Genomic DNA, 140,189 nt, shown 5'->3' with positions numbered 1-140,189 from the left:
CACCGATAGACAGGAGCGTGTGGGCACAGCCTGCCCCTCGCTTGACTCCGTGGGCAGTATGGATGAGGCTGACATTTCCCAGTGGTGACAGTTTCCCAGTGGTGTGGGACTTCTGCCAGCTGCCCACCAGCAGTATGTGTATTTACAGTTAGCAGGGAATGTACCCTGCCATGTGGATGGAAAACATGTTAATTGCGTTGCAACCAAGATGTCTAAGAAGATTATGATGGGTTTTTTTTGTGGGAAAGTCAGCTCCCTTTTTAGTGCTTCTCAGCATGCTAGAAGGATTGTGTGGGTGGGTGTTTTTTTCTTTTATTTTCACTATTTACCTTTCCTTTCTTGTATCTGAGCTATGACATCACAGCACTAGTGAAAAGTTAGGAGAATTTGATTCCGGATTTTAAGGTTGCTGCTTTATATCCATATTTGGGTTTTAATTAGATTGTCAGGAAAATAAAGGAGAAGTCTTTTCCTCTTTCTTTAGACTTCCAGCTGTTGTAGTTGGTTCATTTCTGGGTGGTGGTATGATGGCAAAGCAGCCCCAGTAGCTTTCTGTGTCTCTTAGTTCAGTTCATGCTGCTGTCCCTCTGGCTGAAGCCCTGCTACCTGCCCTGAAATCTCACTGGTGGCCCGTGGGATTAGAGCAATTGCTCTGCAGTGGTTCTGCAGAGCCTCTTCACCTTCATAGCAGTTTTAATTAAACTTATGACAAAGATGGATAGTGGCCCAGACTAACTTTTGAGGCTTGACAGTAATCTGCTTCCCCCCAGTTCCCCCAAACCAGAAGGAATCGCAGGAATTGCTGTCACAGCCCAGTGTTACGTATCGATGGTGATTTTTGTATATTTGTCAGAAAACCACGTTTTTGTGTGGGTTGATCCCCGTACATCTGCCTTTGTGAATCACGTAGTCCACAGTTGCATCCCCTCCAGATCTGGGATTTTTGTTTCAATGTGAGTAGACAGGAAAAGGTTAGGTAGTATTACTTGATGTGCCTTGAGATAAAAACGAGCTTTCTGCAATGAACATTGTTTTGACAACAAGAGTCTGTGCTTGTTTTAAGTATTAAATAAGTTGGGCATTTTCAAAAATGCCTGGGAGTTTTGGTGTCTAGTATTTGTTGAGAGGCAGTAGGATTTGGGGCTGTACCTGCCTTCAGTTCAGAAAATCATCCGGCGGCTCTGCAAGCGTGGGGCTGAGACTCTGCTGCTTTCATCGTGCAAAGCCAACTCAAGCAGAGGAGCAGGCTCTCCCCTGGATTCCGCAATTCAAATAAGCGGATGAAGGAACACTGAAAATGCTGGTCTGGAAAGCAGGGCAAGCAATGCCGAAAGTAGGCGTGCAGGCCAGTGCTCAGCCTGGCGGACAGTGCCTATTAAATCAGGGTGACTTATGGAACTGGTTCTGTTAAAAGCTTCCTCGTGCACTTTAGAAGGTGGAGCTGCCAGATTGGTCAAAATCCAATACCCAGGCAGTTTGCGTCGGCTGCTGGCTGCAGCAATAACCGTGGTGAAACTCTAACAGCAGTTTCATGCAGGCTTTGCAGGCTGCCACATCGTTGCTGCTTCTCAGAAAACAGACAGTGTCAAAATGTTATGCGGTATGAGGACATTTCCATGGTAACATTAGCATCCCATGACACCTGTTCTTGTACTGTGGTGTCAGTGCATGCTGTCATCATTGCACTTTCTTCCTCCATCTGGGGCCTTTAGGATTGCCGTGGTACTGATGATACAGATTTCTTCAGTGACTGCTCGTAGTTAAGGGGCTGAGGGTGGAAGATATGCTCTTGCTGGGCTTCTGGGTGTCTTAAATAAAGCAAGTATTCCTTCTTTTAGCATAGCAACTCTCACATAATTAATCTGAAAAGCACCTGGATTTGCTTTCTGCCGCACTAAAAAAGCAGCTTGCTCAGTTCGTGAAGACACTCCAGTCTTGTTTCGGGTCCGATCCTTTCAGCCCAGAGAAGCTTATTGCTGATGTCTGCCGCAGCCCGACAGTGGTCTGCTCCCTCCTCCCCTTCCTTTGCAGGAGCCATCGGCTGCTCCGGACACTGCTGACCATGGGGCTGGCTTTGGACAGCAGCCCGAGGTCTCTGGGTAGACCTTCATCCATGGCTAGCTCCTGGTTTCATTCATGTCTCGATCAAAGGTTTTGGCCTACCTGTAAATACTTCCATTCCTCCTGCTACCTCTGCAGTAACAGTGTCCCGCTAAGATTTTCAGTATTCCCCTGTGGACCTTTTTTCCCCCTTTTCTTTCCATATTTCTGTATTTCCAACAGGTGACACATTCCAAAATTAGCATCATGGAGTTTTTTTCACTGTGCAGCCAGCACATGTTTATTGGCTCTTTTCCCTTGACGTGGAGAAAGCTGTTATCAATATTTTATTTGTAAGTTAGAGCTTTGGCAAGTAATAATAAAGGTAAATATGTTTTCTGTAGACCTTCCACCAGTGCACGTTTTTCACTTCTGCTTGGTATTTTGTAAGAGCAGTAGAGAGATCTTGGTTTAGTTATTGTGCATGCGTAGGTTCTGAAAATTGCATGGGTAAAGAGACAGTCATTTAACTATTTGCCTACCCGGTATGCATAAGCTGTGGATGTGCAATCTAGGTATGTGGGTGCACAGCAAGCCTGTTTCTCATACGACAGTGCTGTAGCATAAAGGGATTGTGTATGATAAAACCCAGTGCTTGTGATTTTAACATGTGGTCTAAAGTATTTCACTTGAAGGGACTGAGAGGATAAATGTGAGACTTGAGAAAGTACAGATTGAGATTCGGGGAAGGAGCAGAACCTGACTTTTGATCATATCTGTTCCTCAGGACGCACTTCTGGATGGTTTCAAAACAATAATTCTCATCTCTCCCATTTTGCCCAGGGCTCTGCTTTGAGTCATGCCAGAGTCTCAAGTTACCTTTCTATAAACTTGTTTTTCATGTGTTTCCACTGAATTCCTGGCTTCTGTGTAGTAACAGGAGTAGGTCTGTTCCTGTGACCTGTCTGCTCTATGTCTGCAGAAATACTCTTACTGCTCCTGGACAGGAGTCGGCTACTACGTCCTAAACTCTTTTTTTTCCCAAGTCCCAACCCAAGGCAAATGCCTCTAAACCTGGCATCGTGTCAGCCCTATTTCAATATTTTTCTATTTCTGTCTCAGTACTGCCTGGCTTACCTACTAGAGAGCTCTATGAAATATTGCATGGTCAGTTGAGGCAAAATTTGTCTTGCTGCTCTAGGAATAATACCAGGCAAATTATCTACAGTCCATTTTAGTTGGTGAATTTGACTCTGTTTCTACAGTTTGTTCACTGCAGCCATCTGCTGCAGAGAGACAGCAAGTTTGTAGGACAGATTGACTGTGAAAATCACAAAGTCTTACTTTGGGCCATAATTTTGTTTAATTTCCTGAAGTCTAGAAAACTGTTTATTTCCTAGAACACCTTTTCCCTAGAGCCATAGGACTGGCTTTCAGTCAGTCAGACTGGATCACCGGTCCCGGGTAGCTAGCTGCATGACAAATGTTGGGGATGTGTGTGAATCCTGAAGTGGTGACAACATGATGACCTGAAAATGTTTCACTGATCAAGATATTCATTAATAATTTCCGAGGCCTGTGTCAGTTTTGTTAAGAACGTGCTTTTATGTAGGAGTTGGCCAACACAAAAGTGTTCTGCAAGTGTCAGTAATGCAGATTAAAGCAGCATTTGGCGTCTGATACTCAGTAAATGGTTTGGAAGCTGGATTTTGTCTGCTCTGATACTAAACTACTATGTCAGGAAAGATTCTCAGCCTTTTATTTCAGTTTGTAAGGGGGTAAAAAAAAAGCTTAACATCTTGGTATGAGTATATCTTACAAAGTTTAGACATTGTAAAAGATTTAGTGACCTACTCTCTTAAGGTCTTACAGTCATCAGATTTGAGAGGAAATTGCAGTCAAAAGTGAACACTTTAAAACATGCTGGTCTAAGTGGTCTAATAGTCAACCTGTTCTTCCCCTTGATATTCCTGTGCTTATCTCTTCAGACCTGCAGGTGTTCAGTCCACTAAGGCTACAGTGCAGAAAGGGGAAAGAGCTGCAAAACTAGGACAGACTTGGATTATATTTAACAATGTTCTATTTCGACTTGACAACCAGCTATGGAACACCTACAAGTTTGCAACTGTGATTCACTCGGAAGCTGACATAACTGATGTCACGTTGTATTAATAGCTACAGAATTGTAACTGCTTTTAGCAATGAGATTCATTAACAGCCTCTACAAACATACTGCCAATCGGTTGAAAACCTGAAAATATTAGGTGCGTATAAAAATGGATTATGCCATAAAGGAACCTCCCTGTGCTGCCAAATGTGTTTACAGCAGGTTCTTGCGGGTGTTATGCATAATGATTCCTCTTCATCACTTTCAGTACATCTTACTGGTAGCAAAAGGTGTTCGAGGACTGATCTACACTCTAAATTAATTAGGAGCTGCTGATCTAATGGGGTTACATGATGTGAGCGTACTTTGGAGTTATTGTGTCCGCAGTGTTTTTCTTGGCAAATGGAAGCTGTCCAACCAATTCCTGCATAGTGCTGATGGTGTTTTGGGAGGTGTTTGGTCCTTCACTTGTTTTAGTTGAACACTTTGGCTTCAACGGGAACTGTCATTGTGACAAACCATGCCTAGATGGTGCTCTCCAAGCTGTACTAAGTGCAGCTCCCCTTTGAGCTTTGCACACTTGCTTTGGTGTGGGCTGTTAGCCACCTCCGAGGAGATCAGTGTGGAGGAGGTGGAAGCATTCATTGCTTCCTACCATCTTTTTTGAAGATACTGAATTAGTAGCTAATGATGGTGGCATATAACTGGTCCTCATCAACTTCTGTTAACTGTCCTCTGGGGTGAATGAGTCAGTTACTCTTCCAGGCTCTTAGTAAAGTCATCTCTGCATTATATGGTTTTAAGGCTTGCATCACTGGCATGATAGGTTAAGACCTTGTTGTAGAAGTGAAATGAAAACTGAGATTGAAGAGAGGAAGTGTTCAGGATGGTGTTGGCTCAATGTCGAGTTGTGTAGTCAAACTTGTCAATGGGAGTAAATCTGTGGACGTGTACGTTTGGGCTGAGATTTCTAATGATCTGGGTACCTCTGAGAGCTAGTCCACTGCTCCTCACAGCAGTCAGTCATCCACTTTCCTTGGTCCCTTCTTTCCCTTATCTACATCACAGTGCCTCATCTCTGCCGTTTGGCCAAGAATAATTCAGTTGTGTTTAAGTTTTCAGGTGATGTCTGCTCTGTCTCATTCATCTATCACCCGCTTTTGGCATCTGTCATTTGGATGTGGCTTTGCTTTTGCTGACCTGCAACTCTTAGGCTGGCCTTGTGTGCTGACTTCTGGAGATGGAGAGTCTCCTGAGACCAGCAGGAATGGTTGCCTCAGGATGCAGCGAAATTGCAAATAGCAGTCCTCTGGAAGCAGTACTGTCCGGCAAAGGAGCAAAATTCATTATTTTGAGGCAATGGAAATCCTAGGTGTTTTCCCCCTTCTCATTGTTCTTTTTTAAAAAGTTAAAAACCTTGTTTTCAAGTACAGCAACAAATGGTCATTCACCCTTCCTGCCCTGGAGCTGTAAGTAGCTGTCCAGATAATTAAGTATGCTTTATCATCTTCCAATAACACTTCATATTTTAAATGTCGCAATGGCAAACGATTCATGGGGCATGTAACACAGCAAGTGATCAAACCACCTCTGGCTCAGTGTGTCTGTGTTGAAACAGCCTATGACAGTGAAGGTTTGTAATTAGCAAGACACACAGAATGGGATTGAAAAAAGATGTGAAAATAAGCAGAAGGATTTGAAAAGGATTAGGAGAATAAATGACAAACCAGTTAGTTAAATGGTGCATGATTAATGACTGTAGAAGTAAAAGGTTGACTAAACATTGTGACTCTGTAATGGCTGCCCCAAAGTAAGAGAAAGTACTTTGTTCAGAAGACTCCGGAAGTGGATTTGTATCAACACATATGCTGACTCTGGGTTTAGACATGTTTCTTAGTCTAGGTGAGCATCCCCTGAGACTCTTTCCTGGTGGACTTAGTGATGGGACATTGGTCTTCCATCTTTAATATTAATGATCAGCATCAAAATATCAGGTACCCTACTGAAATGCTGCGAGAGAATTTATTCATCTTCTGTGCCTTGGTACAGGTGGGAGTACCAAAACTGCCTGGAGTCACGTAGGCAATTGGTGGCTCTTTGGTGTTAAAGGAAATTATATCTGTACTGGAACAGTTTTTCTTAATGCCACAAAACCGATTTGTGTATGCAGAAAGAACCTGAAGAAGGTGCAACTTCCACAGTGCTTGGAGGGAGTAAGTAGGAGTCACTCTCAGTAACTCTCGGTAATGTGGAGTTGCTGGGTGTCACTCTTTGTCTTAAAATCGACTTTTTCACGTCTTTTATATAATGCCTGACCTGGGGCTGGATTTTATTTCTCTTTTTTTGTCACTGCATCTTAAATTCTAATCGTCGGGAGGTGCTGAACTCCTCTATGTGTTTAGTAAATATACCATTGACAACTAAGCGAACTCTGAATTTTCTTTTTTCTGAAGTATGTGTGTGTGTCTGCTGTTTTAGGAGCAGTATTCTCATTGTTCCTAGCCATGTTTTCCCTTCAAACTGGGCCTACAGCCATTCTTGGATCTGCTGTCATGTGTCTTAGAGGAAACAAAGTTGTATATTAGTGTGTTTTAAAGTTCAAGGTTTGTCTCGGAAAGATACAAGCCAACAGAAGTGAAAGTGCCATCCTGATATCGAGATGCTTTGACCAAAGATTTGTGGTTGACGTAATTTTTCCACGGGGAGCATTGAAGCAGAGCTGCAGGATGGGGAAACTTTGAAGGCAGCTGAGTGTGTGGTTTTGGCTATCGTGAAGAACGTTTGCTGTTAATGCTGCAGTATGGAGCTCCGGTGAAATTCCTCTGTAACCTTTGATTGGTGGTGTGTGCTCTTCCTAGAGGGTCGGGTGCTTTGGAGGGCATTGGCTGTCCCTTGCTGGAAAGGATGCAGCCACCACTGGAGGAAGCAGTTTGTGTTTTATTTTGTTGGGTTTTTTTTAAACGAAATGTCGTTGCTGTCAAAGTAGCATTTTTCCTGTTACTGCTTACTTATGATGACAGAGTTGGACATAAGTAATGGTATGTAATTGTTACAAATTTTTTGTTTCTTTAGCAGGAGCACGCTCATTTTCTGTTTCCCTGCACGGCGAGCAATTCCCCGCCAGTTTCTTCAGGGCTTTCACGTGTTGGGAGCGAAAAGAAAAAAAATTTTCAAATAGGTGAATCTGACTGTATAATCACAGAAACTGGAATAATATGTGAGTGGGAAGGGAACGGATTTAGGACTGTAAACTGGTTTTGACTCATTTTTGGAAGTCTGCATTTCAACTGGTGCTCCTCCCCACCTTCTAAGGGCTGTTGCAGGCATAGCTGAACTAGTTGCACCTCTCCTTTCCAGACACCTCCACCAGGGCTCTGCCAGCTCCTGCCACCGTCCGTGGACTATTTGGATGTGCAGGCTGCAATCTGGGCATAGCTGGGGCATCTGTCCTCACCGGTCACCTGGATCTTTGCTTCTTGTGGCAGATGAGAGGCTGAACTGTAACAGGCATTCTCTTTGGTGAGGGCAGTAATTCACATTGCTCTTCTGTCCATGGGTGGCCTCATTTTCATGAATCTTTGGGAATATGCTATCTCTGAAACCTGACCTCTCTGTCCAGTGTAGTTTAAAGGTTCAGAAGTTACGGAGGGTGGAAAAAGAGGAGAGACGAGTCTTGTTTCCGGGCGCAGCTCAGTTGAAAAGGGTATCTTTGCTCTGTGGGGGGGAAAACTACAGCTCCTGGGTTGTGTGCTTAGAGCGAGGGTCAGATTGGCAAAGGTATTTAGATGCGCAAAGAGCCCCCAGAGTTTTGAAGAGTGCTTCATGAGCCAGTTCCCACTGAACTGGTATCTGTCCACGTTGTCAAAAGGCTGAACATCTTTAGTAATTTGGCCTTTAACTGCAAGTCATGAGGGGCTGAAGGGGGGTGTTTTGTGTGCAGGCAGTCAGTGCACACCTTCCTGCAGGGCATGAGGGACCGTGGGCAGATTGAGCTCTCCTTGCTCACCGTGGTGGGAATCCTGCGAAGCCTTCTGGAGGCTGTGGACCTCAGAGAGCTCCAGACCTTTCACAGAGTCAGAGGTCTGAGATTTGAAGTGTAAATAATTTGAAGCTGTGGTAAATAATTAGCTCTCAAGAAAATGATTGCAGTGACTTTCATCTTGTCAGTGAAGTTGTTATTAGAGGTGTGTATTAGGAATCTGTCAATCTTCAAAGATAAAACCATCTATATAAAACATATCAGTATGAAACATATTCTGTCACTCTGGGACAAATGACAAATGTATGAGAAATGGATTTACATTTTACACTGTATTGTAATTAGGATCTTTGAATGTAGTTCTGTGTTTGGGCACATATGTGGAAGAAAGACTTTATTTAATGCAACTGCTGTTTTATTTATAATGCTTTCAATAGGAAAATCTTTCCATTATAGTATAACAGTCTGTGCAGGGTGCTTTTGATTTTAGCAGGTAGGATTTAGAAGAGTTCAGTTCTTTCCTGGATACATATGCCCATGGTGCATTGCAGTGGGATTTAATGGGAGTAGCCAGCTGTGAAAGGAGAAGAATAGATTCCAAGGACTAGATAGCGTATAAGACATTTCAGCTAACGTAGTGCAGGGCTAGTCATACAAGTTGAGTTTGGATGGAAAACAGATCTCTAAATGGGTTACTGTCACCTGCCCATCATCCGCTGGACATCAGGGGTTAATCAGCAAGTGATGTACAGAAAACCAGTGAGAGTCCTCCAGCAAGGCCTGTGAATTAGTACTAGTGTTATCTTCCCATGTCCTGGCTTACCGACAGAGGAGGTCACACGGCATTAGAGGTGGGCTTTCGCTCCCCTTTTTGAGAACATCCCAGGTAAACAGTGAACGTTCTAGGAAGTGGACAGCTTAAAGTAAAAGCAAGCTGACGCAGGTCTGCCATACCAGGAAGAGGAGCTCCAGCCTCTTGCTTAGGGAGCTGAAACGAAGAATTAAGGCTACACTTGGAAAACAGAGAAATGCCACAAATGCCCTACTGTGGCTGGGTGCCAGGGCAATGACACCACTGCCTTTGCGAGAGCAGGGTGGTACAGCTCCACAGCCACCTCGTGCTAGCCTGGCGTGGCCCACTGCTGCGTGCTTCAGGGATGGATCCACCTCTTGGGTCCGGTGGAGTCAAGATGGGGAAATGGTTGTATAAAAGTATCCACAGTCATTGCAAATGGGTAACTTCGTCGAGAAGGTTGCTGCCATTGCTTGCTGTGTTTTAATGAGGAGATGAGGTGGTGTTTCCTCCTTGAGGTTTCCACTGGACTGGCAGTCTACAGCGTGCCAGAAAAAGTGTTCCAAGGGAAATCAGGCTCCGTGTTCAGTAGCTCCCAGCTTACGGAGTTTAGTTTTGTCTCTGAGCACTAAATTGCTTTGAGTTCAATAATTCATATCCCTCCAACTGCTTTATTGTAATTTGATTTATTAACGAGTCTGCTTGGACAGCTGTCCTAATGCTTTATCACAGCAAAGTGAAACCAAGGGTTGTGCTAAGCACAGATTGCAAAAGTGAGCATGTTGTGTGAATGATACACTGCTTCCCTGTAACCGGTCCCGGAGGGACAGCATGGTTAGTAGGTGGTGCGTGCAAGAACTGGAGATCCTAAACTCTAACCTGGTTTTGTCCGTTGGTGTCTCTTCCCAACACTTACGATCTCTCTCTCTCTCTCTCTCTCTCTCTCTCTTGCTGTAGAAGAACTTCGGATCATGTTTTCTTTGTTTCAGAAGTGGATTGTGATGCTTAATTAGATAATATTTGTAGAGCAGCATGCAAAATCTGCCAAGGGTTACTGTGCTTGCTGGTATTATTAGAGCTGGAGGAAGACTGCCAGAAGGTATTGATTACTGGGTAAAAATAAAGCCTTCAAACTTCTTTGGTCTTTATTCATTATGGCTTTTTATCTCTGCATCCTGCAAACATTTCAGAGGGTGGATTTGTTTGCTGGAAGATCAAAACAAAATGTTGACAACTGCTGGTGCCAATTTGTAGCCTCCTGTGTGGGCGATATCAGAGGAACTTGTACAGTGCTCTGGAAAGTCCTGCTGGGCTTTAAATCCACTTGGATCCTAGAACTGTGTTGTTGTGTGAGCAAAGCATCCAAGTGGCCAGGTAAGGATAGCACATTGAGTATCAAAAATGAGGAGAGAATGTCTTTGGGGCATGTGAAACTGTATTGTGTGTAGAAGCTTGTATATACTTCCTAAAGTTGACGTTTTTATTTGTTTAGTGAAGTTTGTTGATTAGTTGAGTACAAGCTGAGTCTTGCAATGTGTAGCGGGTGCTGTTGGGAGAACTGTGGCTGACTGGTGAGAAGGGCTTTCTGCCTTCTGTGTTTTCTAGTTCATCTCACAGTGATGGTTTACAGCTTCTCTTATACCTCACTGTGGAAAACAAAATGTCACACTTCGAATTCATTAAGCAGCTGTGCAAAGGGGGGGGTAAGCAGTTGAAAGGGAAAGCTGTTTTATACAACAGTAAAATACACGAGGAAAAGGTCACATATCTGTAGCAAAAAATACACAAAAAAGACAAATACTGTGTAACGTTCAGAAGGGCCAAGTCATGCTTGGTAAAGTGAAATTTCAAAGGAGAAGGGATACAACAGGAGGACACTTTGAGCAGGAGTACAGCTTACAGAATACTAGAGGGATGTACTAGTCATTCATGGATCCAGATGACTAACATTCAGTAGTGACTTCAAGGTCAAGTGTGGCTTTATGGTTTACTCTGACATGTGCAGTCAGAGCAGAAGCGAAACATAACGTCTTTCTCCGAATTAGGCCAAGGACAAAGCACAGAACTCCAAACATCTCCACATGCTATGACCTGGAAACTGCTTCAGCAGGGAGACTAAAGCCAGGCTTCGGTGGACACTGCGAAGTGCTTTCTGTGCATGTGTCAGACTTGCAAATGGATTAGCTTTGGTTATCACAAGTCCCCTTTGTGTTCATTTTCTGCCATTATTCCAACCACTAAGCTTCTTTGAATGAATATTTGGGTAAATGGGAAGTTTTTTAAGCAAATGCTGATGACCGCTTGGGGGGAGTCATCAGGCAGTCCAAGAACTGACCTGTCATGGAGCAAAGGGCACATCTCATCAGAGCTGCCCATTAGTACTTGAAGGTCCTATGCTAGCCTGGCATGCCGACCTGCTTGCTCGGGAACAGAGCACCTTCTGGGTGCACTGACCAACATTACTCTTTGATAATCTTGAACAAGTACCAGCTTAATTTTCTTTTAAGACTTGGGACAATTCATGAGCAAATGAAGAGCAAGAACCATCAGCAGACGCCATGAACTCATTCCCCAGTGCCAGTTGCTCAGATTTCTTCTAGAAGTAACTAAGGTGTGAGCAAGTCTTCTAGCTGCCTGTTGCATAAAGTATGGGTGAAACAGGTTTAAAAAAAAAAAAAGGCAAAAGACAGAATTAATGTGTAACTGCATAGTATGTTACCAGTGAAAGGGAGGAACGGTGCCAGTGCTGAGAAGTGGCAAAGAGGTTTCTATTATTGGAATGTGTCATAACCCGTCAGTAACTTAGAGATGGAGGAAGCTGTGGGACATGAGACAGTAAAGAACTGACAGTACAGTTTTAATGTTCTTTCAGTGGAGCTGTTTCTATGCAGTTGCCTGTTTGAGGAGACCACTGAATATAGGTTTTAATGCTTGGGCTGCTAGGCAAGTTCTCATGTGGGCATTGCAGCAGCATCCCTGATGGTCCAGACGTGAGCATGTTGAGTGAGAGAGGAGGAGCAGATGTGCTAGTGGGAGACAGGTAGAGCTGGGCACAGATGGAGCAGGGAGACCATGCGGGACATCCATGAAACCTATTGCACAAGCTGTAGAGGAGGGAAACTTGGAAGCGGCTTAGGAAGTGAATGGGAGACAACTGCATTCTGAGGACTGTGATCTTGCTTCTCTGTATTGTGGCAAAATGGAAGGAGTAAAAGGTTTTTGTGTCTGCAAAGGTGTGTAATGCACAGCTAAACAGGAGATGGTGAAACCTGAAAGCAGAAGCATCGCTTCTTCCCAGAGAGCCCCACTTCTGCCAGCTGTAAGTTTGGCTGCTTCTATGAGTACCCATCTGGTAACTCTTATAAAGTAGTAGCTGCCCAGATTTATTGGGATGCTGCTTCAGTCAGGATGCTGGTCCAGCTTCCACTGACCCATGGCTTAGGGACTTCCTCTGCTCCTGACTGTTTTTTCCTCATTAATTTTGTCCAGTTGCTTTTTGAACCCTTGTCAATGTTCAGCAGCACCACAAAGTCCTGCAGCGAGGAGATGTCCACTCCTTGGCAGGGAGCAGTGTCCGCTGCCCCTCTCGCCTCGTTAGGATGTCTTCTAAATTGTTGGCGCAGTGACTTCTCTGCTGTGGCTTGCCACAGAGCTGCGGTGGGGCAGACCCTAATTTTAGCACGTTGTGCTGGTTTAATGACAGTAATAGAAAGTCAATTTATAGGCAAGAACAAATTGCCTTTTTATATGGGGATGAGGATAATTCCTCCCCAGTGTTACATTATTAAATTTGTAATCTTCATTTCTAATGCTTTTCAAAAGTGAATATTAACAGAATCTAAAATACAGATCTTAAATTTATGAGCTGCATTTTTTTTCCCTAAACTCCTCAAGTTCTACAATTTGTCTTTAAAGGTGAACTTCAGCAAGGTGGTTTTTTTTAACTTAATAAATTAAAATCCCTTACTCACTACCTATCTCTGGACAAGCTTAAAGACTCCAAAGATACTTGCGTTTTAAATAGCAATAATGGATATCTATTTCCATCTTTGCAGAGTGGTGAGTTCTGACTTCAGGCTTATTCCCTAGTGATAAAAGATACCAGAGAGAAGGAAAATGACGTATTTTCATGTGCCATTTGCTAGCAAGGAGGCTGTTGTGATGCTCTTTTTTTGTTGCCAAGGAAACGGAGCCCTGAGCTTGCTTTGTAATTTTAATTCGTGGCTGGGGACTGTACATGGGTTGGGACTGAGGCGCTCTCTCTCGGAAGTTCACTTTCAAAATTGTGTGTCCTACCTCCTTATGCTTGTTTCTATGTTGAAGTAAACGTGAAGGCTGGAGCCTGATGGCACAGCTCGACCCTCGCACCGATAACGTGGGGTAGGTGGCTGTACGCACGTGGGTCACTAGCGCAGTTACTGTAGCGGAGTGAGACGGAGCCTCCGACTGCAGTCGGTGATGGAAGGGGATTGTGCTACATCTGAAATGAACTTCTCTGACCTTGCCAGCACCATCTCAAGAAATCCCAAGTCCTCCTTATGTCAGCCCAGTCTTTTAAGTATGAGAACAGAAACGTAAAAGTTAACTGAAGGTCTGAGAAGGAAGTTATGCAGATGCAGGTGCTTCGTAAGCAAGGTTAATTCCCCGTGTCCTCTTTTGACCTTGTTTCGTTACTGTTGGTCAGTCGTTGCCTGCACATTTTGTAAAGAGGTTCCCATCAACCATTTTTTCGTTAGTTACGTTAGAACTATTTTTTTTCACTCATAAATAAAGATCCATACCGCTCTGTAATGTACGTTTGATGTTCCTGAACTGGCAGTGTTGTCTGCAAGACCAATATTGGCTATATCACAAGTATGTACTTTTAAAATTTCTTCTTTGGGTGTTCTCTTCTGCTCCCTTGCTGGAGAGAGAGAAATCATCAAGGTGCTCTAAAGCGTTTTATTCATCTCTGCTCCTTCTACAAAACGTATTTAGAAATATTTGGCACAAATCATGGGGTTTTGGTGAACTTGCTGCCATGTACATGTCATGGGGTAGTCATGCTATAAACAACAATCTGCTTCTCATGAAGCTGGGCTGGTTCATGTTGTTTTACACTGAGTGATTAACACAAATTCCATTCAATACAATATTGAACACCGTAAGTGTGTCCCTTCTTGACAAAGGACTGATTCTTCCTGCATCTAATGGTTGGTAATCAGGAAAACTAGATTTTGGTATTGTTCCTAAAACATATTAATCTGCTGCATTGATAGCTTTTTTCCTCTAATCCTCAGTAATCTTCAGACAGGCATGATATTTTGGTTTGTTTCCCACAACACTCCAGTATCTTTCAGCAGAGATGAAGTCATTATGTCTTTTTTTCCAGCTCTGGCCAAAGAGCTCCTTTTCCTCTGTTGCATGCTCAGTATTCTGCTTAGACAAATGGTGAACCGAATTTCCCAATGGACTTGGAAGTAATTTGGGGTGTGTTTATATCTGAGCACTACTTTTATGCATGCAGAAGGCATGTAGGAGGCAGTTATGTGTCTGCCATGTTCGTCTGTAGGAGAGTTTATCACTTGGGTGAGAGTCTGTGTGCATCTCTTCAGGGTTTGGGCTGTGAAAATTTTGCTTGAATTTTTTTTGTTGTTTTGTTTTTTGTTAGGAGGCTGCTACTTAAATTCCAGCGCTTCTGTTTTTGTTATTGCATGGTGTTTTCTGTGTTTAAGGGCTTGGCTTGTCACCAGTTGAAGATACCCATGATGTACGATTGGCAGGGCTGTTTGCTATGAGATGAAACTCAGTGTTTTGACCACTTTTGATTTCTTAGTCACCATGACTTTATATACTGCTGCAATGTGATATCTGGTCCTGTCCCGCTTCTGGACACCAAAGCTGGACCCTCTCTTCCAGCTGTCCAGAGATGCCTGCAGCCGATGCTGGCCGATTACCATGGTGGTGCAGGGCAGGGTGCTCTCCTTTCGCTCCGCCCAAGCAGAACTAGGCATTTGGGCTGTATAAAGTGGTCCCAGAACCCAACAAGGGAGCAGTGCTAGAGAACCGGTACGAGCACAGTGGATCTGTTTCCAAGAGCAGAGCTTTTGTTCATGGGTTGGAAGACCTGGTGAGCGAGTCGGGCTGCTGCTGTGCCGGAGCCTCTCTTTGCTCACCAGAAAGCCCTAGACTTTTGGGAAATGCAGCCACCCTCCATGCTCACCGCTTCGTCATTGCAGGCATGCTGCAAGCAGAGGTCTTCGTGCTGTTTTTTGTGCCACTTGGAAAGAAAATGGTTCCCTTTGGTGCACCTATGGTGGGATGCGGTAGTTGCCCTGCAGAATGGGCACTGCACTGCTGCGAACCTGGGAAAGGACATCTGCGCATGAGTCAAAGCAATGTGTAGAGTTAGAGGGGGAAAATGTGCTGGCTTGATGGCTTCCTTTAGCATTTGCTACATGTATTACCTGAAAGCACCTTTGGTGAAGCCTGACACGGATAGTTGTATTATCTGGTGAAATTGTCTGGCATTAGAAGCTGAATGCCTGAAATTTTCACTTCTCTGGAAATCAGACCATCACTGCCCCCTCTCTGCTTCCACAGTGGATCAAATAATTGCTTACAAATGGACGCAAGTTATTAAGCAGTGTGTATAATTAAAGTCAACTCCTTGTGAATTTGATCATTCATTTCCTTAAGGAAAATATGATGAAGTAATTACAACCCAAGCTAAACAAATCAAATGCTATTCTAAGTGATTCTGCACCATGATTCTAGTTTATGAATGAGTCCAGGGTTCTGTGGCTTCACGCCTGTTAAAGAAATGTGGCTGTGTTTTTAATTGTGTTTATAACAAATGAACAAAAGGTTGCATGACTCACTGTGCCAAGACTGTTGCTCGCTGTTTGTGTTGACACACACGTGGCCTTGACAAAGCCGCTCACTCCTAAAAGAGCGTCAATGGGGCAGAAGAAAAGGGAAAAAAATCTTGTTAATAAATCTGGCCTTGTCAGCTCTTTCACCCTGTATTTTACCTGTACCAAAACTAAACTTTACCTGATCTAGCTGTGAATTCCCAGCAGGCAATTATTTTTTCAATACATAAGGCAGAGTCCTGTCTTCACCCGCACCCTCTCTCCATCATTCCTATAAATGTAGCACATACTTTCCAGTTTCAGCCAAATTTGGTGGAAAGGTGGAAGATTTGAAGACCCTGTGATGGCTCTGGGTAGAGAGAAAGACCCAAATTAATGGTCCCAGAAGAAAAGGTCTGATGTATAATCTCAGCTTAAAAGTAGCATTCTGAGTGAAAACAAACCATGGAGCTGAGCATTATAAATCCCCTGGATGGAAAGGTGAGTCAGCTTCTCTGAGGAGCTTTGGTTGCTTCAGGAGACTCATGACCTTCGAGTCCTCTTCTACAATGGGAAAACACAACTTGCAAACAGGCTGCTTAAGTTACTTTGCCCACTGCTCTCTTCCTAAGAGTTACTGAGTGCAGAGCAGGACGCCGGGCACTCGCAGGAGGTATGGTTAGTGAGCAGGCAGGTTCGGCAGGCTCAGAAAGAGCAGAACAGCCTCGTGCAAAGCTTCCTGGCTTAGCGAGGTGTAGGCAGGGCAGCTCTTTCATCTCATGCCATCGTTCTCTTACGACGACGCTTTCTAGCTGCTTTATTTTTGTAAAGTCACCTAATTTTTGTGATCCTCTTCTAAATTAAGAGGTTTTCTGCAGCTCAGGCTCATTCATATTTCACATCCTGGACTTAAACAACATCCTCAGAGTTATTAATAGTGTGAGATGGACAGCAGAATTAGGACAGAATGCTCTGCTTCAACTCCCTTGTAATTAAGTGGAGATTCTGACCTGGCCTTCGTAATTTATGTTGGCCAGCTGGAGGACTTCCAGCCACAGGCACACAAATCTGCTCCACCTCTGGTCCTCCTTGTGAAATAACAAGAAGATGGCCCTGGCAGTCAGATTTTCCACCCACCTTTTGGCTTTCTGTGTTTTTCTGATGCCCAGATTTTTGTAGTTGGCAAAGTTCTAAGAGTTTTGAACTGAGAACGTTTTGTCTTAAAGCACTGCTGGCTGTTGGTACTATATCTGACATTTCCCCCAGCTTCCTAGAGAGTAAATACTACAACATAGTAGTTTAAATAAAATCAGTTAATTATTGTTACTTATTGCCTGTGGCTGTGTCAAATGTACCTGTTCTCTGAGCCCATCGGCTAAACTTTCCTTGACTTGGCATGTACTCGGATAGCAGACCCGGGCCCTCCCAGGTGGGCAGATGTCAAAGAGGGAGAGTTAAACTCTTAATGAGGTTTAAACCACAAAACCCAATCTGTGCAATCAGAATGCGTGCGTGTGTGTGTGTGTATATGTGTGGTTTGTTGCATTATAAATATCACAGTAAGAAGTTTTGGGGTTTTTCTAAGTCATCAGCCCTTGCCTGAGCACAAAAGAAGCAGAAGGTGGAGAAAGGCCTCAGATGTGTCTGTCGCAGACGTGCAGCTCTTCCAGTCCCGTGCCCGACAGACCTGCGCCTGCAGACGGGGCAGTGGTCGGGTTTCCTTGCTCAGCTGCTGAAGAAAAATTACAACGGTGAATTTTCCGTACGCATGCGGACGTTTCGTTTCATCAGGCTCTCCTGCTAAGCATTGCAGAATGGGGGAAGAGAAGGGGGTAGCATGTTCAATTTTCTTACAAAAATAAAAATGCAGAAGCAGCCATCAGATGAAACTGTTTGGATCCTGCTGCTGCAAATGAGAGAGACATGGAAAGAATTCTGAAGAGTTTGATCTAGCTGAAAATTTCCCATGAAATTCTCTGAAAGAAATTAATGTTTTTCTTAGTGTTATGGTACTGCAACTTTTTTTTATGGTGAAAAGCGAAACAAATTTTTATGGTAGTCAAAAAATCTGTTTAAAAGTAATTGACAGTGGAATATATATATATATTTACCTTTCAGTTTGTTAGCTTTGTCTCTTGTCAGTGAAGGAAAAAAATCTCAAAGTAATTTTCCTGGCTACATGTTAGTTGCAGAACTTTCTCTCTAGACATTTTTAAATGAAAATTTTGGCCATTTAATTTTTTTTTATATAGACAAATTATCCAAAAGGTCAAAATTAAAAATAGTATCATGGGAACTATTTGTTTTTAACCTCAAAAGGAGCAGGAAAAAATATATCACACTTGCCTAGTTTAAAATATGAAAATGGATCTCACAAAGATAGGAAGCAAAATCAATGCTTTACCAGTGCTCCAGCCCACCTACAAGAGGTGATAACATCTCGCTGGGGGTGGAGACCTGCTTAAATAGAGCCATAGCTGCATTTAAAATGAACTGCAGCTCAGACCAGCGTGGAGGAGAAAACACTTGTGGCTTTAAAGTGGCTGAGGAGTTGGGGATCTGGGTTGTGAGGCTGTTGGGAACTACAGGCAAGCCTAAGAACCCATGTGTGGGGCTTGGTGCTTCCCCTGCCCACACCGGTGGGGTGGCAGAGGTTTAGAGGGTGAAATGCTCTTCTTCCAGGGTTGTCTCGCTGGGGTGGTGGGAGGGAAGGACGGGCTGTGCAGGGGACTGTCAGATCTGTGTGTCAGATCTCCATAGGATGCCTGTGCTAGTAGGTTGTCCTGGCCCTGTTCTGCGTTCAGCTGGGGTCTGTAGCTGTCACAGCAATTCATATAGTTGCTAATTTTACTATTTTCTGGCACTCACAAGAAGAATTGACTGACCTTTCCCAACCCTGTGTATGTACTTAATTTGCACAGATTAAGAATTAAGATGTTGAAATTTTTTTCCATCCCATAGAAGATTTTCTGCTTAATTTGGAAAGAAAGGGTGTGATTTTCATTAGTGTCTGAAACTAGGACAAGGGGAACGAAGCAAACAGCCTGATTAGTGCCCCTGCTTATCCCCAGCCATTTTCTGTCATTTCTGGTGGATTATTCAGGCTGTGATGGTAGTCTGGCATGTTCAGGAGCACAGTACAAACTGCCTCTCTTTAGGTGCTCATAATTCACACTCCATTAGGATGTTGATGTTGGGAATACTTGGCAGGATGTCAGAGCTTGCCAGGCATGATGAGATTGAGTTCATCTTGTTAAACAGCATTCTGAAGTGACAATCCAGTATTTATATATATTATTTTTTTGCTCAGCAGTAGCATCCCCTTAGGAGAGCAGCATGGCTTGCTCCGAACACAGATACTGATGTAAAAGGGCCTGCGATACCCACCCCGACAACCGCTCTGCTCAGCATGTGCCAGGCTGTCGCAGATGTTGGATATTCATGCAAGGCTGTGGGAAGACTTTTCTTTTTTCCCTTTGAAGCCGAACAATGGAATTCTTTTATTCATCTCAGAATTGATTCATGGCACGCAAATCTTAAGATGTCTGTAGGGGTTCACCATCTGACTAAACAGAAAACAATCTTTTATTTTTAAATCCATTAGGAGCAACAATGCAGTAACAAAGTTTGAAGTGGAGAAGCTAACACGTTGGCTCCTTTCTCAGAGTATTTGAAAACAAGTAGTAGGTAAAATGGTCAGCAGTTCAGCAGCCTCACAGGGTGATGAGCTGAGACCCCCACTGCTGCTTTTTGCCCACAGACGTGCCAAAGACCAGGTGTTGGACTTGGGGACCTTCTTCCTAACCTCAGCAGGTGATAATATCCAGGTGGGTGCTTGGTGTTTTTCCTTCTTCATTTTCAGCCCCAAACTGACCCGCGTCATCTTTTCTCTGGGGCAGATCTTCATGGAGAAGAAAGCAAGAATCAACTCTTTGTTTTTGACCTTAAGAGCGAAGTTTGTGACTGTGGGAAATGAAAGGGCTTGTGAGACCACAGAGCAGGCAGATTTGGGGTAAACTGCCGCAGAGCTCTGGGCATATCTCCTTTGCAGGCAGTCAGGTCCTGTCCCACCCAACCACGTGCCCCTGGCACCCCTGGATGCTCACCGCAGATACGCTCTGTCGCAGATGTTCATCCCCCTCATTTCGGCTCATCTCTGCTTCTGTGTGATCTGCAATGTGCTCCAAAGGATGCATCCACTCTTGTCAGATGGGTTTTTTTCTCTGTTTCCCTGCTGGGGTCGTCAATTCTCCATGCTTCATAAGTGCTGGTTTGTACCTGGACCTCACTTTGGAGCAAAGCAGATAATTCAGTTGCTGAGGAACCCAGGTGTGAAGGCAGAGAGCAGAGCGTGCCCAGGTTGATACCCTGCAGCATGTAGGGATGCAAGTCGATGCATGCTGCGTGCCTTGGGTACAAAAAGCAATAGAAATGCAGTCTCTTTGCTCAGGCTTGGATTAGTCTTTCCTGGAAAATACAAAATGTTATTTTGTCCAGAGCTTTGCAGTAGGAACAAATGCAACCTGAAAGAAAGGTTCCTCTCGAAAGCTGCTTTCTCTTCCTCTCCACCTTGCACCCCAAGGTGAAGTTTGGGAAGGGAAAAAGGTGAGCGGCCTGTTTTGCCAGACCCTTGGTGTGTTGGTGCAGCCTGGCCACGAGCTTTGGGTACCAACATGTTCTGTGCTTGGAAGCAGTTGGTTAATTTAGGAGCAAAGCTGATCGAGTTGAAATTCAGTCAATTCCTAATCTCAGGGTTAAATCAATATCAATTAATTCTAAAGTATGGGAGGGTCCATAGCACATGCATCCTGCTGGTTTCTTTTTGTGTTGTTACCGTCTGAGTGAACCAAACTGAGTGAACATGGAGGAGAAAATTGAAAACAAAAAGGAAAAGAGAAAGAAGGTACTAAGTACCTGGGTGGGGGAAAAGGAAGCAACAAGAGAGGAGGTAGTACAGGCGTAACAGTGAAAGGGGCACACTCTGTCCCTCAGAAACATCAATTCAATAAGCATCTATTGTGAAGTAATTCTGTGTAGGAGTAATAATTACATAATCATGACCTTGTGAGGAGCTATTGCAGAACTCGCATAGATCTTTTTCAAGACTTAATGGCCTCTGAGCATGGAGAGACCTGTCAGTAGCAGAGAGGAAGGGCTTTGAAGAGTTGTGTGTTAGACTGACATAGAAGAGGGCATAAGAAATGGTAACTCTTTCCTTGGGCGAGAGAAGGGGACAATGCCCCTCTTATTTTTTCCACCCCCAAGTTTTAAGGCAAATACAGTTCTTGGTGGCAGTCAGTTCTGCCACAGGAGTGGTGTCATCCTTTAGAAGAGCAGCCTCTTGATGTGGTTGACAGCTGAAAATATATTTAAGGAAAGGAACTCTCCAAAGGCTGCTCTGTGCTGTGCAGGGCACTTGCACAGTCACCTTACTCCTCTTTGTCCATCACTGGGTTGTCTGGAGGGAACTTTTGGTTAGTTGGTCTGATGTTGCTCACAGACAGAATTAGGGGAAACATGATAAGGAGCTCCAATTAATAAAGAACAGAATGATGGAATATAATTAATACCAGTCAAGAAGGATTTAGGGAAAATGGGTCTTGTCAGACTTTCTTTTTTTTTCTCTGAGTTTTCGTAGAAGCAGGTATCTGGGTAAATGTGATAAGTATGTAAGGGTTTTGTCCTAGAACAACATGACCCTAAAAATGTGATAGTGATAAATAGATTAAAAACTTACTTCACATTTCAAAAAGCAGTTGTCAAGGAAAAGGCTCAAAGGCAGGAGGCTCTTCTGAAGGCCTGGTGCTATTCAGCGTTTTCATTTGATTGGAGCAAGCATGAGGTTAAACCTCACTGAAGTTCACAGGTGATACGCATATTAGAAGGACAGTAAATAGTCTTGAGGGTGGCAGAGTTGTATAGAGCTGTCTGGACTTTCTGCTCGCTCTCTTCAAATAAAATGTGTTTTCTTACATATTTCTTAATATAATGTTGTACAAGGTTGTATCAGCAGGATTGCACAGTGGCCAGGCAAGGTGTGATGCTATACCAAGAGCTTACTGTGATCTTGGCAGATGCAAGCAGAAGCAGCGAAGATGAGAGTACGAGCTGATTTTTACCTCTCTACATGTTTTTGCATTAAAATGCCGTCTCCAATTCTGCTGCGCATGTTCTCAAAAGGGCATTTAAAACCTGGAGAAGTCATTAAAAAGATCCAAGGGCAGGAGAAGAAAATGTCAGAGCATGAGAAAGATAAAGAGCTCAGTTTGTTTAACTTGTCAAAAAAGATTGAGAGATTACTTGATTACACTGCAGAAGAGTCTTTATAGCTAGAACAAAGCAGTCCTCGTAGTGGAGAAGGGTGTTCAAAAAAACTGATGGGTGAAAGCTGAAACCACACAAACTTAAGTTGTATCTCTCAAGGTAGTAAAATAAATGGCACAGGCAAACAGCAGATTCTTCACCTCTCGATATCTTCAAATCCAGAGTGGATAACTTTTTAGAAGATATTCTTTAGCCAAATGTAAATTGTTTGGCTGAACAGGGCAAAATCCAAGTGCCTGTCACACAGAGAACTTGGCAAAGTGTCTGCTGGTCCCTTCTGGTTCTTGGCGTCTGTGAGGTGCTGTCCCAAGCCTCTTTGTTGCCAGATGTGGATGCATAGTCTTCTAAGTATGAATGTCTCCAGGTGTGTCTCATTAGACTGGGGAAATAGGAGATTTTTTTTTTTAAAAACCAAATGTTGCATATTTGGGCAATGGGGCTTTTAAAATTTGTTTCCTACATTAATGTCATTCGCCGCTTTGACTGCGGGTAGGCTCTCGTAAGGACTAACATAAAAGGCGCAGAATGATTAGTGTTCTGAAGGGAGGAGAGATGGACATTGATGGTTGCAAATGACTAAAAGATTGATTGTGGAGGTGAATGCGAGACAAATTAAATGGACCGTCAAGTGTGCCTGTAAAGCTGTGGGATGCTCTCTGAAAGGAACCCCATCAGAGGATCCAGCAGGCTGTATGGGGCTTGTTGAAGGTGTGCCAAAGGGAGCTGTTTGGCAGTGGTTGGGTAGTAGGTAAGGCTGTTTCACGAGACTTTGCTTTATTGCCTATATTGTTGTTCTTGCCTGAAGGTTTGGATTTTGAAAGTGCATTAAAAAAATGTTTTATGTTTGTGTAACTTCCTGATTTATACAATGTGTTTCATACATTGCTCTAGGCACACAATCAATACAAACTGTAGTTAATGTTAACCCAGAACATGCATATTCTATCCTCTTAGCCCATAGGGACATTCATACACATGCTGCACCATATGTGGGGACAGCAGCTGGTACAGAGCCCTGGGGCCAACACATTTACCCAGTTGGAAACCTCATCATACCAGAGGAAAAGGGACTTTATAGCTGAGTTTAGAGAAGAATTTTTGCCTTTGCATTTCAGTGTAGGTATAACCTGAGAAGAAGGATAGGAAGCATTTCTGATATCTTACTGATCTTTATTTTTTTTTTAAATTCCCAAAAGTGCATGTTCACACCGAGATCCAAAGAAAAGTGTTTTAGGTCAAGCAGCTTGCTACACAAATAACAACGTTCTACATATTTTAGACAGGTTCTTACAGATATCCTCATATTTCCAAAGTAGTTGGGAAAGACTTCTTTTCTTTAGTATTTGGGGATCCTGAATTCTCTAAGCTCAGTAGCTGGGTCATTTCTTCTCCAGGGTGGTACTCAAAAAGCTGGTGGGTTTCTGAGAGCACTGTGGGTCAGAGGTTTGTGGCCTGGATCCAGGTTAATGGACAGGCACTTTGGAAGGATTTAAATAATTATGCTTTGTTCAGAAAACTTGTGGCAGATGTGTTTCAGGATGAGTGCTGTATGTGGGTTGAAATCTGGAGCTTCCTAACACCAGCTAAAGCAATTAATAGTGATGGTATTCATTACATATTCATTACATAACATGGTTTGTTCGGAGCAACAGACTGTTAGAGATGGAGGATGAAAATAGCAGCTGTTAATTTCAGAGGGCTGAGCCACTGAAGACTGCACCCAGGAGGAACCAGAGCCTACGTAACTCCCTTTGCGCTCTGGCCGACGGCGTGTATGAAGGGGAATAGTCCTCCCTGGGGTTTTCTGCTGCTGGTGCCGTTCCAGGTGCCACCAGGGAACATTTTGGCCATGACCAACTATTCCCCTATGGCCCATCTGGGAGGGCTCCTGCCTCCGCAGCACTTCTGGTGCTGCCTGGCCTTTTCCTCCCTTCTGCTCCCCTGGTGCTCACCAGGAGCTGTGGCTCTTTGCTGCTCTGCACAATCTGAGGCAGCGACACGGGACGTAGGAAATGCTCTGAGGCATGGTCAGGCTGTGTGCCTCGGCTCTGCCCGTGACTGCTGCTGCTGTGTTCCCAAACTGGGTAGCTCCACGTACAGCCAGCTTGTGTGCCTGCATGCATCTGCACTCCGTGCGTAATTAATTGGTACAAATGGTTGGAGTAGGTAGGATGGTATGGATGTTTTGAGTTTCTGCTGGGCCCTGGCTTGCTGGAGCACTGGGTTTGTTCCAAAGGTGACTGGGAGCTGCTGATGAAGCAGGGCTGAGTAACGAAACGCTGCGTGAGTGTGAAATACTGCCTGGCTGCCAGATGCCAGGCTGGTCTTCTGAAAGACCTTTTCTGCTTCTCCTTGGCTCTGTTGTTGCAAAAGGCTCTGGGAGCAATAGCTGACCATCTTTTCTCCCCTTTTGTTCCTAGATGGGGATGGTCGGAGACTGAAAGGAGCCATCCAAAGGAGCACAGAAACTGGGCTGGCTGTCGAAATGCCCAGCCGGACCGTCCGTCAAGCCAGCCATGAGTCCATTGAGGACAGCATGAACAGCTATGGATCTGAGGGAAAGTAGGTCATTGGAAGGGGGCTGAGTAATCACTTGTGGGATGCACTGTTCTTATACCTATTAATTTTCCTCCACCATGATAGATGATGTGTTTTTCTGACTTGAGTATGCTGCAGGTGTACTGCCCATTCAATTAGAGCAGAGCAGATCTCTCTGCCTGCATAGCTGGCATATACTCTAGCTGTTTATATACTTTTTTTAGTGTCCTCGTTATTCTGACCTGAAGCAGATACCCATTACTTTTAACCGCTTTGCCTTTAGAAGAATAATTCAGGGTGAATAGCTGAGGCTCATTACTGGTAATAAATTATAAGCCAGCAGTCTTTAATGTTGCACAATAGCTGTCCAGTCTCCCCTATTTCTTGGTTGTGGGCCGGGGGCGGGGCAGGGAATGCCCAGGTGATTAAAAGGATGCAAGTAGCAAAATAATAATTCTGATATCAAAATACATATTTAGAAGCCTGTGGTGTATACTTTTGGTAACAAGCTTTCTTTTGTTTTATCTGAGTTAGTGTCCTAAAGGAATGTATTTTAGAAACGGTTTTTGACCCCAGGAAAAGTTACAACACACTGGGCTTTATACCAGAATGCAAAGCAGAGGATCCTTAGGCCCAAACTTTGGAGGCTGACTTGTCTCTTCTCGTTTCTATATTTCCATTATTTGAAGCCGTATATGGAGATTATCATAATTTTATTAAGACCATCATTCATGTGAATCTTTGGAGGTAAAAAAAGCCAGTGTTTAAAAAAAGGGGCAATATCAGATTCTGCTTTTAGGTATGAGGCCAAAATGTTTGTATACATGAAATGTGCTCTGTTTAAGTCAAGCACCACGCTTGGCATCACTCTGTACACTCCCTAGTCCTGTGTCATGTTCCAAGTACACTGTACTGCTAAAATGCTGGGATAGTCCAAATGCACTCTCAATTAATGTGAGTCTGGTGTTAAATAAGTAACAGGCTGTAAATTAAGAGAGGCTTTCTTTAGCTTTAGAAGTAGGCTAATCCTGGAAAGGCATCATAGATCTGTGCTGAAGGTTGGAAATAGTAATGAGGCACAGGCTGCGATAACAATCTTGTCACTCCAAAGCTGTGATGTACCTTATCTCTTCTGTGAGCTGCTGTCTTTGGGGAAATATTCCTGCTACACCACCACAGTCCTGTGGCTTGGAGTTCTGCCTCCAATATAAGATGCAGAGGATTAGTGATTAAGTTCAGTCCCTTGGCAGTGCAGGGCAAGAATCTGCTTTCGTGCAGAATAGAATTCTTTCATTTTTTTATTTACATAGCTTACCCTCCTGGGAAGGGATATAATTCTCTGAAAGGTCTGTCTCCTACCCCTGCATACGCTGGCTGCTTTGATTGCACTTTCCTGGAGAGAGAATATTTCTGCCAACAAAATACTGCACCCATACAAGTGCTGTTTTACTCCAAAGGCAGGTGGTATGTAGCTATCAGCTCAACAAAGAAAGGAGAAAATCCTGCCTTGCAATCCAAATATCGTTATTAGAACAAGTTTAACATTTGGTATTCCAACCTTAAATGCTGCCAGAACACCCTGGCCAGCCCCTCTGCCAGGGATGGGATGGCTTCCCCTCTTACTTCTCTGAAAAGTGTGATTAAGTCATTCCTGGATGCTTTGTTCCTAGGTGGGATAATTGATCTCCTCCGGAAAGCCGGTGGGAATTGCAGCTGTCTATCTGAGCTGTAAGTGATAAGCAAACAGGGCTGAGAATACAAAGAGCTAAGAGGGCTCTATTCTCATGAAACATGGTGGGAGGGCAGTTTCGATGCTTTCTTTCCTGCAGCAAAGAAAGGAATTGTTCGGGGAATAGCTTTGAGGGACAGAAATGTATTCTTCTAAATCAGATTCCTCTTGACCTCTCTTGTTTGCTGTAGCTGTGTTCCCAGGGAGGCAAAATGAAGATTCGTATGACTCTGTTAGCTGTGGCAGGTTTATTTTCTTTTTAATTCTGTGTTTCTGACTGCTGCAGATACTCCTAGGTCAGAAACAGTTTTCACCGGTGACTGTCAAAAATCTGGTTTTCAGCAAGGTGAAATTGCCCGAGTTCTTCCTACCCGTGCATCTCTTTTGGTATGTTCACACAGCGAAGAAAATGGATTCAAAACCTCATCTTCCAAGAGGGTTTGTTTTCCCAAGTTCCATATGTTTTTATAATCCTTTTCAATTTAAGGACTAAAAGGACAAATTCCAGAAGTGACACACTGAAATGACCAAAGATTTGGTGAAACTGTAGAAGGTCTTAAAATACCTGCTCTTGGTCATGCAAACGTGCTTTTAAGGTGATGCTCATTGACTGCTTTCATGTTTGTTGTGACGAGCTGGCTGCAGCTAGCTACAGCTGCTCAGTGCCAGTGCAAAGCATTACAGTTGAAGAATTTTCTGTAGTGCATGATTTTGAGCAATGCTCCTTTTTGTGCGAATACCAGAGTGCATGAAATCCAGTGTGGTTTTTTTTTATGGAGAGGCTTATTATGTAGGGATATACTTCTCAGATATGCTAGGCCCTCCTTCAAGAAAAAATTGCTCTAGGGTTTTACCTGAAGGTGAAATAGACTGAAGATTAGCTGGTCTAAAAGATGTGTCTCTTGGAATTTAAGCTTGTGCACATGCCAGTAAGTGCTGACAATCTCGACACGTTGCTCCTTTTAATTTTTTTGCCATACAAAAAGTCCCCTGGCTATATTAGCCAGCTTTTATATTGCACGGTGGTTGTGCACCAGTGTGGGAAATTAATATAATAAAACTCAGTGTGAGACCTTATAGAAGGGAATGGTGATATTTATTCCAAACAAAACTGTTTTCAGTCATTCACGCTTCTAGGTTTCACTTGCGCTCTCACCGCCCCGTGCCGGCGTCAAGCCTTGTGCATCCAGGTGCTGTAGCCAGGCTTGGTTGTGTGCTGCAGGGAGGAGCAGGGACACAATCTGTCAAGCCTTCACTATGTCTTCGGAGTTGTTCTTCACACCAGACTGGCTCTTGGACTTTTTTTTTACACTTTCTAGGACTTGCCTGTTATTATGGCGTGATCTTTAACCTCAGGGTCTTGCTTTTTTCAGCTTCCATAGATCTTAAGCAGTGCTGCTACTTTTTTGCTTCCTTGTTTGGGGAATCTTTATGGCTGTAGTCTGCTTTCAGAGAGGCTATGGAAGTGATGTGCTCTTTAACTTTCTTGTCCTCCTCCTGTTGTCAGAGGACAGGTCCGCTGCTGACAGGTTGGTTGTGCTTTCACACACACAGATGTTTCCATTCATAATTCATCCAGACTAATCTTAGTACGGGTTACAAAACTCCACAGCAGTGGGTATTTTCTTCTATGTATGTACTTAAAAATCTGCATCAGAGGCCAGTTACCCACTGCAGCAAGTGCCTACCGGGTAGTCTCAGGACACCAAGATTACTGCAAGGATAAAATTCCGAATATAGGAATAACTCGCAAACAAACCTCTGAGATTCAGCAGAGATCTCTAGCTCCATCCTGGCTCTTGCGCAACCTACATCTTGTTTTGGCTGGGTTTTGCCACAGCTGCACAACACCATGTACAACATTCAGAAAGCAATAGATTCTGGACTTAGATGTAACTTATTCCTGCCAACCACTTTTCTTTCTGAAAATGGCACAGGAAGACAAAAATGGACCTGGAACAAAAGACTGCTAGCTGCCATAGTCCTAATAAGTGGTACTCGTTGGCTTTTTTGTTCTTGCTGACTACTGCTGAGATTATTAAGTTAGGGAGAGCTAAGGTGATTTTTACCTTAGAAAAGCACAGTGGGTGATGACTAGCAAAGACTTAGAGGATTGTTCTTGCATTATCTGAGATGAGTCTGCTGGTCCAGCAAGGAAGCATCTTCTTGTTAGACACATCATCTCTCTTTTCCCATCGTGAGGGCAGCACCAGCCTTAGTTCTGCCTGAAGCCACCGTTGTGACGAGGGATGGAGGCAGAATGCAGCCTGGCATGCGTGCCACCGGCATGGGCATCTCGTGCCTCGTGGCTTTGTTCAGTCTCATGCTGTTTCTGCAAGCTATGGCTTGTACCCGTTCTCCCATCTGTGCGTACAGGGCTGATGTGAACCAGTGCTGGGGCTTAGGCTAGGAGAGCTACCTGCCCTTCTCTGGTATGGAGCAGTAACTAAAAAGAAACTGAAGAAAATACTGGGCGGGTTTGTGACCATATGGGCACATGAAAATTCACTTTCCTTCAACAAAAATTATCCATTGTCATTTGAGAATTACCAAAAGACTTGATTCCTACATGCACTATTGAGGAGAATCATATTATAGCTATTCACTGAATGTCTCTCTTTTGGTATCTAAAGCTGGGGGACTTCTAGACTCCTTTATAGCAAATTATCTTTAGGGCTCTCCCTTTATCCAAGTCCTTTTGAAAAATGTAATGCAGTATGTTAATACAGTTCAGGCTGTAAGAAATTAGGCCTTTCGAGATAGAAACCAGGAAAGGCATGGAAGTTGTTTCTGTAATACATAAAGAAATTAGTCAGCCTGTTCAGCAACAGTACAGCCTTTTGCACTGTTAAGCTTGACCAGTGCAGCTCAGAGAGGATGTGACCTTGAGAGCTGTAGTTACAGCAGCAAATACAGTGAATCCCCCCTGTTCAGCAACCTCCTGGGAACAGGCAAAATTGCTCTCTGAAGGCAGCTAGCTATCTTTTACTCAGTGCATCTGAGATGACTTGTGATTGCTAAAAATGGAGCTAGCCTGGTAAGGTGGGGAAGGGAATGGGGGAGGTCTTTGTACATAATTCACTGCATAGTTTTTATAGCTCCATTTAGGTGGCAGAATTCATACAGCAGAAGGAGTCAGATACACGAGCGGAGTACAGTGTGTTACAGCACATACGGCAGCACGTCACAGCGATAAAAATGTTACAGAAAGCGGAGCGGCCAGGAAAGAAGCGGAGCTTGTCGAGAGGCAGAGATGGGGATAATATTGCTGGGCAGAGGGCTGGTCAGGTTGGGTTTGGGTCCTGCAGGGATAGATGCTCATAGAAAACCTTTCCAGCCAAGGTGAAGGCTCCTGCAGCATTCATTAACGACTTTCACAGGGACTGTGTCCCCAATCCCAATCAGATGTGTATTGAATTAATAATTCCTCATGTGCACCATAAATATTTTAAAGATAGGGGCAGTGGATGTTAAATTAACCAGTTCTGCCTTCCTCCTTAGCTGATAGACATCTACTTGGCTTCTGCATGTAAGATGTGATTTGAAAGACCTTAACATGCAATATGGATGAGTGTGATTTGTTACACAGTGCATTTCTGCTCCCTGAAATCGGAGTTCTGATGGGGTTTTTTTAATGCTCAGATAAAATAACTGTCAAATATGTTACCAGTCTCAGAGAAGATTCCCCCCCCGCCTTTCTCCTGGATGAAGGAAGGATGTGTTGCTGTCCCTGGTTTTAAAAACAGAGCTGGAGAACTTAGCTATGCATTAGATGTATAGCAAATTTGTTAGTTCAGCTGTGCAGGTCAAACCATTAGGTTGCATGGCTGTGTTTAGGCAACTTGCTTATTAATTGCAACTTTGTGTGAAGACAAAATATTTATGAGAACAGAACAATAATTTCAGAACGTGGGGTCCAAACACATCCGATGTACATACTAGACAGAGTGGAGCACGTCTTTAAGAGTGCATCGCTTCTAAAGGCTTCAGTTGATGGCAAATAGGCGGTTGTGTGGATAGTGTGAATAAATCCATGAAAAGCACAAGACAAAATGTTATCTTCTGAAAATAGCTGTTCCCTGCGGTGAAGCTGTCTGGATTTACCACTGCCCCACCTGGCTGAACCCACAGCAGTGGGGCAGTGCAGCTCTGCAAAAGTCAAGATGTGCAAGTGTAATAGAGAGGCAGTAATGGGGGTTTGGCCCGAGGTGAGGGACACACAGAGTCTTCTCAGAATACCCCTCTTCTTGACAGAGCTCCTCAACAAAAGGGTGTTACACCCAGCCTGTGAATGAACACCGTGCTGTGCATCTCTTCTGCACCAATGTAGCAGCCAGTGTGTGGCCATTACAAGTCGATACAATTGAGACCAGTCCCAAAGTCTTTTAAGTTGGAATTAAAAAGTACTGTATTGAAGGCAAAAGAAAGGAGATCTGCTGGTCTGTGTTTCGAACGGATAACTCACGAGTGGTGTTGAGGGCTGATGTGCAAAGAGGAAGGACTGGGAAAAGATTTGGAAGGAAAAAGTAAAGCAAAGCACAGGAATAAATTCTCTAGGGAGGGAGTTTAAGAATGGGTTAGGTGAGCAGCTGTCATGAATGATGTAAATAAGGCTGCTCTGGCCTTGGGACCTGGGTGTGGACTGGGTGACCTGTGGAGATACCTTCTTGCTATATTTCCTGTGAGTTTTGCAAGGTTTTGACAAGCTGATTCTGCAGGTGCTTGCAGCAGCATAATAGTATACCTGGCATACAGAGTCCCAGAAGCAGTTTAAAAATAGATTTAGAAAAGAGGTCAGACAAACTCCGCATGGACAGGAAAAGAAATTAATGATACATTTTCCCTAAATGTGTCTGTGCTGTTACATGCTCCACATGCTAATGTGCAGCGAATGACGGGCAGGGGTGTGGAAGAGGCTGAGCAGAGCCACGTATGCGGTATGAGAGGGATCAGCACGGGTACTCTGAGTTTTCTTTATACCATTTTACATTAAAATCAGCATCGTTCACCGAGGCATTCAGATCCTGATCAGTTTACAAGCAAGCTTTGAAAAGCTAGTTCTCCTTTCGAATATGTCTGAAGAAAAGTGACCTTGCTGTGAAGGAACAAACTGCTCGACGCTTTGCACGTGGAGAGGAAGGGCACAGATCTTTGCAAAGGGTAGGTCAGGAAATGCTGCTACCTTGAAAGAGCAGAGAAGCAAGCAGCTGGCAAAGAGCCTTTGAGCCACTCCTAAATTACACTACAGAGGACAGATTTCATATGCCCTGACCTACAGTGTGCGATGCAGCACAGTCTTCAGAGAGTGCGGCACAGATTTCCTAAATAATCAGGATTATGAATGTTGTGTTTAAGAAGAAGAACATCGAGGCAATCTCAGCCCCAATTTGAGCACACGGTTTCTAAGATTGTGTGAGCAGTTTTACTACGTGTCACAACAGAAATAAGTTGTTGATACAGTCACCTTTTTCCTGAAGTTGGGAATGGTAATCGGGTACACGTTCTGCGTGGGGATTGCATACGGGCAGTGCCTGCAGCTGCCTGCAGCTGCCGGGCTGGGCTCGGGGCTCTGCCTGCCAGCGGTAGCCTCGCAGGCCCGTGTCTGCGTGGGCTTGTCTCCCTCTCGCGGGTGTCCAAACGACTGCAACAAGAGTAGTTGTCCCCTCCTGTCCCAAGGTGTGTCCATGCTGCCATGCCTTCAGCGTGGCGTGGAGGCATTGGAGCTCGCTGGCTGGTGTGCCAGGGGCAGCTTGGTCTTAGAAATGGCTGGTTTATCCGCGATTCTGAAACGGGTTTTGCAGCGTGTGCTGATCCTTGGGGTGGAGCTGGTACCTGTGCAAACGAAAGGAATCTTTGTGCAGGTTTCTGCTGATGCTACTTTGTGTTGGTGGGCTCAGAGACCCTGGGATCAGTAGCCTCCAGAGTGTTGTCCTGCTGCTGCCCCTGCTCTGCTTCCAAACCTGCAGCCAAGGGACATGTTCTGCAGGTCCTCCAGCAAAATGTCCTTCATTTGTCCTTGACACTCTAGAGGTGTCACTGACCTCCCTGTACTCTCTCTCTGCCTTCAGGTCAATAAGGTTCAACTTAAAACCAATTCCACAGCAAAACCTATAATCTTTAACTTCATTAAAATCATTCTTATTCAGCTGTGACAAAGCAGAGCTCATGAATCGTGATTCATGAAAGCAGAAGGCCGGAGAAGAGAGAATTAATTTCTCTTTCCTGTGCAAAAGGCTGTGCTGCCCTTGCTCAGTGGAGGATTTGTGCCCTTTAGACAGAAGGCTTGACAAGTGTCACCTGTTAATCTTCTCTGCGTGCGGCTGTCACGAGATGGTCCTGCCGCAGCCCTGGTCCCCAGGGCACTTCTTGTTATGACAGTTGCTATTTGCAAGTCAGCTGCAAAATGCTCCCACTTTGTTCCTCCAGCTATTTTTAGCACTTTTTTTCAAATTGGAATAAAAAAAAAGACATCTTGTATTGTGATAACCAGGTTGTAGCAATTTCTCCCCCTAAGGGAGAGGCATGTTTGGTGATGGGAGAGGAAGGGCTTTCCAGGGTCGCTCCTGTGTGCGGGAAACCCATTTGCTGGCTGTCACCCACGGTGGAGCCACCACTGACACCTGCGGCGGATCCCTTCGGGAGCATGTCTCCTTGCCAGCACACCCAGCCTGTGGTGGTTCAGCTGGAGAGCTGGTTGCTGAATCAAGGGTAGGTGAGAAACGGCTTGGTTTCTTCAGAGGTCAGGCAGGAAAAGTCTGCTGAGCGTGCAGCTTGTGGCAGTGGCAGGGGAGGGCTCTTGGGAGCACCAGGGCTGTGTTTAAAGAGCTGAAAGAGATCACGGTGGTCCCTGGAGCTCTTTTCCTCCCTGCTTCAGCTGTAGGAAAAGCAAGTGAATGAATGGGGAAGGTCTGTCCCATCGGTCTCAGAATCACACCGTACGTGGCCCCCTTATCTCAGCATCCCAGCTTCTCTCTGAGCACTTGACAGACAGAGCTCACCACGCTGGATTGGAGCATCCTAAATTTAGTCGATGTGGCTAAATGGTTCCTGCTGATTTTAATTCACATTTCACACTAAATTTCTACTGTTTTATTTTCTCCTTCTCTCTCCTCTCAAGGGAGAAGCAATGGCTTTCTTGGAGGTAGCTTATCATTTTTCCAGACAGAAATTGTTTCCATTCCAGGGTTATTGGCAATACCCAAATATATGTCCAGGAATCGGTCAAAGCCAAGGAGCCTGATTTAGAGCCACTGCTTCTAATGTCTAATAAAGCAGCACTACAAAAGGTCAGCCTCTGTGCCAACATAGCAGCCAGTCCCACCAGCTAATGGCATAATCTGTTAAAGAATTAATTCCTTGTATCTTCTCTTCCCAGTCAAATATAACAACAATGGGGAACATTAACTGTCTAACCTAATACTGAGTTTCATGTAGGGGCTGTTATCCATTCATATCCTCTATTCATATAGAGGCTATTTCATAACTGAGGCTGTTATCCAAACTGCCAGAGTCTTGACCTTGGCCTGTGTGTTTAAGTGGGCTTTTGCCATTCCTCTCAAGATCAGCCTTGGTGCTACAAAAGCAGCAGCTTCATTCGAGCAGCAGCTCCACTGCTCTCCTAGCGAGGGTCCGTGCTTGCGGCACAGCCCGCAGCGACGTCCAGCCCCCTTGCTGTAATTTGCACGGAGGAGCGTTCATCGTTTCGAGGTCATCCCGAGCCCTCCTGAATCTGTGTGGAGATAACAGCTTTACTTTGCTGTAAACACTTCCAGTTGCCGTTGGTTCACCTCTAGCCCAACAGCTCTCATTCTTGTGCTTTTTAACGCTGTCCTTCATGCTCTCCTGCTATTTTGCTCCATATCATTGATGTTGGCTGCAGCATCAGCTGCTCCATTACCAGGTGGTTTTATTTTCTCCTGAGCTGCCCCAGCTGCTGGGCAGAGCCTTTGCTAGCAGTGTTGCCCAAAGGAGGGGTGAGCACGGGTCATTTCTCTCCACGCACTTACTAAGCGCAGACAAATACTTGGCATCAGCCTTTGCTGTAATTCTCTCCTCAGCAGGTGAGGGGAAATGGTTTCCTGTGGCAGGTTTTCTGGCCCCTGAATGTTCAAAATAATTCAGAAGAGTCTCTCTTCTTTGCTGTCCTGCAGCAGGTGGAATTTCTGTGGGTGGTCTTCTCCCCGCTCTGTGTCCCCGCTGCAGTAACACGGCTGGACTTCACCCCAGAGGGGAATCGCTCCGAGACGCGGTTCTGAGTGTGCGGCAGGCTCTTGTAGACCTAGGCTTTGCTCAGTCCTGGGTTTCCCCTCTGCTATTCCGGTCCCAGGCATCTTGTTAATGAGCCCAAGCGTCTGTTTTGAGCATAGCGGTGAACATTTCCCTGAACGGCTGTGAGTTATCTTGCCAGCTTTTTATTTACACGCTCGTTCAGGTCACATACTCCCTGGGGTAGGAGTGGGACCTGATCTCACCCCATTTATCTTCCATGAGTGGAAGAGAATAAAGAAAACATTTACCTTCTGGCTGATGGTCCATTCATCTTCTGCTGAACCTTATGTCTTTCTCTGTCAGGTCTCCTTTTTTCTTGAACTATTTTGCGTTCTCTAAGCACTAGTTTTCATCCTTTTTTGACTTTCTGAGGGCAGCTCAAAATGCCTGAGCCGGCAGGGTTGAGTCGTCTTGCTGGCCCTTGTGTGTACTTCTTCCCTCCTTGTATGGGCAAATCATGACCTTGATAAAGCCCATCTGGCTGCGGGCTCACCCTTCCCCTGCTTGCCCCATCACATATCCCTGTCCCTGCAGATTTACCAGCCCTGGGGATGTCTCTCTCTGTGCACCGTCTGTCCTCAGCAGCCTCGCTACACATCCAGCATCTCTGCCCTGGTCCTGTGCTCAGGATGCTGCTCCTGGAGAGGTCTGCCCCACCGGGGCGGGGGGGAGTGGTGGATGCCAGCTGGGTGCTGGGGCAGGAGCCACGTACCCACAGGGAGGGGAGTGTGGCCCCGGGATGGACGGTGGCACTGGGGATGTTCCTTGTGTATCTGAGGAGTCGGTGACACTGAAATCGAGAAAAGATTTAAGCCTTCCTTGCGATTAATGCCAATTATAAATCCTGCTGTTTCTGTTGTATCTCGAAATATATCACCTGGAGTGTTTGTGCAAAAACAGTGGATGCAGGGTGAAAAAACACCGAACCAGGGAAAATCTACCTGGTGCAGAGCCACTCCCAAGCCTGTCTTCCAGGATGCCAAGACACCCTCCTCCCTTGTCCCTTTGCACAAAGGCGACATTTGCAAAGAGCTCAAGGGCAGGTTTTTCCATGCCAAAGGCTCAGCATCTCCCTGTGTAGCAGCGATAACCGGGTTTGTCAAAGAGCTGGGTCAGCGCCGAGGGGAAGTGCAGTGCTCTGTGGGAAAGTCTGGCCACTTAATTCGGTGCCCCCGTCACAGTGAGCTGAGCCACCCTGTGAACCTGTCATGAGGACACGTGCTAGTGACATGTCCTCTTCAGTCCCATGTGTGGTGAGATGCTGAGGTGTGTGTGCTGGCTTCCTCAGATGAATAAATAAATATTCCTGTGGGGCTGAGACCAGGTCGGCAAATAAAAAACCCCAAACTGAAATTATCACTCTTCTGGCTGAAGAGGGCTTAATTTTTTTTCTTTTTTTTTTGATGTCTTTTAGATGTAACTGTCTTGCAGGGGGGAATGAATGAATCTTTGTGGCTGAATCGGGCTGCATGAGAGCCTGTGGTCCTCAGCCTGCCCCACAAGCAGGGTTCCTCTCTGGCTTCACTTGTACCCAACATGCAGCCTCCTCACGGCATCCTTTCTAAGAAGTGAATTTGGGGCAGCAGGGAGCTGAGTCATGATGTGGGTAGTTGTCCCCCGCCAAGGACATTTACAGAAGCGCAGGTTCGTAATTGTGCCTGACTTTGGCATGCAGCAGCTTCCCCGCAGGCAAAGTGCAAAACCCAGTGCAGCAGCGTGGGTACCCTGGCACAAAGCTCCTGATGTGTGTCTCGGCAGCTATGTTTCGGGTTGGCATGTGCCTGTAGGACAGGATTTGGTGTCAGATGGTAGCCTCAAGCCTCCTCCTTAACCATTTGCAGCAAGTGGGGCAGCAAGTTTTCTCACAACCTGTGGTACAGTTGCCTAAATCAGGGTACAACTGGGTAAACCTTGATTTGTATCAGTGTACCACACTGTGGTACATCAGTGACCCTTTTGCCTTGCTTCACCCGTGTCCAGTGCAGCGACCAGCCCCTGTAGCCATGCTGTAGAGCAGCATCAGGTGCCTGGTGACTAGATTTGGGGGCTTTGTCCCCCTGACAGCATTTTTTTTTTTTTTTGCTGCAGTGACTGCAGCAGAGGCATTGCTGGTGTTTGAGGGTGTTGTCCCTTTAGGCTTGCACCAGTGTTCAGTTCCTCTTTGTGATTGCTTCAGGTCCGGTCATGGAAGCAGGTATGAAACCACACAGTGGATGTGATGGGTGCTTCTGGTATGGAGCAGTAGGAAATGGGGTCCTCTGGTCAAGAAGGAGATCCATTGCTCTGTGCAAGTGTGAGAAATAGGGAATTGATTCCCAAGGGGATTGATGCCAGCACCCCTCATCTCACTTTTAACTGCTACTCTTAGACGCATTATTTCCTCCACAGAAATGAGGACTGGGAAGGGACAGCTAATGAGACATCCTGTAAGATATGCCAGGAAGCTGCTTCGATTCTAATGCTGCCTAGAAGAATTGACAGGCTGCATATGACCTGAAATGGCAGAGATTTTCCCTTGCAGACAATTAGTTACAGATAAACAGGAATTAACCAACTGGTGATTGCAACCATTACAGGTTGGGTGGTTGTTTTTTGTATGAGGAGAGGGATTTTGAATGGATTCCATGTAACTGAACTGCCTGGAAATCAGCGAGTTTTACAAGGGAAAAAGGCTTCTGCGGATGTCATTAATTCCAAAGATATATTCAATCTGGTTCTTTAGTTACTGGGTTGCTTTAAAATGCAAATTAACTACTTGCCAAAATCAATTTCTTTTGCAGCTTGAATTTCAGTGGAGTCCATCTGGCATCTGCTGGGCAGTTTAGTGACTTCCTGGGGAGCATGGGCCCTGCACAGTTTGTTGGGCGTCAGACCTTGGCCACCACCTCGATGGGTAAGGAACACAAAGATGTTAGATGGCTTTAATTTAATCTTGAACAGACCGCTCCTTCAAGCCACCTAATAATGTGTCCAGCATCTGCTGATCTACCACTCCCCCGCTCCGTTTCTCTCTTAAATCAAGTAAGCTTGGCTGAAAGGTTTTGCTGATTGCTGCCAATGCGGCATTAGTGGGAGAACACCAGCTTTATGCTTTCCTCCGTCATATCTGAAAGGCACAAACTAAGTAAAACACAACCAAAATCCTGAAAATGCATCCTGTGTATCTTTATGTTTTCTTGCTCTGTAAGGCCCACCGGGCTCTGTAAAGATTTTCTTACGGTTCGCCGTAATTGCCTTTTCCAAAGCAGCCTGCAATTAATTCTAGGTGCTTCAGTTTGGGGGAAGTGAGAGGCTAGCTGCCACTGAAGAGTGTGAGACTGAATCACCAAAGCCATGTTAGAGGGCTGACATTAGAGATTGCTTTTGAAAATGTGGGCTTGAATCACTGCAGAGATGCTCCAGAGTAACGCCGGGGAGACCAGGCACTCAGGGCCTACGGTTTGTTACAGCTTGTAGCAGGTGTGACATGAAGATTAGGTTTTTTTAACATTTTAGTAGCCCACAGATGTGTTGTTTTGAAAGTCTTCTGTCTATTCTGACATTTTGGTTTAGGGGATGTGGAAATTGGCTTGCAAGAGCGAAATGGGCAGCTAGAAGTGGATATCATTCAGGCTCGAGGACTGACACCAAAACCCGGCTCCAAAACACTGCCAGGTAGTATGCTTTGACCTCCTAAAGTAATTCATTGAGCCCCAGCCTCCTGCAATGCTTGTGAATAGGAAGCATTTTAATTCTGCTTGGCTTCTGCAGGAATAAGCAGTCTCTATGCGGTATTGAAAATATGGCTGGTTAAGCAAATCTTTTCACTGCTCTAAATGCCTTCTTTAGAAACACCTGAGACACAACATTCTCTCTTTTCTAAAGTCAGCATGAAGATTTTTTCATATTTGACCATATTTATTTTTTCCAGCTGCTTACATCAAAGCTTACCTGCTAGAGAATGGCGTGTGCATTGCGAAAAAGAAGACAAAAGTGGCCCGCAAATCATTAGACCCTTTGTACAATCAGGTGTTACTGTTTGCTGAGAGCCCCCAGGGCAAAGTATTACAGGTAAGATGAACAAGTCTCAGGTCTGCCTATCTCTCTCTTCTACCTCTCCTGGAAGATACTAAGTCTGGCAAGGGATCTGAATAATTAACGTAGATGAGAAAAAGCCAATGTTTTTGTTGGACCAAATGCACTTGATCTGAATGTAACAATGGAAGGGAAAATCTTTTTTTTTTTTTTTTTAATACTCAAACTGATTATTATTTGACACCTTGCCAGGTAATATGAATGCCTACCAGGAAAAGGTTTATTTTTATTTTTTGAATTTTTTTCTTCCCGCCCAGTTAGGAGATCGGTAGTACCTATAGATATTAAGCAATTTTGCATTATAGGTTATCTTCTGTGTTTATACGTATTCAGAGCATTCTGCTTTGGCCATCACCCCATCACATATTCTACCTTTTTCTACCTCTTTTCTTTTACTGCCATATGTTTTCTGCTGTACTTACATTTTCAGTTCTGCACCTATGTTTACCAGAGTAAAGAGTGATTTGCATTGTTAATTCGTACATAAATCATTTCCATCCAATAAAGCCTGGATAAAGTCCACTGGTAATACTGATGTAATTAATCTGTGTGTTTCTATTGCTTACCTCCACTGGCATTTGAATTGCCAGCTAACCTGTTGGATCCTTCTCATTAGTGAACTCTTCCTCATTTACTTTGGTTAGAAGCATTTTCCCATGTTGCAATAAGACTGCACGTTTTTGACTCAAATGGGGTGGGACCTGGCTTGGTCTGCTCTTGCCTTGCGTGAGTTTCCTTGTCTGCTGCCTTACTGCCAGGAAATGCATTTATTCCAAGAGAATAAAATGAGGAGCTTAGCTCTCTGCCTGTGGCCGTGCCACCAAACCAACTTTCTGCAGTGGCTTGCTCTATCTCATGCTGACCTAGAGTGTTAATTTTTGTCTTTTAATTGATGTTCATTATCTCTGCTACCTCATTTTACAGAAAATTGTAATGTTCTGGTTATTCGGAGCCTAGGGAAAGAAGCTGTCAGGATTAGCCAGAGATCACTTGTCACTGTCATAAACCATCCTACTCATCCTCTCCTCTTCCGAACGTGGACTCGCTCTGGAGTCAGTCGTCACCTTTGTCTTGAGCCACATAGGACCACTTGGTCATGTGCAGACCTCCAGCATGCCTAAGCCCATGACCCTCGCTACATCTGTTGTTCCACCCTCTGGTCTCCATTGTGTCGTAAGTGTGATTCAGCTTTCCCTGTTTGTCTGCCAGCTCTTTCATTAGACCTTCCTCTGCATCTTCAAGCCTTTCTTGGCAGCCTGTTCTCCTTCCCCTGCATGCTACTCCATGTGTGCCCCTTACATCACCAGTCCCGCTGCCAGCGCTCGGCTCCTGCCCTTTCTCCAGGTGAGTAGCCATGCCTCATCACCATCTGCCCATCTCCCACCAGCACCAAGTGCAAAAGTTAAGACATGCTCTTTTTCTCAAACTGTTGACTCTTGACCCAAGCTATTGCCCACCTTTTTTTTGGTGGTGTGTTTTTCCAGATCAGGAGCCTTTCCTGACCTTTTTCCACAGGCTGCTTTTTGTTGTGTCCAAGGCCCTTTACTGTGCTAGGGCCAGGTTTTGTGTGCAGATGTTGGAGCTGCAGCTCTGGGAATACTTGGTGCATGCGCTGTCCCTGCCCAGCAGGTAGAACAGCAGAGTGGTGTCTCATCCGCATGTGCATTTGCCTCTTTTCCATGGGGGGGAAAAAAGAAGTCTGATAACATTAGGATTTGTAAAACTGCTGGAAAAAAAAAAAAAAAGTAGAATCATCAGCCAGGGCTTCACATTGCCTGTTGGTAGTGTAAACCTTTCTGCTCTTCTCGGACTGCAGTAAAGCCCCCCAGGAAGTTGGATGAGTAGAAAGAAGGATTGATCAGACTTGTGCTTCCCAAGCAAGTGTGCAAGTTGGAGAATTAACTGTGCTCCCCCCTCTTGTTCCAAAGGTGATAGTTTGGGGAAACTATGGACGCATGGAGCGCAAGCACTTCATGGGAGTCGCCAGGGTCCTCCTGGAAGAACTGGATTTGTCAACTTTAGCAATCGGCTGGTACAAGCTTTTCCCAACCTCCTCGATGGTAGATCCCACTACAGGCCCGCTCCTGCGTCAGTCCTCACAGCTTTCCCTGGAGAGCACAGTGGGACCCTGCTGTGACAGGTCTTAGTGAGTAAGGAAGGGGGAACTGCTTTTGTTTTTTAAACATGCTGTCAAGGTTTTGTTTGCTGGAACTCTGACCTCAAGCGCAATGCATGTTCAGTCAGTTCTTGTGGAGCTGGAAGAGGAGGATAAACCAGTGACCTTAGACAGAAGACGATGGGGAGGGCGCTGTGCCCTCTCCGTCCGAGGAGGAGGTGCCGTGGGGCATGAGTCCTAGTTGTCAAATTAGACATACGCCTCTTGTTTCACTTCTCTTGCTGTCATTCTTGGACCCTTGTTTCAGATCAGTATTAACCCTGGAAAGTTGCAGCATTTGAAAGCGTTTTGGGGGAGTAAGGAAAGTATTTTTCTTAACTGTGCATCTTAGAAATTCCTAGCACGGATTCTTTCATGAGAAAGTACCTGAAAAATTCAGAGGCTGATATGTGACCTAAAAAGAGCAGGAGCAGAAAGTTTCAGAGGAAGCATTAGGGTTCTTATAAGGCCTTTCTTCTCGAAAGGAAGAAAAAGAAAGAAACCTGCAACTCTTTAGAATCAGTTCCACATCACTGAGTCATGTTAACTGTAACACTGTCGTCGCTGTGTTTTCAAACTGTGCCAAATTACCAGCAAGTGTCTTTACTGCAATACTTGTCTAACACTGCTGATGAAGCATACTTGGTGGGAGAATAAGTAGCACCTACTTAGACCAGACAGTTTGAACAGAGTTTGAGTTTAGCAGGCTAATTAACTGCAGTTTTGCTCAAAAAAACCCCACTAGAAGTGGGAGCTCAACATCAGACTTGCAGCTTGAGATATGTTTTGTATTGTCAAGATACAACGTTCTGCAATTTACTGACTCCCTTACTTGTTGGTGTGCATCCTTCAGTCATGATGTCTTCTATGTCCTGCTTTTCTTCCATCTTCTTTGTACTGGTACATATCTGCTGGAGATGCTGCCCTTCCTATTGTGCTATGGACTGACCTGAAACAGGACTGTTCTATTCTGCCACGGGAGAGGAGATTGAGGTTTCTGGGGGTGCAGAAGAAAGAAACCTCAGTTTGTCATCTGTTGGGAAGGTGCTGGAGAGCACGTCGCCTTCCTTGTGGAGAGAAAGGTGCTTCAAGCAGTCTCAGTAGTACACAAACATTGTCAAGTGTCCTGAAAGAGGAGATGCAGTCCTCAAAGTATGGAGAGATAGTGGGTGAGGAATCTGAAGACGCAGTGGTCACAGCATGTCTATTTTGTTAATTAAAGTGCAACACTAACTGTAAACGAGTCTTGTAGATTAAGCCAGTAAAGCACATTCTCTGAGCTGCCGAGCTACAGTGGCTGTTGTCAGCAGAGTCACGTGCTGGAGTAAGGTGTGCTAGATCCTTCAGACAATAAAAAACTTATTATCCAAAATCACAGAGATTCTCCAAAGATTTTCTGTTGCTAGACCTGTTTTGGCTAAGTTTTGCCGTAATTCTTAATGGGGGTTTGATGACTGCTGTCTCAGAATAAGCTTGTGGAGATGTTTTACTTTGTGATTTAACAGTGAAGGTCCCATGTCGTGTTTAGGAATGAGCAGATTCTTGACCTGTCGTAGAGGCATACTGAACATTTATTTCTGCATGTGGACCTCAGCTTTGTTAGAATAAAAGCATGAGTGTTGAGTGGATGGTAAAAGCAGTTGCTTTTGGTCCTAGCTTGTCTATGGCATTTTAAATTATTTTGAGATAAATTACAGGATAGATGCAAAAATAATAGGCCTTACAATAGTCTCTGTAAAAAATGATATAATATAAAGGAGAGGGGAGGACGAGAAGGGACATAGAATGAATAGTTTTTTGAGTCTTCAGTGGCAAAAGCCTCAATATTGCAGATAAATCTCTTAATTTCCTTGATCAAATAAGTCTCTGGCCTCTCACTAATTATTTTTTCTAATCATATTAGACAATTTCTATATATTAGCTGAAGAAAGTTTGTTGCATGCTGGTCAAACTATGTTGTGGCGCTCTTTTATTTTTGTTTTTTTAAAAAAAGCACATTTACTGTAATTCAAGTCAGCATCTTTTCCTCTTGGTATGTAGTGAGTACTAGGCAATATTGTACAATACGTGTATGAACTAGAATAGATTAGGTAGATTTAGTGGTTTGTAGCACTGGATCTTTTAATAACTATGTCTTTAAAAGGACCGTGGGGAGCTCCAGGTACATGCCAGACCTGGCAGCTGAGTAACAGGGCTTCTGTCTTAAGTTATGCCGAAAACTTTATATTGGTACTTAGTTTGGACGTTATCTACTAGTAATAGCTAGGTAATCATGGTTTTCCTGTGTCCAGTAAGATGAATGCAACGTTTTCGCAGTCTTTAATGGGGGAGTAGGGACTATATATGCTGAAAGCATTCCCCCCGAAAACTTTGTTTAATGACTGTTTGTTGAAAAGCTCAGTTCCTGTATGCCTGGCAAATGCGATGTGTCTCTATATCCTACCCCTCCAAAAACTCTGCAAGCTCAGTGATGATCAGTTTAGTTACAACAGGACTACTTAACACTGAGGATTATCTTCCGTATGTTTTTAATCATGCTGAAAGGTCACTGTCGAGGTGAAAAAGTTACACTTCTACTTCTGTTAGTTTTGTTAGCGTCTCGGATTCTGAAATTTGGAGGCAGTTTTAACAATCTGCTCCCTCCTGTTTTCTTCTGCATTTTTTACGTGGTTGATTGTAGTCCAATGGTTCTCGCTTTTGTTTCTACTCACTTCCAGCCCTGTTTCTCCCCAGTAAGCGAACGTGGCAATCCCTGGCTGCCACGCATGGCAAAGTCATGCGAACTGGCAAGTGCAGATGATCTTCCTTCATAAAGCAGACTCACAGGAGCCCTTCTGAGAGTGCCCGTGGGGCACAGAGTGAGGCCAGGAGAGCTGCACGGTACCCTGCAGTCTAAATTCTTGCTTCACTCATGCCTATGATTCCTGCACTGACCATGGCATGTTACAGTTAAAAAAGAAGTCTCCTAGTTATCCATCCAAGGCAAGTCTGAGGCTTGGAGTAGTTTATTTTTTAAAGCCGAACTTTTTTTTTCCCCCCCAAATTTGACTTGCCAGTTTTTGTCTACGGTGATGTGATATGACAGTTGGGATTACCAGTGTAGTTGTGTAAAAAGTAGCAGTTTGCTAGAGTGATGAGCAGCTGAAAACTAAACTTTGTTCCCCTTTGCAAGTCGTGACCAAGTTTTTTCCTGTGTCTGAGTCTAGCTGTTAGTTATAGTCAGGGAGGGGGAGAGAGGGGAAGAGCAGGAGACTTAAAAAAAAAAATAATAAAAGGCATCATAGTATTTTTGGTCTGTGAGTGGTGATGAGGGATGAGACTGAGGAGAGAGAAATACTTGCCCAGCTCAGGGTTGATTCCCTGTTCCTTGTGCACGAAATACCACGTTTTAATAGTAATGGGAGGATTGCCAAAAAAAATGGAGAGCCAGTCCCTAAATGTTACCTGCATTACTATTACTATGGAAGACAAAGCTTGATGCTGGGAGCAGAATGATCTCCCCCCAGTGTTCCCCCGCACACAGGGAGAGCAGAGCACCAAAACCATGCCTCGCGTGGCTTTGTCCTCTTTGTGGTCTGAGCAAAAAGCAGGCGTGACCGTGGTTAGTCCTGGTTTGTTAGGCAAAAAAATGTGCTCTTCTCCCAGTCTCCTGGTGTTGCTTTCCCTTTGCCCCAACACAGCTGGGATGCCACAGAGCCAACAGAAGGTCCTCACTCTGCAATTCAGTCCATGCGTCCTCACCCTGCAGCCGAAGCTGCGTGGGCAGGCTGGAGCATCCCTTTTGCACTGCGCGTGGGCGACTGTCCACGGGCAGGGTAAGGGCCAGGTGACTTCATTGTTTAGCCAAGTACATCCCCACTTCTTGGCCATGGGTTGTTTCAAAGGACATTGCAGAATTACTTGCCTTGAATGAAGATACATAATTATTGTTTCTAGCTGCTGGATCCTTTATCGATGTACTGCTCTAAATTTGCAGGTCTTCTGGAGTATGAATATCACAAGTTCCTGTAAAGGAGCTATTTTTAAGATGTTGAGGCAGTTTAACAGAATCTCAACCTAAGCATGTTTAGTAATGTTTAGACAGCAAGACAACTTTTTTATGAAACTCATTTTAAGTTAGTTTATTACATGCTGTTGGTAATATTTTAAAACAGGAAAAATATTTTTCTTTAAAGATGAAATGATGTATGTTTTTTAACAGATAACATAATTTAGTGTTTTCAAAAATGTTTAATGTTCTTGGTATGAAGTTTACTCATTCTTTTGGTTTCTATCTTCTTTGTTATATTTTATCAACTTTTTTCCAAAAGAAGAGAGGCATATGTAAATAAACACCAGAAAAGAGTCCTATAAGAAATTCTGTTCAAACTGGCCATAAAATTATTAGTAAATATTTGTTACCGTTCATTCTCTCAGCTACTATTCAAGCCTTTGTTGAAAGAATTGATGTTGTATTTTCAAGATGAGAACTACTTAGCTAGTTTTGTCATAATCCTGTACTCTGTATAAAAATCTTTTTATATAAAGAAAGTCTAATAGGCTAACAAGCAATAATATATTCCATTTGGTGTGCACAGATTGTGACTTGCAGGCTGTAGTACATATTGTTGATACAGTTTATAATTGTCTTCAATCTCAATGACATCACTTTTGAAAAAGATCCATATTAACTTTGATTGTAAAAAACGAAGACTGGGCCATTGCCTTGTGAGATATATTCATCTTATAGACTTCTCTGTGAGTATATGTGCCCATCGACATGAAATCTCTCTTAGGTGAAGAATGAAACAGCTGTAGGTGACTTCATACTACAGAGGTAAAAAATAGTTTCGATATAAACTTCATGACTGTTTCAATCTCCCTGTTTTTCTTAGGCTATCTAGTATTTGTAACTCAATGAGAATGGTTCCCACTGCCACTGTAGCCCTGATAAAGCAAAAAAGCCTTTGCACTCTGGGGCCACATGAGTTCTGCCTGACAGCTGCCTATTTTCCTTGAGATACCAGGGGGCAAGCTAAAGGGAGGGTTTTTTTCAGAGCAGCAGTTTGAGCTGCTCACTTTAAAGGCTTTTGTGGGTTATTTTGTCCATTGCACAGGTGGGTTTTGTCCATTTCGTTAGAAAATTCCACCCAAGGCAGAGAAATTGCACCTTTGCAGAGGATCACGGGGGACTAGTGTGTAAAACAGGAACAGGCTGTTCTGTGCCATTCTTCAGAAGTTAGCTAGTGCTGGGCTCATCTAAAGACTTTTTCCAAAGTGGCAGGATCAGGATATTGGATTTTAAGTCAGCTCTGTCATTGATGCAGTGCATAAAATAAAACAGCTTCAAAACAGCATCCCAGTTCCTTGCCTGTGGATTTGTCACAGCATTTCCCATAGGAAAAATCTTCATCTTGTTCTCAAGATTGCCAGTCTGCTGGCCATGCAGGCAGCAGGTCACTGGCCCGGTGATGCTGGGAGCTCCCATGAATAACGAAATAATTAATGGGTTTTTGTGAAATGCTTTGAGAAGAGAGACGTGTAAATGCAAAGTGCCGTCAGTAGAGAAGTCCAGGGCTTATTGAGACCTGGAGCGAGCATCTAAAATGAAACTACAGCTACCAAATTTGAGACAAACATTTAGAAAAGAGGATGATCAGTGAAAGCCTTTTCATGTTTACCCTGGTGCACACCTGCCAAGGCCTGTATGTTTGTGGATGTCCATACGTGTGTGCGTGTCTGTGAATGTATACAGGCACACAGCACACAGCAACGCTTTGGAAAATGCTGGGTTCCCTTAGGGAGGCAAAATCCCTCAGAAGGGGTTGGCTGGTTCTGCAATCAGCGTCTCATTCCCTTGTGTGAGCCCGTGGTCCACGCAAGACCCAGCAGCCAAGTCTGTGGGACACTCATGAAACTCGGCACGCAGAGACCCAAAGCTGCGCTCCTGCTGCGCCCTGCGTGTATCCGATGGTCTGCCTGGCTTTCCAGCCTGCGTCTGTGAAAGTGGTAGTTCCCCGGGGAGTTTGTAAGGGATTAGGTATTCTCAAAATGTGGCTAACGCGTCTTAAGCTCACACTGCCAGACTCCTCTCTGCTCAGTGGCCAACGTCCCAGTGACCAAGCGCAGCCGCATGTCCATCCCTAGCCCCAGCTGCTCACCCACAACAGCAGCATCAGGTTCCTGTGGAACCTCAAGCTCTTCTCATGGTGTAGACACCCTTCTGCCCTCCCTTCCCTGCTGCTCTTGTCCTGGTGGAGGAGAGGAACCGGGGAGAGTTTCTTGTAGCATTTGGTTCTTTGCACTTTAGCGGCTGAAACCGAGAAGGAGCCAGCACCAGCCCTTTACAGAGCACCAGCAAACAGAGGCTATGACCTAACAATTTTCCCTTCATGACTTTCCAGTAGCTAAAATGGCAACCAAAGCTATATGGTTAAAGCCCGCTCTGCCGGGTCAGTAGACAGCCTTTGCATTTACATGGCATGCTGGGCACTTTGCGTGGGCTTGAGACCCCTTTGCATGGGAAGAAAAGGGTTTTGTCTTGCAGAGGGGCCGTGTGGGCGCAGCCAGCGCGTGGGCAGCAGCGAGCTCCGCTCGCTGAGCGGTGACGGGCAGAAGCAACCCGAGGGGAGAGTCGAGGCATACCTTCTGCTGAAGCCGTGCCCACAAGCTTTCCAGGAGGTTTTTGTAGTTGCTTGGGCACCACAAATCAGGATAGCTGGCCCACTTGGGCTCCAGATCCCACTAAACACCAGCCTGGAACTTTACATCCTGCAGCAGTTTTTTTTCCTTGGGGCTGTTGCTCCTTACTCAGTGCTGCTCAATGGTCTCTGCTTTGGTGATTCCATCCCCTCAACCTGGAGCTGGTTTTGGCTTTGTTTGGAGCAAAGAAGGGCGAGGTTTGGAGACTGGATCCAGAGTGCGTTGCCCCAGCCTCACCGTGCCGCGCTTGCCTTCCTCCGGCGGGCCGCAGGCCGCTCCCTGCACCAGGTGGGAAGGGCATCCCAGGGACGCAGCGCCTCACCCGAGAGCCCCTCACGCAGCACTGCCACGGCCTGCCGTCACCTGGGACGCGGCGTCCTGCCCGCCTTTTGTGGCAGGCCTGAATTCAGACCACGGGGGTCCTTCCTTTCCTGTCCTTGGTCGGAGCTAGGGGTCTTCCGTGGGGGCTCCGCAGCCCACGCAGGCGTGCCGTGCGGTACAGATGGGCAGGAGAAGGCAGGGACAGGGAGGGAGCTGCCTCTGTGCTGGCCAGGGAGAAGGGGAGCTCCCAGCGAGCTTTCCTCCAGGTCCCCTTTGCTTTCCCCTGTGCCTGCTGCTCCCTACATGGGTTCTCCCTTCCCTCTTGATAACGAGGCCTTATTCCAACCCGAGGGGACTGAGGCTGCCCGCAGCATCTCTTTGCACTGAAGCATCCACCCCGTGCTGCCCGCGGGGAGCCCCGGGGCCGTGCTGCAGAGCTGGCCTCTGCTCGGGCGTAGAGCCACCGCCCCCGGCCCATCCACGCTCTCGCCTCCCCGGGGCCGTGCCGGCGCTCTGCCTTGTACACCCGCTTGTAGCTTCCGCCTTGTACCCCAGGGGTCTGGCCACAGTAGGGAAATCTGCTTTCACGGGGTTAAACCTTTTTACTTCATTAATTGCTCCACGAAAACCGATAGCTTTGCAGGGGCACTATGGGGTTGCTACCTCTCCTCTTGCCTTTCCGTAGGAGTGGGGGCAGCTGATCTGCTCTTTTTGGCCTCTGTAACCCTCTCCAAAACTTTTTGGAGGTTTTTAACATCATCTGGTGAAATGTATCTCTGTGGAGCTGGAGGGAGCACAGGCAACGGAGCCAGGCAGCCTGCTCGCCACTGTGGCGAGTTCCTTGCAAGGTGCGTGAGCTGCCTTGGGTGGAAGGTGGGACGCTGTCCCGGCAGCGCCAGTGGGACGCCGGCCGCTCGTCTGTAGTCGGGAGAGGATTCTGCTGTACTTTTTTCCTGTCTGTAGGTTTTATTCAGACAATATGTAATGATTGAGTGATTTACAATTCAGTGTTAAGCTAATGAAAACGTTGATAATGGTGATAATAAAACCTCTTTTTTTTTTTTTTCCTACGGTGTGTTGGAGGTTTTCTGTGGAGTGTTTCTGTGCTCTGTTGCCACCACCATTATCTTCAGCCTAAGATTTCAGCTGGAATGAGAGGAGCTCAGCCTGCTGTGTCGCAGCACTGGCCCAGGCTCCTTCCATGTGCTTTCCGTGGAAGGGCCCTCCAAATCAATCCCAGCTTCCACCCTGCATTTCCCTGTGCCATTTCCAGATGTAATTTGGCCATGGGCACCTCCAGGCACAGAGCTAGGCTTGCTCACAACTTGTTCTCTGCTCACTACCCCAGTCAAAAGCCTTCTGCTCTGCCATTTTCTTCCCAAGACCCTTCGTGGTCGACACTGGCCATTCGCAATTGATTTTGAAGCCCTGGAGGTAAAGACACTGCTGGCAGAAAAACCTACCCCTGGCCCAGGCTGTTGGGAATAGCAGGAGCCAGTGTGGGTGCAGGGGGAGCCTGGGCACCCTCAGGGAAGGAGACCCATAGTGGTTGTTGGGTCTCCGGCTGCCTGGTCCAGGACAGCCTTGAGCTGTGAGCCCTGGGCTGGGGAGCATTTGGGGGCTCTGGTGGGACTCTGGCTGCAGGGGGTCTGCGGGAGGAGGCAGCGAGAACATGCAGTGTTCCCTGGGGAGCAGCCGCAAGCCCTCTTCCCATGGAAATTACGAGGGATTGCAGTGTCCCAGTTCGTGGAGAGTTTCTAAAGGTTTTTCTTTTGCTTCCAAAGCCTTCTGCGGGTCATCGGGGCAGGGCAGCTCCCCACCCATCCCAGCTACAGCCCTGGGGGGAACAGTGAAGGAGGAAGAGGAGGATGAGTTCTCCAGTGGTGCAGGTGGCTGGGAGGTCGGCGCAGCGCAGCATGGCTCCAGCAAATGAATGGCATCTCCTCACCGGCTTCCAAAAGCGGGATGGGGCTCAGGCAGTCACTAAGCAACTAAGCTCCCCAGCAGTGCTGCCTAGCAGCTCGGGCTGCACAGAAGCAGCAATAAACCCGAGCAGGTGCCCTGCTTTCTGCGCCGTCAGCTCATTTCCAGCTCCATCCTCTGCCTAAGACAGGCTCTGCGGTGCAGACGTCACATCGCCAGCCCCGGTGCCTCTGCCGGGCTTTGCGATTGTGTGGTTGCATAGCGGGCTCTGCGGCACGAGCACAGAGCCACTGAGCACTGGCAGAGCCACGCTGAAGCCAGAGGGAGAGTGCAAGGCTGGCTCAGCCTCTGGATTGAGGTGGTTCTGCTGCTTCCAGCTCCAGAAGAGGTGGGTTTCACTGAGGTGATGCCATGTGGGCTCTGACTTGTGCAGGAATTGAAGAGCTGCTTCCTTCCTTGAGAGCGGAAGGAGGCTGAGAGGTGCCGGCTCCATCCTGGCCACTCGGAGGGTGTCCCAGGTTCAATACAGACAGGGCAAGAGATTTCTGTCTGCTGCGCAGCTCTGATGGCGAGGGCTCCACAGCACACCCCAGCCTCAGGCTGACAGCCTTGGTGAGGGAAGGGGAGATGGGACACAGCAACAAAGGGGCTGAGCTGGTGGGATCAGCATGAAATGACACCACTGAGGAGCTGAGAAGACAATGCCTCATTTTTAAGCCTGTTTTCTGTGCTGGCAGCTTGCTTTCTCCCTGCCTCCTCCCCCTTTCTATTTAAACCCAGGTTTACACAGCTGGTCCAGATTTGGGGCCACTGGTGCAAAGCGATGCAGCTGCTGAGCACCTGGGGGGAGCTGCAGCCAGGGCATTTTGGTGGTGGGAGGCTCTCCACGCCCCTGCCCTCCAGCCTGCGAGATGCCACACACCCCGAAGGGCCCTGGGGACCGTCCAGGTGAGGGTCTCACAAACCAGCCCCTCGTGCCAGCCTGGCAGCGCCTGCACCATCCTCTTCCCCTGCCCACGTGCCCCGGGCTGTGCAGCCCTGGGCTGCGCTCCTGCCGCTGTCACCGTCCTGTCCCTGCCCACGCCAGGGACGAGGGACCGGGCATCTTGCCCAAGAGTCCTGTTGCCCGGGGGCAGGATGGATGGATCTACTGTGGCCACGTCACACCCCGAGAGGGGGTGTGAAGTCCTACCTCTGCCTCCAGTGGGGTGGAGAAGCCAGCAGGGAGCAGGCAGCCGTGCCAGAGAGCACCTCCCAAATAAAGGCACCAGGCGAGGACCCCCCTCACCTACGCAGGCAGCGCAGCAGCCCCGCTGCAGCCCTGCCCTGCCAGCCCCAGCACTCAGAGCTCTGCCCAGCCCTGTACTTGCCTGCTTGGGCATCACCTGTCTCGAAGCACAAGTCCCCGCCATTTTAGAGACTGGAACAAGAAAGTCCCAATAGTAAAAAGCCTGCACAGATTGGGGGTGACAACAAAGCCCAAAGCTGCTTCCAGGGAAGCCCAAGCACCAGGAAAGGTTGGAAATGTGAAGTCACCGGCCAGGGAGGGTGGCGGAGCCCAGGGCATCCCCGTGCCGGCGGCAAAGACACCATCCCATGATGGGCACTGAGCCCCAGCTGCTTCCCAGCTCCGGGACAGCCGCTCCCACACCCCCCTCCCTCTGATGCCCAAACATCCACAGGGATAATATCCCTGGATATAAACACTGGCCGCACCCCCGTGGCAGGGGAGCTGGCCCTGGCGTACCCCTGCCGCCGGGCAGCACTGGGGTTTGGGGCTCGGACACATGCCCCCGTGACAACCAACCAACCACCACCAGCTGGGTTCACCTTTTATTAAACTGCCCAGAACAGAACGAGGAGAGAACAAAGCCTGCCCTGAGGCCTTCCCCACCAAGAAAAGGGTGTTTTAGCTAGAACTAAGAGTGAAAATGCCCCTTTATTGGGGGAAAAAAGTGAAATGGAGCTCCTACTGCTGTCAGAGCCCAGTTCTGCTTTCATGCAGATGAGGGAGGATGGACGCGGGCCACGTCGGGGGGCACCCGCTGGAAACAGCCTCCCAGCTGGGGCCGTGCGGGTACCGCATCCCGCCCGGGGACGCACACCAAGGTGAGATCACCCCACCTCTGACAGCCCCAGCAGCAATGAGCACGAACCCACGGGCTCCTGGGGGCGGGGAGGAGGCAAGGAGCAGGCATGCGTGCTGGGCTGCAGCAGAGGGAAGGTGGCGGAGGAAGGGGTGGTTTTAGCTAATGATCTCACCGGGCCAAACCCTTTGCAGGTGGCTGTGTATGGTCTAGGGAGGTCCCTGGGGCTGCGCCCTCAGCACGGCCTGGGCTCCCCGCAGAGGAGGGCTGCGGCTGGACCGCAGGCGTTCAGCTTCCCCTTCCGCCAGCTCAGCCTGGAGGACCTACCAGCAGCGGGGGAAGGCGTGCTGGTGGGCAAGTGAGTGGGCGTATGGACCCCCAGCTTCCAAGAAGCACTGAGCCACAAGCCTGAGCTTAGCCCTGGAGGGCTGGTGACGGGCGATGCAGTGCCGTGAAGCTGTCCCCGTGTGCTGCGCAGCAGGACTGCAGCCCGTCCCCTCCTGCCCACCTCTCCCAGCCCACCCACCAGCGGCAAACCTGCTGCGTGGCGCCGACTTACCTGCACCCGGTGTCAGGGGAGACCTTAAAGATCCCTAACCCTGCAGGGCTCCCTAACACGGGCTTTCTTTTGATAACGCTCTCAGCGAGTGCAATCCAGCCCGTGTAGCAAAAGGCGTGTGCTGGCAGCGGCCACAGCCAAGGTTAGGCAGGGTGGGAGGGCAGCAACGTCTCCATTTGGGGAGCAGGGAGGTAGGAAAGCAAACCTACATCTTGCCGGGCTTCACATCGGGGGGCCTCTTGCCAGACCCAACTGCTTGAACCTACTTGGGAGGAAAAAGCAAAGAAAAACTAACAATGTCATTCAGTGCCTGCAAAAAGGATCATTATTTCTCAACAGGGTTTAAAGGCTCCTGTTGGACCCTGCACAGGGCTGGCTTCCAGCTGAAAGGGGAGAGGAACTGGAGAAACGAGAGCAGTCAGAAGGACCTGACATCTCTGTTCTTAATTTATCATCATAGTAAGACTCGAGCACTGAGTACGGCTCCCCACGCACTCCTAGATGGATTTCCTCCGCAGCCGGGGGCGTTGCTGGCAGCGAGGGCTGTTGGATGACAAAGTGCTCCCCGGGGACGAGCCGGTCTGACCCCGTGTGCTCAGGGAGACCTCGTCGATTTTGTAGGAAATGGAGTTGTAATACACGGGGTTGGTGTGGCAGCTCAGGGTCTCGGGGTGGGAGGGCACGGGGCTGCCGCACAGGTGAGGTCTGTAGCACAGGCATGTGCAGAAGGAGGGGACGGTGGCTGCCGAGTTGGCCAACTGGTGCCGCTGCCTCTCTGCGTCCTCGTGGATCAGTGGGATGAGGTTCACCTGGCTCGTCCTGTCCTCCACGGGGAGAAAAATAGCATTGCTGCTCTGGCTGTCCTCTTTTGGCTTGAGGTGGATGTTGTTCCGCGCCCTCCTCAGCGAGGCGCGCTCTTCGGCATCCCGCCGCTCGTCCTCCGAGTTCATCGTCAGGAACCGCAGCACCACCAGGTTGAGGAAGGCGCCGATGACAGTCAGGCCCACAAGGATGTACATGAAGCTGAAAGCCACATACGGGGGCTTCTTTTGCAAAGCCTCGTTCTTCTGCAGAGCCACAAAGTCTCCAAAGCCAATAGTGGTCAAGGTTATGAAGCAGTAGTAATAGGCATGGAAGAAAGTCCAGCCCTCAAAATAAGAGAAGGCTGCTGCACCGATGCACAGGGTCCCCATGCAGGACAGAAAGCCGACTAGGACCATGTTCTCCATGGAGACGTTGGTTGTCCTCATGCCCAGACACTTCTTGATCTTCTTGAGCAGCAGCCGCACAACAGTGTTCATGCGCTCCCCCAGGCTCTGGAACATGACCAGCGTCAGGGGGATGCCCAGGATGGCATAGAACATGCAGAAGACTTTGCCGGCGTCCGTTCCCGGGGCAGCGTGCCCATAGCCTGCGAAGGAAAGAGGAAAGGCAGACGTTAAGCTCTCACTGAGGTTTCTGGCAAGGCTGTCCTGGGACCAAGAGGAGCAGTAGGAGAATGGGGGGAAAACGGAAAATGAATCGGTAACAGCTCTGCAGGCAATGCTAACAGGACCATCGGATGCCACATCTTTTGGGATGATGGCACATCACAGTATCATGTGGGCAGAACCGCATTTGGTACCCTCCTGACAGCCCCTGAGCTGGTACGAGGTCATGGAGGCCAAGAGCAGCCCTAGAGCTGGGTTGGGGTCTGCACGCCTTCTGCAGCTCACGAGCCGTTTAGAGGCGATGACACCATGCCAGCACCCGCTCCGCGGGGTGACCTGAATCCCCACAGCAAGGGAGGACAGAGGCTCTGCAGGATGCCGAGACCAGCAGCGGCAGGTCACCCTGCGGGAAGGCACGCACCCAGCCAGTCCCGTCACAACTGCCCTTGCAGGGCCACCGTCACCTCCCCGTGGCACCCGCGCCCGTCGCTCCTGTCCCCTGAGCCCCCCAGTGTCATGTGCATCTTCGACTCTCGGCTATACGATCATCTGCTGTGCGGCCTGCTGGATAGGAGCTATAGGGCCCCTGCGCTACAGGGTCAGTCCCCGCAGGAGCAGCTAAGTCTGGGAGGACTTCTGCAGCGCAACTTCGGACTTACTCCAGTGTCACCAAGACTCAGACCTCAAGCAGTGCCGGACCGCCGGGGAGGAGGGGTTGCACTGCTTTAAATGCAGGGAAGTATTTATGCCACCGCAGCCCTGTCAGCCCTGTCCCAGAGACAAGGAGCTCAAGGAGGACAAAGTTGTCCTTGAATGCCTTCTGAGATTTAATTTCCCCACCTTGGTTCAAGTTTCAGAGCTGTGACTCAAGGACACACACAATTATACCGTGAATCGTAATGAGGTATTCACCGCAATCTTCCGGGCTTCAGTGACTCTGCACCCACCTCACTTCACTGTATAAGCTTAACAGAAATCGGTGGCCTCTGACCTAAGTGGATGAGTAACTAAGCGCAAGGGAGTCATGCGGCGTGGCGGGTAACGGCACCCAAAGGCATCCAAGCCTTTCTTTTGAGTTTCTACAAGAAACTACCGGGGCTGGAAACTTCCTTTTTAAAGGCACCTGCAGAACAGCGCCAGCTCCTTCCCGCTGCCGCGTGGCCTTTTGCAAACAGCGATTTATATTTCCACTTTTCGCAGGTATTCGTGTGACTTTTGCGTGAAGAACATGGGGGGGGAAATCACCCTTTTTTATTTCTCAGTCTTGTTCAAAGCTGTGACTTGGCTTCACTTCTGTCTCTTGCTGTCAGGGGACTCCCGGGACTCTTTGGGAAGCTGTTAGCATGCGGCGATGGGACAACCAGCAATGGGATAACCACGCTCTCCCAGGCTCCTGAGCGCACCTCCCGCTCCGGGAAACTCCTGCGATGGGACCGGGCTGGGAGGCTGAGGACAGCACTGTCCTCAACTGTGCTGTGCTCCGAACCGCAAGCAGGCAGGAGGGGACCGCTTCCTAATGGCTCTGTCTCTTCATAAACCCACGCAATCAGAAATGATAAACTTAACGCCGGCATTTCACAGAATACAGAGCAGACATAAGACTGCAGTGGCGAAACCCCCAGTCAGATCCAAGCTTAATAACCGGGTGCAATTATCAGGTCCTAGGCTACAAGACAATCCAATGACAGCAAAGAGGAGGTAAATATAATGATCCAGAAGAGCCGTAAGTGGAACAACAGTTGTTGTACTCTGAAAGACTGCTGAAAGAGCATTTGACTGATGCTTTCAAAATGACAAAGGGAATTAGAAAGAGTAAACACAGCTAACATTTCATTAAAACGGAGATTCTGAGCACAGCCCAATATAAGGAGATCTGACGTGCCAGCGTTTTAGAAATATGGCACCTGGGCTGAAATTATTTATTGCGCAGGGTGTGTGATAAGCGTAGCAATTGTTTGTCACAGTCAACAGAAAAAATCATGTAAATGAAGCTATGATGGAGATTTTCACTGAAGCCATTTGTCCTACCCTCCCACTGGGGCCTGACACTAACCATGCCCTGAACCCATCGCTATTTGCTGGCCACGTGCGTTGCCAGTGACACAAACCCCACACCACATCTCGTGGGGGCACACGGAGCCCCCAGGGGCAGGGCTGGCGGGGTACCTGCCCCTCTGCCACTTCCTGTCCCCTGGGAACGCAGCGCAGTTGATCCCACCAGCCCTTGTCCTGAGGGATGATGCTTTCCGCTACCAGACGTGTTTCACCCATCCCAAGCCCCTCGGTAAGGCTGAGCCCCGTCCTACAGACGAGCAGGTGGCTGCTGGCTGTGAAAGGGCAGGATTTGGCCTCGGGGTTCCTGCCCCCAAAACACGTCTGCTGACAGAAATCCCAGCACAGGCAATGACATGGGCACAGGATCACATGCCTGCCTACCCCCACGGGATGCTCAGGGTGCACGTCTTAAGAAAAGTGGATTAATTAAACAACGTTCAACTCTCATGTGGCTAATCTCACCTAGAATTAAGGCAATCCTTATTCAATTTAGTTCCATTCTCTTGCAAAATTGAAGGGGGCAAACCAAGGCATTGGGCTCCAGCATGGGTAAGTATGCCTACACGGGGGCTTAACGCGATTCTGCCACTTCCCTCCAAGCACACCGACACCCATCTCTCTGCAGGTCCCCGCACGGGCAGAGCGAGGGTCGGTGCCCGGTGGCTCTTGGCTCCCTGAAGCAGGTCTCGTACAGCCAAACATCCAGAGTTTTGAGCTGGCAAAGAAGCCGACAGTTCTTGCCCAACTCTTCAGCCTGGCTCGTTGGCTACAGACCTGCACAGAGCAGGGACGCGGCTCCCCCCTCTGCCCTCCGGCACCCCCGCCGGCTCCTCCAGCTCCCGGGGACGAGGGGCACGCCCCGGCAGCACCCTCGGCATCCCGCAGGGCCGGCTGGCCCCCAGCCTGCCCGGAACCCCCTCCCGCACTGCAGGGCACCGGGGTCCCACAGGCTCAGCTCGGGGGGGTGGGGGGCGGCCTGAAGAGATGTCCCAACCTTGCAAGGGTGAGACCGGCCTCCCCTCTGCAGGCGCCCCCCCGGGCTGCCCTGCGCGCCCGGGGGCGGTGGCGGCGCGGGAGGCTGTGGAGGTGCGGGGACGGCGGAGCGCGGGGGTGCGGGGACGGAGGGGCGCCGGACGCGCGCCGGGGAGCCGGCACTCACCGATGGTGGTGATGACGGTGATGGCGAAGTAGAAGGAGCCGGCGAACTTCCACTGCCGCCCGGCGCGGTGCGGCTCGGCCTGCAGCACCAGCCGCTCCAGCTCCCGGTAGTCGTCGGCGGAGAAGCGGTACTTCCTCCGCAGCTCCCCGCGCTTCTGCTCCAGCAGCCGCTTGCGGCCGCTCTCCGCCTCCGACTCCAGCGCATCGAAGACGGCGGCGCCCACCAGCAGGTAGGAGAAGATGCAGAGGATGAGCGCGGCCGTGCGCAGGTTCTGCCGCTTCATGGCGAGGGGCGGCCGCGGCGCCTCAGCCCGGGCTCCGCATGGCCCCGCGCCCGCCGCCCCCCGCGGGCCCCGCCGCGCCCCCGCCGCGCAACCCCCGCGCCCGCCCACGCCCGGCCCGGCCCCTGCGCGCCCCGCCTGCGCGCCCGCGCACCGCCCCCTGCGCGCCCCGCGCACCGCCTGCTCCGCGCACCGCGGCCCGGTGCACCGCGGCCCGGCTGCTGCGGGCACCGCGCACGGGCTACTGCGGGCACCGGCTCCTGCGGGCACCGGCTCCCCGGGCACCTGCTCCTGCGGGCACGTTGCGCCAGGGGAGGTTTAGATTGGATATTAGGAAAAATTTCTTCACTGAGAGGGTGGTCAGGCATTGGAACAGGCTGCCCAGGGAGGTGGTGGAGTCGCCATCCCTGGAAGTGTTCAAAAAACGTGTGGATGTGGCACTTCAGGACATGGTTTAGGGGACATGGTGGCGCTGGATTAATGATTGGACTTGATGATCTTAAAGGTCCTTTCCAACCTAGTGATTCTGTGATTCTGTGATTCTGTGAGACTGGCTCCCGCATGCCCTGAGCCCACCCTGCCTGACAGCACCGGGCCGGAGCTGGCGGCCGCAGGCTGCAGGCCAGCCCTAGCGAGGCCACGCTTCATCCTGTGCTGGTGACATTACTAACGGTCCCCTTCCCCAAAGTTGCACCCGGCTGCTCCCAGGCTGGAGGATTTTCTCGTGCCAGTGCCCGGTCACCTGCGCTGCTGGAAAGGGAGTTGGGGTCGCGTGGACCGCGGCTGCCCCGGCAGCCCTGCGGTGCCATCCCAGTGCGGGCAGCCCTTGCTGCCGCCGCTCCATCGAGCTCTGGGCAGGGAGCTACCACTTCACACCCACAGCCGCGAGGAACGTGCTGCGATGCCTGTTACCGGTACGATCTCTGCTTTTTCCAGCCGGTCTAGCCTGCTGTGTCCAGTGCTCTTTTAAGAGAGCTGAAAGGAACGGAATAACCAGGTTCAGTGTTTCTGCTGATTTCTCTGGCTTGTTCATCAGGTGTTGCAGGCGCGGGGGGACGCAGGGCCCAGCAGCCCTGTGCTGGCGTGGGGAGCAGCGAGCGGAGCCTCCCCATGCTGATGCACTGCGGACAACCCAGGTCAGCTCCGGGGGCGCAGGGACGTTCTCTGTGACAGGAGGCAGAGCCCACAAAGTGAAGACCCTGTTTCTCAGGTCTGTTTTCCTGAGCTTTTATGTAAACCTTAAAAATAGAAAGATATTTCTCTGAGTTGTGTGTCACAGGAGATAGATAGTATCACCTTCAAGAAAAAAACTCTCTTTCTTTTGACTGGGAATGAAACAAAGAAGGAAAACAGACCAGCAAGCAGTCTTACACCACTCTTCATCCATCCCACCTCTCTCTCGGGAGAGGACAAGATGCTTAGGGCTTTAGTTGCAGCAAAGGAGGTTTGAGTTGGACATAAGAAAAACTTTTCAACCATGAAGACAGTGAAACACTGGAACAGATTGCTTGGGGAGATTGTGGCAGCCCCATCGCTGGAGGAGTTTAAAAACAAGATAAGGAGATGTGTGGATGTCTGCTGAAAGTGCTCTGGCTGCAGCTGATACTCTCCTGGAGCAAGAGGTGACTCGATGCCCTCCTGGAGCCCCTTCGAGCCCTGTCCTCTGCTTTTCCATGGCCAGCAAAAGGGACATGGTGCCCTTTCCCGCTGTAATCATGAACTCTTCTTCACCCTGGACACTTGCCGCTTCCCTTCTTCTTGCCAAGCCCCCGTCAGGCCATCACCATTAGTGAAAGTTGTTACTGAAGAACAAATACAGGCTCCGGCATCCATCACCAGCAGCACAAGCTGTCGGTGGATTGCTGCTTGGCATCGCAGTGCTTGCAGCCTCCTAAATCACACGGCAAAGCATTCGCTGGAGGAACGTGTCTGCTTTATGTTCTCTGTGGTGTCATCTGCAGCCCTGCTAATGGGGCCTGGGATGCTGTCAAGCCGCCGGACCCAGAGCACTGTGGGGGCCACCTGCTAGAGAAGATACACTTCGTCGGCTGCCGTCCAGCTGCTGGTGATTTTTTCCACTGGTCAGCAATGACATCCCACCTGGAAGAGAGGATGCCGGGCTGGTAACTGAGCTCCTCTTGGTTCCATTATAGAGGAAGCAGATCCCAGCAGATCCCATCACTGTGTACCTGTCACACATCTTTTAGGAGGTGTTTGGGGCCTCCAGTACCTTGCAGACCAAATTCTGGGTCCCCAGGTGATTCTTGGAGCATTAAGCTGATGCTGTGTCATGTTATCTGCTGCTCCGTGCAGATGTTGGGCCCACGTGCCAGTGCAGGTTCAAGCATACAAAACCCTGGGAGATGCTCTCCAGCCATGGGAGAAGACAGGCAGAAGCTACATGCACAGTTTCCTTTAGCACCAACATCAATCCTAGATGGTCATGGACTACCTAAATCCTCCGCAGTTTGTTTCCAAACCTGTGTCTGCGATGACAGCCAGCAGTGCTTGGCCAGAGATGGTGGAGCACAGCCTTCTCAAAGCACTACCTACACAGGGATCCCACCCTCCCTGTGGCTGGGGCCGTTTGGGGCAGGGGGTCCATCTCTGCCCCTGCAGTATTGAACACCTCTCAGCACTTCCTCAATCTGTTTTCTGCTAGCCCTGTCCTCTTTGGGTCTTGTGGTGGGTTAACCTTGGCCAGCTTCAAGGTCTCTTGACCACAGAAGAAATCCTCACCTGGACGTGTCTTGGGGAATGGGTCTTCCCTTGGCACGGCCTTTCCCTGCTATGTTGGGAGTTACAGAGATTCAGGCAAATCCATTTTCTGGAAAAGGGGATGCCATCAATGGAACAGTGTTGGAAGAGGGTCTCATTCAGCAATGGGCATGGCGGAACGGCTGCTATTACTCCCACGGGGGTTTGGGACATCACGGGTTTCTCCTTTTGAGGTTTGCTTTGACCTCATGCAGGTCACAGACCCCTGTGGAATAAATGCTGCTCAGCAGGAGCAAGGGTAGCAGGATCCGTCTCCTGATAAGAAACCCCCGCAGTAACAAATCCAGCGCTGATGGAACCATGTGGTTCCATGGACCGTGTGGGCGGCAGCGCACAGAGCCGTGTGTTCTGAATGGGGCCGTAGGCTTCACCATCAAGGGGATGCTGAACTCAGCCTGCTCTGCTGCCTTCCTGCTCGCGCATTGCTGTGTCCTGCACGCAGCGAGCACGGCGGCACGAGCGAGACCAAACCGTGTCAGATCGCTGTTGTGCAGGGCAGTCCCTCCCACGGGCCTCGCACGCCTTCCCACGGGGAAGCTCCTTCAGTTCAACCTTTGTCTTCCCCCCGTCTTCGCTTGAGAAAGGTCAGGCTGGAGCCGCAGGATCAAGGCAGGCAAGATAATGTACTTTATCATTGATTTCCAGTGAGAAGTTGCATTATGAGATTAAATGTCTCATTTTTATTGCATGGGGAGGCAGAGAGAAAGCAAGAGCTCTGAAAATAAAATAGAAGTTGAAGTGATGTGTTTCTGTTGTAAGGTGCTTGTGACCGGGACTGAACGAACGTACCTTGTTTGTTCAGTCCTTTGGAGGTGAACTTTGAGAAGCTGCTTCCTTCCAAGGTTGGTAAACAAAGTCAAACCTCATCTGTGTTTAAACCAGTGCCTAATTAATGTGTCTAATTGGCCCACATCTACTAATTCCAGGCTGGTGGGGAATTTATTAAAAAGCTTTTCTGGTTTTAATGGATTGAAATAAGCAAAGCTGCTTAACTGTCTCAGACAAAAGAAGCTGAACGGGGAACAGCAGCGTGGGTCTGTCTGAGTGGGTCCCGCAGCCCGATGTACGTGGGGAGAGGCGGGAGCATCCCGCCAGCTTTGCTGAAGCTGCTTCGGGCATCGACACTGCCTCGGTCTGCGCTGACCTGGGCCAACAGCTCCTGGTCCCCGAGCAACGGGGTCAGCGTCCGCGGGGTGTGTGGTGCCGGCTGCCCCGCGCCCCCGGCTGCGCTGCCCACCTACCCACGGGTGGCAGCCAGGGCTGCGGACGGGGTCTGGCAGGCGTCAGCCCCTTCCCCGGGTTTTGGCCGCTCTCCGGTGGCTCGGGGACCCTCTTGGCGTGCTCTGCTTCTGTCGGTTATTTTTAGAGAATAAACAGTTATTTTCTTTTGCCTTAGTAAAAGCAGCAGCTCTTCTGGCTTTAATGCCATTTAATACTGAAATTACAGCCTCGCAATGCCACAGGGTATTTTTAAAGCAATGGATTCGTTCATTTCTAAAAAGGATTAGATACCGAGATATGAGATATTAGGTACCGGCCGCAGCTGCCCGGGTGAGGGGGGACTCCATCCCCGCCCGGCTGACCCAGGACAGGCACCACGCTGAGCCGGCGCAGGCAGCGATCCCTCCTCTCCGCGCGAGGGGCACGGCAACGGCCTCCTCTGCGGACGCAGAGTCCCTGACCGGACCCGGGCTGGACGTAGCAATGTTTCCTGCTGCCCCATGACCCCATAAATCTTCCTGTAAAATATCCTCCCGCTAGCCAGAGCTGACTTGTCTCTGCCCTACAGGCCACGCTCTGGGTTATCGGAGGCTCAGGAACTTCACGGCTTTCTCTCGACTCTGGGATTTTCCTGCTGCCTCCCTCCCTGACCCTTTGTAGCTCGGGTGGCTGCCGGCGCTTTGCTCTGTGCTGTAACCTGGAAGCTCCGTGAAGGAATTAACGAAGCATCGGATATAAACTGGTTGCAGATGCAGATTGCCTCCGCGTGATCACCGTGGATGTGGTCGGCAGCTTTCAAACCCCAGCGCCGGTGGACACGGCTCCACGTACGACTGTCTCCGGCCACCTTGCCTGGTACCAGCCGTGCCAAACCTTGGCCGTGCCTCCTTCTGATGCCCCGGCACCCCACGGCCCTTTACTGAGCCTTCCCCAACTACCCTTCCTACCCAAAACAGGTCCTGCAAGGGGCCGCACAGCCCCATCCTCCCCACCCCTGCTCCCCCCGGCAGCCCGAACGGCCGGTGCTCGTACACGAAGCAGACCTGGGCTGGAAACGCTGACGGTGCTCTTGACAGTTTATGGTCTCGAGCTCTATTTTCAGCCTAATAAGTTTTTTATACGCTTGGAAAGCTGTCAGTTGAACGTCAGCCAGGCACAAAGTACCTGCCATAAACTGGCTGGACCACAACCAAACGGGAAAGGTGCTGCTCTGCTTTAGCAAGTTCTTGATCTCAGCCGCTTTAGATGGTTCATTTATTTGGTTTGGGGATCTTGGCTTTAATAATAAAATAAATAATAAAATAATAATGCCCCTGCTTAATAATTTGTACAAAGATTTGCTGAGAGCCTGTTAAATCAGAACCGGCAACCAGTTTGGATTTGGGCTTGGGGACGGGTGCTTGCGGTGCTGCTGCTGCTGCTGGGGTGGGCTGGTCCCTGTGAGCAGCCACCGGACCCCAGTGGTGGAGGAGAGAGGCTTTGGGAACGTGTCTGGAGAAGGGTCCCACTCCCTGGGAAGGCTAATCTGGAGATGAACCGCCGCAGCCACGACCGGAGAGTCACCATAGAAACACGGCCACATCAAACCCTTGGCCGAAAGCAGAGCAGGGCCTGATCCCGAGCGCGTCTCTGCTCCCACCGTGGCAGCGTCGCGATGCTATAAATGACTTCCCTGCATCGCAGCCCACAGGGTTGCCAGGAAGGTCAAGGGTGGGGGGCCAAAAGGTCTGGGAATGAATTGCAAATATGCGAGGCTCTTTCGGAGGGTGCCCCGGTGACAGCTTCGCCGCTGTCCTGCAAGGCAGCCCCCGCCGCGGCGGCACTGCACTGCGGGGACAGGAAAGGTCCTGAACCGCATGTAGGGTTCCCGAGGGACCCTCCCGGGCGAGCGATGGGCATCGTAACCCACGCCGAGAGCCCCGCGGGCAGCTCCAGTGCCGAAGGATCCTGCCCGCACGGTCAGTTCATTAGCCGGCTCCCGTGGCACCCTCCTTCCCGCAGCCGCAACACGTCCCACGGGGGCAGGAGGATTGTGTGTGCCTGCCTGGGGTCTGTGTACGTGAGTGCTTGAGGGAGGAGCGGCGACGGCTCCCATCCTGCCGGCGAGGCAATCCATGCTCTGGGTGAGATTTGGCGGTGCCGGCGGCTGGGGCGGTGGCCCCGCAGTGCGGGAGCTGCGGCAGCCCCGTCTGCTGCCCCAGGGCTTTGCTTCCCAGGCAGACAGTTTACAGCAAATGGCTCATTTCGATGCTAAAAATAGCCCGGTAGGAAACAAATTGGCCCCAGCTCTTCAACTGGGGAAAAGTGCATTTATTAGTAAAACTCAAGATGTCCTTTCCTGTTCTGCCTCTGAAGCTCAGGGAGCCGGCACCGAGATGCTGACTGAGCTTCCCAGCCAGGCACCAACTTATTTCCATGCAATGTTTGATTCCACGAAAATGACTCTTTCTTTCCCCGCTAGCGACGCTCCAGAGGCTGGTCCCAGCCGCCAGACTCCACTGGCCAGAAGCGGCTCCGGCTTTGGGGCCACAAGCGGTTTCCCAGCCCAGGGAGCTGTGAATCGCCCTGTGAAAACGCTCCCCGCCGCGCCACGTCTGAGAGCACAGCAGGTTCCCCGTGGGGAATGAACGTAACAAAATGAAAATATTTGTTTCCTCTTGCGGTGAAAGCACCGTGTTGGGGACATATTTCTTTCTCTACCTCAAAATTGCGTATTTCACTAAGTCTTGTTTATGTGCAGAGATTTTCCAGCTCCTTCTCTCCAGACCTTTCTCTGGAAGGATTAACTGGGGAGATGAGACACGTCCTCCTTGAATTCCAAATGCAAAGATGTTCCTGTGTGCTCATGGCCCAGCTGTTTGTGCCCCGCTCCAGCCCTGGTCCTTTCTTCCCAGCCACGCTCAGGGGCTGTGCGGTGTCCCTGGGGCAGAGCAAACGGCAGCACAGGAATCACAGCTGTTCCAGGCATCGGGATGCCAGATCTGCCGTGAATCAGTTATAGGGAATCAAATTAACGCTAGGCTTTTCTGGAGGCAGGCAAACCACCTGAGCTAAATGGGAAAATAAACTGGAGGCTTCTCTGGGTTCTGAAATATTTAGCTGACTTTTAGGTCGCTTGTTGGTGTGTCTTTTGTGGTGGGAGCTGAGGTGCTGAGCAGTGACAGGAGACGATGCTCATCTGGCTATCCCCCCAGGGCACCTCCATACAGGGCCAAGAACAGACTCAGGGCATGGCCATTTTTGGGTTTCTGGCTTGGGAACCGCATGTGAACCCTGTATGTAGGGAGATGGAGAGCTGCGAGCTGTCCCCCAGCCCAGGGCTTGCAGGTGCTGGTGCGACTGCAAGTCCATCGCTCACCCCTGTGCTGTGCCTTTGGGAGAGGATGCTGCCCCGAACTCCCGGGCTGAGTCTGCTGCTCGGGTTCATCCACGAACCACCCTCTGCTCCTCACCCAAGCAGCACTGGAAACGAAAGCAAACCCTCCTCTTGCCTCCCGTGCTGCTGGGTTTGCTCCCACTGGGGCTAAGCAGAGCTACTGGCAGCAGATCTGGGGATGAGGAGTTATGCAATGGAGAGCTGGCAAGGAGGGGGAAGAGGCACTGACCTGCCCAGAGATTGCTTCCTCCACCACCAGCTGTGGCCACAAAATCCAGCCGTGGAGGGATGGCTCCTGACCATTCCTACGGACAGGTGGGTTAAAACACAGATTTCACCCTAATATTTTAGCTCACGGGGCCCCTCTCCGTCACTGTGCACCTTGTGCCGTTGGTGTCTGTCCTGCAGCCAGCCCTGGGGCCAACCTGCCGGAGCTCTTCCCCACCTCCCGGCTCCGGGCAGTGGGGGAGCGGCGATGTGATGGGGCTGTTTCTGCTTTGCACACAGGAAGATGCTTTCCCCCAGCAGCTCTGGGGAGGCCGCGGCTTCTCCTGCTGCGTATTGCAGACCCGCTGGGGTCTTGGACAGCCCCCAGCACCCAGATGAGCTGCACCCCAAGGGCTCTCTGCATTCCCTGCTCCTCCGGGCTCTCAGCACAGTACGGTGTTGCCACCCCAGCATCGCACACTCTTTTATAGGGGGATTTTTGGCTCCACAACCAAATAATGCCTCATTAAGTGAGAGTGCCTGGCTCTTGGCGTCACCAAACCTACCCCTGAGCTCTCCTTCGTGCCAGCAGTTTCCCATTGCCACGGGACCTTCTCACCCTCAACAGCCTGGACCGGCGGCAGGGCAGTGCTGCAGGGTGGTCTGGGCTGGTAAGAGCTGACTGGGAGCTGTGGTGTGCGGTTCTCCCCCACCTCTGCTGAGCGGCACCTCCACAGCCGAGCAAAGGCAGCCAGGACGGAGTTAATCTGTCTCCTGTCCTTGGATGTCCTCGGCACAGCGTGGAAGCAGCCTCTCCAAGGAGGAGCTGTGGTGCTACAGAGAAGCCTGGGAGCTTTCTGTGGCTCCTTAAGGTAAACATTTTGTCCATGAGTCCAAACAAGCAGAAGAATTTCATGGCACGAGCCCCAGCACAAAGGGCTCTTCAGGGATCTAACCTGAGCATCTCCTGGCCAGGGCAGAGCGGAGGTGTTGGGCAAAATTCAAACTATGGTCTCCTCCCAGGTTGCTGAGAAGACAGCGCAGGTCGTGGTGCACGGAGCAGCTCCCGGGGGCTTCTGGCTGCCCTGCTCTCCCTGCCTAGAGCAACGAGCGGCACTGATGGCAAGGGGCGTGGAGGGCTTGCTGCTGGGGGTATTTAGAGGAATGGTCTGAAAAACGGCACATCTCTATTAAGCCTGGGTTCACCAAGTCCTCCAGGACAAATCCCTGCCTGCAGGGTGCAGCCGCAGTCGCTCCGTAACGCACATACAAATGCGTGTTACAGCTGCAAGCTGCGCAGTGCCGCTGCCGCCGAGCTGCGAGTGCATTCCTTAGCTGCTGCTCTCCCCAGGTCCCACGCTACATGGCATCACCTATTTATAACTGCATGCACCGCAGGAATAATATTAGACTGATGGCCTCACACAGTCACACTAAATGTTATTCTATTTATGTGATTTGCTCTTCTTCACAAGCTGTTGGTCTCCCAGATGCCAAAACACTCTGCATGGCATAGACAGATTTTTCTCTTTTATTAAAATCTCCGCTCAGGCCCAGGTATATTTACTGCTTTTTCTCAGGTCATCTGGAGTGATTGCATCTACTATTCCTTCCCCAGTCTGATCGATATCCTTGGTAAATAAGATAACCTGTCAGGTCTGTTGTCCCTGTAGCCAAAGGTACTTTAGCAATGAAATTGTTTTGCTGAAGAAGTAAATGCCTCTTGCTGAATCTGAGGATGCTGTGACCTTTCATTAGTGACCGGAGTGACTCATCCCTTTTCGTGTGCGCACTGCGGCCTCCCACCACGCCGTCAAAGATGCGCCACGAAGTCCCGCTGCCTGGTGCCCGGTGTAACGGGGAGCCGAGACCTGCGGGAGCCTCCTGCTCACGCTGCTTCTCCTCCAGCTTCGCACGTGGTCTTCACACCTCTGCCTGGGCCTGGGGGCTCTTCTGTTACGGAGATGCCCTGTTCGCATGGCGGGGACCCCGGGCACCATCTCAGCCTGGCAGCGACGTCCCCGGCACCCCCAGCCCTTGTCTGAGCGCAGCTCCAGCTCCTCCAGGCTGTGGACATCTCTGACACAAACACATAAGCCCACGTTTTCGGCACCCAGCCCACACTTGTGTACCAAACAGGGCTTTACCGGCCATACCAACTGAAGTGAGGTGGGCGGCTCGGTCAGAGCCGGGTTTCAGCCGGAGGCCACGTGTCACCCCCCGCGAGCTCTGCGTTCACCCGCGGGGACAAATCCTCCTACTCCAGCGGGCTGACGCCTCGCACCCCTGCGGCCAGCTGCTGTCACGCGAGGGCTGGCGGTCGCTTTGCTGAACTCAAGGCGTCTCTGCGGCTCGTGCGGCGCTCGCGGCTCGCGCCCGCTCCCCACCGCTTGCACACGGGAGCTCTCGCCTCCTCGCTTTGCTGGGTGCCTCTGGAAACACAAAGACCCTGGAAACACGACACGTTTGGTCTCTTTTTAGAAATCTGTGCAAAGTGAAATAAAGAATTAAACAGAGTTGAGTCCTATGCATTTAGCTGCTGCTGATAGTGATATTTTCTTCTGATAGAGTGTTTTTTTCCTGTGCCAAGAAAAACAGTTTTATATTTTAGGGAAAGAAGGTGGTTGTACATCTGTGCATCTGTACGTGTGCCTGTTAATTCTGCCTGAACAGCTTCCCGGGGCTGTCAGCTCAAAAGTTCTTTTTAATGTAACAAATCTTGACTGTGTTTGCAACAAATCCTCCACCAAAAGGGGTTTATTTAATGAAGCAAGAAATGCTGCCAAATTTCCAGGCTTGATCCTAATCCCATTAATGTCAGCAGGAGACTTCCCACCATGTTTGGTTTGTTGATTGTGTCTAATCTGGGTAAGGGAGTTAAAAATCTGCGTTCAAGTTGGATTTACAGACAAGTTCATTGCTCCACTTTGCTGTGCCAGAGAGTCTGTGGGAAAAGCAGATGGTACAGGTGGGATCCCTCTCACCTGATTTTAGGCATCTTCAAGTCCAGCAACAGATGATAGCCAAGAGAGGGAAAGAGATTCAGATTATCTTAAGCCAGGAGCCCAAAAGAGGTGAAATTAATTTATTTCTTCCTGCAGAGCCACCTCACCCCATGAGGATGGGCAGCTCCTGTAAAGGAACCCGACAGCACCGGAAGGTCTCTGCAGCGGGGGGGAAAGGACCTCGCCCAAAGCCAGCACTGCGGTGCCGACCCAGGCGCTGCCGCAGGTCTTCTGCTTGGGTCTTCTCCCCGCGCTTGTGCTGCCAGGAGCCAAGGCTGATGCCTGGTTCAGGACGCAGCCGCGGCACAGCAGCTCCCGTGGGCACTGACCCGCTCCTGCCAGCAGCAAATGCTTCGCACGGCCCTGCAAACGGCTGGCAGAGCTTCTGGGAGAAGGGGAAGCAGGAATATGGCAGCTCCCACCTTCCCTGTCCCCTCGCCCGCTGCTGAAACACGTTCTACGACCTCGCCTCCCCACGCCATGAGCGGGGACCGGCACAGAGCAAGAGCTGCCCGTGCTGGTCGCTCCAGGGACAATCCCACCCCTCTGCTCCCAGCACTGGGGAGGCTTGGAGGGCTCAGCGGTGCCCACGTGTTTTGAGCGGGTCCCCAGCGGTGACCACGCACCTGCAGCGTCCCGCAGAGAGCAGCGGCCGCCCTTGGCGAGGGAAGGAGCCTCCCTGGGCGGCAAGGGCTGGGGGAAGGAGGCCTGTGCTGCTGCTCCGCCACCAGCTGCGAAAGCCGGCCGTGCCGGCTGACGTGCCAGCGGTTGGCCCTTAATTACACATACAGCTAATAAAGGGAGGGAGCTAATTTCTTTAATTCACAAGGGGAAGCAACATTGTCTGAGAATCAAGGGGACTGCAAAGCATGAGATACCAGAAAAACCTCCATATCTCAGGGCCATCATCCCAACGCAGAGATCCCTAATGGCTTTTGCTGATTTGACAGATGCAGGACACAGAAAAATTAGCAGATTTATGGCTGCAACTGTCCCTGGGGATCAGAGATGCTTCTTGGGATACCGATCTTTAAATCATCATCATTAACGATGACGTGAGGGGGCACCGGAGAAGACGGAGTTGGGCACAGCGGTGCTGGGGGGTGAGCGCGGAGTTTGCCAGCACTGCCTACGCAGCGCTCCCTCCCCGGGGTGCAGCGATGTGTTATTTCAATCAGTCATGCACAAAGTGGGTGCAGTGACAGGGTGCTGCAGCTCCTATGGGCTATGGGGAGCTGGAGCCGGTTCTGCAGGGAGCTGTAGCACCTTGGATGGGATCCATGTGTGAAGATGGAAGAGCTGGACGGCTTTCGGAGGCGTGGGTAGTTTTTCAGGAAAGGAGGAAAAAATGTCAGAGCTCTGGAGAAGCTCAGATCTGGGGAGCGTGTGCAAGGAGCAGAGGCCAGATCACATCCTAAGGTCCCAAAGATCTTCCCTACAGCAGAGACAGAAGAACATCTCATTTGGGAATTTAGGCTTTGTCTTTGAGTTTCCTCTGGATGAGGTGGGAGCTGAAAGATTCAGGGCTTTGCTGGACCCCTGCCAGGCGCTGAGCAGTCTCCGGGGACCTACCTTGGCGCGTGCCTGGCCCAGCACTGCTCTCCGCCGGCTGCCTGCAGTCTCACCACGGAGGCCAGCAGCGCTCCCAGCAGCTCCCCGTCGGCAGAGTCCTGGGAAACTCGTCACCACTCCTACAGCAGGCAGGTCCCTGCTCCAGCCCGCAGGCCAGCTGGCTCCTGTTTTCCTATAAAGCTTTAAAAGAAGCCAGACGACTCACAACTGAAAGCATTAGGTGTTTATTTGCGCTTTAGACATATTAACTGTGTCTGAAAGCCAGCCGTGGCTCCCTCCGCGCAGCAGCAAAGGTGGGTCCCTGTGAGGAGCAGCTGACTGTGATAAATACCAGGCGTTGGCCCAAAGAGCGCAGTGTCCATGGGTCGGCACTTTCCCAGAAGGGGATGATTTTAACTCCCAATCCACTTCCTTCAGCCGAGCCGCAAGACCTGCTGTTGCAAACCACATTGCTCCTTTCACAAGGACCAAAACGTTCAAGTTGTTAAAGAGCAAAAACCAAAATGCTGCTCGGGAGCCTCTGCTCCCCCTGCAGCAGAGATCCCCACGGCCCCTCCCGGTGGTGAGGGATGGGCTGCCCTTGCCATCGAATCTTGCCTTCACAAGCCTTCAAACTGGCATTGCTTCTTGTTTTTTTGCATGTCTAATTTTTAAGAGACATGGCTAATCGCCTCGCAAGGCTGGATGCAGGAGTAAGATGCAGCCACCCACCTGAAGATTTCAAAATTCTCCTGGGATTTGCCTGTTGAAAGCAGTGGTTCAGGCTACAGCAGTCATTCGCCTTGCAAAAAAACCTCACAACCCAACCAACAGCCTCCAGAAACTTTAAAATGCCAATTTGTTGTTGTCTGCTATATGCTCTTCCAAGAGAGGGTGATTAATGCTAAATTTTTTTTTTCTTCTGTGAAGGAGGTGGGCAATAGAGGATAACACAGATCCTGAAGCAGCTCAGTCACCCAGGAACTGGCACAGCTTAGTCATATATTAAAAACCTGATATTTTTATGAATATTTCCATTTCCAAAGCACTTCCCCCCACTACAAAAATTCACCCTCTCAGCTATCCTGTGATGCAGGCAGTTAACTACCGGCACCCTCTCCTTAGGTGAAGGAGGGAACCCCGTCTCAAACCTGTGCCCAGTGGGGAGGGGGGATACAGCCGGGGGCACAGGGCGTCGTTCACCCTCACCCCGCACTCACCGAGCAGCTCGACGAGCCTCTGGGGGGTCAGGGGGATGTTGACCAGCTCAGACCGCGGCATTGGAGGCTGGACTGAGAAATACTTCAGGACTGGAGTAAACGCAATGTTCATCTCTTTCCATCTCCAGGCATACTGTAGGCAGAATGGTTGGGTTGAGTAGCTTTGCTCTAAAACCTGGTCCCAGTTTTCTCTCTGATGCCAGCAGTCCTGTCTGTCCCTTGTGTAAGATTGGAGCCAGTGATGCTGCAGTCGCCATCTCTCTCGAAAACAGACATCAAGGTGGGAAGGCTGCTCCCAAGAAGATGCCAAGCGCAAACTGAAGTGGTTCATCCTTTGGAGGGGGTTTTGGGTACCTCAGAGCTCATCAGAAGCCTCCTCCTCACAAAGAATGATGCCCATCTTCTTCTCATCCCCCTGGCAAGAGGTTTTCCTCCTGAAGGTGGACCCCAGGGACTGGCTGGCTCTTTGGTGGATGATCCTCATACGTGACATGCAGTCTTTGCTGGTCATCACGTAGAGCAGAGGGTTGAGGGCACTGTTGAAGCTGGCCAGGCCCCGGGTCACCTGGTAGGAAATGTAGATGTTCTTTAAAGCCTGTGTGCAGGACCCTTGCAGCTGCCAACCTCGAGACAACAAGTTGAGATTTCTGAAGATGTGGTAGGGGAGGAAGCAGATGGAGAAGAGGACCATCACGAGAATCACCAGGCTGATGCTTCTTCTCCTGAGGTTGAGGTCCACCGTGTCATTCCTGCACAGCACCACCACCACGTGGCAGTAGCATCTGATGATGATGAGGAATGGGATGACGAACCCAGTCACGGTGATGGCTGCGGTGTACGGCAAATAAACGCCCAGGTTCTCGTGCCCCGTTGTGTCATGGCACCGCATCCCCATATTATCCATCTTGCTGAAGGCAAAATCAGGAGCTACCTGCACGACGACCCACGCCCAGACCATCGCGCTGAGCCACGCCGAAGAGGTTGCCTCCTGGCACCTGCCCCGTGCCTTCAGCGGGTGCACGATGCCCAGGTAGCGGTGGACGCTGATGCAGGTGAGGAAGCCGATGCTGGCGTAGAGGTTGAGGTGGAAGAGGCCGCGGGTGATCCGGCACCAGCCCTGCCCGAAGAGCCACACCCTGCCCCGCAGGTAGTAGCTGACAAGGAAGGGCAGCGTGCTGACGTACAGCAGGTCGGCCAGGCCCAGGTTGCCCACCAGCAGGCCAAGGGGACGGTGGGCGCCACGCTGGCGCCCGGTGCAGAGGTGCCATAGCCCCAGCCCGTTCCCCGCCAGCCCCAGGGGGATCACCGCCAGGTAGACAGCAGGCAAGAAGCGCTGGGCAAAGGCGGCATCCACGGGGCACAGAGCCCCACTGCCATTCCCGGGCCACGGGGCGAGAGCCTCCGTGGCCATCGGGCGCTGTGGCAGCCCTGCCCGCGGTGGAGTGGCCGCTGCCGGGGCGGTGCTAGTGGCGGCAGTGCTCGGAGGTGCCGGTGCCCGGCGACGCGGTGCCCGTTGCCCGTGGCAGGGGCGCGGCGGCCCCGGCAGCGCCGTGCCCAGAGCGTGTTCCCCGGCGCTCCCCAGCGCAGGCTGCGGCTGCCCTCGCCTCCCCGCTCCTGCCGGGCCTGGGCCGGGGGGTTTGGGGCGCAGGGCTCTCCCCTGCAGCGTGGGGAGGATGCGGCGAGGGCCGCCTCAGCAGAGCGTCCCCGCGTCTGGCAGCTTCCGTTGCTCCCTCGGCGCCTGCTCCGGCCCACTTGAGATATTTTGAGCCGGGCGCCTGGGACGCGCAGGCCCGCGGCTATTTCGGACACCGTGTGTGCCTGGAGGGAGCGGGAGGAAGGGAGCAGGGAGGCGGGAGGGGAGCGGTCTGGCAACAGGGGCCAAAGCTTTCCGTCCGCTCCCGCTTCTGTTCTGTCCCATTCGGGGTGAGGAGAAACCCCCCATCCCTCCAGATCGGGGGCTGGAAACCTGCACCCCATGAGCCACCCCTCACCTACTCCTGACGGCCGTTCTCCTGGCCCCGCGGCTCAGACCACGCCGTCCATCCTGAAACGCTGGGCGCGGGGGCAAGGCAGAGACCGGCAGCTTTCCATGGGGCTCGTGCTGCCAGCCCCGCTCCAGCAGGCAGCCGGTGCCGTGGGCAGAGCCAGCAGGCAGAGGCGTGCCAGGCTGCCTGTCCCCAGCGTAGGCAGCAGTGAGCCCCGCTCCTTGCCAAACACCGCAGCTTCCCTACCGCACGCAGCAGCAACCTGCTCCTGCTGCCTGCTTCCCTCCCCAAACACAAAATTCCTCTTCCCCCCCCGCTTTGAGCAGCTTTGACCCATGCGGGGAGGAAATGTGAGACAGTGACCTTCCCCTCCTGCCTTCCCTGTCGCCGGGGATGTCACGCAGAAGACACCCAGATACTGTGAGGTTGGGGCAAGAGCTAAAACCGGTCACCCCCAAGAGGACCCCCAAGGACAGCGAGCCACCATTTGCCTTGCTGAGCAGTCGCTGCCGCATAACCAAGGCCAGAAATAACTTTATCTCCAGGCGCAGGAGTAAACAGGCCAGCAGTCAGAAGGGAGAAGGTTTACCCTGGCAAGCCATAGGAAAATGGCCTCGGCAAAACAACTCGGGCGAAGGGCTGGGCCCAGGGAAGGGCCATGGCCACCTGCTTTCCTGGAACTCAACCTAGGGCAGGGGGTGGGAAGCAGCTGTATCGCATCCTCCAGTGGGGAAGGAGTGGGACGAGTCCTGCCGAGTCGTCCTGACTGCCCTCCTCTCCTTGGGAGCAGCTGAACCATGGTCCGCATCCTCTGGACCATGCTCAGGCACGGCAGTGCAGGGAAGTCCGAGGCACGGGGTGGTAGTAGCTGCTTTTTGTGAGCATCAGTGTGTTGACTCCAAAAAGTGCTCGCTGGAGCAGATAAACGATGGGAAAGGCTGTATGTTATTTCCTGCCTACGCGATAAAATCTAGCCACTACAGGCGTGCCCTGAGAGGCGAAGCTTAAAAGCTGTTTCCATGGGGTGAGGATACGGCTTTTCTGAGGTTTGCAGCGCTCTTGGTGTAGCAGCAGCAGGGTCCCTGGGGGTTCACCCCTCAGGAAGGCAATCCTCCATCCTGCCCTGCTCCTGCCCCTGCCCCCTTCGCCTCCGTGCCTTTCAGCTGCTCCAGCAGCCTGGCTGGCACCTGCAGAGCAACTTCATGGAGGTGCAGAAGTGCAGCGAGACGAGAGGAACAAACCAGGAGCGGTCCCCTTCGTCCCAGGGCATCCAGCACTGGGGAGGCAGAGGTGGCGGCTGGCTGGGAGGACAGCTGTAACCATGGGCATGGTCACAAGCTGCCCTCAGCAGTGCAGGCAAAACTTTCTCTGTCCCCAGAATGAAGGCTTGGGGCGGGGTGCCTACAGCCATGGGAAGGGAGGAGCAGGGCAGGGGACAGGGAGCACTGCCCGTGCCCGGCTGCAGCCCCGTGCCCGGCTGCAGCCCCGTGCCCTCCACATCTCCGGCTCCCCAGACCTGCCGGAGGCACGCACGCGGCAGCACGGCTCCTCTGTTGTGCCTGCCTCGTGTGTGCTTAAGGTGTTCACTTGACCCATGATTCCACTCGCAATAGAGGTGCTACCACACAGCTCTGCCCAAGCATCACGCGTCGGGACATACCCCCCTGTTGCCGGCTCCGGCACACGGCAGCGATGCTGCTGCCAGCGCGTCCCGGGCAGTGCGAGAGCAGAGGGCTGGGAGAGGTCCTATGGCTAGCAAACACGTAACCTCAGTGATGGGCTTTCAGGCAACCAATTCAAGGCTCTTCGCCAACAGCAAAAAAAGAGCCTTGATCTACTGTTTTTTACTGAGCACTGCATTCTTGTGCTCAAGGGGGTATCTGAAAATGTTTAGCTTTAATGAGGGGCTCATCCAGCCCTTCCCCAGCCAACTTCATGCTTTTAAAAATCATCAGTCATGAGAACGGCTTGGAAAACAAATAATCTGATGCACATTGTTTACTCATGCGTTACCACACAGTTTCTCCTTCAGCTGCTACGTGTGCTTGCGCTGAAATGAGCTGTGATCTGCTGCTCACCGCTGGTTCGGGAATACGGTTGTCAAACCACGTGCCATTTAGGCGTGCAGATGTGGCAGTATGCCTTGAGGGCAGGGGTGGGTTGTCTTCTGGTTTGGGGTTTTTTTTAATCTTTGCAGGTGATCACCATCACCTGCGGATGGCAGAGTATTTATCTAGTGCCCCCCAAGAGTGGGCAAAGCCCAGGACCTGCTGCATCAGAGGCTGCAATAAATGTGATCCTCAAATAACTACATGTTTCCAGGGTAGCAGGGCTTTAGAGGGAACAGCAAATATTGTGAGCCTGGCAACCAAATTGCAAGAGTTGATTTCCCTGTATTCTTAGGGAAAAATAACTCTGATTTATTTGGATTCATTAATTCATTATTTAGAAGTTTTCTGCTTAGTGAAGCAGGGAGAAATGACATTTTGCAGAATAAAAAAAAAAAACATAGCAGAGGTGCGTTGAGTCATTTCTGTTTGAGATGAGAATTGCAGGTTGTTGCTTAAAAAGTGACCTTTTGATTTTTACCATCACCCAGAGGCGGCTGGGCAGGATTCGGGAGGGGGTGAGAGCTCCGGCTGCACTCCCTGCCAGCAGCTCACCTGGCCTTGGTGGCCGTGTCCCAACATGCTGAAACAAGAACTGGCTTAAAACCCAGGATTTTCAGTACACAGAACATCTCTTATCCATGACAGTCGAGGAACATTGTGGTTTTAAAGCCTACATGAGCCTTGTGTCACCGCCTTTTTGGCATGGCCATTGCAAAGGTGAAAAAAGCCAACAGAAGCCGCAGGCAGGGCCACGTTCATTCTGCGATTTGCTGCCTGCCTCACCGTGTCCCCTGTATCAAACTGAATTAATGATTCGTATTTGGGCAGAGCGCCAGATGATGACAGTAAATAATTTGCTTTGTAAGCAATGTTTTACTGCGTGAGCAGTGAGTTTTTGTTTTTGTTTTTTTTTTCTTTTTCCCCCCCAAGAGGTGACTGAAAAGCATCCTTGACTTTAATTTTATTTTCGGCAATTGCAAGGGCCAGGGGAGCGGGCAAGCGGCTGCCTTGGCCCTGCTGCCTTCCCTGCTGCCTGTGGGGAGGCTTTCCCCCGGGCAGGAGAGGGGATCTCCCTCTGCCATCCAGCCTTTTGCCCCTGCACCCCTAAATCTGCCCTGGTATCGCGCTGGCCTGGGTCGGGGGCACGGTCAGCAGGTGACGATGGTGGCACGATGCTGGGGAAATCCTGGCCCTGGGGAGCGGAGGAGGCGTGGGGCTGGTGGGAGGAGGGATGAGTTGCAGGAGGAGAATTAGGGCTTTGGTTTTGGGGTTGCTGAGAAGAGGCATGGCCTGGCCTCTGCCTGGGGCTGCAGACCCAGTGCCATGCCGTGCTCTCCCGCGCATCGCAGAGCACCGCTGTGGCCAGGGTTGGTCCCATCGGCAGAGCGGATGGAGCTCATGGCTGGGTAAAAGCAAAAGGGCAGAATTTAATACGGGATGTAATACACTGCAGTAATGTTTTCAGTGCTTTGATTCACATTTTTCTTTCTTTGTTATTTTCTTATTCTAAGCAGCCTGAATTGAGGTGCCTCCAAGCTGCCCTGTCCTGGGTCAGACCTCTCCGGCAGCAGCCAAGCTGGCCGTGAGCAGCAGGGCTCACCCCGCACAGACAGGCCCAGACAAGCTCCTAGATGAGCATATCTTTATTTTCAGTTCCAGGAATACACATCTAAACAGTCCAGATCTCGCCTGGATGTGTCACCTAAACCGCCGCTCCTTTCCAGTTGCCCTTCTCACCCCGCCGCGGGACGCACGTTCCCTCTGCATGCTTGTGCGAGGCCGTTAGAGGGCATTTGGGTTTCATTTTTCACTCACCCAGAAGGATTATCGCTGCGAGAAAGTAAAGCCAGAGCTGCAGAGCAGCTCTCCTGCGCCGACTCTTGCACAGCTGGAGCAGCTCCAGCCCGTCGGGAGGCGGCCCCGACTCATCTTTGCGATTTGTTTTCTCTTTTTCCTGCTTTTCTTTTGGCCTCGGCTCATGGGTTATGTGCTTGGATGGCAGGCGGTATGTCTGGTGCTGCGGAGCGGTGTCTCCTGCGTCTGAGCTCCTCGCTCGCCAAAGCCCTGCCAAACCGCCAGCGCTTTGGAGAGGAGGAGGCCAGGCAGAGCAGGAAGATTCATGTTTATTCTGGAGAGATGCGGGGAAGGTGAATTAGAGCTGCCATCAGCAGGACGCCTCTGCCCATGCCCAGGAAGGCGGCTGCTGGGCTGCTGGGTGGATATCGTGGGATGGCCGAGCTTGTGCACGGTTGAGCTGCTCAGCCTGGCGCGGCGGTGACTTGTGGTGCGCAGCCTGATGTACCTGCTCCTTCCCCGAGGGACCGGGGCGTGAGGGTTCCCCCCGGGGATTTGGGCGTCCCGGTGCTGGAGGTGGTGTCTCTCGCAGCCCTCGCAGAGCTGCATGCGCGATGTGGTAGAGGAGCAGCAGCACCCCTCCGAAAGCCCCACCCATCTGGGAAAGGACCAATTCCTGGTTGCTCGTGTGGGTTCACACTCGGAGCAGGGTTTCCCCATTTTCCATTTCATTCAGCCTAAGACAGTCAGGGATGCTGCCCAGTAACGCTGCCTGGGGCAGTGGGGTGCACAGAGGAGGCAGGTGCTGGGTGACACGGGGATCTTGTTCTCTATTTCCACACTCCTTTGCAGCCAAAGTCCATCAGCTCTTCCCCAGTTTCCCAAGGGACGCGTCCTCTGTTTCTGCCGAAACCACAGTCCATGGGCTTGTGCCAGGCTCTTTGCCGGGATGAGGCGTTGGCTCCAGGATGCGACCGGGGTGGGTACGGCTACCAATGGCCTCCTCTTCCCCTCTGGAAAGGCAGAGCGTGAAGAGAGTGATGGAGACACGGAGCAGGGTGGTGGCATGTCCCCCACGTCTAGGGAGCAGGGGCATGTGACAGTGCCGGTGCCTGGCCCCAAAAAGCACCGGCTGCATGCAAGCAAGGCGGTTTTGCACTGTGTCCCCACTGGGGCTGTGCCAAGCTAATGAAAGGGGTGGCAGAGCCACCTCTCAGGTGTACCCAGGGAGCCAGGAAGGAGCTGCAAATGCATCTCTGGCCATAGGGGCAGATGGAGCTCATCTGTGTGGCTCAGGGTTACGTGATGCTCTTGGATTCAGACACTCAGAGACCACAAAATTCAGATCTGCACCTGCCATCAGCTGTTTTCCAAGCACAGTTTTGGGAGATGGTTTATCTGTCCCTGAGTCACGGTCAGGTCATGGCTGGGGAGGGGTCACGGGGTGCCCACAGGTGATTGAGGGTCTCACGGCTCGTGTTGGCTAGCATTTGCCTTTCTCGGTCAAACCTGTTGCCCAGAGGTGCCCGCTTCACCGAGGCCCTCACTTACCGCCGGGGATGCTGCCGGCAGAGCCGGGCAGGGTCTGGCCATGCAGAGCCGCCTCTGAGTCTCCAGCCTGCAGTAGCGGTTCTGGTTGGAGACGCGGGTAGAAAAGCCCACGCCGCAGGTGGCCGAGCAGGCGCTCCACTCGGTGCCCCACTCCTGGCAGAGGTACGGCAGCGGTGGGGACGCTGCCCCGGGGGCTGGATGAAAAGAGATGAGGGGAGAAAGGGCGGCTGGAGCCAGGCACCGTGCAGCATGACCTGCGGGTGCTGCGAGCATAGGTGGGGAAATGTGCAATGAGGTGTCTCCTATTGATGTTCACGATCTGGGGTGAAGGGACCATCCCCAGAGACCTGCATGGGCATCTCCTCACTGGCATGTCCTGCATCTTACCTGCCCCAGCATCCCGAAGGAGATGAGGGTCCCGGGCCTCACAGATCCACTCTGGGCAGCACTTTCCCGGGATCTCCACGCGCCGCGGGTAGGGGCAATCCGGGGTGGGCAGCCGGATGTCCTCCTGGCAGAGTGGGACGCAGGTGAAGCCCCCGTCCAGGCAGCGGCACTGGAGTTTGCAGCTGGGCTGGAAAACCTCCCCATCTCGATAGACCCGGCCGTTCACCTCGCAGCCCTCCTCGCTGTCTTCAACTGCAAGCGACAGCCGGGGAGTCCGTTAGGGACAAAGTGGCAGAGAGCTGTGGATGGCGGAGGGGACTGCTGGGGGAAACCCTGGGGCTGGCACGAAGGGACTGAACTGGGGGGCCACAGAAGTGACGGAGAGGTGTGTGGGGCAGGCACGGGTTTGCAGCAACATGTGCATTGCCCAACCTCCTCCCCTTCCCTACCTCTTCTCATCTCTCTGTATTTTCAAAGCAGCAGCTCACCAGTTGGTGAGAAACCTACTGCCCTTCAGCTCAGACCCTGCCTTTCAGGGTTTTCAAGCTAGAAGAAATTTCTTTGAAATTTTTGCAGGAACCCCAGGCTCCAGCCCCAGCAGGGTGACTGCAGCATCCCCGGGACCCCCCCAACCCTGCCCTGAATCCCCAGTCGGTAAACGGCACGAGAGCTGGCTGGAGCTGCGGCCAAGCCGTGTGCATCAGTCTCAATAGAGCTGCTTTTGGAGCCTTAACCGTTTCCCTGAAAGTGCTGCGGGATGCCTGGCGCTGGCCGGGGCCCTGGCCAGAGCTGGGGTGCACGGGGGCACCCCCGGTGGGAGCGGGCACCCCTGTGCTCACAGTTGCAGGTGGCTCCCGTCCCTGCGGGCGCCATGCTGTAGTCGCAGACGAGGCCCTGGCTCCGGTCGCAGACGTGGAGGAAGTCGCAGGGCTCTCCCAGGCGCCGGGCGCAGATCTTACAGCAGCCGCAGCCGTCCAGGACCAGGGGGGACCCGCGGGGGCAGCGGGGTGGCACCCAGGGGCAGTAGCATGGTCTCCGGCACAGCTGGGCACACACCTGCGGAGGTAAAGCCATCGCTGATTCGACACGAGTTGTTTTTGCCTTAACGGCTGCTATTTTACTGGGACAGCCAGGTAATCCTCTCTCAGTCATGGATGCGGACCTTCAGTGGAGGGAGGCTCTGAAAATCCTTGGGAATACAGCGAAGCAGCCTGGAAAGCTTTTGTCCTCTAAAGGTGCAGCATGATGGGCACCCGTGGAAACCAGGGAGAACCAGGGCTGCTCAGCACTCTGCGGGATGTGGACTTAGACGCACCACTGCTCTGAATACACAGGAGGAGGACGGAGCTGCCACGCGAACATCCCATGTAGTGGTGGTTGTTTGACGGGGCCGCCAGCCCCGGAGGCGGCCGCACGCTGCCCTCGGCAGCCGGGCGGGAGGGAGGGAAAGCAGCCTGCGCCCTGCCTGCCCCAGGCAGCGGGCTGCGCCCGGCTGGAGATGTGGCTTCGCAGGGGATGCAGGCACACGATGAGGGCGCAGCACCTCTCTCCGAGCGGTCTTAACAGCCAAGAAACGGGGCCATGGGGGGGAACTGCAGCCAAGCGACCCTCCCTGCTTTCCTTCCTGGTCCAGCTGCCTCCTCCGCCTCTCCCTGGCTGCAGCATCCTCTGCCTGGCCTGGCCCGCCGGGCGAGGAGCCCTGAGATAGGCACGTTTTCGAGGACTGAGCTACATTTCCCCTCCCAGCTATTACTGAGCAATTACTTCAGCGGGGCTGTGCACCGCAGACACTTGCCTGCTCAGCCGATCATTTGCCAGGGCTGTGCCTGCAGGAGTTCACGCGGGCAGGTAGATGTTCATATCCACGGCTCATTCTGCTTGCACAATTACCCTGGCACGAACAGCTTTTTCAGGCAGCGCTCATGCTCCCATCATGTCGTATCTGACAGCGCCGTTGCATATAGAGCCCGAAGCCAAGTGATTTGGCTCTGCAATTTGGAGGTGAATTCCTTGCCAGTACTGTGCTGGCAGCGCCCGCAGCAGCTCTGAGCCGCTCTCGGGCAGCCCTGCCACTCTGCTCGCCGCGCAGCCAGCACGTGCGACACAGGCAGCAGTTCAGCAAACGTGCAACCAAAAATTTCAGCCCCGTGCTGGTCCAGTCACTGGTGTCTCTGCTGAGACTGCCAAGAGATCACTGGGTTCAACTGGACTCTATGGATTTTAGATACCATTTTTCTTTTTCTTTTCGTTTCTCCCAGTAGCATCAGGGCTGACACGACCCGTTAGACAGAGAAGGTGGGTACTGATGTGCTGTCTCTTCCCTGTTTCCAGCAATTCACATGTTTTTTATGGGGCTGTAGAAATGTCAGTGCCAGGAACTGGAGATGAAATATATCTGAAATGGGCTGAACAGCCTGGGTCTTGTTCTGGTTTTGTCAATGAGCAGCATTATAAGTGTGGCAGAAACCAGAGTGAGACTCGCGGCAGGGGCTGAAGGACTGGCTGTGGTAGCCAGGTTTGGGCTGGAGGCACAAGGGCTCTTGGTGACTCTCCACACACTCATGAGCGCCTGGGGCAGGAGTCGTTTCTCCATCACAGCTTGCCCAGGCAGCCAAGGGCATTTTTCATCTTTCAGGAGGTTGCTATTACAGGTCAATGTTTTAGAAAGATTAGCCAAGCCAACTACATTAATCCATTTCCCCCTGCTCCTTGTAATTAACTTGTCTTTAGAGGACAATGTGGCTCCTATCAGCGATCTTAGCTGTCTGGGAAAGGAGCCAAATAGGCACAACGCTGCGTGATGTCCCTGCTTGCAGGTCTGCCTTGGGATGCAAGCAGCAATTAGAAGAACTTGGAGCTGAGATACCCCAAACTTTTCAACTTTCCTGTTCCCCGCACAGGCAAATATTTTCACACAGAGTCCAAGAGAGAGAGAGGAAAAAAAAATGACTACAACAACGCAAATCCTGTCGGAGGCATTGGCTTTACATGAGCATCTCAGCGAGCGGGGGGAGAGCTGAGTAATGCCGGGGCTGGTGCTCGCTGCTTGGCCTCCTGCCTCGGGAGCCTGGGCAGGGACCACGGAGTCTGCGGGAGCTGCTACCGCCGAGCTGCCGCTCGCTCGCTCCAGGGACGCATACCACAGCCCCGGGAGAGCTGCAGGGACGGGGCGAGCAAACAGAGCGCATTGCTGTCATTCCTGCGTGCTCGGTGGACTTGCACAATGGGAGGTGTTTGGCCCGCGGATGTTAAGACCCTGCTGCTTAATGGCAAATGTTGCCCCCAAGGAGAGCTCTGCCGCGTGGGACTGGACAAATACAGCCTGCCGGCCAGCCGGCGTTAACCACCGGGCTCTGAGCAGGGACGTTGTAACACCCCAGTCCTCCCTGTGTCTCACTTTGCAAGAACCGGGTGCTTCCCCGAGTAAGGCTAAAGCCACCCCAGGGCCCCGTCTCCCTTACCTTGGAGAGGATGCAGAGGAGGGAGAGGAAGAGGAGCTGCTTCTCCAGCTGGAGCCTCATGCTGCTCTCCCCTCCGCCACTTCAGCACATCACCCCCCAGGCAGTTTGGAGGCAGCGGAGTGTTCGCAGGTTTTAAAGCCCCAAGTAGGTCCTGCTGGTGTTTATATTCTCCCTGCTCTGATGTCACTCACAGGCTCCAATATAAACATGAGTAGGTTTGGACAAGCCTCAAGATTTTTTTTTTTCTTCTTTCTTTTTCTTTCCAGCTCCCATTCCAGTTGCCATTTCCACTCCCCTCAAGGTGAGAACGTGCTGCCCACCGAGGCAGCGAGCGAAGGGAAGGGACGCTGTACCCGGGAAGTATGGGAGGGGGGCTGGGGAGCCAGGCTGGTGGGGTGAACCGGCTCCTTGCTGCTAGCCATGACCGGGACGGACGGTCCATGCCTCTTCCTGCTGATCAAGGTCAGCCCAGACAGAGCCGGTGTCTTTCTCCCGGGTTTTGAAGGGTTTGGTGGGGCTGTCCCTGCTGCCACCCTGGGACGTTGCCACGACCAAGCAGGAACAGGGCGCCCACCCCTGTATTTTTTGCAGCACGCAGTGCGTGGCAGGCTGTGGGAGAGGGGTGAGTTGCCCACGCTCTACAGAGCCCCGAAGCCAAGGGCAGGATCCCGTCCCTCCATCGCAGGGGCAGCGTGTGACTTGCTTTTGTCTACCTGCGAGTCGGGCTGCAGCGGTTTGCCAGACAAGCTCTCCAGGCAGTAGAGGTGCGATTCCCTTCTCAGTTTCTCTGGCACAGCAAGAGCAGGAAAGGAATTTGGTGCGGTGGTGGTGGTGCTGCCATGGCATCCCTGTCCTGCGTGGGGCTGCGGCTGCCCAGGGAGGCTGCTGGCGCGGGGGGGGCTGCATGCACGTCGTGTCGCATTGCCCTGGCTACATGATGCAGAGAAGGCTGCAGCCTGGCCCTGCTGATTTCAAGCCTCGTAAACCCAAAATTAGCTCCTGAAAAATTATGACCGCCTTAAGAAATCATGAGAATTTAAAATCCAAGTTTGGGGAAGAGAAGTGGGTGCTCAGCAGGTTCCCCACAATGCCTTACCACCTCTCAGTCTGCCCTGTGCAAGCTTTCTTCTCGGCCACTGCGTCTGGGGATGCTAGGCTGGCTCTTAGGAGAGAAAAAACTAAACGTCTCAAGACCTTCTGGAAACTGAGCCCCTTCTCCACATTCGCATCCCCCAGGTCTTATCACAAGATGCACCAAGGGGAATTTGTGAGTCCAGAGCTCGAAGGAAAGGCCTGAGCTCACACGGGACACGGGGTGCCCTGCGGCTCTCGCCGGCTCCTCTCCTGCAGCCCCTTGCCTGCAGGACATGGTCTGGGGGCCGGGAGCGCCGCTCCCGCCCTGGCCCAAGGGACGGACCCCGGTGGCTGCACACAGGCTCCACGTCCCACAGGCAGGACAAGCGCCGCTGCCGTGCGCCATTATTATGGTATGTGTCGGCAAACACCCAGGAGGGGCTGGGTGCCGTATAAGCAGAGCACTGACACGATGTAACTAGAAGTAATGCCCCATCCCTTCCTCCACCCTTTTTTCCCTTCCCTTTGCTTTTGCACAACAGGTTCTCGGCCACCTGAGCAGAACCCCGACCTCAGCTCCGCCGCTTGCCACAGCCTGGGAGCCAGGGCAGGGAGCAGGGAGGGCAGAGCCCGGCGGGGAGGAGCGCGCGGTCAGAGCTCTCCTTTTACCACCCCGATTCTCCGCTTTGGTTTTGCTTCGTTAGCTGCAATCAGTCTGTTAACGAGGTCATGGCAGCTTGTGGAAATACCAGGCCACCTTCCAAAGGCTGCTGTCACCGATCCCGGCGCTGGCGTCTCCGCTGCTGGTGGAGGAGCCCCAGCTCCCTGCATCACCCAGGCCCTGCGCGGAGGCAGCCGGGCCCGTGGCAGGGATGGCGTGAGGACCACGCGTTGCTCCGTCCTCGCTAGCAGGTGGGTTCAGGCCACAGGCGCCCGCCAGAAGGTTTGGTGCCAAAGGCTGGAGGCACGTCTCGTGCTGCTGTTTTCTCCTCCGCTCCCCGGAGCTGATGCCACCGCTGATGCCAGCTGCTGCGGTCCGGATGCCGCAGCTCAGCCAGACGTCCCGGAGGCGGCTGCGGTGCCTCTATCAGCAACGGCTCGAGAACGACCAAAGCGCTGATCCAGCCTCGCCGCAGGGGGACGGCGAGTGCCATTAATTATTCCAGGCTCATGTTTATTAGGGACTCCTGATTAATGGGCATGACTTCATTTCCCAGTTAGAAATCAGATGACGGTGCTGGTAAGGGAAATAAAAACCTCTCGTCGTGCTCAGTGGGCAGCTCTGGGAGCAGCCAACAGCCCCGTGCGTGAGGCCTCGGGGGGTAGCAGGGCACCCCCGGGGGGGCTGGGGCTCAGGGCTGCCTGGGCGAGCCCACTGGCAATTGATGCCCCTGCCTGCCCTCTCCTGGGGGCAAGTTTGGCTCTTTGCGGTGGTGACCCCTTCTTTGCCCTCTCCCTCAGCTTGGGACAAGAGGGGACATTGCTTCCCCCCTACACCTAATGTCACTGAGATTTCACTAAGGTGACATCACTGCGGTGGTATGACATCACCAGGAAGCCAGCAGAGCTCAGGCAGCGACAGAGTCAAGCAGTCAGAGAAGGGCCAAATCTACCGCCCCGCACCCAGCCAGCTGGTTCCTCGCTGCATTTTGGGGGTGCCCAGAGGAGCCGGCTGGAGGGGTACCCCCAAATTCCTCCATGACTCTGCCTTCCCGAGCGTGACTCTGCCTTTTCCGTGGGTGACCTGGGCTTGAGCTTCCCTTCTCCCGGCTCTCCGGGTCCCACGTCCCAGGTCACCCTGCCGGGGGGCCAGGGGCTGCAGGCAGAGCCCGGCAAAGCGATACAGCCCTGGCGCTTGCAAAGCCGCACGAGAGCAGCACATTAGCAGTTTATTTTATAAATACTCAGTTATAACCCTTCCCCTCTGGAGCACGTACCCCATACGTGTTCTGTACCATACATGTGATTTCATAGCTAGTAATTAAGTCCATATGTTGCGCTCCACAGTTTCCATGGTATTATTGTCAGGATTTTCTGGGGTTGTAAATTTTTTCTTTTTTTTTTTTTTTTGTGGTCAGTTGTGCAAGAAAATAGTTGATACAGGGATCTGAATACATCTCCTTTGAGTTAGCCGCTGGCAAGCTCTGCTGTTTCTATAGAAATGAAGCAACTGACCCAGTGAATTTACATTTTAGACAGCTGTTTTTTTTCCTGTCTGTGCCATTTAACGTGCCATCATGAATAACACTGCAAAGCTCTCATTTGTGCACCCTGCTCAGCTGAAATTGCATCCATCTGTGATGGATATAGACCACAGTCTCCCTCCATCCCCTTCCTTTGCTCGAGACTCTCCCCTTCTTTACTCTTCACAGTGTTGCACGCCGTCCCTAGAGCTGGCTGAAGTCAGACACGGGTCTGGATGTTCATCTCTGCTGGGGAGAACCTGGGCTGTCCTGAGTCCTTGCTGGCTCTATTCCTCTTGGTATCAACAGTGAAATGATGGGTCTAGGGTGAGCCCAGTTCCATACCTTGATGGGGAGAACATTCCCTTTGCTTCTGGGCACTCCTGGCTCAAATCGCTGCTGCAGGGGAGCAGGGCTGTCCTTGGAGGGTGGGAAAGCTGGACAGACACCCAGCTTGGAAAAGCCAGGAGCACCAAGACGAAAAGGAGACATCTCAGATCTCCCTCTGCTGTTGGATACTTTGGGGTGGCTGCTGGCTGTTTTTCATGAGACTTCTGGAAACACCCCGGCTTTGGGAAACTTTGAAATACCTTCATTTTTGGCAGGATGGGACAGCTGTTTCCTACCCAGAATGAATTCGGCTCCAGTTTCAAACAGCAAGAGCCGAGAGAGGTGGTGGTGGCCATTTCCATCCCTGTCTGGCCATTTTTATTCCCTCTGGTTCTCGCACCTTAACTGGAGAGCAGAGCCGGGCTGGGAGGACTAGCCATCCCGAGGGATGAGGGACGGGCCAGGCAATCTTTTACCTTGAGGTCACTGCTTCCACCCCAGACCGGGGCTAGGAGAGACTGAAAGTATTTACCATCTGGGGCCTGTCCAAGTGACTTGCGAGAAAAGAATTCAGGGCTGCCGTCCAGCTTCTGATGGTCAGGCAACTACGTCAGAAAACCTCGGCTTCATCTGGGACCAGCTGACCCCTCCAAGCTCCCAGCCGCCACGGCCAGGCCAGCGAGGGAGCGAGCAACGGCCAGACATTGTCTTCTCCCAAGGAGAAAGGGTCTTCTGGATGGGGAGCGGTGCCTGGTGGTGGGGACACTTGATCCTTCACCATTTTCCAGGGATTTTTGAGTAGGTTTCATTGGAAAGAAGCACTGATAAATGGGAGTCAGTGCTGGTTCTGGTCTCCAAGTCTGACATTGCCAAGGGGAAGGAGCTGCGCGATTACACGGGGAGCAAACGGACTATCACAACCTTGCTTAGCCAAAACTACAGCAAGATCTCATCATTCAGACTGAGGGGCTTCTCATTAGTACAGCCCAGCCTTGTATCGCTGTTGTGAAAGGACAACGCTTTTTCTTAATAGACATATCAAACCCTGGGCAGTAATTCTGTGATTTTTTTTTTTTCTGCAGTCCAGACGAGAGCAATTCATAATTGTCCCCCTAAGCTAAACAGTCAGATAACCCAAAGAATAAGACTTTTCTAAAACAAAGCCTGGAAACTTCAGCCAGATGAGTCTTTCCATTATCATTTGGAAAGCAGTGTCAGAAACCATCACGTATCAAACATTATGATCCTCTGAGAGTTATTTTTGGTATCAAACGTCATCAAATATAAACTTATTTTAAAAAAATCTCACTAGTTTTGTCTTTCAGACAAGATATAAACCCCAGATCCTGACCTTGTGTGGTTACTGACAGGCCCTTGGTATTTTCCATGGAGCTGCATGGCTAAGTCATGTTTCCTGATCAAATTGCTCATTTTATTTGACTATCTCTGTTTTTCTTGTGGTTTCAGGCTAAAATAGGCTGTGTTTTTCCTTCAGTTCTTGTCTTGCTTGAGTGTGCTATGTGTTCTCAAGCAGCTGCCATGTCCCTTGCAAGCATCAAATACGCTGCAAATTGAGGCATGCACTAAGGTAAGCCCAGTTACGCTTTTAGGTCTCACCATGTAATTGCAGCCAGCTTTGCTTTAGAGAGGGAGAGCTTGGGTGATGTCTGTGTTTCCTTCCAGCCCTACTTGCTGTGACTCTGGGAAGACCTCTGAGGATACAAGTGCTGCGCCCACGCAGCAGCCAGTGCTGTGCCTGGGAAGCGGGTGGTGCTGGAAGGGGTTTGGGTGACATGGGTTGTGTCTGTTCCCAAATGTCACAGCCCTTCACGCCCTCAGGGCTGGCCTTGGTTTGCCATCAGCAGGAGCGCTTGCGAGGCGGAGCCGCTCAGGGCAGCGCGGAGTCCAGGATGCTGGGACCATGTGCAGGGAAGGGAGGGTGACAGTGTTGGGGAAGGGACAGTGACCTGGGGCAAAGATAACCCTCCTTGGCTGGCGTGTCTCCAGCGGATGCCCTGCCCAGCTTCCTTGCAAACTCCTGGCTGTTGCTGGGACCTTCCCAAAGAGCTTGTGCGGCAGGCATTTCTTAGCATCCCTGTTGGCTGGCAGGAGTCTGGCTCGTGCAGGGAAGGGACACTGGGCGCATTAGCGGGGCTGGTCTGGGCAGGGTGGAAGAGCTGCCAGTTCACCTGTCTTGCACCAGTGCTTCGTTCACACCTAGAGCTTAAAAAACCCAAATGACTGGTCACCACCCAAAAGCAGTTGGCAAGGGGACCTGCTGCTGCTCCCCGGGGCTTGTACTGAAGGCTTTGGGGGTGAGTCCCGCTTCCTACCTCCACCCCAAAGAATAAAGCAAGACTAGAAAGCCTGAGGCCAGTGCATGTGCAGAGGGGTCACAGCCCTCTCCTCTGCCCCCTCCTGATGCCAGAGACATCCGCAGACCTCTCCCGAGCATGCACTTCAGATAAAGCACCTCCTCTTGTCCACATCCCCGGCCAAATCAATAAAGACGTGACTGAAACCTTTAGTGTGTGTGTGGGATCTGGTTGAGAAAAACAAACCTCTCGGTCTCACTATGGTTATGAAAGCAACGATGTCGCCTGGAAAGTATGTACCAGCGAGTGCAGAGAGCTGCCTGTGTCGAGGGGTGAGCGGAGGAGGTGGGCACCAGCTCAAATATGACTCAAAATCAGGGGAAATTACTTCTGATGAATGTAATTACTTCGGCTCCAGCCCTGATCAATATGAGGAGCTGAAATGCTCATAAACCAGCCGAGAATGCGAAGTATGCAGAATGATTTGTAAAAGGTGTTTGGCTGGGCACGCTCTCGCCCGGCTGTCAGGCTGCCCACGGGGCAGGGTGACCTGCTGCCATGGGAGGTGGGAGAGCAGCTAATTGCAAACCGGTGGCCCCTAAACGAGAATCCCCCACGAAGGAACAGGGAGGCAGCTGCCTCACGCAGGTCCCGAGGAAAATTAAAAGCAACCAGCCTACTTGGCTGGGCCTCTTTCGTGCTCTGACCACAGAGCAAGAGCCAAGACTGGCCCTTTACAGCCAGGCTGGCTAATGCTGGCCCCTGCGGTGGGAGGAGGTTTCGGTGGGCTGGCAGCCAGCACAGCCGGGGCAGGGGCTCTGCGTGGGCGCTGCGGGGGCTGGAGACCTGCAGGACCGCAGGGACAGAGCTGGAGGGGATGGTGTCCCCAGACCTCGCGCTGGCTGAGCCCCAGCCGCGTACAGCCCGGTGTCAGTCTGCACGGGAGAGATGCTTCCTCCTCAAGGGCACGGCTGTGTCTTGGGGAAGCGCACCCACAAACGCAGATCAGGAGGAGGAAGCACAGCCTGGGAGATCCCCTGCAAGTCCCCGCGAAGCTGGTGCCTGCGGCCATCTGGAGGCGGCAGGAATTTCCTCCTGAGAAAAAAAGAAAAAGCAGAGGCTGGGGGACAGTGTCCTGGGGCATGGGGGTCTCCCGCAAACTGGTGGTTTCCCTGACGTGGTGAGGAAAGGGAAGGAGAAGGGCTGCGGCAGGCTCATTTTTGTCCCCCTGTTCCCCAGGGACACTGGAAAACCCCACCATGAAAGTCTCCCACTACCCAGGCTTCTTCTCAGGAGAGCGTCCCCAGAAACCACAGCAGCGGAGAGGCAGAAATAGGAAAAGCAGGTAACGGAGCCCCTGGGTGGGAGCTACCTGTGCCCTGCCAGCGCGGGGCGGGCAGAGCTGCGGTGGCGAGTGCTTCACCTGCCCGCCTGAGCAGCTCGGCGGGCTCCGCGCTGCCGCTGCCCATCGAACAAGGTGATGTCTCCATCTCCTGTGGTGAAAGCTCCAGCTTTACCTGGCAGAGTGAGGCTGCAGGTTTCAGCCACCACCTGATGCTGTTGCACTGCAGCCCCCCCACCTCACTCCCCCGAGACGCTTCATTAGCAGTTGCAGGAAAACTCCCCGGTTCTTATTTAACGGGACTCCGTTGCCTTTCAGCCATGCAAGCCCTGCTTGCAGGGGGTCCCTGCACCCGCAGCCCTCTGGGCCATGGGAAGGGACACTGTTCTGGAAGTTTTTCCTTTTCTGACTAAAGTTTTTTGATTATTTTCTTTAAAAAAGGGATGGAAAAAAAGAAAAAAAGAGAAGAAAAAAAAAAAGCCTGTCAGTGACTCGTGACTCAGTGGGATGTGTCAGGTTCTGGATTAGCATCTGCTCGTTCTGGGCTGGTCTCCTTCGCCACGGATCGCCTTTTCCACTTGCATAACCAGTCCAGTTCTGTTTCTGGCAACGGGATCGGCACTTGCCTGGCTCTGACCGCACCACTGGGAATGGCTCCTCCAAGGAGCCCGCTGTTGAGCTCCCTTTGCGAGCTCAGGCAAGCCGGGGCAAGAGGAGCCCGCTGAGCATCGCTGCCCTGCCGAGCTGGCCGCAGACCTCCGGGACCATCTGCAGAGACATCTTGGGCGGTGTTGTGAAAACCATGCATGCCGTGACAGCAGCCCAGATCCCTGCAGCCACAGGTGAAAAATAGCAGGAGCTCCTGCTGGGGGTCACCAGAGCAATGCTCCCGCCGCAGCCACCATCTCCACCCTGGGAAAAAGCCCAGCGGCTCGTGGTGGAGCTGCAGCAGGACTGCCTCCCGCCCTTGGCCATGCTGGGAACTGGGATGGGCTGGGCTGTACTGGGAATTGCAGGGCATCCTTCATGTAGTCCTCAAATCAAGACCCTTTGGGGTTGGGTTTCCACCTGCTGCAGGGCTTTGGGCAGAGATATATAGAAAGGGAGTGTTTGACCGATGGGACTGCCTGCACCTGGTTGCCCAGGGCTGGCCACGGCAGCCTGCCTCTGGCTCGGCCTGTCCCAGGAGCTTCTCCCAGCCCAGCCAGGCTTCCCTCTCTGGCAGAGCCCCAGAGGAGCATCTCACAAGGCAGCTCCTCTTGTGGACCAGACTCCAGGAAGGGAAACGCAGCCCAGAAGCCCTGGCACCGTGGGTCAGGACAGACGTCTGCTCTCCCTGCTCTGGCTGAGCCCAATAAAGGACAACATCTCTTACAGGTACTGCCAAGGCAGCATAGGGAGCAGTGTGTCCATGGGGCAGCCAGGCTGCTCTTCAGCTCTTGCTAACGGCCCAGGCTGGAGGGGGTGTTTTAAGGTGTTTTGGCTGCCGTGCATGCTGTCCATGATGTGTTTCTGACATTTATTTCCATCTTCTTCCTGGGACAGGGAGCTTCCCAGGCCACATGGAGAAATCCTGGTCTCCCCGTGCTGTGATTTTGCTGGAAACCACATCTAGCACAGCGTGGTTGGGGTTAGGAGAGCCGTTTCCCCAGCAGTTGGCTGCACTCTCCACTGCCAGAAGTTGACCGCGTTCAAACCCCGGTTTTCTTTATATACCTGGTCCTGCTGAGATGTGGTCTACCGCCTGCGCAGGCAAAGCCACTCCACTCGCCTGCCATCCAGAAAACATGCTCTGGATCGCCTGTATGAGAATTAAACACAAACGCTTTGCAAACCGCAGCCCTTGAGTGCGAGGCAATGAGCCGAGAGCTATCAAAGCAAAGGGGAAGCCAAGCCAGCCTGGTAAGCGCAAGCGGAGAAGGGACAAGTGCAGAGGCTGTGGCTACGAGGGACATCAGCCACCCTTCTATGTGCAGCCCTGGCTTTGAGGTCTCACTTTGCCGCTGCCGCTGGTCACCGTCCCCGTGTGTGATCCCCATCACAGAGGTGGTGCTGGGTGTGAAAGGAGGCCGGCGGTGCCAGCCCCTTGTCCAGCAGCCTGGCCCAGGGCCGCTCTGCTCAGCCCAGGGTCCCCGCAGTGGGGCAGAGCCGTGCCTCCAGCCTCGGCTGCCGCAGCCTCTCTCCCTGAACCCGCGCCGTGACGGTGCCGCTGTGCCTTCCCTGCATTACACCCACCCTGTGCCACCTTTGATGGCGCCGAAGGTGCTACGACTCATGGAGGGGCAGCTTGAAGGCTTTGTGGTGGCACACAGCTTCTGCTTGGACCTGGCCATGTCCTCCACAGCCTGGTTGTCCTCCCTGTACCCACACAGGGCCACAGGCACCTGCTTCGAGCCGGCTTTCCTCTCCCAGGACCTGGTCCTCCCTGGGCCAGTCTGCGGGGTGAGAGCCCAGCTCCTCTCCTCCTGCCTCTGAGCCCTGGCCCCTGGAAACATCTGCAAGGAAATAGCTGAAGGTATTGAAAGGGGAGGCAGGAAACGCTCCGAATTTTTTTTTTTCTAAATATAATGACACTAAGGCTGTTTGCAGTGTTAAAAATAGAAGTGTGGGGAACCTGCCTTTTTCCTGTTTGCTTTCAGCTCTCACTTTCCTGCCTGTCTCTGTGTTCTAGGTATTTGCGTGAAAATAAACCCAACAAAAAAGATCTCAGCAGCAGGCAAAGCAAAGCCAGATGGGTTTGGCCTCGGCTCCCGCTTCCCCAAGCGGGGCCATACACCCCTGTGCAGCACGGGGAGCTTGAGGCTGTCAGCTCCCCACCTCAGGCTGCTCTCTCCCCAGGCTCTGTGCTGTGGGGGGACCATGCAGTGGACATGGCTGCTGGGGTCCTGGCCACTCTCTCTGGGTGTCTGTGGGAGCGTGGCCGCCCTGCCGCACCCCGTGTCCTGGCTCCAATCACTCTCTGACTTTCCCAAGTGTCTCAGTGCAGCGAGTCGGCTCCGAGCAGCTCTGCTGCTCGTTGCAAAACTCTTCCTCCGGTGGCTGACAGAGCCGTGCTCTTGCCTGGGGCTGGATCTGCCGGTGTGCTGCCGCAGGAGCTCTGGGCAAAGCCCCCCGTGCCCACCTCTCCCACTGGAGACGTTTCTCCAGATGCCTGTGGCTGGGCAGGAGCACATTCCTCCTCCATGCCCTGCATTCCCAGGGCTCTCTGCAGCCTCCATCATTGGTGCATTGGGAGGATTTTGCTGCCATTCTTTCACCGGCTCTTTAGAGAGCAATGGCCACACTCAGCACCGGCATCACTGAATCCACAGGCCGAAGGATTCAAATTCATTTTGGCAGCACTGAGCCGGACCAGGGGACCCACAGTTTGAGGGATCAGGATGCAGGAGCCAGCTCCCTGCCCTGTACGGGGAAAAGAAAAACTCTGGAGCGCAGCAAACCGGCCAGGGAGACAGTGTTTGAACAGCAATGTGCCTTTCATTCAGGAGGTGATACCGCACCCCGGGTCAGCGCCGCTGCCTGCCCGCTGCAGGTGTTAGATGAAAAGCTAGGCGCTCATTTTTCAGCAGAGCAAACTGGGGTGTTTGTGTCTTGGATAGAGGCTGCTGTCTGATTTATTACAGACTCAGCTCTAGGTGCCTCAGGAGAGTAAGTCCTGGCAGAGGATGAGAGGCGAGCATGTGTACGGATGGATTGCAGCGCACAAAATGCTGCATTGTAGTAAGACTGCCTGGAACGCGCCGAAGCCGGGAGTGGGGAGGATGAATGAGTCCTCCAGCCTGGTTTGCATTCCTCTGCCCTCCCCGATCCTTTCTCCTGTCAGTGAACGGAGCGGGCGAGCAGCCCTGGGCTCTTGGTCTGCCTTGGGAAGACACGAGGCAGACGAGCGCCGGCTGGGAGCGTTGCTGGCGCTGGTCTGGCAGAGCACACGGAGCGCACTGGCAGTGCCGGGGGACCTGCTCTGCTGTGCCGCAGGTGCCACCCTCTGTGCAGCATCCCCCCAGAAGGCTGATTTTTGCAAGGAGTGGTTTTCCATAGGGTGACCTCAGGTTGTTCTTTCGGAAGCCTTTGGTTAGCTGGAAACAAGGTGTTTAAAACATCACCGGGCTAACGTGAGTCACTCTCTGGGCCACGTTTGTATCGCAGAGCCAGTTCTCCTGCGTGTCACTGGAAAGTCCGCACTTGAACCTGGCATGATGTGATTTTGAAAACACCTCCACAAGAAGCCCTGAGTTTCCTTCCCTGACCAGCTGCTTTCCTGGCCCTGGCATAGCGCTGGCCTCCAGTAGCCAGCACACCTCTTCTGCAGATTTTTGGCTGCCTCTTCCCTGCCAGGTGTGTTTGGTCCCATTAATGCCTGGTCTCTTTGCTGTCAGCAAATGTTCAGGTCTTCCGGCAGCGGTGTGTCAGCAGTATCCAAAGGAGCTGTTGCTTTGCAGAGCATGACAGTGTCCTGTGCTGGCAGATCGTGCCCGGCTGCTAACAGGACACCCCTCTGCTGATGGGGTTTCATCAGGGCCCCCTGACTGTGCTTTTGAGCACCAAATCTGTGCTGGAAATGGGGTTCTGACCCCAGCTGGTGCTGATCAGCAACCTGACATGGTGTTAGCTGGGGCTGAACCGGAACCATTGACAGGGGATGGACATACAGCCATGGGGACTGACAGCCCATCCCTGCGAGCTCCAGCCTTGCTCAATGCATTTTATCTGCACAGTCCCTCTGCAAGGCACAGCGGGGTGACTGCCCCTGATTCACAGGTGGGAGCTGAACTACAGGGACTTCCCAGGCTTTCCCCTCTGCCCGGTCCTGCTGCTGCCCTGCAAGATACCCCACGCACAACCGACGTCTTCGGTGTGAACGGGGAATGGGACGCAGCCTTGGCATCCGTGCTGACACCGGCAGAGAAAATAGCCCTTCCAAAGGACTTTAGCCGTAACTTGGGCATTCAGGTGCTCATCCTCTTTTCCCCAGCCAGGCCTAGCAGGCGAACCGACGGTCCCGGGGGAGTGGCCGGCCATCTCGCTCGGGGACAGCTGCAAGCGGCATGTGCCCCCCTGCCGAATCGGGGCCCATCGCCCCGCATCGCCTCCATCGGGGGGCTGGAGCCGCGATATGGGGCGGGCGGCGGCGGTGCCGCAGCCCCGCAGCAGCCCCCGAGCCCCGCAGCAGCCCCCAGTCCCGCAGCAGCGCCCGGCCCCGCAGCAGCGCCCGGCCCCGCGGCCCCGCGGCAGCTCACGGGCTCTGCCTCCCTCTCGTGGCCGCTCTGCTCGGGCTCCGCCGGGTGAGGGGCTGCCCGCCTGGCTCCGCACCTCCCGCTGGCACCCTTGCCCCGGGCTCCCCGCCTGCCCCCCGGGCTCCCCAACTGCCCCCCAGCGCCCCCGCATCGCACCCCCGCACCCCCGGTCCGCACCTCGTCGTGCCTCCCCGCGCCCCTCCGCTGGGTGCCCACCCGGGTTTCTCGTAACCTGGTGCCGGCAGGTGCTGGAGGTGTGAGCGAGGCCAGCAGGCTCGCAGGCAGAGCCTGTGCTTTCTTTGCTCAGCACCGCTCCTGGGTATTTACCTTTTGCTTTTAAGCAAAGTTTTTCTGCTGTCACTGGGGAAAAACTTTTTATAGCCAGACTTGCATCACGCCTGGGGAATGATTGGAAATTAAGCCAACTTCACTAGAGACAGCTGTCTAAAAATTGAAGCAGTTTTCTTCCCAATAATCTGTTTTCAATTTCTTCTGCAGCCCTTGAAGCCAAGGACTGAACAAAACAAGAGCTCCAGGAGATCCTATAGAATATTAATTGGGTCAGGGCCCTGGATTAGATAAATTAAAGCGTCTCCAGAAATTTCCAGCTCAACACAGTGAGGATCGGCTTCTCTTCAAACACTTTTAGCTCAAGCTGGAGGCTGTGCCTAGTCTTTCCCGGGGCTTGTAGCCGCCTTTCGCTGGGGCAGCAGCCAGGCAGCCGCCCTGTATGCCCCAGCAGCACCATCCCTGCTGGGAGCCAGCACTGGGCAGATGGGTGCGGGCACCTGGCTGTTCCCTCTTCTCCCCTTCACCTGCCTTTCTCTCTCTTCCTGCTGTTTCTCCTTTTAATAGCACCCAATGCAATAGCCCCTAGTGTTGATATTTGTGCTGGCAGTCTGCAAGCCCAGTTTGAGGAGTGAACATCTCCTGGGACCAGGACCCCATGTGTGAGTGCTGTGACCCTCAGTCTGGGATCAGCCAGACCCTAGCTGGCGCTGCAAGATGGTGGTGTGGGCATCCTGGGATGGCAACCTTGATCTAGGACCAGGGAGGACAACTTAAGTTACTGCTCTGCTCTCCAGATCCTAAATCTGGACATGAAAATAGCTCCTGTATCACCCAAAACCACCTACAGGCAGGGTGGAGCCGTAGCAGGGATGGAGCGATGCCAGAAGCAAACCCTGCGGTCTGCCAGGCTCAGCGGCTCCACAGGGTCTCTCTGTGCCCTGGGTCAGGGTGGCAGGGGAGCGGAGGCAATCCCCCAGCTTTGCTTTGCAGGATGTGACACGGAAAGTGCCAGAGCCCTGAGAACACTAATGGGCCTTAATGGCCCTGACCAGCCTCACCTGACCCCACAGCCATGGGCCCAGGAGCTCTATTTAAGCTCAGCCCAGGGGCTCAGGCTCTTCCTTAGTTGTGCTGGAGGAGTACTGGGTGCCAGTGTGGCTGCAGCAGTGCCTGGCCCTAAGTGGACTAACCCAGCATTAGGTCCCGGTATGGTGGAGTTTCAGATGGAGGACAGGCCCTCTCCCTCCCGGTGCTGAGGGGCCCCACAGGCTCCTGTGTCCCCGCAGCAGCTGACCAGCCCTGCTCCTACCCCTCTTCCCCCACACCGAATAACTGCGGTGAAGGGCTGAGAGCTCCATTAAAACCCCTGAAGAAGCACAAAGCTGATCCTGTGGAACCCTGGGGAGAAAAAATTAAAAAACAGGCTCCAGAAGGTGTTATCCTGCGGAGAGGTGAGGACAGATGGGTTCAGCAGGAGCTGGAAGCTCCCAAATCCCCTCGGGCGCTGCCTGCCCTGGGCAGGGGAGCCGTGCTGTGGGCTGGGGAGGTTGGGGTTTTCCTGCTGCGACAGCATCCCGGTTGTGAGCTGAGGCTGTGCTATTAGAAAGAGTCTGAGGGGGGCAACATTATGCTGCTGTTTTCTCAGTCCCAACCAAAGTGTCTCCAGGAAGGTCGGGTTTGGCAAAAGCATCGTCCGGTTCTTTTTGCTGCCGCAGTGAAGGCGGGGTGCACGGTGCTGACCTGAGGCATCGCAGCCCTTCTGGGAAATGCTGTCCTCGGTTCCTCCCTGTCCTTTAGCGGCCAGGGTTGACAGTGTCCGGCCGAGCGCTTGTAATCTAATTACCTGCTTATGCTGGGGGCTGGAGAGCAGCTCAGCCCCCCAGTGCGACACGTGCGGCTAAAGCCTGGGCACGCAGAGTCTCCTCTGGGGCTGGAGAGCTTGTTCCTGCTGGTCACAGCTGCCAGGTGTGCACACAACACCCTGACCAGAGGTGCCATTTGGGATCCTTGTTGCTCTGCCCCCGGGCAGTGACTCTGCAACTTTTAGACAGTACTTGGCCATGGGACAGGGTATGAAACCTGATCTGGCTCCTTCACGGCTGGAGTGGCCTGTGAGGGTGGAAATCTGCTCCCAACACAGCCCTGGATAATGGAGGGAAGAGCTGGGGAAGCGCCGTGGGTTTGGGGCTGCAGAGCTTTGCATACGTGTAAAACCGCACAGGCCTTGGCTCCCTGGGCCCTGCCTTGCAGAGATAAAATCAGAGGTGTCAGCCCGTGTGTCTGCTGGTCCTGGTTCAAAAAGTGGATTTGAATAGAGACATGTGTTACCCGGCCGCAGCTGGGCTTACGCTTCGCCTCGGGACCTGTATCTGCATTGCTGTGCTCGGTGACCCCCTCACTAGAGCAGGGCAGCCTGCTCCGTGCGGCATTCCCTCGGGAGAAGTGCTGCGGGAAGGGGTGCATGGGGGAGCTGCGCCGGATGGGGCTTGGCACGATTCCCTCTGCTCCTCCCCGGCAGGTCCCAGTGCGACCGGCTGCTCCGCTGGCTCAGGGGGTCTGCGCCAGGCCTGAAGGGCTAGTCCAGCTCTGCAGGAGAGGTCAGGTAGGTCCGAGTAGGACATGGAGGTCGTGTTCCAGCCTCAGCCTGGACACAATGCTGCTGCTCCTGCAGAGGCTTTGATCTGCAGGTGAGCTGTGCCTTTTGAGATGGTGCTAAAAACCCTCAGGAGAAGCATGTTGTGCCAGGCTGGGCTGAATCTGGGTGCAAATCTTGGTGTCTGGTGCATGGTGTCTACAAGGAGGGCAGCGACCTCAGCAGAGTGAGAGGGGCCTAATCCTCTCTGTTCTTCCTCCTGCAAAATGGTGAGGATGGCTCTGCCCTGCCTCACCCCTTGGCTCCCCTGAGTGCTCCTGAAAGGCTTTGCTCAGGGCGGCAGAGCTGCGGTGCTGAGTCCCAGCTCTGTTACACCCCGTGCCTTGAATAGGGGATGTGTTTATTTAAAGAACAACATAACAGAATAATGTGCCCCAGCAATGAACCCACTTCCTTATTCCTGGGAATTGGACTGAGCTGCACTGGGACCTGCCCCAGCATGGTGTGGGGACCCACTGGGACCTGCTGGAGCATGCCTGGCTCACAACCCACTCTTGTCTCTGGGTTTCCCTTTGTGAAAATTTGGGCCAGGGCAAGGAGGGAGTGGTGTGTGCCTGGGCTGGGCTTCCCTCGGGTGCAGGCACCGGGGGGCTGTGTGGTGGAGGTCTCTGGGCACTGACCCAGGCAGGAGGGGCCACCTCTCATCATGCCAACCAGCTACTGGTGGGAAGGTGGCTCCAGTCTTGCAAGTAGTACCAGGTTCAGTAATTCCCTGGCAGCTAAGCCTGCCTCCAGTGCCTGAGGCATCAACCGTTGTGGTGAAGGTGATGGGTTTCTTCCAGTGTGCTTGGCCAGGGAAGTCTTATACCCACCCACCCCTTTATCTCCTGGCCTCCTCAGGATGCTCATGGCTGATAATGATGTTAGCCTTAACCTGGGAAGAGGCCACATCCCAATGAGGTTTCTGTCTTAGTTGCTGTGGCTGGTTCAGATTTCTCTCAGCTCCACTTGACAGTGCTGGCGCAAGAGGGACAGGGCCATGTCGTTCCACACGGTGGAGTTGGCGGCTCCTCTTTACCCACAGGAGAAATCAAAGGGCAGCCAGAGCCCAAGGGCCCAGGCGGAGACACGCTGTCTGTACCTCACCTCTGTGGCATGGCAAGGTGAAACCTGCTTCCATTTGTGGTGATGTTACCCTTGGTCTTGAACTTGCGTGCTTGGTTTTAATGCCGTGAGATGGGCTGACACAGCGGGTAGGGCAGAGGGAAGGGTGGTGCTCCCACCAAGGTAGAGCTGCCCCATGCTGCGGGGACCGTGTGCTCTTCGTGCCTGCGGGCAGCGGGTCCATCTGCACCCTGTGATCGGAAGAGCTGGGCAAGAGCAGGGCTGCCTTTTATCCTTGGACAACCCACAGCTTCCAGCCTCAGAGGCATTTCCAGGTCTGAAATGCCGCCAGAGCCAGACCACTGCTCTTCCACAGCCCAAGGCAGTGGCACCGTGTTGCTCTGCCTCTTCTCTGCTGTATCACCTTTAAAGCTGTGCTATACCTGTGTCCTGAGCAGCCCATGCCTCAGTTCAGGCACCCCTTCTGGTCCAGGAGATGTTCGGAGGGGGTTGAAATACATTAGCATGGCCTGATGCTCGGTGCGAACCGGCCCTCCGTGTTACAGCCTTAATCCGGTTAGGGGATCAGCACAGCAGGCTCGCAGCGGCCCACGTGGCTCTGCCGGCGGCTGCGCCCCGGGATGCGCCCGTGTGCCCAGGCGGCTGCGCCGGGCACGTTGTCATCAGCCAGGCGCGCGCTTCTGCCTGCTCAGAAACACCCTGCAATGGGAAAAGGCAACCTGCTTACAGGATAGCCTCATCCGTACCCCAGGATAGCCTCATCCGTACCCTAGGGTACGTCCTGGGGGGTCCACTGTGGAGGTTAACAGGTCTTTCTGTTTTCAGGCTGGCGCTTCATTTAGTGGTGCAAGGGCTGTGCCGGGCAGCAGCCCCCAGCCAGCTTTGCCCGGTGGCACGTCCCAGGCATACCCTGGTAGCCATCAGCCCTCCACGGAGCCGCTTGGTGGCACCCTGTGGTTGCCCTCATGCTCTTGGGGCTGCAGTTGCATGAATATCCTTAGGAAAAGCCCATCACCCACTCCCTGCTGATGGAGAGCTGGGGGAAGGTCTGTCTGCGATCATGGTGGGATGCGGGACCTGCTTCTGCTTTCAGAGGCCAGTGTTGGGACTACTTCCAGCTCCTTGGAGAGCAGAGGGGAAATTAAGTCCCTTCAGGGAGCAGGGTGGCTCCTCAGCTGGGTTTTTGCCTTTCCCATTGAATTCAGGGTCCTGTGATCCCCAGCAGGAATCAAGCGGGTTGCAGCTGAGTTCCCACCAGTGGCTCCAGTATGAGGACTGGCAATGGCTTGCCCTGGGGCAGAGGTTTTCTCTGCCCTGCAGGGGAGCTGCAGAAGTTAAATGGGAAATGCTGAGATAGGTTAGGGCTTTGTCTCAAAAACAAAAATTTTGCAGAAGCAATGGATGTTTGGGCTGACAGCGTCTACTCTTGCAAAAATGACCAGTATAGCAGCATGTCATGTTTATACATGACAGCAGCATTTATAATATCTTACTGGTACAATTAATTCATCTAAACACTTTATCCTCCCTTAGCCACTTAATGAGCTGTAGCGTGACACTCTTTGGTATCTAGTAAAAAAACAAACAACCACAAACCAAAATGGAGAAGTGTTTGTTTTTTTTAAAAAAAATCTAAGCCTAGCATAAGCATACTTTTTTTGAAAGCTCTTTGCAGGTGTCAGCAATCCTGACACACAGCTGGTATTAACCTGTGGGGGCAAGAGAAAGGGAGCAGGTTTAAATATAGCTCCTGGGAAATAAGCATTGGAATAGCTTCCAAGATCAGTTTTACCCCTACTTTGCTGCCTGGGATTTTTCTAAAAATACAAGAGAGAAACAGTCGACAACAGAGACTAGAGCCATGGGCAGGCTGTGCAGATGAGCAGTCACTTCCTCTGGGGATGGCCCCAGAGCCACCTCATGTGGTGCCTTGTACTTGGCCAGAGCACCCCAGGCATGAGGTGTGTCCCTGTCCCTCTCACTGTCTCTGCTAGCCTGTGGTGGCCTCCACCCATGGTAATGTGGCCTGAGGTGCCTCTTGTGTCCTCCAGCCCTGTTAGCATGTGCACTGGATCCCTCACCCTCACTCCAGCAGCCATGGGGAAGCAGCCGAACTGGTGCTCCTGCAGCTGCCCAGATGCGCACCCTCCTGCCTGCATGCCTGGGACTGCCTCCCCTCCTGCTTGCAGGGGTCAGGACAGGCTCCCAACTCAGGCCAGCGATGTGAACCGAGTGAGCAAAATCACACGGGGGCCCTTCATAACTGTGTTTTCCCCCTGAGTTGTTGTTTGCTTTCTATTCCTAACAGCGAGGCTCTGGGGAGCATCCGTCATCCTGAAGGGATGGAGAGGGGTCTGGTCTCCTCCAGGTCAGCAGCGCCATTCCTCAAAGCTGAGCAGAGTACAGGGCAGTCTGTCTTTACAAGCGACTCAAAGGTAGGACCAAAATGGAAGGGAAAGCAAATGAGGTATGAAGTGTTGACATAGACATCTAAGCGAGGGTTTGGGTGGAACAGAGGTCCCCGTCTGTGTCCCTTTGGCTTCCCAGGTGGGAAATCACCATCAACCATTAAATAAAGCTCCTGTTCTTGAGCCTTCTGGCTGCAGAGACATGTGGTGTTTGCTGTAGGAAAACATTCATTTAATATCGATAGTACAGCGGTTGTCACAACTACTCGATTAAGCCAGTGGTGAAGATGGATGAAGTGGATCAGGGTCAGGTCAACTAAAATCAGTCCAAGCCTTATTTCTAATGCTCCACAACACAGTTACGTGCGATGAATGCACTACGCAGTCCTGGTGTTGACACTCCTGCAAAGAGCTGAGTCTGCAGCATGTGTGTATTTGCTAAGCAGAAAAAAACAATCAAAAAAACCCTTACTGCACCCTTCCTAGTCGATGGGGCCAGTTCAGCCCCATTTGCCTCTCTCTGACCTTTGCCAACAACCCTTCTCCCAGCAGAAAATTGCCGACATGCTATTTTTACCTTGTAATTTCCTTTTAATATCAAAGGCTTTAAGTGACCTCTGTCTTCCCAGTGTAGATGACACATCGAGCAAGGCTGTGCCGACAGAAGACCATTAGACAGCAGCATGTATTCACACTGGGACCGCTTATGCTATAGCTGCTTTGAAGAAGTTGTCAGACGTGATGCTGTGGGATGTTCTCCAGGCAAAATAGATGTTTTTCAAGTGGCTGCTGAAAAAGCCTGTGATGTGGAGGTGAAATGGTCCATGTGAGCCAGAGCTCACCTTGCCCAGGGACAGTTTCATGCCCAGTTGCTAATTTGCACTCTCAAGCATTTTATTTCTGCCCAGACCCTCTGTGCACACTCAGGGGAGTTTTACTCAAATTCAGTGCTTGCAAAGGTTTGGGAGCCTGAAAAAGTCTCACCTTTTCATGGCTTCAGAAATCACAAGCTTTAGTGCATAAAATACCTGCTGCTTATTCCTGCTGGCTTCCTGTGAGCCTGGTTTAGTGCTGCTCCATCCCACAGGCTCCTGAAAGCCCTGGCATCGTGCTTGGCAGCTAACAGTTACTTTCTCCTGCCAGTCACTATTTTGAAAAGAATATTTTTGCCAGCTAACTGTGGCTAATGTGCTTTCAGCTCTACAGTGTGGATGCAGTCAGGGCATCTCTGAAAGGTGGTACTTAATAGGAGAGAACATGTTGATGAACTTTCCTCCCCAGTCAAGCCCTATGCTTTTCCCATGGGCTCTGCTGCAGTGCACATACCCAAATGACCTTGGGATTCAAGCTGAAAAACTGCTGTTTTCTCAATGCCTACTTGGCTTTGGGGCAGAAATTCCATCACTGTTCTCATGGCAAAGCTGGGGTGGAGTGACAAGGGATGCCGGTGACATTTCCCTGTGGAGCAATGAGTCTGCAGCACGTCCTGTGTTCACCAAGCAGTGCCTAGCACCAGTTTAGAGCCCTCACCTTCAGGGCTGCTCGCTCCCCTGGGCTGTTCATGTCACCTTGCTGGGGTGGCAGCGTGGCAGTGACTGCACGGGGCTGGAGGAGCGCCCAGCCCTCCCCGTCCCCGCAGGCAGGGCTCCGGCGTAGCTAATCCCCTGCTGCCAGCTTCCACAAACAGTGTCCCTCTGGTGTAAACACAGCTGGGGAAGGAGAAGAGGAAACTTTATTTTCCAACCATTTGTGGTAGCGTTCACACCCCAAGTGCTTTCTCTGCTTACATGCCAGCCTAAGTAATAGTAGAATTTTACGTTGATATAGTGGTTTCCACCTCTAAGGCTGCCTGCAGAAAGGGCCCGCGGTCTGGGGATGGCCTCACCTGAGCAGCTGAACTCCAGTCGTGCAGAACAAAACTGTGGTCCTTGACTCTGCAGTCATTTTGGAAACATCACCTGCTTGCCCAGCATCCTCTGGGCAGCTTGGATCTCATCTCACCTGGGGCTGTGCCAAGACCCAAGAGATGTTCCTCAAAGCCCACTCTGGGGAGTGGTTCCACCTTGCAGATTTGCCTTGCGCTAAATGGGTGCATTTGTGGGGAGCTCCAGGACTGGCTGAGCGCTCTGCTTTCTCCCGTTCCACGGAAGCCATGCTTGGTGGGGAGGAGCAGGACTTTTTGCCCCGGTGTCCCTCAATGATGCGGGCTGCCATGTGCATCGCCTGTGGGAGAGGAAGGTGGGAGGCAGAGGAGCAGTGTAAAACATGGCCAGGTCGCTAAAAATAAGAAACGAAATGCTGAGCATGAGTTTGCAGGAGCTGAAAGCAGGTGTATGATGGACCAAGCAAGACTGAAAAGCCATCGGACAAAATGAGTGAGCCGCCAAGCAGCAGCAGTTTTGTAAGCAGGAGAGGGGGTGAGGGGTGGTTGCTCTTAAGCTGAACAATTAAGTCCTTTTTAGGTTAAAACAAATATTGTTGCATTGGCTTGAGACTACCACCAAAGCCGGAGGCCGCGTCCCAGTTCTGCAAGCTGAGCTGCCATTGTACTGGGTGCTGTTTTCCTCGGCTGTCACCGTCGGAGGAGCGACTCCGTCCGGGCTCTCCGCTCCCGAGGAAAAGGCGAGCGGGGGCATCACCGGGAGGGGCTGCGGGGTCTCGGGGCGGCAGGAGCGCGCCGGGATGCCGCGGTGCTCGGCGCTGCGCGGGGCGGGGCGGGCCCGGCAGGGGGCGGGCGAGCCGGGCCGGGGCGGGCCGGCAGCAGCCGAGCGGGGCGGCGGGCGCGGAGCGGCGCGGAGGAGCAGCATGGAGCGGGGGCTGTGCGCCTTCGGGGACCCCAAGGTGAGGTGACGGCGCTGCCGGAGGCGCGGGGCCGGGAACCGGAGCATGCCCCGCGGCCGAGGTGCTGTGCCCCGCGGCCGGAACCGGGGCATACTCCGGGGGTGAGGCGGCGTGGGAGCCGGGGCACGGCGGCTGAGCCCTGAGGTGTCCCTCGGCGGTACAAGCCGGGGTCTGCGCTGTCCCGGCCCGGCGCTCCCCGCAGGGACAGGCAGGAGCTGCCCCGGGTGTCGCGGACATCCCGCACACCGACCCGCCGCCGGAGCGGTGAGGCCCCGGCTGCCAGCGGCGGGGACATCCCAGCGCCCGACCGGGGCGGGAGGTGCGCTGGTAGCCCGGCTGGGCACAGGCAAGCCCTTCCGATAGGCTGACCGTGGCCTTGGTCTGCTAAAACAAACGTTTCTCTTGGTTTTGTTTTGTTTTGTTTTGTTTGGAGGTTTGGTTTTGTTGTGGGTTTTTTGTTGTTGTTTGGTTTTGTCTTCCTTTTTTTGGTTGTGGTGTTTCTTTTGTCTTAAACATTTAGTTCAGTTATTCCTCAGATACCCGAGATACCATCTTGGTTACTGCTGTCAGAGTCTTTCACTCCAGTCTTTCACTCTCACCAAGCGCTGTATAAATCCATCTTGAGTAGGATCATACAGTAACATGTTTGTTAATCAGATTATAAAAAAAAGTTGAGATGGAAGAAGATGGAACAGATGTGGTTAGCAATAACCCTGTACCTGATGGCAGAGCGCTGCCTGTGCTGCGGGACAGCTCAGCCTGCCGGCTGTGGTCTGGGTAAGCTGACGTACCGGGAGCGGGTTTTCGCTGCCTGCCTGCCTTCGTGCTCCGGTGCTGACTGCCGGGCAGGCTTGGGCTCTTGGTGGGCAGCACAGGGCCGGGGCAGGGGAGACCAAGGAAAGGGATGGGAGGGTTGTGGCGGTCCCGCTCGGGGAGAACCTGAGTGGTGGCAATTGTGTGTGGCTTTCCCAGGGAAGAAGATTGCCTCCAAAAACCCAAAAGAGTGGGGTTTTTTTTTGCTGGTGTTTGCATCCCCTACCACTCCCAAACCTTTTATCTCTTAGTTTGAGCTCGCCACCAGAAACATCTAGCATACTTCGAAAAGCCTGTGTGTCTGATTTGTGCTTTGTTCCGTTGCTGCCTGATGTTTCCCTCTTGGGGAAGGTGACCCATGCAATAGCAGGCAAACCTTGATACCGAAATCCAGGGAGCATTGACATCTGCTAATGGTTAGAGCCTTTTTGAGGCTACTTCAATTTGGGGAGATGTTGGCATTTCATTGGCTCCACTAAGAATAAAAGCTGGTGGTTGACCTCACTGATTTTAAACTTTTGGCTGAGAGAAGCAAGTTAAGTTCTTCTTTCACTTGTACTTCTTCCCGCTTTTCCAGCATGTGGGAGAGCGGGGTGCTGAAGAGAGACACCTGGGAAAAATTGTGCAGGGTTTGACCGCTAAGATCAGGGTTCTGTTGTCTGATTGCCGGCAGTTACGAGACTGGTTTTCCTGAGTCAGGCAGTCCCTTTCAGTCCTGTGAACCTGCTAAGTCAGGCTTGGGGCGGGGGGGGAGGAAGGGGTCTGAAGTCAGTTAATGAGCCCTATTCATTCCCCTGGACCCTCTGCTATCGGGAACGATCAGTTTTCCGTTTTAGAGACGTTTCTGGTAACTGGAGCAGCTTTGAGCCCCAGCTGAATGCGGGGCTGGGGCTGCCTCTGCGTTTTTTGGGAACCCGCTGACTCTCAGCGACTGCAGTGGATGAACAGGGAGCTGTGGGGGTTGCCGGGGGGTGACTTTGAACCCTGCTTATTGTGGGCCATAAAAGAACAGAAGAGACTTCAATTCCTTGGATGCTGACCATCAGCCTCTTCCCATCTGCTCCACCACCGGAGCAGAGACGGTGTCCTTGCTCACTGCTGGCTCCTCTCCCCCCAGACCAACCCCCAGGGGCCACTGGGACTCGTGGCTCTTTCTCCTGCGGCTCCCATGTGCCGTGAGCCACAGTGCAGGGAGCAGGATGGGAACGGGGGCTTCTGGGGTCAGACCCGACTTTCCCGGTAGCTGCTGTAGCTCTGCTGCTGGGTGCTTGTTTCCAAAATAAGCTCAGGTCACGTTGGGTGGGGGGTCCTGCAAGCCCTCCTGGGGCACTCTGTGTGTCACAGCATTTCGGGGCCTGTCCCTACCCAAAGGCAGGCAGTTGTCTCCGACGTGCCCTTCGGAGCCAGGAGTTGGGAAGGGTGGCCAGAACTGGCTGTAGCTGTGTGTGTCCTGTCAATGGTTAGGAGAGCGCCTGGTGACCAAATCCGGATGGCAGCGACGGTGCCCGCTCTGCTGCAGAGCGCGGGCTGTAGCCGGGGGGTTTGGGTGGGCATCCTGCCCCGCTCCCTGTAACACTGCAGCCTCCCCTGCTTGCGACAGACCTGCCCATCTACGCTGAGCCGATAGTACAGGTATCTGCCTTGGGTAAAAAACTTAAAAACACAAAAAAAAATTAAAAAAAAAAAATTAAAAAGTGTTCCTTACTGTGGAGAGCGCAAATGCATGAGGGTACACCTGGGAATGATGTTTTCTTTGGCTCATCCCCTTCTCGCGCACAACCTGACCCCTGACCGGCTTGGCATGGGTCGAAGCCCGGTGCCGCCGAGGCCGCGTCGAGCTCAGCCGTACCTTACGCAGGGGTGAGCGCGCTCATACCTTCGGTAATGCGCCGCAGGCGCGTTCTCAGATACCTTCCTGGCTCCGCTGGTCAAACGTGATGGCAGTAAGGGGTTGGCTTGGTGCCGCTCGAAGCGCAAGGACTCTGCTTATTGCTCCGAAGCGCCTCGTTCCAGCCACGTGCGGGTGCGAGGTCTGTGACGGCTCGGGGAGGACGTGGCCATGCAGGAGGGTGGTGCGCAGCCTCCGTCGCCTGTGAACGGCACCAGGAGCCTCGTACCGAGCTCGGCGGAGGCCGAGCGGTTGGTGCCGGGAGGAACTGCACGAAGGCTGCTCTGCGTGGGAGCGTCCTCCTCCTCAGCCACCAAAGCCCGGTATCGTATGAATGCATCTCTAGAAAGCACAAATACTTCTGGCAACGGAGCAGCAGGTCTTGACCTACAAGTGGGTCTTGTAGTCTCCCACCTTTCTCTTTTAAAGGCTCAAACCATAAAGCGTACAGCAGATTCATCTCCAAAACGTGTTTGTGCGTGCGGTCAGGTGTGAGGATAATGCTGTGCTGCTTCTGCTTCCCATCCCTCTTGCCCTGGTCTCACCTGGTGCTTCTAAACAGTGTTTGTGGTGAGTTTATGATGAGGAGAACTTGGCTCCTGATGGCTCGCTTTCATAAAACCGTATTTGAGAGCACTGTTCCTGCTTGTGATTGGAATTTGTCTTATCTCTTGTTGAATTTTGATCTCTAACATTTTCCTGCCACGTGTATCTAACAATTGACAGCTGTAATTACTCTGTTTTTCAGTTATTGAGATCAATAGAGTGAACTTTGAATTATCACCTTTTAATGTGCTGATAAATAATCCCGGGCAAAGTCACCGCTAAGGGTTTTAAAATGATGCAACTTTAGCGGCTGCCTGGATTATCTATTAACATCTGCTGGAAACCATCAAAATAAAAGGTGAGGCTGGTGTTACTTTTGCCATGGTGTTGGGGCTGACTTTGTTCATTGCATATATTTTTAAAAAGACCCTAAGACCACCTAATACAGAAATTCCCTCAAGTGCCTTAGCTTGGACGGTACTTTTTGCGCCACATAATAGGCGAACTGAGCAGTTAACTGCTCTGCTATGGTCCGCTGAGCAAACCGTAGAGTAATAGAGAAATTCTGTTGGGTTGACTGTAGCTGAAAGTACTTTGAATGTTTGGTTAACTTTTTCCTCTTAATTTCACTACATTGAAAATAACCAGACTTGATCTTTGAACGGAACAGCTTTGTTTGAAGTACCTCATTTTGTATTTGAATTTATTTTTGAAGCTTATTAAGTTTCAAAGAAAACGTTGTAATATTTTCATAAGGGAAAAGTCACACCAAAGCCCTTAAAACTTCTTTTTTTTTAAGTTGAACCAACCTGCTGATATCTGCACTAATGAGTCACATGCCGTGCTTGAGCTAAAACTTTTTTTGCATAAAAACGAAAAGCGCTCGGTTTGCTCTCACAGCCTTGCTGGGGGTTGTCTGTGCTGAGGACGCACAATTTATGGCCAGTTATGTCTTTTGAACTCACCCCTGTGGCTGTGGACCGCTCTCCAGTAAAACTCGGAGGTTTTACTGAGTTGCACTATGGTTTTTTGACGCAGTGGCCATCGGTCAGTGAACTCGCTCTCAGCTGCAGCGCCGTGGAGGTGCGGAAGGAGGGCTGCACAGCGGTGGTCCTGAGGGGCCTCGCTGCAGCTGCGGGAAGAGCAGAGCTTCTGCCCCAGGAAAGCGTTTGGGAACTCTGCTGCTTTCTCATTTTTTGTCAGCACAAACCTCGCCACGTCCCGGTTTGCTGTGGAGAAGGAAGGCATCGCCAGTTCCGGCGTGGCTGGAAGCTCCTCTCGGGTGCTGGTGCAGCCTGTGGTGCTGTTGGGGTCCCGGAGCGAGCGTCGAGATCCCTATTTAATCTGTGTGCGCAGGCTTCCTCTCCAAATAAACTGGAGGGCTTGGGGTGGGAGACCACGCGTGCGTGGACCTCTGTGTGCCGAGGTGCAGGGCCCTGGGAGGGGTGCTGGGCTCCTGCGTTCACCTTATTTCTGCTTGCTCAGGCATCGTCTCCTGGAGCCACAATTCAGAGAAAACTCTTTCATCTTTATCTGGGTACTTTCCTTGACCTAAAGCAAGGTCAGGTCACCCACTTGTATCTGGAGAAGCCTTGTGCTTTGTTTACCCAAAACAAACACGCAGGAGGAGAGCGCAGCGCAATCTGCGCGAGCAGCCTCCCACAGACCCGGCCACCTGCGGGGTTTGCGAGCGGGGTGCGCGGGGCAGCTGAGCCCTCAGTGGTGCCTCGGCTGATTGCATCCTTACCTGGGGCCGGCTCTCGGTGGAGACCCTTGCGGACACGCCTTTACTTCTTCACCTCGATGTCCCTTGGTAAGCTAGGTAGCCTTAGATCATTCCCAACTGGAGAAAACCGCCCCCCGAGCACTGGTCTTGAGGAACCCCACAAAGTCTTGGGTTGAGTAGCATTGCAGAAGAGTTACTTAGCACTTAGTTTAGGTCGCTCTAGACCCAAGAAATGCACGGCAGTGGAGAAAGAGTCTGTTGCTGGTGCTGGAGAGGAACCTTGCTGCTTTATAAGCATCTTGCCAGCAGCAGCAGCCGAAAGAGGTGGCTTGCATGGGTGAAGGACAGCGCTGAATTTGCTTTCTCATTGATGGAAGTGTCGTGTCGGGATGTTCTTGCAGGAAATGCTTGAGAAATGTGTGGGGTGAGAAGACCCCCAGTAGGTTTGGGTTGCTTGGGTTTTTTTTATCCAGCATGAGCGAGTTTCAAGCCTGTAACTCCATCAGAAGGTCACCAGGGCTGTTGAAACCTCAAGGAATGGAGCTTGCATGGTTTTGAAATAGGAATCGGAGCTCAAGAGTGGAAAATGTGCCAGGCGTCCACATCTGGCGATGCAGATCATGTCCGTAGTCTGTTATTTTATCTGCTGCTTCTCAGGACATTTAGTCCTCATAAGCTGGATTGCGTAACTCGAGGTGGGGAGAAAGATCAGGTTTTGCCCTTTTCAAATCTTCATCCCTGTAGATTCAGATCATGTCTTAAGGGTAGGAGAAGCAACAGGCAACTCTCTTTACAACCTGCTAGCAGGGGTGTCAGTGGGGATATTCATGACCCCTGGGCCAGCTGATTGCAATGGTGCAGGATCAGTATGTCGAGCTGCCCTGAGCCCGGCGCCTGCATTTCGCATCCCACCAGCGCATGTTTCAGCGGTAGCTCCGTGTCTGTCCTGCACAGGCGGCCCGAGCCCGTGCGCTGTCCCGCCCCGGCGATGATGGCCCTTTGCAGCAGAAGCAGTCCATGAAAGCCCTGGCCAGACGGTGAGGGCAGCAGTGGGTGTCTTCTCCTGCTTGTAGAGACTTATTTTTCGTCCAGCTCCTCGTAGTTACTGTTTGATATGTGCCCTGATGCCAGAGGGTCTGTGGACTTTAATTAGTTACCCTGGGCAGTTTAGTTGTCCATGCGAATATCCAGTCCTCTTCTGAATCCTACTCAATTCTTGCCCTCGGCATCCTGCAGCGATCATCCACACAGGAAAAGTTGCACAATGTTATAACTAACAAGAACTTTGTGTATTAAGTTGCTGCTCTACAGCTTCATTAAAAAAATATTAGATTAAGTATGTATTTTGTAGGCTATTCCATTGCTTTAAAGAAAACAGTTCTGGAAATATGAAGATCTAGCTGAAACACTTTACGGCTAATATTTTCCTTCCCCGTTTGACTTCCAAATTACATTTGTCATGTTCCTCCAAAAGCCCCAGCTGCCTAATGGAAAAAACTTGCTTTTACTTTTCTGGGGATCTTTCTCCAAAATCCATTGTTTCAGCAATAATCAGGAAACAGGGTTTCAGAGTGAAGAGATCTGAGTTACTGTCCTATTTTTAATGAGTCAAAATTTAAGTGTTTTATTTTGAAACCAGCTCGTTAGCTCTATGGGGCAACTCTTGATTTTTTACGGCACCTTGTACCATGGGACTGACTCCATGTGTAGGATTAGAAAGTCTGTATGCTCTGATAATACCAAGTAATTAGCAATATATTAGGAACTGATTCTTGGAAGTGAAGTCAAAGGTTTTGTGTAATGACTCTTAGGAAATGAACTGATGCTTGGGTGTCTGTGAATTCAAGAAGGAGCAAGCTGGAAAGCGAAGGTGTTTGGGCTTTGGCTTTTCACCCTTCCCCAACTCCAAACCGTGCAAGCTAAATAAGGATGGGGCAGTTCCTGAAGATTACTGGAAACAATAAGTTTCTAAAGATCTTTTAAATGTGTGAGCTGCAGCAGGAGTAAGAAAATATTTAGACAATACGTAGATATTGAAAAATAAACTTTGTGATGATGGTATTTTAAACACCTTTTTGTGCTTCCTTGTCATGACTTTGTCCCTGTATTGGCTGCATTTATACCTGTGTTAGCACCAGCGGCTTATCTCTCAACTTTTGCTGCAGCTCTGAGAGTACTTCACCAATTTCTCTTTATCTTATTCCAGGTTGAACTTCATGTCCACCTGGATGGAGCCATTAGACCAGAAACAATCTTGCACTTCGGCAGGTGAGTTACAGGGGCAAGAAACCCTGGAAGCTGCAGTCCAAAAGCATCATCCCTTCCGCTCGTCCAGCTCTCCGACGGAAGCGCTTGTGCGGGCAGGCAGGGAGAGCTCCCTCCCTGGCTGCGCAGGCAGCAAGCCTGGCCGGCGCTGGTCTCGCCTCGGCACGGGCCGGTCCTCCGGCTGCACGATGCGAGGCTGCCGAGCGCTTCCCGAAGCGCAGTGTCGCGGTGGGGCCGCGCTGATAGCAGAGGCGTGACCGAGGCGGTCGTCGGTCCTGTGAGCCGGGCAAGCTAAGAGCAGCCACCGTGAGAATAGTGCAGGCGACGTCTCGTGAGCAGAGCCGTCTGGCGTGTCCCCGGCAGAGTCGGTGTATTCTCACTGCTTTTTCCACGCTCCTAATTGCAAAAGCGAGTAAAATGAAAGCAGGCTGGGAGCGTCGTCTTGGTGGTGGTGCCGTAGAGGGCAGGGAGGGAGGAAAAACCAGCTTGGGTGCTCCTCCCTGCCCTGCTGCTGTGTGCCTCAGCCCCAGATGGTCTGCCTGGTGCCAGCAGCCGAGGAGTCGTGCTCGTGTGAGAGTGGCCTGGGAAGGCACTTGGCCGTGCCTTAGAGAGGAAACAGTGACTCTTGTTTCCTTGACAGAGCCCACGTGCATCTTCTCACTCCGGTCCAGCTTGTGCGGGAAGCACCAGTGTGAATGATTAACTGGTGCAAGGACCTGGCTCCATGGTTCTAAGTAAAATAAACTTAAGACTCCTTCCAGCTGTCGCTGTTCAAAAAGCTAAGAGATGTGAGCAGATACCCTCAGTTTGGAAAAGTGGCAAGCTTAAAGATTTTGGTGAACAGCTCTTAGGCACAACCCTGGTAATTTGGGGAGGAAATCAGTTCTGAGGAGGGTAGGAAACGGTTCTGGCATCTTGTGAGCTCTGCAGACTCCAAGGCAATGTGATCCTAGCGGGGAATACTCTTTCTAAAGCAGCTTTTTCCAGAGTGGCCATACGTTTTGCAGTGCAGTCGGAATAAAGAAGGTGGATGAGAGATGTCCATCTCATTCATTGCAGGACATCAGCACAGCGAGCTGAGCCACTGGTGGGCTGCAGGGCTGGAAGACGAGTCCCGATGGACAGAAGAGTCGGTGCTGACTCCCTGGGTCCATCTGTCAGCAGAGGACAGACGCCCGTGTAGTCACTCAGGAGGGCTGCAGGAGCCCTGAGGCCCGGGAGACACCAGCCATCTGAGGCTTCCACGCTTCCCTCTTGCTTAGGGCAGAAATCTTCATTGCCTGAGTGTGTGCCCAGTTCCCTCTTATTTTTAAACAGCCCTGGCATCCCCCGGAGCTGCCAGCCCTCGGGTGCTGGGCTTGGCTGGGCTGGAGCAAGCCGTGCTATTCAGGGGCTCTGAAACAAGCGCTCGCGCAAATGTAAAGGCAGCGGGGCAGCGCAGGAGTGTAGGGACTGCCTCAATAACCTCACCCTGGACACAGAAGGGTGGTTTATTTTTAAAGGTAAAGAGCTGGAAATAAATTTGCCGGGTGGTGGCTGACCACATACGAATAGCCCGAAGCTGCTGGGATGCACAAGCCCGCTGGGGCAGCCACTGAACTCGGCCGTTTTTAGAAACTTTGGCTCCAGTTCTGTCAGGTCTGGGGCAGGCTTTGCATCCCCCCTGCCCAGCCGAGGGGTTTAGGGCTGTGGCAGACCCCTCACGGGGCTGCCGGGGCTCGCTGTCCCTGGGAGCGCTGTCCTCTCTGCAGTGGGACGGTGTGTGTGGTGCTGCCCGTGGCTGGACCTGGCAGGGTGCCGAGGTGCCGGTGGGCACGAGCGCGTTCCCCTGCGGCAGCTCTGCAGCAGGAAGGGTCCCGGCTACCAGGTGGGTTGGATGGGGCAGCAGCAGCTCCCAAAGCCGCGCTGGCAGGATCCACCAGACCCCTTCAGCCGGAGAGCCGACGCCAGCACCTCACGCGGGCTGGTTCCGGGAGCAGGGACCAATGTGTCAGCGCCATGGAAAGGGTGAGGTGGGGAGGAAAACGGACGCCTTGGCAGTGATGAACGTGTCCTGCCGAGTGCCGGTGACTTAATCTGTGCAGATGGCATGTGAAGGCTGAGTGTGGGGCTGGTTTCCTTCCTGCCTGAGTGGGGAACGGGCGATTACTGTGCCCAAGAGCGGGGTCGTTTGAGCTGCTTCCCTGCGGGTTCCTCACCAGGACGGCTGGTGGCATCGGGCTGCGAAAGCTGTCTGTGATGTTTTGTCTCCGTTAGCAGAGAGATCCATCAACTGGCTGGAATTCAGGATAAAACCAACTATCTAGTTATTCCTAATTTAGGTTGGCGTTCATGGGCAGAGACACAGCCTGTGGGGTGTGGGTGGCGAAGCCTGCCTGGGACGCATGCGGTGTCCTCGGCTCCCAGCCCCCTCGAGCCTGGCTGTCGCCCCACTGGGGACACCTCCACCCACCCGAGACACCAGGTGCTCCAGGGACAAACGGGCTCTTCCCCTTTGGAAGCGTTTAGGTGGGCTTTACCATCTCCATCCCTTTGATGAGAGCAGTTGTTGGGACTGCCGTGAACTCCTGCGTGGGAGGTGTCCCCATCAGAGAAGTTGTTGGGCTTGGGAACCAGCTCGCTCGTGGAAGCTGCCGGCATTAAATCCACGAGCCGCCACGCTTCTGCGTGCGTGATCCTGGGCTGGGGAGCATCTCCGTGATTTTTCAAGCCTTCGAGCCTGCATAAGTGGAAATTAACTTTTCTAAGGAATTTTGGCAATTCTGCTGCTAGGACTAGGAGGAGCCAAGAAATAATCCAGAGCCCCTTTAGATGAACTCCTTCAGCTTAAAATGTGCTCTGGCTGTGTTCCTGCCGGGTCAGTCTGGGCCTGTATTTCAATTTGTTTGTGCTTCGCCTGTGTTTTGGATTGCCTTTCTCCCCGCTGAGATTCAGGGCTGCATCTGCAAGGAGATTTTGGAAGGACAACGTGTGCCGTATCTTTTCTGTGAAGAAACGGCTCTTAATGCTGCCAGCTTGGGATGCGATTGCTGTATGGAACGGATTGATTAAAAATGCAATAGCCTTCCCCATCAGTAACACGTGGCTTCATTTCCAGGAAAAGAGGAGTTCCTCTCCCCGGCAGCACTGTTGACGACCTCCTGAAGCATGTCAGCTACAAAACACCACTGACACTTACCCAGTTTCTAGAGAAGTTTAATCACTACATGCCTGCCATTGCGTAAGTACACCCCTTTTTTGCTTCTTCCCCCTCAACCCTTGGCAGGACCATTTGGCTAACATTGCTCAGCCTTGGAGGTCACCTCGCCTGTCCCCATTGTGCCCTGAGGGTGACGAGTCCCGGTGATGGGTCCCACTGCTGTCCCTGCAGGGGTGACCGTGAGGCAGTGAGAAGGATCGCCTACGAGCTCGTGGAAACGAAAGCAAAAGAAGGAGTCATCTACGTGGAGGTCCGGTACAGCCCTCACCTCCTGGCCAACTGCCGCGTGGATCCCATCCCCTGGGGCCAGACCGAGTGAGTGATCCCACTGTGCCGGGGAGCCGGTGGGTGGCTGGTGGGGCGTGGAGCAGCCAGCGTGTGTTCAAAGTCTGGTGTAACCAAACCTCCTCTCTCCTCCAACACAGCGAGCGCCGGCGCTCTTCTACCTCTCTTCCCCATCGATAGGATTTTTCCCCTTATAACATCTCTGTGTGCTGCCGTGTTTTAACGTCCCTTGCTTTGGGCACCTAATTCTGCCTGGGCAGAGCAGCAGCCGTGCTTGAAGCTGCTCTCTGTGCGAGGGAGAGCAGCGTTCAGACACGGGTCGTCTGCCTGCAAAACGTGAATTTGAGCTGGTGGAGACGGTGGGCAATGTTGGAGGGGGCTGGCCATCCGATCCCGATTCCTTCTTTACTCGTCACCCCCTCTGTGATGTGTGCCTCCGACTGAATCGGTGCTGGGCTCCGTGGCCCCTTGCATGACGAGCTGTGCTGAGCCCCCGTGCTTGCCCCTGCCCGGCTGCAGGCAGTTGGGTGCCCTGATGCGATGCTCTGGCAGAGAGCAGGTTCCTCGGCGGGATGCAAATCCTGCCCGAGTTCTTGGAGATTTTTCTAAATCTTACTATCGTCTTTGCATGCTTTTGTGCCTGACATCTGGTAAATCTGGGCATGGCATGGGTGTAAAAAGTGCTCTTCAGCTCTGGCGGCCTTGTCGGGCTCCTCTGGCTGCTAAGGCGAGTGGGACCCCAGGCAGCCTGGGTTTTGCTGGGGTGTCCCGTGGGGATGCTGGGCTGGGCAGGTCCTGCCTGCCTCCCTGGTGGGTGTCCGGCCTCTCGCTGACGGCTTTTCTTCCCTGCAGGGGAGACCTCACTCCAGATGAAGTCGTTAACCTCGTAAATCAGGGACTACAGGATGGAGAAAGGGATTTCCGCATCAAAGCCAGGTCTATTCTATGCTGCATGCGCCATATGCCAAGTAATGTATTGCAGCTCCCCTGCTGCTCTGCTCCCCTTCCCTGACGCGTGGCGGGGGGTGACGTCCCCTGGGTTCAGGTCCCGCAGAGATGTGGGGAAAGCCCGGGTCCTGTGGCCCTGGGTCCCATGAGGGACCAGACAGCACTGAGATGTAGTTTTTTCTCTGGGGGGGGTCCTCTGCTCCCTTAAACTGTGGGGAAGGGGTCTGCTGGATGCGAGAGTGGGGTCTGTGGGTACAACCAGTATCTGAAAAGTCTCACTAGAGGCACAAAATGGGCTCTTCTCTCCTCTCCTGGTGGAGGTGCCATTTCTGCTCGTACCTCGCTCCCAGCTCGAGGGCCAGTTGAAGCCGTTGCCGAAGTGAGCGGCCACGTCTGCCGCGACCGTCCGGTGGGTCTGAGAGCAAACGGTCCCGGCAGGAGGACCAGGCGTGAGATCTCGCGTTTCCTATGGAGTCAGACGTGAAATTTTCCCCGCTCACGATCGTGCTGCTACAGCGGCATGCTTCTTCATTAGCCTGGACGTGGGTCAGCCAGAGGATCTGTTGGCTGCAGGCTCTAGAAAGACAAGTAAAATATGCTTTAGCCAGACGTATAAAGTGTTTTTTATAAAATCGGCAGCTCTGAACCTTGTCGGTAACAGGTGCTGTGAGCCAGAATAGGGAAAAAACCTAATTTTCAGTGTTTCACTGGGCTGCTGACTTCTGTGAGCGTCTTCCTCTAGGGAAGTTTGTATGACAGTAGCTGTCTTACATGAAGACTTTGTTACGAATATCTTCATATCTCACAACAGTTTTATGTAGGCTTAGTAGGGTAGAAGGTGGAAAGAGTTTTGCTAACGAGTACATGGTTAATTTGTGTCTAGAAATGTGAAAAATTATGTTCTTGGAAACTGGGAGATTTGAGAGTGGGTTTTTTTCCTGCCTGCGTAATCAACCCCAAACAATACTTTGAAAACTTGACCCTTAAATTTCTGGTTTCGAGGAAGAAAACCCTTTTCTTTGTAGAAACTGGGAAGCTGTAAGGCAGTGTCACACTTGCCTGCGCCTATAGTCCCTGCCAATGCACAGGTGGTAAAGGCAGAAGGTGCCGGGAGCATCCGAGGGCACGTGCGGCGTGTGCTTGCGCAGCAGGAGGGATCGCTGGGGCAGACGTCCGAGTTGGCATGTTCGTGCCTCTGTACCAGGGCACCAGCTCTCACCCGGAGTCAGTGATGCGCTCGATACAGGAGTTCTAGTGGCACATTTGGGATGTGCTGCCCAGTGAGAAGCAACCCTGTAATTTGTGAAGGGTTGAGAGAAAACCAGAACCAGCTCATATTAAACTTGTTAATAAAATAATGGCTCTAATCTGGTGAGTTGGAAAGTGATGAAAAAAGAAGAAATTGCACACGTGTTCTTATATGTTCGTATGATTTTGGGGTTGTACATGCGCAGCAGATGCCTGTTGATTATTAACACTACAGTTTATCCCTGTTTCTTGGCCTTTTTGCTAAGGGTAAGTGCTGTATGAGTTAATAGATGCATGTCCTTTCTCAGAGGTTATCTATCCTGCTTAGAGATAACTCTGAAGTAGTTTTTGGTCACTGATGCCAAAAAGATAAAACTTTGTGAGTGTTAAAGGTCACCTTCCAGGAGGCTGACCAGCTCCTTCCCACCAGGAGTAGCATCCATCATCTTGTCCTGGGGAGTCGAGGATGCTCTGCAACAGGGCAGGGCTGACTTGTACAGGGGTCCCCCAGAGATCCCTCCTAACTCCCCCATGGCACAACACGTCCGATGGGCCGGTTCTTCCCCTTCCCCGCCTTGCCCAGCCTGGGATGGGGTGAAAGCTCAGGAGCGGGTTGAGGGATTCCTCCCACACACCGTGTTACAGCACCTGGGCTGTGCAGTTCAGCTTACCTTGGGCAAACTGCAGCAATCACCACTGTGTTTGGAGGGTTTTTTTCTTTTTCTTTTTTTCTTCCCCCCCCTTGCTCAAAGTGAGCAGAGAGCAGTTTTATAGCTGGTAAATGCATTTGAGTTCCCTTTCATTGACAATGGACTAATCGACAGCTTTTACTTGCCTGAAGATGACAGACCTTTCTAGGAGTTTGTTAGCTTTCTTTTTGACCATCAAATTTGAGGAAATACCAAAGAAAATAGCTCTAGCCGCCTAGTTATAGCACCAAGATTTTTTCAGAGAAATGCTGATGGTGTGACTCTTACCAGTGCTTTCTCCTGAACCCTGGCACTGTCTCTTCCAGGCTGGTCTCCAGAGGTGGTGGAGCTCTGCAAGAAGTATCGAAACAACTCTGTGGTGGCCATCGACCTGGCTGGGGATGAGTCCCTCAAGGTGGAGAATTCCTCCGAGCATAAGAAGGCTTATGAGGTTTGTTTAATAAGCTTCTTAAAAGAAATGATGAGAAAAACGTACATTGAGGGGATGTGCGTAAGGGGACACAGAGTATGTTATTCAGACTACAAACAGCTGGGACAGCTTAAAAATTCGTTGCAGCTATTAAAAACATTCTGTTAAATAGGAAATATAAACAAATACTTTTGCTAAATGATTAATGGCAGGCATCATTGCTTAAATACGGCGTTAGAGCTGGAGCTCGGCACGCTACCCGGGAGCGCGGAGTGCGGCGCGAGTGACATGGAGCCCATGTCCCCACCAGCAGCACCCGGCTGCTGGGCTGGGGTCTGCTCCTGGGCCTCGCCAAAACCACCCGTGGCCCAGGGTGGAAGAGACTGACCTTTCCAGTCTGGCAGAACCCACGTCCAGGCTCCCGTCTCGTCCCTGTGCAAGGGACTCGCCCAGGCTCGGAGGTGCTGAAGCAAACCCCATTCCCGAGCGTTGGCCTTCCCTTGGCAGGGAAGTGCATCCCCATAAGTACTGCTGCTGTGTTCCGGGGGGTACGCACTGCCTCCAGGGAAATCGGAGAGACTTGTGGTGTCCCTCGGGCGGGCGTGTTCTGCGCGGGAGCTCTCGGGGAGAGGGGAAAGAGCAGATAAAGGGGAAAATTCGACTGTGGCTGCTGGCTGTGGAGGAGCACCGGGGCAGGAACGTACAGCCGAGGGTCCCAGGACCACCGCGTCCAAGGAGGCAGCAATTCTTGGAGGAGAAGCCAAGGGAAGCACCATGTATCCTCGGTTGAAAAAGGGATTAAGTTGCTCCAGGGAAGATATGCCCATGGATGGATGTTAGACACAAGCTCCCTCCTGGATGATGAAGGGGAGGGGGGTGTCAGGCTCCAGTGGCCAGGAGGGTTAGTGGGGAGGTCCTGGTGCGTGTGGTGTTCCTGACCCCTCTGCTTGTAGCCCTGGCTCCTGTTGGGATAGTCGGGGATGCCTGTCTTGGGAGTGGGGGAACAAGAGTTTCCGGTTTGTCTTCATCCCATGTAGAAACAAGTGAAAAATCTTAGTGCTGGTGTGAGTCTGTCTTTCTTCTTGGTCTGGTACTTTGACCAGAGGGATTTTGTTATTTTTAAAAGTGTAAAAAAAAAAAAAAAATATATCTGTTTGGGAAAAATCAACACTCACTTAAATGTAGGGAGCACAGAGTGCCTTTTGGGTTGATGTACACAGGCTCTTCTGTAGATGTCCCAGGCAGGGCCTGCGTGTGCAGCACGTGAGGAGCTGAAAATTAAGTAACTGAAAAAAAAATCATGAGTGAAAAGCCCTGAAGCAGTGCCCGGGAAGAGTGTCTGCTGCGAGACGGGGCTTGCAGCCTGCCCGCCGCCACCAGCTGGGTGGCCTTTCTCCAGCAAGGCAGAGCTGGGCTTCCCTCGAGGCTGTGCAGCTTCCCAAAGCCCAGGGTGGTCACCCTGGCAAGGAGTTTTTTGGGATGGCCGGGAGGCACATCTCAAAGTGCCCCTGAAGCCAAACCCGCAGGGTCCTCCCAGCTGGGCTGCCTCCCACCCAGCTCCTTACAGGAGGGAGACGCTCGGTGTCGGAGCATCGCTTCATCTCTGCCCCAGGGGCTTTCAGATTCTCCCACCTGGCTGCAGCCAGCCAAAAAGGTAGAAGTTTCAAAGACAGGAACTGCTGCAAGGTTCATGCAGAAGGACAAGTGGGTGGAGGAAGGAGAGCTTCGAGCTTGCTGCTGTCTGGAGAGGAGAGAGTGGTGAGCTCACCCGGTATTAAAAGACCCTGAGGGGTCTGGCTGGGCTCCAGGGGAGGGTAACCAGGCTTTCTAAGTTTCTCTGTGTCTGGCGTTACTGAGCTCTTCTCCTGCAGCTGGTGCTACAGCAGACAGCGTGCCTCTCGGGGTGCAGGGCTCGTGATCTGGGGGCTCTTCACGCAGAGCCCTGTTGCTTGCTGTGCCCCCGAGAGCGGTGCCAGCCCAGGGGCTCGCTGACCTTGCTGCGGGTGATGGGACAGGAGTATGTCCTCCCTTGCTTTGCAGGAAGCTGAAAGGTGTGGGATTCATCGCACCGTCCATGCTGGGGAGGCTGGCCCACCTGCCATGATCAAGGAGGTACGAGGAGCTTCTGGCTTGTGGGAGCATGAGCTGGACTGGGGCATCCTGGGGCAGAGAGAGGGGCAGGGTGGGGAGTGCCCCTGCACCCCCTGCCCCGGGCAGAAGGGAGCCCAAGTCCTCTCCTCATTCATAGCCGAGCGAACGTCGGGGACCCAGGCAGAGGTCTGGCCCCGATGGCTCCAAGAAGGACCTCCCCAGAGCTGGCTCGGTGGCACAGGCTGTGCTGGTGGGGCAGGGGTCTCTGGGCAGGCGGGAGCTGAGCGGGTGCTCGCAGGCTGTACGTGGCTTTCCCGTGTTCTCTAGGCGGTTTATCTCCTGAAGGCCGAGCGCATTGGCCATGGCTACCACGTCCTGGAGGACCCCGAGCTCTACAAGGAGCTGTTGAGAGCAAAGATGCATTTTGAGGTAAGGATGTGCGGTGGGAGGGTGACAGCCAGGTAGCTGTTGTCCGAGTGGAAAACCAGCCCTCGCTTGGGCCACGATGGACACCCGCGTGCTGACCACGTGTACGGTGACCCAGATGCCCAAAGCTCCACAGCAAAAATGGTGGTGACACCTGACTGTTTGCTGGCATCTTTGCTGCACGGAGCACTGGTGCACACAGCAGCTTGCAGGAGGTGCGTAGCAGAGCAAAATGGATCCTGGTCTAGTTGAGAATAAATTTTGGAAGGCTTATTCACTAATTTATATACCTCAAGCCAGCAGGTCGCTCCTCCCACTAGTGAGAATGCTGCACCAGAGCCTGTCTGGTTGGAGGGTGGAAGTGCCTGGGAATTACTGTGCATGGGCAGATTTCCTTGGCTTTTCCCCAGAATCGGTGTATCCGACTAATAATATATGGAATATATATGTATATACTTAACGTCAGGGGTTTCTTAACTGTGGTCGACATATGGCTGGTGGCTGACTGGCCAGGGGAAATGTCCCACTGGCTCCTGCCGCTGTCACGCAGGCTGTGGGCTCTTCGTGTCCTGGGACGTGCAACGCTCCATCAGCGCAGCGCTGAGGGTTAAGCTGCGAGCAAAGCTCTAAACCTGTTATCTGGCTTTGCCAGCATGCTTCGCTATCTGCCTACACAGCTGGCGTTCAGAACTGCGTGGTTGATTCTGGTTTTCACCTTTAACTCCTCCAAACAGGTCTGCCCTTGGTCCAGTTATCTCACTGGAGCATGTCTTCCGGACTTTGGGAAACATCCAGTAGCACAGTAAGACTTCTCAATTACGTGCAATCTTAAATAACCAGGATTTGGGTTTATTACAGCTATTTTATTGCTTTACAAAGGTAACGCATATGTAACCTTAGGAAACTGCGGTACACCCTCGCCCTTCGGCACAGAGGGGCCCGGTGCAGCCGGAGGGGGTGCGGGGGCCCTCGGGGAGGCTGTCCTGTCCCTCCTGCCCCTGCTCTGGGCTGTGGGGCGCGAGATGCTGCACACCGGCCGTTAGCCCCAGTTTGTGGGCGAGAGCCGAGGTTGCTGTACCTCAGGGTAAGATGCCCCGCTCTGCGCCGCAGCGGAGAAGCAGAGGAGCGCAGAGCGGTGGTGCGGCCAGCCGAGCCCCGTGTTTGCGTGCGGCAGCGCCAGCTGTGAGGTTTTGCCTTTACTGCGTTTTACCCTGAGAAGTGCAACGCCAGCGCCGCATCCAGCGTTTCACCCACCGGTTCAACCTGATTTCCTTACAGGTTTAGGAAGGATCGAGCTAACTATTCTATAAACACAGACGACCCCCTCATCTTTAACTCCAATATTGACAAGGATTACAGCATAGTGAAGGACTACATGGGCTTCACTGAAGAGGAGTTCAAGAGAGTGGTAAGTTGCCCTCAGCCGAATGCTCTGCTGATGTCCTGGCGCAGCCCGGAACAACCCGCTTTTTTCTCTTTGAAGAGTTTTGGGTAGAAATCAGAAAATCCCGCACTGGCGTGGTAAGCAGGAGGCCGAGGAGGGCTGCCGAGCTGGCTGGGGGTGATGCTGGGAGCGCCGCCGGGGCCGGGGGCTGGAGGATCCGAGTGCCCTGTGCAGGGTGGGCTCTGCAGGGCTTGCGTCGCTCGGGCTGGCTGCTTTGGGCTTTATGGGTAGCAGATCAGAGTGGAAATTGCCCACTGACATCCTCACAGCAGGTCTTAGCGGTAAGGAAGGAAGGTGCCTGTTGCTTTTTTTTTCTCTGGATTTGGAATTGCAGGTAGGTTATTTCAAGGCCTGGCCCAGAAGTTAGCAAGGTTCAGCAGCTACAAACGTGCTTGCAGTTTTGCACGTGTAACACGAGGATGCAACAACTGAGCTGGAAACGCAGTGACTGCTGGCTTCGGTTTTGGCACACGCAGTCATTTATGTGTCTTGATTACATCCTTGGTTTTCTGATTACTGACCCAAGGCAGAAAGGCAGGATAGCTGTTGGGAGTTTGACTTACCTGGTTACCAGGGCAAGCTTTCCTGGTTTGCATCGAGCGTCACACTCAGCACTTTCACCTGCAAGTCTCCCAAGATACTTGCTTGGATTGGGAAGTGCAGGATGCACGTTACGAGAGAGCGTCAGTCCTGCTCGGAGCTCTGGCCGGGGGACTAGGAGTCCCTTTCTCCTACAGACACCCCTTTCTGGGTCTGGAAGGAGGAGCAAGGGCGGCTCGGAGCCCGGGGGTGCTGGGCTGTATTAAAGTATTTAAAGGCCTCTGCTCTGTGCCTGCCTCCTTCCTCTCAGGACTGTTGCTAGCAGCGGGCCAGAGCACTTGCCCTGTAAACCGAGGCCGTGGAAATGAATCTTGGAGTGGAAACACTGTCCCTCGCCTGCTGCTGCTCAGAGCCAGGTGTTTGGATGTACACAGCTACGTGTTCATGTCTGACGAGTCTTAATGTCTCCCTTGTGTTCCCCCTCTGCCTCCCCAGAACATCAACGCGGCTCAGTCCAGCTTCTTGCCCGAGAAGGAAAAGCAGGAGCTGCTCAACACGCTGTATGAAGCCTACGGGATGGTCCCCGACGCATCGTGACCCACCCCGGCGAGCCAGCGAGGAGCACTGGCCCTTCTCCGTGCGTGCTTGGCTCTTCTCTGCGCTAGCGGGAGCACTGGGAGAAGGTGCTGGGAGTAGGTCTCTCTTACTGGCCCCCTGTGTTAACCCTTGCAGTGCTAACCAGAATCAGGCTATCACATACACCTACCTATCACCCCCTCAAACTGTCTCCCAAATGGGTATCCAGCTTCCTATCTTGCTGTTGTGCCAGCAGACTGGAACTGCCTCCTGGCCCGACTCCCCTCTCCATCTGCCGGTCACCTGTACTGCAAACGGGAACGGCAGAACCTCCGCTGCTTTTTTTGTTTTCCCCTCTTTCCCTGCTTTATCTGTCCTGCCCCTTGTCTGCCGTGCAGAAATAACCACCTTTAGCTGTGACTGTGGCCTGGGTTAATCTTCACCTTTCTAGGAAACAGGTTAGTGCTGACGGGGAGCAAGCTGGCGCTTCGGAAGCAGCGGCTTTATTCCTGTCCGCGTGGGTAGGAGGGTTTGGCCGCAGCTGTATTTACCCAGGGTTAGTCCTATACTAACAAGACTGGAACAAGAAGGAGCTGGCAGCTGGTGCTCTTGCCTGCGCGCAGGTCTGAAGGGCATTAAAAAAAAAATAATTTTTTTTTTTGGCATCCTTTCTTGGGCAAGGACTCCCGTGTAGCAGGCTTCCCAGTGTCGCCGCTGCAGAGGCGCACACCTTGGGCTCAGGCTCCAGCTGTGCTCACAGCTGGCCGTGACCATGCTCACACATGCATAGGAAGTTGGAACATATTTTTAGCATTTTGGGCCAAACTCTGCCTTCTCGGACTTTTCCCGGTTTTGTACCCATCCCGGAGAATTCCTGTGAACTGCAGTTTGCTCTTCCTTTATCTTTGTTTAGGACTTGAAAAAACCATGCTCGATCGCCTGTTTTAACCATTCTGCCCTCTTCCTGACTTGACATAATCTTTAGGCGCCATTAAAATTGAACAAGTAAATTAATAAGCTAGGGCCCGATGTCACATATTGACTCAGGTCCCATCTGAATTGCTTCTCTCACTCAACCACAACGCTGGCTAGAAGTCAGATCTTCAGTTTGGTGGAGAATTTATACAGAAATATTCACCAAAATTCCTAAGCGATTTTGGTGCATTATAGTGTTTTTACTTAATATGCAATAGAGCCGTGCATCCAGAGAAGAGACCATCATTTTCTTATGTGTGGTGTGCTTTAGCATCCCAGGTGTCTGATAAGATGCTTACTCCAAAGATGCTGTACCAAAAAAGTTGCCTTTGACAAGGGGCCGTGGTCACCATTACCACAGGTAGGGGTGAGACTGGTCCAGTCTCAGCCAGCGGCGACCGTGTGCTGGGAGTATTTCCATTCTTTCTGGGCTTCCATATTTGTCTTCTGAGTAGAATACTCATCTCTGAAGTACATGGTGCATATATACCCATATATATATAGCTAGACAGATGGATATGAGAGAGTGGATTTCTTACTTTTATAAAGCAAATGATAAAAGATCACTTTTAAGAACGTGATTGCGGTAAGAACCAGGCTTTTTGGGGGTAATTTTTCCCCAAAAAATTGTTGCTGAAGAAGAGTTGCTTGTTTGGATTCTGGACAGTTGATTGTTAATCCTGTTTAATAAAAACAGCGGATTTATATTAAAAGATAAATCCTCTTGCCTTTCTGTTCAAGGGTGACTGTTAGGAACCGTGGTCCACACCGTGAGCCATCGTACCTCTGCTAGAGCACGAGGGTTAGTCGGTAGGTGTGATGGGGGGGCTTTGGCAGCCCGATTCCTGCCTTCTCCTGTTGCCAGCTCGGAGCACTTTGACAGCCAGAGGGAAGGTACCCTGCTCCCTTGCTAGACGGGCAAGTCGGATTTTCGGATGCAGGTTGTTCCAACCTCACGTGTCCTTTTCCCTTCGGTGATCAAAGGGACATGTACTGCTGCTGAAAGCAGCAGCACCGCCGCTGTGTACTCTCACTTCTCCTGGCGTGTATCAAAAATAGTTTACAATTTTTTTTCCTGTCTCCTGAGTTTTGCAGAGCCAGTTGACGCCGAGAGCCAGAAGCGGTGCAGCCTGGGCTGCCTGGCTGTTGGACTGCACTGTCAGCTCGGGCAGGGGAGTGTTTGCTGAAAGATTTTTTTTCCGATCGTTTAGTGCTTGGTTAGAGTTTCAGAAGGTCCGGCATGCCCCTGTGTTCAACTGAAATGAAGGGCTCGAGCATCCGTGTGCTCAGCAACTTTGCAAGTCAGGATGTGGCTGGATTAAGCCAGTGCCCTTGGTCTTTCAGCACAATCGGCGACGGCAGCTGAGCTGGCTCTTTCGCTTGCAGGGGAACCCGATGCCTCTCGCCTGTCCCCCGCCCACCCCGAGGTGGCCAACAGGTCCCTGATCATCTGCCTAAATATATATCTGGAACAGATATTTTCTGACCGGGGAGACCTAAGATTAGCCCGCATTTGACTGCTGGAGGTCTTGCGTGGTGCACAGTCCCTCTGCACCGCCTTTCAGCTTTCTCTGTGTGTCTCAGCATGAGCCAAAAATACTGTTCAGTGACAGTGAGGAGAGCTGGAAATTGGGCTTAGAGACCCAACTGTGTGGTCGGCCAAGGCCAGGAGCTACCTGCTGTTTTGCCCCCAAGCACGGGGAAACGGGAGCAGGCTCTTGGCCGCCTTCCAGGCACAGAGCCAGGCAGCTCCGGGAGCCGAGCTGGTTTGCAGCTGCCAAAGCGGCAGATGCAGCCGCTACCTGGCTGCCAAATCCTCGTTTCCTGTGGGGGCTGGAGCCATGGACGTCTCTATGCTGGCCCCACGGCCATCGCTTCTGGGAGGCCCACAGACGATTCTCCCTGTCTGGCAGCCGCTTCTCTGCTTATTTATGGCCTTGTTTTCTCTGATAAATCTCAAACTTGTGACATTCAGTTCTTCCCTAGGCTGTCAGGGTGACGCTCGACCTTGTGTCACCAGTGGAGAGTATTTCTCAGGCCGGCTCTGCCTCGTCCCCACGCCGGCTGGTGACCCCAGCCGGGCCGTAGCCGCCTCCCGCAGCTCCAGCGGGATCGGCTCTGCCTGGGCCAGGTGAGACGCCGGCGACGTCCTCATGGCTCCGTGCTGCAGAGAGCCTCTTCCGCTGGTGTCTGGGCCACTCCGCCGAGCCCCAAGCCAGCCTTGCGCTTGACTTCTGGGCTAGTAACGTGGAGGAGTGGGGGAAACACCCGTGGGAAAAGTGCTGCCTGGCAGCAAACCTGGGAAAGCGGGAGCGGACTTTTAGCATTTTCTGTGCCCAGCTACATCTGCTTGCACCTGGGTGCTGCAAACCCGTGGGGCTTCACGGACCCAAGCGAAGGGACCCTCTTGTACCACAGCTCCGTATCTCCCTGTTAGGGGAAGCCGGTGTAGCCACCCTGCAGCTCAACCAGCTACAAGGCAAAACAGAGCAAGAAGAAACATCCAGGCAGAAAAAAACACCTTCAGTACTTGAAGGCTGTGTTATTTATTCCAACAGCTTATATAGTTTTATTAAACCATCTTTAACACAAAACATGTCTCCTAAAAGAGAGAATGGTGTGAGATCCTACCAGAGATCATCTCAGCTAACAGCTTGCAAAGTTAAGCCTGAATTTCAACAGTCAAACCAGCAAAATGTTTCTCCCCTCCCCTTAACAATATCTTAAAAATGCTAAAACCCGAAGAAAAAGATGCCTGTGGCTGGTGCTGCTGGGTCTGTAGGTGGAGCTCGTCCACACAGAGCTGTGCTTTGGTCCTTTCCTGATGCTAAGTGGCAGCAGCACAGGTGAGTGGTGCTTGACATGAAGGCAGCAGGACTGGCCGGGTCCCTTCCCCACTGCCCACCCTGACGAGGGGCCGCATGGACAGTCCAGAGGCCAGGTCAGGTCTAAGATGCAGATGAGGGTGAGGCTTAGAAAAACCAATAATCTAAATTTCTAATCTATGGAAACAGAATAAATAATAGTCTAAATTTGTAAAGGAGGAAGGTACCTTGGACAGGAAAGTCTGATGTGTCTATTATTACTGAAATTGTTTTTTCCCCTAGGGGAAAATTGCAGCTAAGGCATCTTGAGAATGGCTCATATCACTACAACCACGGCAGTGTTGCTCTAAATTGTTTAGGGATGGGAGCAGAAGTCTTTTGGAGGTGCCAGTCCTTGCACCAGTCCTTGTGGCTCTCTAAACAAAAATGGTTGCGGCAGAGGCGTTTGACAGACAACTTGCTGCTCCAGGTTGGCTTTTGTCCACGGATTCAATAGCAAATTCTTGTTTAATGTTCACAGCAAGGCCCTCCTCCTGCCCATCCCACCCCCTGTACACTGTCACGGGGAGGGGCTGTTTTCTTGCCCCTTTGGTCTTGCTCCAGGGTCGTTCTCAGAAGAAGAGGCATCTCTTTGGCTTTCTGCAGAAGGGAGGATTGGGAAGAAAGCACCGTTACACTCTGCCGAGGACACAAGTGATCAGTAATTGCTATCGCTGATTTTATTCAGATTGCCACCTGAAGACCTAGCGCTACCCTCCTGTGGCCAGATACTTGGCTTAAGAGTATTGGGTTCTCCCTTGACATTGCTGGAGTACGAACGCTTCTCAACACATCGGCGATGCCGGGAGGGAGCCTCGGGGCAGGGATGTGCTCTCCTTGTCCAACCTGTAACGGCAACTTGCAAGTGCTCCAGGAATGTCAGCCTGGCAGCTACCCGAGTTGCTGTCTCTTAGAAGAGCTCCAATTTGTGCTTATTATGGATGGGTGGATGGTCACGTGCTAGTATGGACATGTTGAAGAAGTACAGTTGGGGTTATGTGTTTTAAAGTGTTTTTATAGTTACAGATTGTAGGCTGGAGGAACAAAGAGCAAGGGCAAAAAATGAGTTTACCCTCTGCCGTACGTTTTGTTGCTTATTCGTGAAAGCAGAGTGGCTGGTTGGTTTGTGCACTGAACAGAGGATTCCTGCTTCTTGTAGTCAGATGGCCGGCATATATTAGCAGGGTGATACTGCTGCCATGTTTGGGTTACAGGGGAAAATTTGAAGATGGCTGGTGGTCTCTCAAATTATTTCTGTTGTTATTTAAAATACTGTGGGACTATTTGAAGGCTGATTTGAAAAAAAACCCACAAAACCAACCAACAGAGAAAAAGCAAACCACAACCTGCCTGCCCCACGCTTGGTTTTTATAAAGCCTAAGGTATACCTGATGTGTAGTTTGCCATGGGAAGGCTCTTGGTCAGTCCTTGTCTTGTTTAAGGGCTGATGCTCTACAAACCAGCTGAGCAAAGGGCCTTGGCTGGAGCGTGCGGGGCTCGTGTGCCAGGAACCCCAGGACCATCCCGTTCACTGCAAGAGCCCCTCGGCCTGGGGAGTCTCCCGCTAGCTGGGTACCCACGGAGCATGAAGGCACTGACCGCAGCGAGGAATGGGATGTTCTTCCCACGTGTCTGTGCGATGCTCCCAGACACAGCGCTGGTCAGCTACGCAGCCATTTCGTGCATTGCCCTTCCAGCCTGGGTGCCAGGAGCTGGGCTTACTGGTGTCTGTGGCAGCTCACCTGTTCCTTCAACGGCGAGGTCACCTAGGTCCTCGGTCAGCTTGCGCATGCTGATGGTGGTTGCCTCTCGCTGGATGTCATGGACAGCGTTCCTCCGGCCAGCCCGATCGCAGGAAATAAAGTCGGTGTACGTGCTGGACTCTACCTCCATTGCATCTCTATACACCTGCAAAACCCTGCGGAGAAAACGCAGCTGTGAGGTCAAGGATGCTCGGCCAGCCTCGAGTCATGGCTGCCTCCAGGTTAGGTTACTCCATGGAGTTAAATTACAGCATGAAAAAATAGTCCCTGTAACTCTGCTCCGGTTCCTCTAACAGCAGCTACTGAAATCTCAGATATCAAGCCCATCACGTGGAGCGGCGCGCCGGGTGACCCTCCGCGCTGGGTGACCCACCATGTTGGATCCGTCCCGGCTGCCTTACTGGCCCTTGTTCCGCCTTCCCATTGCAACGCAAGGCAGACAAGGCATTTGCCTCTTCTTTCGAGTTTCTGGTCTTTTCCTTTAGGAGCTGCAAGGTCGCTTGCAGCAGCTTTTTCCTGCAGAAAAAGCATTACAGAAAAACCCCTCCTTCTGCCTCAAAATGCCACGGGAGCTTTGAACAGAGGCCAAATGTGGCTCGCTGCACGGGGGGTGGGGTGCGGATCCAACCTGAATTTGTAATAGGAAATGATCAGGGCCCCGCTGGGGGAGCAGGGGGGTATTTTATGGGTACAGGGCTTTGGATCAGTACTGGCCTTCACTGGTTGTTGGATGTCAACCAGCTGGGCTGGACTGCTTTGAGATAAGCACTTTAACATGGAAATCAGCCCTTCTGCGAGATGTTTGGATCCCGTCGCTCCAGGCTTGTGTCTGTGCCAAGCACAGAGCACGAAGAAAGGCTCGGAGCTGCCGCTCGTCACCCGCAAGCACTGCCGCGAGCCAGCTCAGACTTCAGCCAGATGAGTCTTTAAGTTGTTGGTTTTTCATTTGAGCTGACGGTTTAACGTGCCAGCGTTCGTACAGCACGCAGAGTCTGGGGACCTCAGCAGCTCGGGGAACGTATCGCAGGCGTCCTGGCTCCCGGGCACAGAGCTCGCAAGCGCACGCTGCCTCTGCGCTGGAAACCTGGTGCTCTTGGTTCCTGCTCCTGTTTAGTCAGTTTGGCACTCAGTTTGTTTTTCTGCATGGAAATTAGAGATTAATAGTTGTCTTGTCTTAAATTTTGCACACTTAAAAATGTCTTTAGCCCTGCTGATACTAGAAGGAGGTACCAATTAGAAAAGCTCAATCATAATGAAAAAAAAAAATTATTTCTTGTCATGCACTTGCTTTTGTGTCTTGGGGTTAATGTCCCACTGAGAAATTTGCTTAGCTCCTGTACAAATCCTGCTTAATATTGATCTTCCTACCAGGGAAATCTGCTGGCAGACCACCAACCCCGGGCAGGAATTGCACTCCTCACTTTGTAATCCCCGATGTTATGGCAGTAGAAAGAAGATGCTGACAAAGATGCAATCGCCAGGATAAAAGAGGTTAAATTCTCCCCTTTCCTGAGACTGAGCAGGGTACAGTAACCTCAAACCTTCATGAACCCCGGATGTTTCAGTAGCCTCAGAGGCACCTCTCTTGGTGCTGATGCCAGCTCAGGGAGCGCCGGCACCGGCTCGCTGGTGGGACGTGGGGCTTGGCCCACAGAGACCTCCCAGGAGAACCTGCTTCTCCAAATCCAGCAAATCCTTGCAAACACCTGCCTCCTCCCAGGGCTTGGCATTCCATCTAGCCTCTGTTACATGAGCCCTGGGAAAAGCTGCATCCTTCGCCCCAGGAAGAGATCCCAGCTGTTGTTTTTCCTCGTCTTCCCTCCTTCCTTTCCAGGCTTGCCCTTCCTGGGAAGAGGTGCCCGCTCTGGATGCAGCAGGCTGGCTGATCTCGGCGAGCAAAGCGCCTTTTCCCCGGGACGGGACGAGCATCCATCATTCCCACACAATTCTCCTCGCAGCTCATCGGAGCCCAGAGGCTGCTGATCTTCTGTAGCTGCTGGAGAGATGTCGCACGGACTTGGGAGCCTTCCCTGAGCGCGGTCCACACCAGCCTGGGTCCATCTCCACGTCAGCGAGGCCAGTTCAGAGCTGATATGCTCAGGAGTCCTCCTTCCCTTGCACCAGGGGCTGGACCACCTGGTTCATAGGATGGACTCCAGAAACTGGCGAGAGGAGCCGACCAGCCTCCAGGACGCAGCATTTTCCCGGTGTCCTTTGACGTAGGTAGATGTGCTCGGCCGCGGCAGCGCTGTGCCAAGTGACTAAATGCCCCCGCACATGGGAAAAGGATGGGATCTTGATTTAAAACAGAAGGAACCGGGCATGCAGAAGCAGGCCCTGCTCGGGGCAGGTTCGGGTCCCGGCTCGGCGGCCGGGAGATGGCGTGTGTGATTTATTTATTTTCCGTGGCTGGGAGGGTTCCTGCTTTCCGCTCTCCGTGCAAAGAGCTGGAGAGGGCGGATTTCTGAGCAAAGCTTTCAAGTTTGTGCAGTTCCTTCAGGATTTTCAAGGTGGGTGGCTCTCAAAAGCCTTGCAGGCAGATCCCTGCCCACTGGCAGGGACCCTCCAGCCTCTACCTCCGGGAAGCTGTTGGACCGAGGCGGCGATGGGAGCGGTCGGCTCAATTTCTGATAGAAAAACTTGATTTTTTCAAAGAGCATTTTCACATTTCCAGGCAGGTGCAAAACAGTTCAGTGGGTTTTTAGTCACTGGAAACATCTTTTAACATCTGCCAGGGACAAGAAAGGAACCACCTTCTCTCTTGGCCCCATAGTTCAACCTGAAACTGCGTCACCGTGGACAGTCATCTAGCGGTGGCAGGGGGGTGCAAGGGAGGGTGCATCACCCGCCGGCTCCCACCTTCGGTTTTCCATACTCCCGTGGGTTGGTGGGAGGGAATGATGTCCCGGCTCCTGCCAGGCGCTGCAGGAATAAGCCCGCAGCACAAAAATGCACTGCGTTAGGGTTTCCCGGGCGCTTCAAGGAGATGATTCCACGTGTCCCCCGCGGGTCATTTCCTGCCTGCCTTCTCTCCTTGCTGCTGACGGTAAAAGAAGGGGTCCCTGCGCCCTCGGCGCAGCGTGCCAGCCCGCCGAGACGGGGCAGGGGATGCGTGGCACGGTGACAAAGGCCATTGGCAGGGGGCTGGGACCTGCTGCCCGTTGCACAGTCCTCAAAAGCTTTTCTGTGCTGCTTGGAGGGAGGCTGTGTCCCCTCCACCGCGGGGACGTGGTGCTGCCTGTCCCAGGGCACCTGGCCACAAGTGAGGAAGCCCCTCGCAAGCTGCCACAGGCACCAGACACGTCCCCAGAGCCACCTCTCCCCTGCCCTTCTGAAATAACCTGGCTCTGCAGAACTTGCCGTTTGGCATGAAATGATTTTTCCATAGTGCTTTGTGAGGACTAAAAAATCTGAAGCTGTAATAGTCTTGGCTTTGCTGGTGTGGACTCAGCTTCCGGAGTGGGTTTTGCTGTCAGACCGCAGCTGGGCTCGCCGGTATTTTTGAGGGAAGTCACCCAGCAGCCGACGGAGCGGCTGGCTCTGCTCTGGGGGGGCTGCAGCTAAACCAACCCTACGCACACCGGGGCTGAATTTTACCCATTTAGAAGGTGGATGCTAAGAAATTAAAGGGTTAAATGTTTCTTCTGCCTTCTGGTAGAAGACACCGGGGCATTTCTTTTGAGTCAGCTCAATGCCCCTCTCAGTCCCACTGACAAGCCAGCATTTAATTCCCATTTCCCCCCTTGCCTGCTCCTCCACAGCGCAGATCCCAGGGACTACAAGCAAAGAGTTAATGCAGGTAATATAAGAATGGCAGAGAAATGACCTGGAAATGCCATGGGCGGGTTAAACCCAACACAGGGCCGTGCACCTGCAGAGCAAACACAAGCCCTGCGACCGAGCCAGCAGCCGGGGTCTAACTCCAAGGGATGGATGTTACAGTCACACCCAGCCCCGGACTCCAGTTTCAAGGAAACCCTTCGCATGATATTGCATCTGTCCCTCGTCTAGGTTAAACTGTAAGCTTTTTATGGCGAGGAAGGGCTATTTTTGGACTCTGCACTGATGCTGGCTATCAGCAGGCTGTGCTGAATTCTGCCAGCTTCCCCCCCGCTGCCTGCTTTGCTCCTGCTTTCTGCTCTGCCTCTCTTACCTCTTGCCTTCCTCAGAATTTTGCTCTCCACCTAACCCGCCTTTGCAGCGAGCACAAAGGGCCTCTAGGTCAGAGAAAGGGCTGTTGGTCTCTGCATGGCATCCGTGGCACTTTTGGGCGTAAGGCGGCTTAATCCCATGCTTAGACATCCTTGCCCCTTAGGGTAGCCAGCACGCACACCTGGGCTGCTGTAAGGAAGGAGGTTCAGAGGTTAAACACAGCAATGGATTCCCTGCCTAACTAAGCCTGAATCATCGCCTGATCCCACCCTGCTTTCCTTTAGAGACCTCCCTGCTCTCCCGGGGCGAGCAGGAGCGGCTGCTCAGCCTGCAGTGCCATCCCTTGGGACGCCCAAGGAGGGAAGCCCTGCACCTCGGCCACCTCTGCGGCCGCGGCAGGCAGCCCCCGAGGGCAGGGACTGGGACGCCGGGGTCCCCGGGGGCAGGACCCCCAGCAGACTCACACCCCGGGGTGCTGCGGCCCGGCTGCGGCCCCGTGCCAGCCCGTTGCCCGCGGCAGTTGGGACCAACAGCTGTGGGTTCTGGTTGGAGATGGCTCCCTGGTCCCACAGCCTGGGCGGGGACACGCTCTTCCGCCTGCTTGGTGTCACACCAGAGGATCTAACGCTCTCTTTTGGCCTCCAGACTTCTGGAGTCATAAAGCCACGAAGCCAAGGTAAAACTTGCTGTGTTTCCGGGGTGAAATGTCAAAGTTCTGCGGGGAAACGGCCCCTTCTTCCACTCGTGCGCTGCATCCCTTCACTGCCAACCTGCAGGGACCAGGGCGTCAAGTTCGTACGGTCACCTTCAAGCTCTCCGCGTTGTGCTGTGCCCCTCGCCCTTTCATTCCAGGGTACAGTGACTATTATTAGATCTCGCCTGCTGGGGCTGGATCCATAACAACAGCAAAACATACTCAACAGCCCCGCCGGGCTTTTAAAATATTTACAGAGTAAGATGGTTTACTGCAGAGGGGGGCCTGGTAGAGCACAGAGACGGGAGCACCGGGATTTCTGTGCTCCCTGTGGGTCTGCTGTGAGGTTTCCTGCTGGGAGAGTCGCATCCAGCGAGGAGGAAAAAAAATCCCGTCGGGCTGAAGCCAGCACTTGAGGTCAGGGGGTTTCCACCAACTGTCTGACAACTTCCAGCTGGAATTTCAGCAAATTTTCCACTAGCTCTTGTCTGGGAAGATGCGTGAGGGGTTGCACATCAAAGAAGGAGGGCTCTGTAACGGTGTTATCGGGGTTAGAGGGTATTTTTAGACCTGTGCTCGTGCCTTCAAGGCCTCGCTATGGCTCATGACCCCCACGCACTAGAGCCGAGATCCACGGCCAGAAGCCAAGCTGAAGCTGCAGATGTCCTGCTGGGAGCCCGGTCCGGCAGCGGCTACAGATGCAACAAGCATTGGTAAGGCTGGCGACAGCGTGTGTGCCAGCACAGAGCTCCCCCGCTTTCCTGATGGGTCTGTGTCCCCCAAAATGTAGTAGTGGTGGGTCTTAACAGCCATCACTGATGTGCTCCGAACTGCTGAGCCCTCAGCTTCCCGGCTGGGTGAGAGAACAGGCAGTACCAGGGCAGCAGCCTGATCTCCCACCAGGGCATATGTGTCCATCTCACGTCCCGAGCAGCTTCTTTCCAGGCGAGAATAGCGTGGAAAAGCCTCACTACACTTCGGTAGCGAGTAGATGCCAAGGCTGGGCATGGCACATCATTGGTATTTTTGGAAGGCTTTTGCTGTGGGATTCCTTGTAATAACTGCAGCCTCCGGCTTTTACGCTAAATACAATGAATTCAGCCAGCACAGACATCACAGCTTCTGCAGCCTCTGCGGTGGTTTTGCGGGAACAGAGCTTCTAGGGTCCTCTGGGGCTTAGTGGAAAGTTATAATTCGTACAGGAGGAGAGCAGATACAGCAGCGGGACAGAGGCTGCGTGTCTGTACACAGCTCCCTTCCTTTGCTTCGCCCTGGTTTTACAGTATAGGTCACTTAGTGCCTGTAGAACTGGTAACTAATTAATTGCTTAGCCTCAGGTTTAAGATTAGGCTTAGACCGACTCCTCTACGACTTCACAAACCTTGCTTTAGCCCTACCAAGCTCCCCAAACTCCCGCCCTTCCCTCCTGGCCTTCAGCACGTCCGCAGGGACCCCCGCTGCAGTGTCTCTGCTGCCCCAAGGTACCTCCTGCTGCCCCACAGCCTCCCGGCCGCTGCCTGGCTCCCAGCGGGCATAAGAGATGCCCCAGTCGGATTTCAAAATCACGGCCGACCCTTGGCATCGGGGTAGGGTGAGTCCTTATGCGTGCTGCTGCGGTCCCCAGGGGAGAGGGGAAGGATTGAGGAGGAGTGGGGGCATGGGTGCTGAGTGTCTGCTCCAAAAATCTTGCGCCACGGGAGGAATCACAGTTTGCCTTGGCAACCGGGCTTTGATGGATCTCGCTGCTCCTCCCTCCCCTCAGCGCTGAGCCTCGGCTGCAGCCTAAGCCTCTTCTGCAGCTTCTCACTAAGTTGATTAATGGAAATAATTGGTCTCTTCATGCATCTGGAGACAGTTGCCATGACAGCAGTTGTATTTTTGTTTTGTTCCCAGGTCAAGCTTGTTTTTCACATCCCACAGCTTCGAGGTGCTAATAAATCAGGGCGCTCCGGTTCCACCTCCACCTCCGAAAGACGCACGTCCCTCCGAGGGACGGGGTGGCAGAGCGGGATGAGGCGCGCTTGGCCCCGGACAGCCCTAGGACATGGCAGGCTGGCACCTTTCTCCCCGCCATTTTTCGCCCCCTCAAGCCAGGCTCACACTGGGTGGATGCGGCTCTCGGGCTTCTGCACAGCAGCGAGCCAGAGCCCTCGTGTTCAACCTCGAGCACCCGTTGCCTTGTGAGACAGCACCCATGGGCCTCTCTGTTCTCCCTTTCAAAGCTATAAGGATTATGAGGGTACGAGTCCCTTCGGTATTATTTTTATTTTCTCCCATTTTTCTGCCTTTATATGTCAACATACTTTTACATGAACAAAACCAGTGACTGTGTGGAAGACTTGCTAATGCCTGAACTGGCAAAGCAGACGAACCACCAACCAGCCACTTTAAACCCTTCAGCTGCAAAAGCCCCACAGCTGCTGTTGCGGCCATGTGCCAGGAAGACTCATGTATTGTCCCTGCTTGTGATATGCAGACACCCCATCACACCTGGGCCGTGGGGTGGATTCCTTTGCAATGTGGAACCCCTTCAGACTTGGGTTCCCTGTCTTCCCCCAAATCATTCAGGGAGAAAAGTCCCTCCTGGATTTCACCTCAAAGGCTGGAAACTCCCCAGTGGTCCAACAGCTCTGTTGGACTGATGCTCTGAGTGAGCATCACCTACCCAAACCATACTTGAATTCCTGGCCCAGGGATGCTCACCTCCAGCACAACCTCCCCAAAACCTTGCAGGCTTCCCTGGGCCAGGAGAAGTCAACTAAGTGCAGAGGAGATGCAGCTGGGGCTATTTTCTAGCACAGCTGCCCTTGCCGTGTATAAAAGCAGAGTGAAGACACAGCAGGTCTTGATGGCATAGCTCTGTTTCTGGGTGGAGGAAGACCTTTCTACAAGGACAGAGGTAGGCAAGGATGGGTCTTTATTTTTATGCCTAGCGGGGAAAAAGCAATTTTGTCCAGCTTTTCTTTGTGATCTGAGGAATTGAGCTCTGCTCTGTGTGAAAGCAGTGCTTGCATGGCTGGGAAGGAGAGCTTAGCTTGGAGGAGGTGTTGTGCAGGCTGTAACTATGTGGTTTTGGCTGCTGCTAGTTGAGGAGGCTCTGCTTAGCACAGGGTGCACGAAGCTGAGAGCCACCTGCCTTGGCTCTTCCTCATTCAAGCTTGCACGATCCCACAGGGACTCGCATCCAGCATCCAAAGAGTCCTTCTGACTCGGTGTGGTGTAAGGGGCTGAGCGCGAAGCTGTGAAACCTCCTGAGGTGCGAGAGCCCTGGCAGCTCCCAGTGCTGCCTAAAAATAACCAGGGCAACTCTTAAGAGTGTCAGTGTGGAATGAGGCTGATTAGCAAAACCAGGCTTAGCTCTGCTCCCTGGAGCTGGCTGCCCTGTCCGTCCACCCCACTGCACAGAAGGGAACCACCAGCAGGACTCCCAGCCCAGGGCAGGGGCTGTGCTTGCCTGGGGAGATGGGAGCAGGGGGAAGATCTGTCTTTGGGAGCTATGGGAAGGATTAGGTGGCTGGGCTGGTGCTATTGGTGCTTTACATACAATAGAGAAGGAAAGTGTGGGAGTTAAAAACAGGCTGGCAGTGAGAGGTGGCAGAACTAAGCCCCTTTTGGGTGGCTCCATGGCTTCTGTCACCCCCCGAAATCAGTCCCTTTTGGCTGTGTTGCCCTGCTGGGACCCTTACCCGGACAGAGGAAGCTCTGCTTTCTGCCTACACACCCCCTTCTCTGCGCATTTCTGGGATGGGTGGAGAATTTTTCTACATCTGTGTCAGGTGATAGCAGCTTCTGATCCGTTCTGCAGGCAGCGTAAATCTGTCTGCAGAAGTCACCAGGGATATGGCATCTAGACGCAAGTTGAAGCGGTGCTTGAGTCATGCCTGTAACATTACAGTGGGGATGCTCAGCGCTCAGTGCAAGTTACAGCCTCAGAAAAGGGAAAGCTTCTAATGAAATGAATTGCCAACTATTTTGTGGTGCACTGAAACAGCCTGGGTGTAGAAGGACACGGGGTGTCTCTAGCGTACAGAGGAAAGATGCTGGATACAGGAGAGGAACTACTCGGAGACCTGCAGGACGAATGTCTGCGTGCACCAAGGCGTCCTGAGGTCCCGCGTCGCCAGGTCTGCACGCGGGATGGCAGTGGCAGCCCTGGGCAGGGGAAAGCTCAGCACAGGAATGAGAGAAAGCGGCAAGGTGATCCGAGGGCTGAGGAAATGCTCTGAGCACAGAAGCCATAGGGGTGAAACCACAGAAAGGACAGTCTGAGCTGGCGGGTCTGCCATTTACGCAAGCGCCACAAAAGGTTAAGCTTTGGGTGTTCCCTGGATTTTGCTGGGCTGACTCTACGTGCGGAGCAAAACTCACTCGCATGGTTATATGCAGGCAAACAATATTCCTGTGCAAAGCGTGCCGGCAGCCTGCGGGCAGGATTTGCACACAACGTCCCTGTCGCTGGCAGGGCTTGCGCTATGGGCTACGCTTAGAGTCGGCGTTGGAACGTGGCTTGGTACAAGTACATGGCTGTGAAGTATGGAAAATACAGCAGGAAAGTCATTATGGTAGAATTGTTGGTATTTTTTTCCCCTCTTAGCAGCTTTCTAGCATCTAGTAATTCAGAATACAGAGGGAGGTCAAATGACTCTATGAAACAGGAAGGAAAAAACCCATTCCTCTTTATGTAATATCTCCCTGTGAATAAAAATTGTATCAGTCCATAGTGCAAATCTCTACCTGATTTAGTTGACTTTCCTTCTGGACATGACTTCAAACAAGCTTCATACGCAGCGAGGCAGCAGCTTCTGGGGAAGGAAAAGAAAATAAACGTTAAGAAAACACTATCTGTGTTTTTGTTGGGAAGCGTAAAGCTCAGCCGCTCCTTCCAGCGTCCGTGACTAGGACGGCGAAGGGGATGTGGGGTCGGCGGCTCAGCTGGAGCATGGAGACACCAGGGGAAGGGCTGCGGGGTGGCGGCACTCGCGTGGCACCTTCTCAGGGGGGTTTGTGCCCAGAGACTTGGCCTGTGGTGCCTGAGAGCAAGGAAAGTCCAGCCGAGGGCCTGGCTTCACAGAGAAGTTCTCTTTGGTTTTGCTTCTCCTTTCGTTAACTTTCTGTGGGTGTGCTGGGGAGAACCAAAGCAACTCGCGTCTCCTGACCTGCACCATGGTGGGACCTGGCAGCTGCCTCGAGGGTATAAATGAATATTGGTTTGCAGCTCCGCTGCCCTTTAAAGAAGTGAAACTTCCATATCAGCTTCTCTGAGGCAAAAGGGGAAGCTTGGTCTGGTGCTTTCAGTCGCCTTGCTTGGTCTGTCTCCTGCTCCTTGGGTTTCTTTGCTGTTTGTGCACAGCTGTGCCTTCTCCTGCTGTCCCCAAGCCCCACTTGAAGACATTTCCTCTGTGGCCTTAACATCTGTGGGTGCGTTGCAATCTCCTGACCTGCAGAGCCCAGCCAACAAGACACTTGCTTATTTTAGCAGCTGTTTCAGCTTTCAGATTTTTTGGAACATCATGGACTCTTTTTTTTTTTTTTTCCTTTCTTTTTTTTCCCCCCCCCCCACTTTGTCCCAGGGGCAAATATCAGAACAGAAAGCAAGACATGAACCATTTAACCACATAAGCAGTAGCTCCTCCAGCAATTCATCTGTCTGGCCCATCTGGGTTGAGTACCACTCTGGAACTATTCCTCATCATTTTCCAATCTGGGACAGATCTACAGCCTTCCTCTTTATTTTTTTGACCCAGTTTTAAAACACCCTGGTTGTTGGAGCCAACTACTTGCTGGGTCTGGCCCTGCTTCAAGGACAGGGCACTTGCTGCTTCCGTGTGTCAATTTGCCCATCTGTTAAATGGAGCTATTAATACTCCCTCCCCTTGCTAGATGCTTCAAATATTTGTAAAGCACTTTCAGATCTGCAGATGACAGGCTTACAGAAGTGGAAAATACTAATTATGATCATGACAGTAGCCAAACAAAGACACAGGGATTTAACAATACACTTTTGTTAGTGTTTACCCCATTTACAGTGAAGTACTTACTGGAAACACTGGGCCGGAAAAGAAATGGTATTCCCACAACTCTGGGAATATGCATTGCCCTTTTGGGGCACCAAGCAGGCAAACAAAAGCAGGAAGGAAGAAAGCCAGCTTTGGAAATCCATGAGTCTCTATTTCCCTCCTTCTGCCTTCCTGCCTCGCTCTGGCTTGTGTGTTACACAGCCCAAACAGTTAAACCTCCAGCACTTCAGATGTGTTGCAAAAGATCTCAAAATACACGGCCCTCTGCCAAGAGAGGCTTAAAGTAAGTTGGAGCAATGATGCTCTGAACTAGAAGTTATCACTGAGCAGCCCTGTTCCTGATGGGATGTGGGGGAAACCCCATTTTCTGTCCAAAAAAAAAAAAAAAAGCAAAGCTGATTTTGGAGACAGAAACTCTTAAGCACCTGGTATTGGCTTTCCAACCCTGCCGCTCTGGCTAGATGTTTCTCCCCACAGCCCTAGCCTGGAGATCTGGAGTCTGCGAAGCTGAAGCTGGGCCCCTTGCCCCATCCCCAAAGGCTCATCCAGTCCTGCTGCTCCCGGGGCGCTGGGCAGAGCTCGGAAAGCCCAGGCGACCTCTCACACGGGGAGTCTGGGGATTTAAGGATGGATTAGTCCATGCAATGTGGCTAAGGATGGGCTGAAGTAACTTGTTAAAGAACATTTTACATTTCCTAATCTAGTCCTATAGCCCATCAAGGTACCGTGGATTATTCTGGGACCGCTGTGGAGATGTTCCTTGGATCGCTAAGCACCCATACCCCATCAGGAATGAATTACAAGGGCATCAGCGTGATGCACATGTTTGTAGTTCAGATTCCCTCCATGTTTATCAGCTGTTACCCAAAAGGAACAAACACACGAAACAAAC

General features: G+C 51.9%; 5 protein-coding genes across 5 annotated transcripts in view; 2 read left to right on the top strand and 3 right to left on the bottom strand.

Moving 5' to 3' along the window:
- The window catches only part of RIMS4 (regulating synaptic membrane exocytosis 4), a gene marked incomplete at its 3' end in the record, with an annotated part of 49,740 nt that extends 8,908 nt beyond the window's left edge, over positions 1–40,832 (top strand). The window contains exons 2-6 of the mRNA XM_082007091.1: positions 24,497–24,638; positions 37,392–37,504; positions 38,164–38,265; positions 38,522–38,661; positions 40,614–40,832. Coding sequence (XP_081863217.1) covers positions 24,497–24,638; positions 37,392–37,504; positions 38,164–38,265; positions 38,522–38,661; positions 40,614–40,832 — 716 coding nt within the window. The remainder of the gene's footprint in view (positions 1–24,496; positions 24,639–37,391; positions 37,505–38,163; positions 38,266–38,521; positions 38,662–40,613) is intronic.
- Positions 40,833–52,908: 12,076 nt separating this feature from the next.
- Positions 52,909–57,347, bottom strand: KCNK15 (potassium two pore domain channel subfamily K member 15; the record flags this gene model as incomplete). The annotated part of the gene is made up of 2 exons (XM_082007286.1): positions 57,056–57,347; positions 52,909–53,822 (listed from the first exon to the last, which is right to left on the bottom strand). The coding sequence occupies exons 1-2, from the start codon at positions 57,336–57,338 to the stop codon at positions 52,909–52,911; spliced, it is 1,197 nt and encodes a 398-aa protein (XP_081863412.1). The 5' UTR covers positions 57,339–57,347.
- A 13,701-nt stretch (positions 57,348–71,048) lies between these two features.
- Positions 71,049–72,440, bottom strand: LOC309410879 (P2Y purinoceptor 1-like; the record flags this gene model as incomplete). Its single annotated transcript, XM_082007367.1, has 1 exon — positions 71,049–72,440. Exon 1 carries the CDS (start codon positions 72,102–72,104, stop codon positions 71,049–71,051), a length of 1,056 nt encoding a protein of 351 aa, XP_081863493.1. The 5' UTR covers positions 72,105–72,440.
- Positions 72,441–78,086: 5,646 nt separating this feature from the next.
- Positions 78,087–83,202, bottom strand: CCN5 (cellular communication network factor 5; the record flags this gene model as incomplete). The annotated part of the gene is made up of 4 exons (XM_082007168.1): positions 81,983–83,202; positions 79,361–79,577; positions 78,522–78,773; positions 78,087–78,328 (listed from the first exon to the last, which is right to left on the bottom strand). Exons 1-4 carry the CDS (start codon positions 82,040–82,042, stop codon positions 78,087–78,089), a joined length of 771 nt encoding a protein of 256 aa, XP_081863294.1. The 5' UTR covers positions 82,043–83,202.
- A 20,480-nt stretch (positions 83,203–103,682) lies between these two features.
- On the top strand, positions 103,683–122,853 carry ADA (adenosine deaminase; the record flags this gene model as incomplete). The annotated part of the gene is made up of 11 exons (XM_082007009.1): positions 103,683–103,718; positions 110,898–110,959; positions 114,054–114,176; positions 114,327–114,470; positions 115,293–115,408; positions 117,652–117,776; positions 119,796–119,867; positions 120,174–120,275; positions 121,007–121,074; positions 121,551–121,680; positions 122,752–122,853. The coding sequence occupies 11 exons, from the start codon at positions 103,683–103,685 to the stop codon at positions 122,851–122,853; spliced, it is 1,080 nt and encodes a 359-aa protein (XP_081863135.1).
- Between the last annotated feature and the right edge of the window lie 17,336 nt (positions 122,854–140,189).

Source organism: Phaethon aethereus (assembly GCF_964289735.1).
Source record: "Phaethon aethereus genome assembly, chromosome: 16".
Taxonomy (NCBI): Eukaryota; Metazoa; Chordata; class Aves; order Phaethontiformes; family Phaethontidae; genus Phaethon; species Phaethon aethereus.
This window is presented reverse-complemented; position numbering and strand designations above follow the sequence as displayed.